The 122,913-nt window shown below is 43.4% G+C and overlaps 7 protein-coding genes and 1 long non-coding RNA gene across 9 annotated transcripts; 4 read left to right on the top strand and 4 right to left on the bottom strand.

Moving 5' to 3' along the window:
• Positions 1-3,347: 3,347 nt before the first annotated feature.
• LOC101734329 (serine/threonine-protein kinase N2) lies at positions 3,348-8,688 on the top strand. The gene is made up of 11 exons (XM_018097236.2): positions 3,348-4,453; positions 4,766-5,065; positions 5,175-5,241; positions 5,316-5,407; positions 5,616-5,795; positions 5,959-6,021; positions 6,165-6,241; positions 6,409-6,551; positions 6,673-6,780; positions 6,865-6,945; positions 8,121-8,688. The coding sequence occupies exons 3-11, from the start codon at positions 5,179-5,181 to the stop codon at positions 8,301-8,303; spliced, it is 990 nt and encodes a 329-aa protein (XP_017952725.2). The 5' UTR covers positions 3,348-4,453; positions 4,766-5,065; positions 5,175-5,178; the 3' UTR covers positions 8,304-8,688.
• A 10,843-nt stretch (positions 8,689-19,531) lies between these two features.
• Positions 19,532-26,339, top strand: plk1 (polo like kinase 1). Its single transcript, NM_213679.2, is given in 10 exon segments — positions 19,532-20,058; positions 21,559-21,727; positions 22,221-22,365; positions 23,168-23,261; positions 23,394-23,613; positions 23,707-23,871; positions 24,715-24,792; positions 24,895-25,049; positions 25,202-25,384; positions 25,925-26,339. Coding segments are annotated over 10 exon segments (1,797 nt in total). The 5' UTR covers positions 19,532-19,677; the 3' UTR covers positions 26,132-26,339.
• A 2,315-nt stretch (positions 26,340-28,654) lies between these two features.
• ern2 (endoplasmic reticulum to nucleus signaling 2) lies at positions 28,655-49,015 on the bottom strand. The gene is given in 22 exon segments (NM_001078811.1): positions 28,655-29,294; positions 29,495-29,562; positions 29,650-29,773; positions 30,476-30,603; positions 30,845-30,992; positions 31,104-31,303; positions 32,688-32,787; positions 34,877-35,066; positions 35,980-36,070; positions 38,368-38,623; positions 38,818-39,003; positions 39,452-39,570; positions 40,044-40,191; positions 40,954-41,032; positions 42,021-42,282; positions 42,510-42,611; positions 43,057-43,179; positions 43,614-43,686; positions 44,270-44,342; positions 44,713-44,746; positions 45,138-45,255; positions 48,484-49,015. Coding segments are annotated over 22 exon segments (2,874 nt in total). The 5' UTR covers positions 48,553-49,015; the 3' UTR covers positions 28,655-29,111.
• A 3,060-nt stretch (positions 49,016-52,075) lies between these two features.
• pigq (phosphatidylinositol glycan anchor biosynthesis class Q) lies at positions 52,076-76,565 on the bottom strand. Of its 2 annotated transcripts, NM_001142046.1 has the most exon segments (14): positions 52,076-52,744; positions 52,955-53,747; positions 53,801-54,754; positions 58,549-58,610; positions 59,188-59,302; positions 60,763-60,843; positions 60,937-61,048; positions 62,825-62,978; positions 63,149-63,275; positions 63,622-63,742; positions 64,548-64,679; positions 67,198-67,837; positions 71,555-71,615; positions 73,221-73,311. In NM_001142046.1, coding segments are annotated over 10 exon segments (1,692 nt in total). In that variant the 5' UTR covers positions 67,833-67,837; positions 71,555-71,615; positions 73,221-73,311; the 3' UTR covers positions 52,076-52,744; positions 52,955-53,747; positions 53,801-54,601.
• Positions 76,566-76,935: 370 nt separating this feature from the next.
• Positions 76,936-78,751, bottom strand: nhlrc4 (NHL repeat containing 4). The gene is made up of 2 exons (XM_018097258.2): positions 78,590-78,751; positions 76,936-78,222 (listed from the first exon to the last, which is right to left on the bottom strand). The coding sequence occupies exon 2, from the start codon at positions 78,216-78,218 to the stop codon at positions 77,169-77,171; it is 1,050 nt and encodes a 349-aa protein (XP_017952747.1). The 5' UTR covers positions 78,219-78,222; positions 78,590-78,751; the 3' UTR covers positions 76,936-77,168.
• Positions 78,752-81,139: 2,388 nt separating this feature from the next.
• asb8 (ankyrin repeat and SOCS box containing 8) lies at positions 81,140-89,026 on the top strand. The gene is made up of 4 exons (XM_002932425.5): positions 81,140-81,282; positions 86,039-86,154; positions 86,240-86,344; positions 87,758-89,026. Exons 2-4 carry the CDS (start codon positions 86,050-86,052, stop codon positions 88,388-88,390), a joined length of 843 nt encoding a protein of 280 aa, XP_002932471.1. The 5' UTR covers positions 81,140-81,282; positions 86,039-86,049; the 3' UTR covers positions 88,391-89,026.
• Positions 89,027-89,641: 615 nt separating this feature from the next.
• On the top strand, positions 89,642-94,647 carry LOC105948350. Its single transcript, XR_004220372.1, has 4 exons — positions 89,642-90,317; positions 92,541-92,605; positions 93,002-93,101; positions 93,552-94,647. It is a non-coding gene; the product is annotated as an uncharacterized LOC105948350 (long non-coding RNA).
• Positions 94,648-95,169: 522 nt separating this feature from the next.
• prr35 (proline rich 35) lies at positions 95,170-105,928 on the bottom strand. The gene is made up of 3 exons (XM_012970632.3): positions 105,859-105,928; positions 97,263-98,852; positions 95,170-96,668 (listed from the first exon to the last, which is right to left on the bottom strand). The coding sequence occupies exons 2-3, from the start codon at positions 98,738-98,740 to the stop codon at positions 96,020-96,022; spliced, it is 2,127 nt and encodes a 708-aa protein (XP_012826086.2). The 5' UTR covers positions 98,741-98,852; positions 105,859-105,928; the 3' UTR covers positions 95,170-96,019.
• Positions 105,929-122,913: the final 16,985 nt, after the last annotated feature.

Genomic DNA, 122,913 nt, shown 5'->3' with positions numbered 1-122,913 from the left:
ACATACTGGATGTGAAAATGCTACTATCATTCATGTGTTTCTCCCTTGCCTGGACAGTCTCAACAGTGACATATTGCTTCTTAAAGTGCCCAGAACATTCCTACTCAGCATGTTCGCATTTAACCAATCACAATAGCTAACTCTAGGCATTCTCTAGAAAAACAGCACATCCAATTCTGCCCTGCTAGATGATGAAACATTGTTGTTGGGGTTTGCTTCACCTCATACATGAAAGTTTGAGCACAGACTATATGAACCCATGTGTTCCAATTCATCTCACAGTTGGGTTGAGGTCAGGGCCCTGTGCTGGCCAATCAGGTTTTTCTATTTTCATCTCAGGAAACTCATTTTGCATAGACCCTACTTTGTGCATGGGGGCATTATCGTGCTGCAAAATTCCCCAAACTGTTACAGCACCGCAGGAATCATGGAAGGATGTCCTTGTATGATATAGTGGCATCTGTGCTGGCATTGTTGGGTATGGCTTAAATACCCAATTACAATAATTAGAGGGGAGTCCACGTGCTTTTTCCATATAGTGCATGACTACAAGATTTTCCCTCGCAAACAATCACACCCTGCAAAGGAACAACATGTATATATGGCGTGGCACTGTCTGCACCAGTTTAATATTAAACTGAAAAAAATCCAATTATCAACTGAAAAATGCAGGGTATCTTCCCTCCAAGGATTCAGCGGTGGACATCTTGGTATTAAGATAAATCAATAAAGAACTTGCTTTGTTGTCAACTTAAGTTAAAATAATTAGAAAAAAAACCCAACCATCTAATAATATAGAGAGCAAGAAAGGAAGCTGGGGTTTATCGGCATGGGCTGGCAATAAGCTAGCAATAAGCATCCAGTTGTCAATTGTTTTTGATGAGACTGCTCCAAGCTGAAAATCAAAGGCTGTATAGAGGATGTAATTTCAAGTATCTTTTAGAAATGGGGTATGTTAAAACAGTGCTTCATCGTCACTGTGACTGACAAAGACCCCGTAGGTGGGGCTGAAACACGTTGGGTACCCTCTTATTCTTATTCTATAAATGGAATAGTGATAGGCTCGTATCTATAGAGAATTCCTGAAGTAAGAAAAGCATACTGGCAGCATCCATCCATATAAAGTGAAAGAAAAATATAGAAAATAACTTTACTTATTTTGAATTCATCAGAATGTGTACTTTCAAAAACTATATAGTTGTCTGGGGGTCTCTGTATAGTTAGGGGGGTTAGGGCACATAATACACTGACAGGGGGCTCTGTGTGCAAAATCCAGGCAAGAAATCCATATGCGCTATTTTCATTTTGGGGTCAGAACATACCGCAGACTTTGGTATATCTATGCATATTGGGCATCAAACTGTTCAGTAGGCCTCTGGTGTTCCTATTTGGGGTGATTTGCCTTTGTACGCAAGAAATTGTGTGAGATAAAAGTGGCAAATTGCAACATTTTTACAATTTTCTGAAATGTCATAAAAACCACTAATTTTAGGAAAGCTTTGCCGATTGGTACTTTGGTGTAGAAAGGACTCTTTACCCACATTGGATTTGTCAGAATGTGTACTTTCTGTATAGTTAGGGGGTCTTACGGCACATAATACATGGTCATTCGGCTTTTTTTTTTTTTTTTGCAGAACTGAGTTGGCAGCTGAGAAAATTCATATGCACTATTTTCATTTGGGTGCCTCTTTACACCACATATCTTTGCATATTGACATTCATTAGGCATTCATTATTGAGGGTGATGTGTCATTGTCTGTAAGAAATGTTGTAAGATATATGTGGCAAATTGCAACATTTTTAGGCATTTTTCAGAAAAGTCATAGAAACCACTAACTTTCCAGATTGGTACTTTGGTGTAGAAAGGACTCTTAACCCATGTTGGATTTGTAAGAATGTGTACTTTCCAAATATATATGGCTTTGGGGTGCGTGTACTCTTTTGTAGCTTTATCCCACATATAATGATGTGTTGATTTTGCAGGAGCTGAAATGACAGAAATGATAGATCATATGGGGGTATGTTCCCATTGGGGCCCCTACATGCCACATACTTAGGTAAACCTAAACATATTGGTTTATTTTGATAAAAAAACAATAACTTTAGGAAAGCATTGCAACTTAGTGGTTTGGAGTAGACAGACAGTTCTACCTATTAATTTTCTGGGATAAACCTTCTGTTAGTGGGATTTTTGGCCTTGAAATCTAAAGTATGCAGCTTTCTGGAGCAGTGCTTTGGAAATTTGGTAATGTACTGCTGGGAGTTTTTAACCTAAACAAGTGAGAAATCTCTATAGAACTAAATATATTTGGTATTGGCACGTTCAGAAGACATGGGACTTTCCAAATCAGTTGTATTTTTGTGTATAAAATTATTTTTGTTTATGGTATATGTGTTGATATTATGAAAAATATTAATTATTTTCATTTTTTAGACATTTAGAAGCCTATATCTTGTTACAGAATTGGAATTACACAAAAATTCTACCACATTTTGAAAGCCTAGGTTGTCCTGAAAAAAATGATATATTGCTTTCCTGGTTAAACTAAAAGTCCCCCCAAGGAAAGGCTCCTAAATTGAAACAGCAAAATGTTAAAAAGCTGTCGGGCAATACAAGTTCCGCTTTGACCAAAACGGCTGGCAGTAAAAGGGTTAAAGATGTGTTTATTATTTGCAAGAGTAGAGCAATTTCACTTTCTGCTGCTTTCAATGGTCAATGGCTGGAAGAAAGGTAACACAGTATGGCAATGCTATTGGGGCAATGTAATAACTGTCACAGTTTATTCCAGGTCTAGTGTCACAGAGCAACCGATGCTTTCAGCCAATGTCACATGATGCCCTTACTGCCCAACTGTTTTTTTTGACAGTTGGCTGCAAAGCTAGAGATCGCTGCCTGTTGCCTGCTCTCACTGTAAGTACATTTTCCTGCTAAATATGGAAAGAATCCTGTTATTACATTGCTAATTCATTAATAGGGAGACATTGCCAGTCCTTGGGCTGCACTGAATAAAAACTAAAAGCACAAGAAGTATGATTTTGCCCATATCCAGTGGGCTCACTGGCACGTGGCTTTCTATTGTAATTACAGCAATACTGGCACTTCTCTATACATTTTTATTCATCCCATTAATATTTCCTCCTCATATTTTTACTTTATATTATATTTAGTGTAATATTAGTGCTGATTATATCAAAGTTATGGGCTCCCTATTCTTTAGCCATTGCTGATAATGGATGGCAGGTTGGCGGTTGATGACAGGAGCTGCTGTAAGCTGCCATAGACTGATGCTTTATATAGTCTGAGGGGAGTTGTTTGGACCTTGGTGTAATTGAAATGCCAGGGCCAGGGGACTAATTCATTAAGAGGGAGGCATTGCCAGTCCTTGGGCCAGTGTACTGAGACCGTTTTGCCCGTGTTTTGATGCTTTCACTGGCACGTGACTCCCTATTGTAGTTGCAGTGATACTGACACTTCTCTATACATTTTTATTAACCATATACATATTTTTTTTGCACATTATCCCTATATAATATATTTAGTGTAACATTAGTGCTGCTTATATCAGAGTTATAGGTTCCTTATTCTTTAGCCATTACTGAAATGGATGGTCTGGAAACTCTGGTCAATGCCAAAGGGGCTGCTGTAAGCTGCTTTATATTGGGTCTGAGGGGAGTTGTTTGAACCTCTGAATACTAGTCCAGACATGGGCAGCTGGGTAATGATTGGAAGAAAGGGAATGCATTATGGCAGCACTTTTGGGGCAATATAATAATAGTCACAAAGTTTGTACCAGGTCTAGTATCACATGGCAGCCAATCAGATGCTTGGTTTCCACTGATATCCCATGATGCAGTTAGCTGCACAGCTACAGATCCCTGCCTGTTGCCTGCTCTCTCTCTGTAAGTACATTTTCCTGCATCATTAAGCAGTTTCCATGAGATGTTTTTAATTCCATGTTCTTTTCTTTTACAGGAGAAAAGGTGATGGGTTGCTGTCACACTATTTTTTCTAAATCCAAGGTAAAGGGATTCTCTTCTCTTTTTCAATATATGCATGTAAGAGAATGCCCATGCCCACCATCTTAATGCCCATAATGGCACAGGGCAAAGTGTGCACTATTCACATATGGGCATAAAACTTTCACTTAGGTTATAGCATAGCTTGTGTATAGTTGCAAACACAATATTTTACTGGGCAAAAATTAACATGGTCACTTGATGGTCACACAGATTTTTTTGTACTCAGCACATTGCCCACATATATAAATGAGCTCTTGTGTGTTTGTTTAATATTCTGCCTGTCATTTAATATTCTGCGTGTCTTCACCTTTACAGAACTATTCCGATTTTGAACCTATATTTGTGAAGATTCATGAAATTACTGATGTGCTGGAGCCTCCGGTGGAGTTCATTGCCACTGTAGAGATGCCCGACCACCCGGTGCCATTAATGGGTAAGTGTGATCATAAAGAGACTAATATGCACCTGTAATGTTTATACTATGAGTTCCTGGTTCATTCACTATTGATATTTTTGGTAAAACAATAAGAAATGGGGTGACATTATATACTGTATAATAAACAGGTTTAGCATTCACTAATCTTTCTTATCTATTGAGTAATATCTTTCATAGCTCAATACTCTTATCCATTTATGGGAATATTATAGTCTATTATTTCCTGATTATACATATTTTTTGGGGGTGTCCTGATTAAAATAACAATCACAGGGTACAGTGCTAATGATGCCATGTTGTTTGTTATAGATTCTCCTGAAGTGATTGAGCCTCCTGATGTTGGAATGTCTCACACTGTTGGACAAATGATCCTAGAACAGGAGGAGGGTGGATTTGAGTCAGAAGAGGACACGGTGGCAAACTTCACTGCCACCTCCTTTAGTGTCCCCTCAGCTGTAAGTACATTCCATGTATTCTTTGAAATATATGTGAATAATTTCTAGTCTTTTTATGATATATAATTCCCTTTGTTCTCTAACAGTGTGAAGAAGCTTCCAATGGCTCGGAGTCAGTCACCAAGCTACTAGGCGCAGAAGGACCCTCTGATAGGTATTAGTTTGGACTATATTCTCACTATTATTTGTATTCTGCTGTTATTCTGTTTACCATTATTATTATAAAATAACTATAACTCTCTGCCTGTAACTTTTCATTTCAGCGCCATGCCCAGATCTCTGGAAAACTTCAATCTGGGAAAAGTATTGGGTGAAGGCACCTTTGGAAAGGTGAGTTGCTGTGTCTCTAATAAGGGTTATTACCCTGCTAAAGCATAGGCACTGACCTTACTGTCTCATTCCAGGTGTTCCTGGCAGAGTACAAGGACACAAAACAACTGTGTGCCATAAAGACCCTCAAGAAAGAGAGGATTATTGCCAAGAATGATATCAAGAGGTCAGTTACAGAGCGGTCATTACCTGCTCTCTGTTTTCTACTGATATTTTTAATTTAGTCATATAAAATTTACTTTTTGGTGTCTTTTTTGCACAAAAAAATGTCAAAGAATTGTCAGTATTAATGTTTATTGCAACTTTCAACAAAGTGCAAAAAGTGGTAAATGTTCAGGGTTCATTTAGTGACAGCTTTATACTCTCTCCCCCAGTGTATTCAAGGAGAAGCGAATCCTTCAGAAGGTTACCAGCGCAGAGCACCCATTCCTGGTTTCCTTATACGCCACATTCCAGAGTGAGAATCACCTCTTTTTTGTAATGGAATATCTTCCTGGAGGTGATCTGTGCCATCTGCTCGAGCATCAAGGAGCATTTGAGGAATCAAAAGCCATGTAAGTGGGATGGGATTAGGATTCAGGGTTGATCCATGTGAAATATTGGGGTGTCTGACTGGCAGAGAGTCCTGGCACACTGACAATCACATTCACATAGAGTAGCACTCACATATATGTCCTGAATCAAATCCCTCATTGAATTATTTTCCTCTTTATGTAGGTTTTACACTGCCTGTATAGTGCTCGGCCTGGAGGAATTGCACCGGAACAATATTGTTCATAGGTAAGTGTTAAAGCTCTTATAGCACTGTACAAATTATATAATTTAATATAAAATAAAAAAAATGGTGTGATTTATCTAATATATCTGTCTTCCCTCACTATGGTGTCTACTATTTAACAATTTTCATATTTTTTCAAATTCAGAGATCTGAAACTGGAAAATCTAATGGTGGATGTACATGGCTATCTGAAAATCGTGGATTTTGGCCTGAGCAAAGATGGTAACGTTTGTTATAATTGCAAAGCATATAAGGGAATAGTTGGGGTTGATTTGGATGATTTTTATATATATATATCTGTGTATGTGCAGTATGTAGGCAAGCAGCTGAGGGAAGTCTCTCACAGATAGGGGATACAGATCATCTTACTGTGTTTTCTTGTCTTTAAGGTTTCAGATATGGAGATCGCAGTAAGACCCGGTGCGGAACAAACTGCTACATGGCCCCAGAGATCATTGATGAGATGGCATACAGCAGGGCCGTTGACTGGTGGGCCCTTGGGGTTGTGTTATATGTCATGATCATGTTCCAGGTAAGCATAATGCCTAGAAATCAGCTATCACTATCATTATAATGATAAATAGGCTTTTAAAATACTTATAATATTAAATTAGAACACTGGTTTAATAAAGGATTAATAATTCATGTTTCAGTTCCCATTTGATGCAGAAGATGACATGGAATTATTTGAGAGCATCAGGAACGACAAACCTGCCCTGACAGAGGAATTGTCAGAGGAAGCTCAGTGCCTAATACTAAGAGTAAGTGGATGATGATTTGGCTGTGGGACTGGGATGGGGCCTGATGGTTCTGTCAATTTAACAATGATTTTACATTTCTTGTAGTTACTGGAGAAGAATCCATGTCATCGCCTCGGATCCAGCGAGGCCGGTGCTGAAGAGGTTAAAGCCCATGAATTCTTTGAAGTAAGTTTATATTGTAATTATTGTGCATCAAGCCAGGAATACAGTAGGACCTCTAATGAGCACAGCCCTTTATACCTCCTGTATCTGTCAGTGTTTGTATGTAATCTGTATGTTTCATGTGTGTAGCTATTTAATATCATCTATTTTACAGGATATTGATTGGGAAGAATTTCTGGAAAGAGAACTGATACCTCCATTTAAACCAGATGTCAGTGGCCTTACAGAGAGTACCAGGCAATCTGAATGCCAAGCCTGGGGATTAATGCCACCAGCTGAAGCGATATCACCAGAGGCACAAGAGCTGTTTGAAGGATTTGACTATTCAGCTGAGTGAGAGGCAAATGCAAGGGGCAGATATATGGCTGGAAAGGGCGGGTGGTGGGCCAGTCCATATACAAAATCAGAAGCCTCAATGACTTAAAGTTAATATTAGATGCCCCAAGTCATCAGTTTCTGAAGGAACAGTCTAATGGTGGCGCCAAAGTATCTGTACGTCAGCCCTAAAGAGCAGAGTCATTCAATAGTCATTGAGTGAGCTACAGACTATTGGAAGGGGCAAATATATGACTGGAACAGTGGGAGGAGTCACCATATATCAGGTCTGGACTGAGATTCAAAAGAGACCCTGGCATTTCAAGTACAAAGAGATCCAAACAGCCCCTTGTGGCATTTGCCAGAATCTACAGATTGCCACTCTGGGCCTGCCCCAGATACACATGAGAAGCCTCATCGGTACGAAATGGATATCAGATTCCCCGACATCAACAAGTTGTGGAGGAACAGCCTAATGGTGGAACAACAGTACCTGCAGGTGAGCCCACGTTCTTACAGATAAACCCTTTATAAGTTCAGTTACTAAAACTCAGTATTACATGTTATGTACATGTTGATTCCTGCAGCAAACACAATACAAAATTGAATAATTTCAAAAACTTTTTCCACAGCAAAAATGTTGCAGATTACTACAAAGATGTCACCATCTGCACCAGTCATGAAACAACTAGTGCCAAGGTAAGAAACCAAAAGTTTTGTTATTGTCGGTCTGGATGTATTTTTACATTGGACCAACTTGTATCTCAGATTTAATGGGCCTTTATACCTCCTGTATCTGTCAGTGTTTGTATGTAATCTGTATGTTTCATGTGTGTAGCTATTTAATATCATCTATTTTACAGGATATTGATTGGGAAGAATTTCTTGAAAGAGAACTGATGCCTCCATTTAAACCAGATGTCAGTGGCCTTACAGAGAGTACCAGGCAATCTGAATGCCAAGCCTGGGGATTAATGCCACCAGCTGAAGCGATATCACCAGAGGCACAAGAGCTATTTGAAGGATTTGACTATTCAGCTGAGTGAGAGGCAATTGCAAGGGGCAGATATATGGCTGGAAAGGGCGGGTGGTGGGCCAGTCCATATACAAATCAGAAGCCTCAATGACTTAAAGTTAATATCAGATGCCCCAAGTCATCAGTTTCTGAAGGAACAGTCTAATGGTGGCGCCAAAGTATCTGTACGTCAGCCTTAAGGGGCAGAGTTCTGGACTGAAATTCAAAAGAGACCTTGGCATTTCAAGTACAGAGATCCGAACAGCCCCTTGTGGCATTTGCCAGAATCTACAGATTGCCACTCTGGGCCTGCCCCAGATACACATGAGAAGCCTCATTGGTACAAAATGGATATCAGATTCCCCGACATCAAGTTGTGGAGGAACAGCCTAATGGTGGAACAACAGTACCTGCAGGTGAGCCCACGTTCTTACGGATAAACCCTTTATAAGTTCAGTTACTAAAAGCCATTAGTAAATGTTATGTACGTGTTAAATAAAAAAATAATAATTGCGCCATTTTAAAAGTTTTAAATGTTTCCACAGCAGAAACTTGCAGATTACTACACAAATGTCTCCATCTGCGTCAGCCAAAAAAGGTCTAGTACCAAGGTAAGAACCAACTCTTTCATTTCACACCCAATATTTCAAGTCAAAATGTATTTTCATATTGGACCAACTTGTATCTCAGGTTTAATGGGCGTTTAGATTAAATTGCTGCTGTGTTTCTGTTTCTCAGGAGTGAGATGGAGCGACTGCGGTCAAAGGAAATCTTATCGAGTTCTCCCCTGCGCTCTCCTAGGAACCCAGGACAGGAAGGAGCTGCTCTCATATATTTCAAGTTTTTCAAAATACATTTTCTATTAGATCAACCTGGGTTATAATTAAAGGCTAACTACTGTGAAAATGGAAATTAAATATAAGTTTTATCTCATGGAAATAAGAAACTTATTATTACAAAAAGTTGTAGCTGATATTACATTTTCACAATAGTTCCCCTTAATGACAATTTAAAAGTAATTCTTGCTGTTTGTTTCCAGGTATGGGACGGAGCAGCTGCAGGGAAAGGGAATCTCATGTAACTCCCTACTGAGCTCTCTGAGGAACCTCGGCCAGGAAGAAGCCATTGCTGCCGAGCTCCACCAGGTGTCTCATCTGCAACCCCATCCAGAAATGGGGAGAAATGACAGGATGAGCTGAAGAGCCTGATTGGGTGATGCTGCATTCACAAGTTATTTCAGATACAATCTGATGAAATAAGAACAATGTAATTTGCAAAAATAAATTCTTTTTTTGAAGACTATGCTCTTTGTATTTACTTGAAATCTCAGGTGGCATCGCAAGGTGCCAAGCTACCCTGCAGGGAAACAAAGGGAAGAGACCCAGTGTAAAGCTTTTACTTTGGTTAATTGCAAGGCTGGAACTAGAGGTAGGCAACATATACAGTACATGTGCCTTTAAAAGCAACTGGGTGGGTGGGGTACAATTCGCAGAAAAAAATTTGCAGCATGGTTTCCATATTCCCCCACTATACCAGGTGGGCTGGTTGGTGGGGGAGCAGCCTGGTGGGGATGAGCAAAAGTGGGGTTGTTTAGGCAGTGACTGGTGGGGTAGAGGAGACAGTGGATGAGGTACCTCCCCTCTTGGCCCTGCTCTGGTAAATTGGCTTCTGATAAAATTGAACTGCTACAAGAATATAAGAGACAATCCCTATACAGTAAGTTACAGCTAATAAATAACTTACACCAACCAATTTCCTTACGGAGCTCCCCATAACAGAGCAGCCCATAGAGTTCCTGTGAGGACTTCTTCAGGCCACAAAAAAACACTGTGCACAAAACATAAGACTTAAGGCGCAATTGTAAAAAAAGGAGACATGGCCATAATATTAGAAAGGGTAGAACAGTGAGGCTGGACTCCTCCTTGCCGTGCTGAGACAGAAAGCAGGTAAAGAGTAAGTCAGCACCCACCATCTCTAATGAAGGCCAATCCATAACAAACTCAAGAATAGTAAACTCTAAACCAAATATTCTTTATGCAGTATAGATTTTGAAGCAGACAAATGCCCATTTTATCAACAGTAAAGTGAACATTAACAGAAGATGCATGTTAAAAAGCCATAGTGCATAAGGGACCAGTTATAACCACAAATATCACATTATTCAGATAAGACTAGAGCTTTGTGTAGCTGCACCCAGCACTGTTGGGTTAATGGGGCAGTACCCTTTGTACCAGTACCTCTGATATGATCAAACAGCCCACAATGACCAACCAGCAACTGGCAGTTCTGCTCACTTCAAAAAGCGCCTCAAAGAATGTGTTCTTATTCTCTGTGCTCCAGGTCTCCCACTGCCGTCTCACAATTTTCTTGTTCCCCTGTTCCTTTTGCCCACCTGATGAAGCCAGGTTCCGGCTGGGTGCTTTAGGGGCATTGGGTGCAAGTCCTGTAGAACAGCTTGGGGAAGATCAGTGGCACTGTCCCATTCCTAAAACACAAAAGCAAAAGGTGTTTTATTAACACAAATTAAATATGCTAATATTCTAGTGATAGTTTTATCTTTCTTCCCTAATAATGACATTAGCATTTAGCATCATTTGTACTGGCCAGGGCAGTGGAATACTTGCCAAGTGGCAACCCAAGGCACATAACAAATTTATTAGTCATTTGCTTCCTGTTTCCTGTTGATTGTAAAACAGACATCTGTGTATTCTCTGGGTTCCCCACTAGGTGGCGTTGCTGCATTGGGTTTCTTCACCCAAGTATATGTATGTATGCTACTTATGTACGCAGCGCTGTGCAGTAGAATTCATTAATACAGACAGGGGGTTAAAGATAATGGATAAATACAAAGTACAACAATAAATACAAATAAATACAAGGTGCAGTTGCAATAAGAGTCAGAAACACAAGATGAAGGAGGTCCCTGCCCCGTAGAGCTTACAATCTATATTGTATTGTATAGATAAAATCGGTGTGCTTGCTTTATGATTTGCCTATAAAATTAAATACATGGAGCCCATCTTCCTAACTCTCCCAAGTAGGGGAGGGGTTATGGTAAGGTGGGCCAAGAAAGTTATACTTAAGTAGACAAGCTAAAAAAAAAAGTACGGTAGGGATGGGAGCTTCCCGAATTTCTCACTAGCTCCCCCGGTCTAGAGTTAATAGCTACATGGGAAGGTGACAAAAACTCATAATAACCCTTATTCATTTGAATGGCACGGTGCACACTCAAGCCAGACATTTGTCACCATTTAGATAAAGGCAAAGTTAAAATATCATAAATATGAATGCCAAGGGTCTTAGAAAATTATAAGTAGATATAGGGTTGCCACCTGTCTGGTTTTGACCCGGACAGCCTGGTTTTCAGAAGGGCTGCCTGGGTCAAAACCTCCTGCCTGGTTACCCAAATTAGGAAAACCGGACTCCTGACTCCTTGGCGTGGCGATCGGGCAAGTGGCTGTCACCATTTCATATCTGGGCAGGACTCCTTAACATCCGCACTTTATAGCCTCCTCCTGCCACCCGTGACATCACCCTTACCCGGCTAAGACAGCTGGCAGAGGTGGCAACCCTAGTTAGATACCATATATGAGCAGCTTTTTTTATTATTATACCAGCCTTTTGGGTCGAGGGTGCAGGCTGGGCCGGAAAAATGGGTGGAGTAAGCAGAAAAATGGGCCAAGTATAGACGGGTCTGGCCTTATAAGGGGTAATCCATCATCTGAGAGGGTCAGGGAAGGGAGGTATTCGTAGGGTATAATAAATTTACCAGTACTTACATTGCTGGTAAATTTGTAATTCTGACCCCAGCCCTAGCTAGTGATTTACTGGGTGCGCCGGTCAAATACAGTCCAGGTGGTAACCCTACTATATATTCATGATTACTCCAACTCAGTGACATGTAGACACCTCAAAATATGAACAATACATATGTTTTCATGGCTAACATCAGCCCCCCAAACACACCATGCTTTGTGAACCCCCTAATAGTAAGGTAACTCACAGTTATATTGGAAAACAGATATTTAGTGTTATTCTACAGTATTCAATTGGGAAGATATGACTTTTACTGGAGTTCATTGTTAATTTTGCACATTTAACAGCTCCGTGAGGGTGGGTGTTGGATACACTGCAAATGCTGCCCAAACTATTCAGAGACATCTACCTCCTCGGAACTGATTTTAAGTTATTTGGCCACACCCACAGCATTCCCAGTTGCACAGAGATCAAGCCCCATACTCTGACTACACCAAGGGTATAAATACAGATGAGCCCAAAATCTGAGGTCTAAACTCACTTAGACAAATCACAATGCATCCAAATGCATGTAGCACGTTTTGGCGGGTTTTCCTAGACTTACATCCAAATCTGTCCCTAATAATGGGGTGCTCCTGCCATCAAGCAAGTTGCGAGTGTTGCCTCAGGTGGCAGTGCCCCACGGGTTACCAGGGGTGGCAAAACGCAGCCAAAATTCAAGTTTTTAAACAGGAAATATGCCTCTGTGCTGTGGCTATCCTCACCCCTGTAGGAGGGCAAAAGGGTAAGTACAGGGGATGAGGGGTGGCATTGGAAAGGCTGCCTCAGGGCAACATGGGGGCCAGAATTGCATGCATGAGGGGACCTTGCAACTCTATGGTGTATCCAGGCCTGGGTGTATCAGGTCATGAGAAATAAATACATTACACAGGGACCCCTTTAATGTATAGTATGTAATAAAACAAATGCACCTAGATATATATATCCGAGTGACCCCAGCAATATATACAGTATGGCAAGGGCCATTTTATGGTCTTGGTGGGCCAAGCTATCCAGCTGACAGGCCCCTATCATCTTGTCATGCCCGTTTTGGCCACACTCCATTTACCAAAACATTACCCAGATGTGCCAGTACAATTACTACAGAAAAAATTACCACTAAAAAATGCCCAATGAGCACGCATACATGCCTGTAAAATCACTGAAAAGTCCAATAAGCACTCTATTAACTCCAAACATGCCAGTTAGACCACCGAGAAATGGGCAATAAGCACTACATTAAGTCCCCACATGCCGATAAGTCACTGGAAATTGACAAATAAGCACCTCATTAGCTCCACACATGCTAGTAAGATAGCTGAAAAATAGCCAATGAGCTCTCCAGACATGCCAATAAGAACAGTGGATAGATTGAAAGCATCACCTACACTTGCAAAAGCAGAATACTGATACTGACGTTTTCTTTCCTTGTGCTCACACACTGCTTGGTGCCCCCTTTCTTTCTGCCTGCCTGTGTAGCTTAAAGCAGAAGGAAAGGCTAAATTACTGGGGGATGCCAAATGTTAGGCACCCCCAGTGATTGTAATCGCTTACCTAAAATCCCTGGCCCGGTGCTCCTGTTAAAAGAAAACTGCAACGGAAAGGGGTGAATGCAAGAGTGATCCTCTTCCTTCCTTCTCCCTTTGATGAGATCCCGGGGCCCCACTTGTGCAGTTAAGCTAAAAGCTGGCTTTTTTGGAAGGAAGAGGATTGCTTTATTGCATACACCACGGCTGGTACAGTTTTCTCTAACAGGAGCACCAGGAGTTTCAGGTAAGCGATTTCAATCACTGGGAGGTGCCTAATATTTTGTAATTGTAACTTTCCTTCTCCTTTAAACAAATGTGAAAAAAATCCAAGATGACCGTCATGAACACATGGTCATCTTGGACTTTCTCTGAACAGAAGAGACAGTGAGTAGCAGCAAAGAGAAGCAGAAAAGCGGTGGGGAGCATGGAGAGGATGGCAGGTAAAAAATTAAATGAAAAATTAAAGAAACAGTGGCAGAGTAGTGGGCCCAGCCCAGATGCCCCTTTTGCCCATTTAGTAAAGTAGCCCTGTATATACCACAGGGGGATGCAGGGCAACTGGATTCAATTTTTTAACAAGATGTCTTAAACTAGACACTAAGCTAAGGCACACGAGGGTGGGTAACAGTGGCATTTTTTCATGTATATTATTTTTATTAAGTGCGTTGTGCTTTTACTTTTAATTTCTTCCGGATTATTCTGAGACTTGGCCATAAGATCAGGTGATGATATTTTCTTTATTTTGCTTGGGAAATGTCAAACCTTTCTGGGCTGAAATGTAAATAGGAATGGAGAAGTAATTTCCCTATATGCTTTGCTTCGGACCTGACCAGGAATTCTCTCGCTGTTTCCTTATAATAAATCATTGTGACACATGAACCTCATACACACTCACACTGACATTCACACACACTCGCACATCACTGTAGGAGATAAAGTGCTGGCCTTTGGATGTAGGAACCTGTTTGGCCGATTGCATTGGGGCTGTTCCTACTTGTGCCTGGAATTCAGCTTTGCTGTACATGAGATAGATAGGTGCAAATGCTTTCGTTATTAGTCACTGTCCTCCCTCGGCGGCTGCGCCTGGTCCTGGGCTAGTTCTGCTGTAGCACGGCAGGTCCAGATTGAGGAAAATGCTGAAGCAATAAAAAGAAGTGGGTTGGAATTCAGCCAGATACTTGCCAAACTTGGTCACACTGATCGGTACCGGTCCATGAATGGTGCCACTCAACCAACTCAACCAATATCTGCCATGGGGATCAGCCAGGTTTCTATTGGCAGGTGTGAAAATCCTACTAAAAGGACTACTTTGGCATCAACGTCAACCAACCCATGTCATGAGGGATTGTTATGTAAATAATGACATGGGTTTGAATGACATCTCTACATTGGGCCTTTAAAGGAGAAACTACAATTTTTTATGTACCCCCAGTACCTGACATTGCTTACTTTCTACCCCAGGTCAGCACTTATTAAAAACAAAACACAGCCCACAGTATCGCCCAGCAGGGCTGCTGCCTGGGGTCAACCCACCCCAGTCAAGAGCCGCTACACCCCCCCTTCCTCCCCACCGCATACAGCACCGACTCCTTGCAGCTGCAATGGGAGGGGGAACGCCCAAAGTAATCGGCGGGGGGGGGGGGCCTGGGTCGGTGGGGCCCACTGGGTTTTTTCCCCAGTGCCCCACTGGCCCTGTTCGACCCTGACTGACCATGAGGTCCTTTCTCAGCACAAGACTAAGAACATGGGCCTGGTGTAGAAAGTACCTATATGGCCCTCAGAATTGGGAGTTTGGTTCTCCTTTAATGCAGCTCTCTCCCCCAGTGGCTCTACATAGGCCCCGATTATGATCTGATTGGTAACCCAGGCAAAACTTGATGAGTCCAATTTGTTGGCCCCAAAGTTTCTATGTTTGGTTAGCTTATGCCCTAAGAATGCATATGATAGAGGAGGTGCATAGGGACTATTTCCCTGGGCAAGTGGCTCCCTTGCCCCTTACTGATATTAATACCCACCCATGGGCTGGTCCAATTGCCCTCTTGAAGTCAGGAAGGAATTTTCCAACTGGAGAGGTTTCGGTTGGGCTATTTACTTGGGCAAGAGGTTGAACTTGATGAACATAGCTTCTTTTTTCAACCTCAAGAAGATTTTCTTTCTAGGAAATGCCATATATTCATCTATATACAATATGTAGCCATCAGTAATTGCGGGGCCCTATACTACTAATTTAGCTGGGCTTCCCCCAGGAGCCCACAATTATTAGGCCACTAGTTACCTGAACACACTGGGCAGTGGGCCCTGCCAATAGAAGGGGCCCCAATGAAAAAAAAATGGCAATGACACATTGTCTTCCCAGGCACCCAGTCAAGGGTTCTGCATGGCTGTATAGGTGCTGCCTGGCATCTTGCCTCACTATACACAGTTCCAGTTACAGCCCCTTCCCCTGGCAGCATCTTGCCTCACTATACACACTGTTCCACAGTTACAGCCCCTTCCCCTGACAGCACCTTGCCTCACTATACACACCATTCCAGTTACAGCCCCTTCCCCTGACAGCATCTTGCCTCACTATACACACCATTCCAGTTACAGCCCCTTCCCCTGACAGCAGCTTGCCTCACTATACACACCATTCCAGTTACAGCCCCTTCCCCTGACAGCATCTTGCCTCACTATACACACCATTCCAGTTACAGCCCCTTCCCCTGACAGCACCTTGCCTCACTATACACACCATTCCAATTACAGCCCCTTCCCCTGACAGCAGCTTGCCTCACTATACACACCATTCCAGTTACAGCCCCTTCCCCTGACAGCAGCTTGCCTCACTATACACACCATTCCAGTTACAGCCCCTTCCATGGCAGCATCTTGCCTCACTATACACACTGTTCCACAGTTACAGCCCCTTCCATGGCAGCATCTTGACTCACTATACACACTGTTCCACAGTTACAGCCCCTTCCCTGACACCATCTTGCCTCACTATACACACCATTCCAATTACAGCCCCTGACAGCAGCTTGCCTCACTATACACACCATTCCAGTTACAGCCCCTTCCCCTGACAGCAGCTTGCCTCACTATACACACCATTCCAGTTACAGCCCCTTCCATGGCAGCATCTTGCCTCACTATACACACTGTTCCACAGTTACAGCCCCTTCCATGGCAGCATCTTGACTCACTATACACACTGTTCCACAGTTACAGCCCCTTCCCTGACACCATCTTGCCTCACTATACACACCATTCCAATTACAGCCCCTTCCCCTGACAGCATCTTGCCTCACTATACACACCATTCCAGTTACTGCCCCTTCCCCTGACAGCACCTTGCCTCACTATAAACACCATTCCAGTTACAGCCCCTTCCATGGCAGCATCTTGCCTCACTATACACACCATTCCAGTTACTGCCCCTTCCCTGACAGCACCTTGCCTCACTATACACACACCATTCCAGTTACAGCCCCTTCCATGGCAGCATCTTGCCTCACTATACACACCATTCCAGTTACTGCCCCTTCCCTGACAGCACCTTGCCTCACTATACACACACCATTCCAGTTACAGCCCCTTCCATGGCAGCATCTTGCCTCACTATACACACTGTTCCACAGTTACAGCCCCTTCCCCTGGCAGCATCTTGCCTCACTATACACTGTTCCAGTTACAGCCCCATCCCCTGGCAGCATCTTGCCTCACTATACACACTGTTCCGCAGTTACAGACCCTTATCCTGGCAGCATCTTGCCTCACTATACACACTGTTCCACAGTTACAGCCCCTTATCCTGGCAGCATCTTGCCTCACTATACACACTGTTCCACAGTTACAGCCCCTTATCCTGGCAGCATCTTGCCTCACTATACACACCATTCCAGTTACAGCCCCTTCCCCTGACAGCACCTTGCCTCACTATACACACCATTCCAGTTACAACCCCTTCCCCTGACAGCACCTTGCCTCATTATACACACCATTCCAGTTACAGCCCCTTCCCCTGACAGCACCTTGCCTCACTATACACACCATTCCAGTTACAGCCCCTTCCATGGCAGCATCTTGCCTCACTATACACACTGTTCCACAGTTACAGCCCCTTATCCTGGCAGCATCTTGCCTCACTATACACACCATTCCAGTTACAGCCCCTTCCCCTGACAGCACCTTGCCTCACTATACACACCATTCCAGTTACAGCCCCTTCCCCTGACAGCAGCTTGCCTCACTCTACACACCATTCCAGTTACAGCCCCTTATCCTGGCAGCATCTTGCCTCACTATACACACTGTTCCACAGTTACAGCCCCTTCCCCTGACAGCACCTTGCCTCACTATACACACCATTCCAGTTACAGCCCCTTCCCCTGACAGCACCTTGCCTCACTATACACACCATTCCAGTTACAGCCCCTTCCCCTGACAGCACCTTGCCTCACTATACACACCATTCCAGTTACAGCCCCTTCCCTGACACCATCTTGCCTCACTATACACACCATTCCAGTTACAGCCCCTTCCCCTGACAGCACCTTGCCTCACTATACATACCATTCCAGTTACAGCCCCTTCCCTGACACCATCTTGCCTCACTATACACACCATTCCAGTTACAGCCCCTTCCCTGACACCATCTTGCCTCACTATACACACCATTCCAGTTACAGCCCCTTCCCTGACAGCACCTTGCCTCACTATACACAGTTCCAGTTACAGCCCCTTCCCCTGACAGCACCTTGCCTCACTATACACACCATTCCAGTTACAACCCCTTCCCTGACAGCACCTTGCCTCACTATACACACCATTCCAGTTACAGCCCCTTCCCTGACACCATCTTGCCTCACTATACACACCATTCCAGTTACAGCCCCTTCCCTGACAGCACCTTGCCTCACTATACACAGTTCCAGTTACAGCCCCTTCCCTGACAGCACCTTGCCTCACTATACACAGTTCCAGTTACAGCCCCTTCCCCTGACAGCACCTTGCCTCACTATACACACCATTCCAGTTACAACCCCTTCCCTGACAGCACCTTGCCTCACTATACACACCATTCCAGTTACAGCCCCTTCCCTGACACCATCTTGCCTCACTATAATCATACTCTCACAGTTTACATATGAAACCTGTTTTTCAGTGATCATTTCAGTGGTTAGGGGAGGAGCAGGGGCAGAATACCTCACATTAGGCCACCATAGCTGTAAGCCAACCAGCACATCTCTGCTTAGTGATGGAGGATGCTGGGAGTTGTATAGCAAGGAATAGAGGAGAATGAGCGCTTTACACTTGCCTTTTCCTGTTCTTTTTCACCCTACATAAAGCTGCTGCCCTGCAGGGACCCCACTATAATGGAGCCCCCCACATACAGCTCTGCAGGGCTGTTAGTTTGTTGTTCCAGGAACACTTGGGGATTATGAACACGACGCCCCAATCAACGTCAGAGAAGAGTAAATACATAAACCAGAGACAGCGTTCCTGTATCACTCCAACACTTATTGCACTACAACTCCCAGAATCCCCCGACAACCTTCCCTATACAGGGGAGATAACTAACAAGCTTGGTACAATATAATATAATTATGCCTCACTAAATCAGTCACCACAGGAACGTATCGGTGTCACTAAGGGCTATTATACCCCCGGGCTAAACACACCAGTAACCCCCGCTGACAGCTCACACACCGAACCATTCCCATATATGGATTTAAACCACGCCCCCTGTCCGTTTCTCAGCCTTCTGGCTGCCAATAAAGTTTCGCGATCCCTCCCCCTCCAGTCCTTTTAAATGGCTTTGTCCCATGGTGCCCCGCGGCCGGCAGGTTTGGATTTTTAAATCTTATCAGCCAATCAGGGGCGTGCATTTTGCTTCAAAATCAACGGCGGCTGCAGGGCCGGGAGGAGTGGGATTAAAGGGACTGAGCAGCAGAAGGAGTAGGAGCTACACGGCTTCCCAGCAGCCTCGGATACTCTGCCACGTCTTGTCCCATTGCGCACCCCTCATCTGCCCAGCGCTTTCCCTTTCATCAGTAGCATCAAGCAGCTTGAGCCTTATCGCTGTCACACCGCACTATGGCTCAAGTAGCCGGTAAGAAACTGACTGTGGCCCCAGAGGCCGGTAAACCCCCGGGGATCCCCGGTTCCTCGTCATCCGTCAAAGAGATTCCAGAGATTCTGGTGGATCCCCGCACCCGGAGGCGATACCTGAGGGGGAGATTTCTGGGCAAAGGTGGGTTCGCTAAATGCTACGAGATCACCGACCTGGAGAGCCGGGAGGTATTTGCTGGGAAGATTGTGCCCAAGACCATGCTGCTCAAGCCCCACCAGAAGGACAAAATGACCATGGAGATCGCCATCCAGCGCAGTCTTGACCACCGGCATGTCGTGGGCTTCCATGGCTTCTTTGAGGACAATGACTTCGTGTATGTGGTACTTGAGCTGTGCCGACGGAGGGTGAGTATCAGCCCCCTGTGCCCAACTTGCAACTCCCAGCAGCCTCTCTCAACCCAAAGCTTTAGTCTGCCTGCTTGTAGCAATGAGCTTATGGCCGCAGGCTGATCCTCTGCTGTGACTGGGGCAAGTTAGTGTTGGGGGAATAGGGTAGGCATAATGGGTGGATATCTATCTATAACTGGTTTCATTAAATTAAATCACAACAGCCCTAAGTAGCTCATTGTGGTCGTCGCGCAAGGCTCCTTTGTCGCACCGAGGCTTGACAGTCTGGCTGGCATCCATCTAGTTCTATTGTCCCCAGCGAGCTCAGTTGCGCTTGATTGCCCTAGGAATTATTGATGCCCTAGGAATTTGCACTAGGAATTTGATTAGCGCTGTTGCTATCTATCCCGACCCGTTCCGACCCAGTGTAAGTGGGCGCCCACCGGGAACAGTGTGTATTAGGTGATGGGCTATGAAATCTCTGTAGCTGGCACTAGGGCAGGGGATATTCGAAAGCGAACTCTTAGTTCTGGAACGTTAAAGCGCAGCGGGGACCCCCTTTATGATTCTGCATCATGGTAGGAGCCCCCTAATATCTGAGGCGCAGAAATTCCCCTAGGGACGCCCGCCCCCTGCTGGCCACTTGCGTTCCCTTGGTGAGGCTTCTGTTGGGAGTCTCTGCAACACAAACCAGCAACGGACGCTTTGCCCTGACTGCCTGCTGGGGGCTCTCTCGCTTCCATTCTCTGCCCGTGTGGGTGACTGTATAAAGCCCTTTCCTGAAATGCAGGAAACCAACGAACAATGACTATTGCTGAACTGGCCCAGTTCCCTTGCCTCTGAGCAGACTTATTCTTCCCAGTAGGATTCTGTCAGCACTTATGCTGAATGCCATTGACATTGTAACACATCTAGTAGGGGTACATATGTTTTTCCTTACCAATTGGTTCAGAATAAAATCTATTTTTTTTTTCTATGTGTGGATTATTGCAGGGGAATAGCTAGAGACCCTGTATCCCCAAAACACCAGTTACTCTAGTACTGTGCCTTCTATAAATCCATTCCTCACTTATATTGTCCCCTTTACATTACAGGGGATTTTGAAGCTCAAATTAGAGGCCCTAAACGCCCCAGAGCAATTTAGGCCCCTGCAGCAGTACTTGTTTAACAGATCAGCACAAGATGTATAGTAAGGATTGGCACTACATGCCATACTATCCTCAGGAGCAATAGCCATGACACTTTATGCTTCTTATTGGGGGGTGGAGGCATTACATGCTCAGCTGAGGCAATGCCATGGGTGCTCCCACAGGTGGTAATGCATATAAGTTTAGATGGAGTGATCTGTACACAAGAGGATACGAGAGGGCAACAACAACCCACTGGTTCCTTGGAATAAAACCTATAGTTGTTTCAATGAGAGCCATATAATATTGAAGAATCTAGTGTCCACTAACCACCCCCCACATGTATTGTACTCCTAACCTAACCCCTCTAATCTCCATCTCTGCATTTCAGTCTCTATTGGAGCTGCACAAGAGGAGGAAAGCTGTAACAGAGCCAGAAGCTCGCTACTATTTGAAACAGACCATTTTGGGGTGCCAGTATCTCCATAGCAACAGAGTCATTCACAGAGACCTCAAGCTTGGCAACTTGTTCCTTAATGATGAAATGGAGGTCAAAATAGGTAACGTTTACATCTAGCTGTACTCTAATCACATGGTTGAGTGTGTGGGCTGAAAGTGCTGGAAAGCAACCCCCCCTTCTACCCAAGAGAAATTAGATATATTTATTAAAAAAAACCCTCTTTCAATAGTTTCTTAAATGTATCCACAGTATTTGCTCTTCCCACCACCTTCGGAAATTCGATAGTCGCTTCTTCCAATAAATTGTTCCTGGAAACAAGATTTCTATTGGACAGTAGCTCATAGCAGGGTCAGACTAGTCTACCTGCGAATCTAATTGCCCCCAGCATGGGACAATTCTCATCAGCCTTTTAATTTCTACAATAAGCCCACATAACCTCTCTACCATTTGGCACTGTCTTTGCCGTGCACCTCGAGTACTCTCAACCTTTCCTTGGTAGAAATTGATGCCATAACATAGTCCATCACCAGGAAATGGTCAGCCATATCTGATCTTATTGGGCTGTTCCTTAAATGTGTTCCTCTTTCCATTAGGTGACTTTGGGCTGGCAACCAAAGTGGAATATGATGGCGAGCGCAAGAAAACCCTCTGTGGCACTCCAAACTACATTGCACCTGAAGTGTTGGGCAAGAAGGGCCACAGTTTTGAAGTGGACATATGGTCAATAGGATGCATCATGTGAGTTGCTATTTTATGGTGATATGTCCTACATTAAACTTGTTCTCTATCTTGTTCTATTGCTAGCCCTATCTTAGGACTCTTTCTATAACACACAGGGATATCTATCCCATGGCATTCTGAACTGCAGCCAGCTTTCTTGGGATATTGCATCTCCTAACATGGGTCAGCAGGGTTGTCATGGTTCCCATTCCTGTCTAGTAACCTAATGTACCCTCTCCTGATACCATGGTATTGGGTAATGTTATCTTGTCAAATAGTCCTTAAGATATTTTAGTGGGCTATCTGTGCAGCTTCTGATTGTGTTGCCACACTGTTAAGGTAGCAAGATGGCTCTCTACAAGGTGGAGGTTAGTGGGGACAGCCTTCTGGAATGTCCTCCCATTGTGAGTGGTAGATTGAATAGATTTTCAACCTATAGCTTTTTACATGTCACTGGCCTATCGGAGCACAAAAGGCTCTCCCAATGTGCAACAACCTAGGCTAGGGCAGGTCCCCTCAGCCCTTTCTTGGTTCTGCTGTGGTCCCTTATTAAAACCTGTACCATGAGGTGCTATTTTTATTAGAGTTCTCTGGTGGGCACTAGGATACCATATCCAAGTAAAGTACAGGCAATGTGCAAATCGGGCCTTATTTTACCTAATGCCTGCCTTGGATGAGGAGGTGGAGATCTGTAGGTCATGATTGTGGTGGGAGGGCTAAATGATGATTACCTTGGTTAAGAATAATCATTTATACTCCACATTCTATGCTGCGTGTATCTGTCAATGTACCTCCTCTAACAGAGTCTTTATTGTACCAGGTACACGCTGCTGGTGGGAAAACCCCCCTTTGAAACATCATGCCTAAAAGAAACCTACATGAGGATTAAAAAGAATGAATACTCTGTCCCCAAGGTACTTATGAGCTCTGCAATGTAGCGTTGTCTCTGTTACTGGGTGCTAGTAGTGACTTTAAACCTGCACCTAGTTGGCTAATCCTAGATGTGCACTTCTCATTTCCTTCATGACTGTTCTGTTTCCTTTCAGCACATTAACCCCATGGCGACAGCACTTATACAGAAGATGCTTCGTTCCGAACCAACCTCAAGGCCCACGATAGATGACTTGCTAAATGATGAGTTCTTTACTACTGGCTACATTCCTTCCCGGCTCCCCACAACCTGCTTAACTGTGCCCCCAAGGTTTTCCATTGCACCCAGCACTATTGATCAAAGCTTAAGGAAGCCACTTACTGCAATCAATAAAGGTGGGTAAAATGGATTTAATTGACCATGATTGGCCTGCTAATGACTAGTTGTCTCTACCAGATCATTGGTTAACATGCAATGTTCTGTTACAGGACAAGACTCTCCACTGGTGGAGAAGCAGGCGGTTCCTGCAAAGGAAGAAGAAATGCAGCAGCCGGAGTCCACAGAGCCTGCAGACTGTTACCTATCTGAGATGCTTCAGCAGCTGACTTGTGTGAATGCAGTCAAGCCTTCTGAGAGAGCGGTTATCCGCCAAGGTGAGAGCAGAGATCATATCATCCCTGGATGAGAAACTTGGTCTATAGAATCCCCCAACACGGTGGGGATTTTCGACCATCGGTTGCACGAAAGATCGTTCAATTGGCCACTAAAAGTTCAGGGCTGAAACGGCAGATATGGAGGTTGAAACAATAGAATTCCTTCTGCCGATTCAGCTCTGAAGGCAGATTTTGCTCCGGCACCTTCTATAGCGCCCGATCAAAATCTTTTAACCTACCCAATCGGCGAGTCGACCGATATCTGCCTCCTGCGATATCTGCCTCCTGCGATATCTGCCTCCTGCGATATCTGCCTCCTGCGATATCTGCCTCCTGCGATATCTGCCTCCTGCGATATCTGCCTCCTGCGATATCTGCCTCCTGCGATATCTGCCTCCTGCGATATCTGCCTCCTGCGATATCTGCCTCCTGCGATATCTGCCTCCTGCGATATCTGCCTCCTGCGATATCTGCCTCCTGCGATATCTGCCTCCTGCGATATCTGCCTCCTGCGATATCTGCCTCCTGCGATATCTGCCTCCTGCGATATCTGCCTCCTGCGATATCTGTCGCCTCGCCGACTTGCCATACACGCACATTATTTGTGTGCGTTTGGCCAGCTTAAATCTTTGAGGAGGAATTAAAGCCTCCATTGCTCTTTACTGACCTCTTCTAGTGAGTCCGTGCAGCTATCCTGGGTTGTCCATGATTGACTTGAACTGCAACATCTGAACTTTATGGGTTTTTTTTTTTTTTTTTTTTTCCCCCCCCCCCGAGTTGCTGTCCAAGGGAGCTGGGAATACATTGAGGCCTCTGAATATAACAGTTGTTGCTCTTTTTCAGAGGAAGCAGAGGATCCAGCATCCGTCCCCATATTCTGGGTCAGCAAATGGGTGGACTACTCTGATAAATATGGATTAGGTAAGTAAGGATGAAGATGTGTTCCCGTTATACAATGCTATAAAGAGCGCAGTTATGTAGTGCACTGCATCTTCTCACTGTTGCCTTCATTTGCCCCCACAGGATACCAGCTGTGTGATAACAGTGTTGGGGTGCTCTTTAATGATTCAACGCGGTTGATAATGTACAATGACGGAGACAGCCTGCAGTACATTGAGAGGAATAATTCAGAGTCTTACCTCAACGTGCGCTCCTACCCTGCTGCTTTAACCAAAAAGGTGAGTTCTCCAGTGAAACTGCTGTTTGGTACCCCTGAATCTAATAACCCATGGAACTAGCTTGATGCTCTCCATGAAATCACAGGTTATCAACTCAGATCTATAAAGGTCTTGTTTCCTTTCCTGAAAAGCTGTATTTATCTTCTCTATAGATCACATTGCTCAAGTACTTCAGAAATTACATGAGTGAGCACCTACTGAAGGCCGGTGCAAACATAACACCCCGGGAGGGGGATGAACTGGCTCGTCTACCCTTCTTACGAACCTGGTTCAGGACACGCAGCGCCATCATCCTCCACCTGAGCAATGGGACTGTTCAGATAAACTTCTTCCAGGTAGGAGCTGAGCCTGTAATAGTGTATCTGGGGGCAGTCTTGAATCTGTGGCAAAGGAGGGGATTACTCTAAATATCAGTTAGGGTATTGTTTGGGGTGACTTTGCTCTCCTAGATGCACCTGAAAGTCCAGCTTGAAGGTCAGTTATGGTGACATTGGGGGCATTCGGTCAAATCCATAAACTGCTGTCCTACATATTTTTAGACCTATGGCTGAATGACCTGATACTTTTCTATATCTGGAACCTTATGAGCTGAGGGGTGGTCCAACCCACAGCTGGGTCTGAATGGGGCTTGAACTCAAAGTCTGACCATCTGCCTATGGTAATACAGGCATGAGTGGCTCTTAAACTACATATAGGTGGCACAGGATAATGGCAACCTGTGGTCAATCGGATATTGGGTTACAATTTCCAGCATGTCTTAAAGGGGTAATTCACCTCTTGCTACTTTTTAGTATGTTATAGCAGGGGTCCCCAACCGCTGGGCCGCGGTATAGACCGACCAGACTATGTTGAACTCACAATCTTGTCTCTTGCAGGATCACACAAAGATAATCCTGTGCCCCCTTATGGCTGCTGTGTCCTACATTGATGAAAAGCGTGAGTTCCATACGTACAAGCTGAGCCTCATTCAAGAATTTGGCTGCTGCAAGGAGCTCGCCAGCCGTCTCCGCTACGCACGCACAATGGTGGAGAAACTACAGAGCTCCAAGTCCGGTGTTGCACATGTGAAGGCCTCTGCATAGCCGGCCTGGCAAACTGTGGACTCAGAAACCAGAAACTAGTCCATATTCTTAGGTTTCTGGAAGCACCAGACCTTGTTTCGGGGTCCGAGGAGCACTCGCCTTTTCAATTTTAAGCCGAAGCTGACATGTTCTAGGGTGAGATGGATCGCTAAGCTCGCCAAGACTGTACAGTACTCGCGTAATGTTTCCATAAATATATATCCAAAAAGTGCCACTCGTTACGTCTGGGTAATCATGATATGTGATGTAGATACCTGCTGGGCTCTCTAAGAACCTGTGTCCTCTTCCTCTCTCTTTTTCTGTGTCAACGTCAGGTTTTTAATGTAAAAAATCTTTAAATCTTTTGTATATTATCAGATTAAAGTTCTTTGTATAGCTATGTACCTAATGGTTTTATTTTCCCATCCTAGAATGGCTGCTATTGGGATTTGATTCAGGGTAGGCAGTGCTGGCTAAGCAACAAATGGTGCATAAACAGGGGATCTGATTCTATAAGGCTTCATCTGCATTGGCTCTGACACTTCTATAACCTTGTATACACCTAAACATGTGATTTTAATACAGAAGTCACAAGCCACAGTCAAATGTAAAAAGACTTAGAGCAACAAGTTCATGGAGGTGCCAAATAAGGGCTGTGATTGGCTATTAGGCAGCCTCTATGCCCACTATCCACACTATCTGCTTACAGGGGGCTTTATCTGGTAGTATATCTTTGGGGTTTTTTTTTTCCCATCAAAACTTGCCACCAAGTCAGGAATTCAAAAATAACTACCTGGTTTGGGGGCACTGAGAGCAACATCCCAAGGGGTTGGGGAGCAACATGTTACTAATTGGCCACTGGTTGGAGACCACTGACATATACCAACTCCTGCCAGCCTCTACCTTGGTCTTAGTGGTGTCTGAACAGTGGCACAGATTCTCCATGGTGGGATTTTGATGGTAGTGGATCCAGAAAGTCTTAAAGGATATCTTAATTGGTGAATAATAAATTGGTCCAATTCAGTGATTCTTCTGTGCTTAGAGATGCTCCCCCGGAATGCTCTGCTGCCATGTTATGGCTGGTTTCCTGAGGCGTACAAGCTTCTATGGCAACCCAGAACCTAATGGCTCACCCAGTAATGTAGGGCAGCCAGAACCATGTATTGTATCATTAATTAGAAGCTATTTTAGCTTTCCCATGGGGTGAACTGCTTTTTTAAGTCTCCTTACACAATTGGAAAATGCATAAAGGGATTGCTTCCAATCAGCTATCAGTCATCCACACGAGCCCACAGATCCCATTTTCCTACTGAGCAGGCACTAGCCAACTCTTGCAGTCTTTCAATAGGAAAAGCAGTCCCTGCGTGGGTCTCGACATTTTAAAAGTAGATAAATGGGGTAAAGGCCATTTGAATGTTAATTACTGTAGGTTCCATGGACCACTTTTTTTTTTTTTTCTCCCTCTAGAAAAGTTTAGTGAAGGGAACATTAAGTGCATCAATTGATGGTCATAAACTTGTCCTGCATAGGTCTTAATACACACTAATCAGTCCAGGTTGTAACATTTGGGAAAAGGTGCAAGTGGGCAGGACCTGGCAACATGGAGGGATTCACAGCTTTATTACTGCTGAGACTTAAGTTAATAGGATTGGGTGTCTAGGAATTGCCAGGTGGGACTTTCAAGCAAAAAACAGGAGTTGCCCAGGATCTGTTACATCACTGGCTGAAAAATACCAAAGGTGAATGGGCTGAGAGGTATATTTTAATCCCCTTCCCCACTTTTGACCACCCAAGAGACCATCTAAATGGACCAATGTATGCTGGCCCTACATATCAAGTCTGGCCAATGTATGGGGCTCAAGTGAGAGATTGTCCAGCTAATATCTGAATGAACACTGGGCAAATAATCAGTCAAGCGGGTTAGAAAATGCTGCCTAGAGTTCAAGATCGCAATGTGGGCCTTGACTGAGGGTCTGCATAGGCCTCCATTATGGCAGGATAATTGGCCCAGATTGTTGGTGGAAACCATACTAAACGAGCAGACCTTTATGCGTAACCCCAGATATGCCATATCCTTGGAGTTAATGTCCCTATACATGGGACCTACAGGTGGGCGAATCCAGGATAATTCGATCGTTTGGCCCTGGGGCCACTAGATTTTCTAACCTGCCCGATCGAGATCTGGCTGATTTCAGGCCAGAGATTGGTCGGGCAGGCCCATCGGTATTGCCCACGCACGGGCCGATTAGCTGCCGATTAGGGACTGATATAGGCAGCTAGAATCGGCCCGTGTATGGGGACCTTTAGTGTGCTCCATTTATTGGCTGCCTTGCAACTAGATGTTTTGTTGGAGAACCTAAAGCTTTAGTCTCTTCTCTTTTTAACCATACATTTTAGAAAAATAGTAAAAATGAGTATGTGCTCTAGTCATTGTAGGCTTTTCCCATGCTCCCTGTAATGCACCTGTGTAAGTACACCGGGGATGATGGGCTAAAGCTCCGTTGTTGTTGTGTAGCCATGAAAACATTACAAAACAAGCATTTAATAATTTTAAAAAGTTTTTTTGTTTTTTTTAATTGAAGAAAATTTTTGTGCAACAATAATCTCAATATAAAAAATAAATAAACTTTTACTTCTAACCCAGCCAATTTTTCTCTTTCAGCAGTACCATGCTATCTTTTCACTGACGGAATGTTGGGCAATATGGCCGAAACATGGTCAGATCATTAGTGGTTTTAGGGTCCTTCACCCAACAGTAAATAAAAATATATATTTTTAAAAACTTCTTACGCAGGCCTAAAACCCCTTAGAGAAGTGCAGATTTGGTTCCTTTTTGTGATGAAAATCTAAAACAGTTTTTTATATACAAGTCCAAGCGTTTATGAAGTGGCAGAGTGCAATCAGCTCCTGAACATCAGGACAAGTCTTCATTGCTGATAATCCATTATTTTGTCTTTGCCCCTAAGCAGCAATTTTGACTTGGAGCCCTGAAGCACCAGTCTCAGGAACTTTGCACCCAGTGGTAGTAGGTCTGGAACTGCCTCTCGGGGGAGCACTGCTCCAAGGCCTGGTACGTGTGGAGGAGCAAATATGGGAATCGGGAAGAGAAATATGACACAAACTCGTCAGGGATGGAACCCAGGGTTTCTTGGACATCAGCTGGCAGCTCATGGTAATGGTGTTTCTGAAGAAGAATATAAAGGATTATGACAACTCCCAAGATGCAACAGGACAAACTTGTAAAGGTAGAAGGTCGACCATGTACATCATAGGTCTCTACTCTCCAAAACAGACCAGAAAGACTTGCATCCCCCCATAAATCCAGAGATGTCAGCATGATGGATTGCACATCATTTCTCCAACTTGTTCCCCAACACAACCTACCTTGTTCCTCATGGCTCTAAGAAGGTCCCTCACAGAATTTCCTCTGTAGGATCGGAATTTTCTGAGATCTAAAGATGAAAAAGGATAAAATACATAACTGTGAGGCGGGAAATGTGACCATGTTTCATTGTCTTTATAGTTGTGCCAGGCAGTACCTGTTTGGAGTGGGACAGATATGTGCAAACGCCAGTTTACTCGGACAACAGAACGAGCATCTGACTCCAGGGCGACCACAATGGGGCTCTCTGCAGGTTCCTTTTCAATGCGGTCACTTACATCCTGAAAAGAGAACGTGGTTTAATATACAGACTGATATGTGCAATGCACAGGTGCTATTTAGGCAGTAAGAAACAGGTTCTACTGGGGAAGGTCTGTAGAGGAGAGGGCACAGAGATCAGCGAGAGAGATTAGGTTTGGAGTCAGAGAGGACATGAAGATTAGGGATAGAGCAGAAGATGATGCAGAGGATGAAAGTGAAGGAAGAATAGAAAGCATGGTGTTTTGAGCTCTTACTTATGTGGCCATATGTGGTATATGCAAAAGGGGCCCCTGGATAAGCTCTTTGTGAGCAGTTTTCTGTTTTGTATGTTTATCTGTACAACAGATCGCAAAGGATTGGTTTGGACTATCACATACTCCAGTTTTTTACTAATCGAATGGGCTATCAATATAATGATGGACTTTTTTTTTGGACTTATCAAAGTTGTTCTCCACTTTGGCTTATGGGTAATGTAGTTTTCACGCTTTGATTATGTAATTAAGGGATGAATGCCTACATTAGGACCCTTTTGAGGAAGTAATTAGTATTTAAACCCAAAAAACACAAGTGAGTACACTGACACTTGACAAAGGCGTCATCACAGAAACATGTTGTGCAGAATGGCACAATAAATGCACATTTGCTGCTGAGCCTGTTTTCGTTCCTACAGTTTAATATACTTTGTCTTGGTGACACAAATTAATCACAAACCCCTTTGTTACCTGAAAGAACTGCAAGCGCTTTGCTGGTGCCCAGAAGAACGGATGTATAAGGACGTGCTCGGCTGTGGGTCGGAGCAAAGAGTCGCAGTTGATCATCATTTCGACCAGGTGACGTGCCACCACGTTCTCTGCAGAAATCACACAATGGAAGAGAGTGAGGCTTCCTGCGACACCTCACAATCCTTGCGTAAACAAACACTCTGGGGCATATTAATTATGGTGGGTAAGCCATAACCAGTGATGTTGCCTATAGCAACCAATCAGATTTTTGCTTTTGTTTTCTAACTTCTTGGTGACCATTCAAATCTATTTGTTGATTGGTTGCTATGGGCAACATATCATCCCTTTGTATAATCCCAAGCAGCTCACCATGGGTATCTTCCTGGAGCTTAGGAAGGCTGTAAGATCCGCTCAGGATGTTGCTCTGCCTTCTCAAATTGTCCCCAAATGGATGCTGTCCCTTGGAAAGGACATAATAAAACACACACCCTGCAGAGAATATGTCCACTGCTGCCGTCTGTTAAAAGCAATTCAGCGGGGTCAGTAAAAGTTACAACCTCTTATCATGCATTTATGAAGCACAAACATAATTTACAGCACAGGACAACAGTAGCATAAAAATACTGACTGGGTTTTGCTTGGGTCTATCCCGCAGGACCTCTGGAGCAATCCATCCCTCAGTGCCGGGGATACCAGAGCGCAGGCTGAAGCTGTTCCGTCCAACACTCAGCTTCTTGCACAGACCAAAGTCCGATATAACGGCTCGTACCTTGCCGTGGGCACTGGGGTAAGAGATGAGGATGTTGCATGGCTTCAGGTCCCTGTGCACTGTGACAAATATGGCCACCGTTAGTATTAGAGAGTACAAACTTCCATATTAAATACACATAAATATACCACTTTTCTCCCTACTACATTATTTTGAGCCTACTGACGAAAGCTGACCAGATGCGTATGGTACCTGTATTGTGGCCCAGCCATCCCAACCAATATCTCTTTACCATGTATAATATGGGTTTGAAAATTTCATCTGCTGATGCACCATTTCAGCCAATGAGGTAATAAAGAGGAGGAGCTACAGTTCCTCTTCACTTCCTGGTGTTCCTATTTGTAGCAGGTGCTGGCAAACCCATGGTACATTCTATTAAAATGAAAGGGAAGTGATCAGAGAGAGTAGAAGTGTTTTGATTGCCACCAGTGGAATAACTATAGAGGAAGCACACCCCGCAGTTGCAGGGGGTCCAGACCATAAGGTCTGCTTCCTCTATAGCCACTGACAGACTGTGCGCCCGGTGAGGGAAGATGCACGCACACACTCACTTCTGCACACATCTGCCTGCAGCGAGGAGGTGGGCGGATATGCTTCAGTGTGCGCCAGGCCCCTCCATAGATTTTTTGCTGGGGCCAGCAGCATATCGTTAGGCCTCTGATCACCACCCAAAGTGGGTTTTAACAGAGTTATTTATCCGTCGTTGGTAACCTTGTTGGTCATTTATAGTGTATATTCGGTCTAGTGTTACTGCTCAGTGTTGTGTTGTTTCTTGTTTTTCCTTTCATGCCCATCATGCCAGGGGTAAGTGATATAAGAAAATACCTTAATGAAGCTTAGGACTAAAGTACTAAAGTTATTATGTGCCACTTTTTTTTGGATGTTGTGCCATGGATGGTATTGTTTAGGTACTTCCATTCTGCACCTCTCAAAAGTGTGCCAAGGCACCCCCAGTTATCCCACAAAACACTGTGGGCAGGGGACAAGTAATTAATAAAAATAAATGACTTCTGTTAATAAGTAATTTAAATATTGCATGCATCACACACGACTGGGACACCCACCAGCATGCCTGGACTGACAATCTGTGGATTCTGGCAAATGCCAGAGGGGCTGCTGTAAGATGCCATAGACAGTCACTATTTATTGGGCTGGTGGGGGCTGTTTGGGCCTCTGTGTACTTGTACATGTCTATTTTGAATCTGTCAGGGTCTGCCCACCAGGGCTAGGTGCCTGATGCAAGTGGTCAGAACAGATACCCAAGAGGAATGACTGGGCAGAAACAAGCAATACCCATTTGTATAAAGGTTATTAGAGATAAGTGAGCTGCGCCCTTATATTTTATTGTCTACTCATAGGTTAAAATGGAAGAAACTCCCTGTGCAGTTAATCAGGGTACAGCAAACTGATACACTTATGCCCCTATAGCTTATCATGTCTCACCAATATTAAGGGAGTGTAGGTGGGCGAGTCCAGACATCGTCTGATGCAGGAGTGTTACTGAATCAAGACCAGATCGATGTAAATCGGGGTTCTTCATGTACTGTAGGAGGAAGTCAGACACTGTGAAATGCAATGAATATCCTTATTGTCCTGCAGGCATTAACCTTCTAAACATGTAAATAATGTATGTACAGGTATATACACAGGTAGAGTCACAGTAAAGGGACAGTGACACCAAAAAGTTGAATAAAAGATGAATGACAGGTTTATGTACTGTTGCACTTCACTGGTAAAAACGGGTGTGCTTGCTTCAGAAAGACTTCTATAGTTTATATAAATAAGCTGCTGTCTAGCCACAGGGGCAGCCATTCAAGCAAAAAAGAAGAACAGTCACAGGTTACATAGCAGATAACAAATAAGCTTTGTAGAATACAATGGGGTTTTACAGAACTCATCCATCTGCTATGTAACCTGTGCCATTTAGCCCTATTTTAATTTGAATGGCTGCCCCTGTGGCTAAACAGCAGGTTATTTATATAAACTATAGTAGGGTTTCTGTAGCAAACACCCCAGCTGTACCAGTGCAGGAATGGCTGCCCCGGGGCTACACAGCGGGGTATTTATATAAACTATAGTAGGGTTTCTGTAACAAACACCCCAGCTGTACCAGTGCAGGAATGGCTGCCCCCGGGGCTACACAGCGGGGTATTTATATAAACTATAGTAGGGTTTCTGTAACAAACACCCCAGCTGTACCAGTGCAGGAATGGCTGCCCCCGGGGCTACAGAGCGGGGTATTTATATAAACTATAGTAGGGTTTCTGTAGCAAACACCCCAGCTGTACCAGCGCAGGAATGGCTTGCCCCCGGGGCTACACAGCGGGGTATTTATATAAACTATAGTAGGGTTTCTGTAGCAAACACCCCAGCTGTACCAGCGCAGGAATGGCTTGCCCCCGGGGCTACACAGCGGGGTATTTATATAAACTATAGTAGGGTTTCTGTAGCAAACACCCCAGCTGTACCAGTGCAGGAACGGCTGCCCCCGGGGCTACACAGCAGGGTATTTATATAAACTATAGTAGGGTTTCTGTAGCAAACACCCCAGCTGTACCAGTGCAGGAATGCTGACCCCGGGGCTACACAGCGGGGTATTTATATAAACTATAGTAGGGTTTCTGTAGCAAACACCCCAGTTGTACCAGTGCAAGAATGGCTGCCCCCAGGGCTACACAGCGGGGTATTTATATAAACTATAGTAGGGTTTCTGTAGCAAACACCCCAGCTGTACCAGTGCAGGAATGGCTGCCCCCGGGGCTACACAGCGGGGTATTTATATAAACTATAGTAGGGTTTCTGTAACAAACACCCCAGCTGTACCAGTGCAGGAATGGCTGCCCCCGGGGCTACACAGCGGGGTATTTATATAAACTATAGTAGGGTTTCTGTAGCAAACACCCAGCTGTACCGGTGCAGGAATGGCTGCCCCCGGGGCTACACAGCGGGGTATTTATATAAACTATAGTAGGGTTTCTGTAGCAAACACCCCAGCTGTACCAGTGCAGGAATGGCTGCCCCCGGGGCTACACAGCAGGGTGTTTATATAAACTATAGTAGGGTTTCTGAACCAAACACACCAGTTTTACCAGTCCAAAGCAATAGTACATTATATTTTTAGATACAGGTATAGGATCTATTATCCCGAAATTTGAATAATCTGAATAAAATGGACTCTATGGGAGATGGCATTCCCATAGTTTGGATCTTCCTGGATAACTGGTTTCCTGATATACCTGTACTTTAAGACACTTTCATTTTTTTGGTGGTACTGTTCTCTAAAGCATCTTGTCCTTTCCCACCTGCCAAAACTCCCGCCTAAGGCAAAGCTAGTAACTGAATGCTCCCTAGCCAAGATACCAATATACGAGCCATATGGAGTTATGTCTTCACACTCCTACTGTTATCCAGTGCTGCTATGTTCAACATACCAACTGGTCATTACTCCGCAATTCCTGCTCTCCCTGCTGCTCTCCAAAACCATGGCCCTATCATCACCAGTTTCTTTGGTTCAAGTCCCCCTGATTACAAAATAATGGCCCTGTGAAGGTCCTGGAAGCCCAGGGTTTATATGGCTTTATCTTCTCTCAGTGCTTCCATCCCACTAATTTGTCTCCCTCTGGCTTCCTCACCTCCTGCAGAGTGGTTGCACACAGCTCCAGGGCAATATAACAAAAGAGCTTGTCACTCTCGGTGCAATAGTAGCGAATCACATTCGGGTGCTCGTCAGATTCCCGCAGCAACTGAACCTCCCGATCCGCAAGGGTGAAGCTCTCCGACAGAATCCTCTTCACTGCCACTGCCCTGTCGTCAAACTTGCCTCTGCCAACCACAAAGTTCCCTTGGTTAGGTTTTCAAACCATTTAGCATTTTATAGTAGGATAAATAAGAGCACTAAATCCACAAGGAGGGTAGTCACAGGCCCAGCAATAGCAATAGATTATAGAGGTTCTCAGTACTGTTCTGCCATACCATATGGAACAATTTCATTACATTTGTGGCACTCTAGATAAATATATATGTATGTATGTATGTATGTATGCATGTATGCTACTTTGCTTAGGGAAGTGGGACACTTGTTGCTTATAATAGTATATAATAAACAAGAGGCATAAATAGCCTTTAAATATATCCTTGTAAACCGTGGTGAAAAGATGTATTATGCAAAATAATGAACTGCTCTGCTTTAAATATAAATTTCACATCATCAAATTATATTTTTATTCTTATATTTAACAATAGGGAGTATATGAATCCCCTATATAACAAAATATTACACCAATTTCCCTTAGCGCCACTAGTTATATACTAAACTACCAGGTTTCCAAATACAGAATATGTCATTGAGGAGGTCTACTAACATGCAAAAGAATATAACATTCCAGACAGACTAAGAAATAGGATGCCATAATATATGGCAACATTCAGTTTTAAATATTTTGCATCTGTACCAGGTCTGGATGGGAATAAAAATAGGCCCTGGCATTTCAGGTACACAGGGGCCCAAACAGCCCCCACCAGCCCAATAAATAGTCACTGTCTATGGCACCTTACAGCAGCCCCTCTGGCATTTGCAAGAATCCACAGATTGCCAGTCTGGGTCCGGTTAGGGACTAGGTCACTTGAAAATCCAAGGACACATCTAATAAATACATGGTGCAGGGTACCTGGCTAAGTACCAGATAAGGCTTCACAGTGTCACTAAGTGGAAAAAAGACAGAAAGAATTAACTCACCGAAATACACAGGTCCCACCAGCACCATGGCCCAAAACATCTTTAGGGGAGAAGGAGATTTTCCCAACTCGGATCTCATCGCCATCATTGACTGCGGGTAAAGAGGAGAGGGCTGTCACTTTAGGGTGAAGACTAGTCGCGACGACTAATTACCCACGTGAGAAGGTACCCATGTGGGTACAAGTTGTGGCTACTTTAGCGGTGGCTGTGACTAGATTTTTCTAGGGCATTGGCACACAGGAAGATTAGTTGCCCGCAATAAATTTTTGCTATTGCAGGCGACTAATCCCTGACATGACTTCCCACCAGCAAGAATGTAAATCTGTGTATGGTATAAGCATCGCTTCAGCAACTTCGGAAAACCAAAGCGATGCATGTGCCATCCCACTGGCAATTTACATTCTTGCCGGTGGGATGGCATGTCAGGGAGATTAGTCGCCCGCAATAGCGAAGATTTACCGTGGGCGACTTATCTCCCCGTGTGCCAGTGCCCAAAGGGTGAAGACACACAGAGCTACTAGTAGCAGCTACTTGTAACAGCTACAAAAATAGACAATGCTGATAATTTGCTGATAATTGTCTCTATGTGTGTATTAGCAGAGGTAATTCTCACTATTGTCTATGGCAGGGTATGTTCTAGCATTCTGTAGCCATGACAAGTAGCTGCTACTAAGTAGCTTGTGTGTCCCCCTAAGTTCACCCGAGTGAAACATTGTTGCATGCAAGAGATATAGAAGGTTTGAATATATGTGTGTGCTCCCCATTGTGTTGTCTGACCCTGTGTGTATATATAAAAGGATACATTTATATCTGCCTGAGGCCACTACAAGGTTTTGTTGATCCAGCAAGGTAAGTAACAAACCAAACACAGTTTTGTCCAGTAAGCGTTACTTTATAACCATGGTAAATCTGTGTTAGGATACATTTTACCAGAAGCCCATAAATGGTTAAAGGGGATCTAAACCCTGCATAAAACTGTCCCACTGCCCCCTAGTTCTCAAAACAATTTTACCCCAAAATTATTTACTGATGCAAGAGAATTCACCAATGAGGATGCTGGTTAGGAACAGCCTTCTTGCTGTTAAATCTTACATACTGAGATTATAGAGCTATTTTGGCTTCATTATATGATACTGGAATCAGGTATGGGTTCAGCAGCTCCTGATTAACTAACCCTAGTGTGCATAGTTGGCAGGAATCGTAGGCTACTGTCACACAGCCCCTCTGCTCTCTTGTGAGCGAATTTTGGTGCCCGAACACATAAGAAATCCACTTTGTGTGTTTGCACCCAGGCCGATGCTTATATGCAGGCCCAGTGTCAGACTGGCCCACCAGGATACCAGAAAAACTCCCGGTGGGCCCAGGGGTCAGTGGGCCCTCCTGCTCCTGCCCATTTGGCCTGTTTCATGGTCATTTCCTATTTCTAAATGGGAACAAAGAGGAGAAATATATGGAAGAATAGATGCTTCCATTGAGTGAGAAAAGGAGGAAAAATTGTTTGCCAACCATAGGGTCTAAGGTTTTCTTGTGGGCCCCGGGGGTCCCAGCGCGACACTGTGCAGGCCGAGGATGTATTCATGTGGCAGTAGCCTTAGACTGTAAGCTCCACTAAGGCAGGAAATTATGAACAGTCTCTGTAAAGCACCATATGAATAAAGGATAATAACAAGTGGTTAAACTGCTGCCTCCACAGCTATAATAGAACTACTGTGTGACAGAGATGCAAGCTCAGAGCCAAATCCCCTTCTGTTTACCAAGCTAATAAGGAAATATGTGATGATATATGATATTATCCAGTGAACGGACATGGGCGAATGCTAGTCCTACTCTACTTAGGTGGAGTAGTTTAACTTTCCTTTATCACTTTCTGCAGGGCGTCGCTTGTAACAGATTACGGTCTTGTGGCAATAACACCCATCTCCAGCCAAGTGAAACTGGACTGGTCAGAAACGATTCTTTGCAATAACCTTGGGCCGCCATGGGGGAGGAGGGCAGTCCCAGGCCTGGTGACTTTTAGGCATTAGAGGGGCAGCTGCTCTCCCATCTGAGCTCAGCAGGGGGGCCCGGCTCATCGAGCAAAGGTGGTCATACACGGCAGATTTCAGCTGCCAAATTCAGGTCATTCAGACCAATTTAGGCTTAAAATTGGGCAGATCTTGATCAGGCAGGTTTGATTTTGTAAGATCGGGGACTGCATCAACTCATTAATGCAGTCCTCTGTCCGACAGCACCTACACCCACCTTAGGTGGGCATATTGGGAGAAGATCTGCTCGTTTGGTGACCTTACCAAACAAATGGATCTTACCGTGTATGGCCACCTTTAGTGTAGCCATGTGTCCACTGGGACCCAATATTTAGGGCCTCCCTTACACAGACTGAGCACTCACCTTCTGACTCAACACTCTCCTTCCTCAGTTTCCTGGTGCCATTAGTTTGTACTCCATCCAGCTGCCCACTTGCCCTACTGCCACTGCTCTGCCGACTGTCCTGCTCTTCTGAGAGGAACGATGTCTGGGCTGAACCAGAATGCCCTGGAGATGGTGGGACCTCAGACGCCAGATTCTGCTGGTTCTGAAGAAGCTGCAGTTTCTTTTCCAGCTCTTGCTGCAATTCTTGCTGCTGCCGACGCTGCTGCTCCTGCATCTGAAGCGATCATTGGTATTAGAGCAAGCACATAAGTACTTGGTACAAATTATACAGCTACTTCTCAATGGGTTTTAGAACAAATAACTGTCACATGGATGCCCTGCATTAGCCCCACAGGCCACTAGGGGTCACTGACTACAGACTGGGGAATTACATTTTTTGTTTGCTATAAGCGCTTCGCTTTCTCTCACCTTGGGGTACGTAAATGCAAAGAGGACCCAGCCTCCCAAAAGCAGGGTGAAGATGATCCCAAGGAGAACATTCATAACTGAGGAGTCCGTAGGAACCATGTTTGCTTCTTCCTTGCTTGTATCCACCTTTATACGCCTCTCAGTATCCCCTTGGGAGAGCCCATCCTGATTCTGAGGGGTCAGGAACTGGGGAAAAATAGATAAATTAACAAGGGTGGGCAAATCATATGTCTTAAAGGACAACTGTACATATCACAAAACATCATGGGTTAACTAAAGCTGGGCGTACGCTGTAAATTGCTGTAACCAAAATAGCAGATCTGTACCTGATTAGGCTGCCTACCCAAGTATTATCTTTATTGGAAGATTGCCTGCTGTTCTGTACATTTTTTCCATCAACTCGCTGGGCTAAATTGGACTGATGTGACTAGTTGCCCCCCCTAGCCAACAATCATATCATAATTGGGGTCCATGAAGTGCATAACTGCATAAACAGTAGGAACGATTTAACCCATTAAAGGAAAAGAACTACACTTGGTCTTTGTTATGGACAGTCTACTCAAGTTAGGCCCCATCCTGGTCTGCTAATAGATCATATGCTTCCCTAATGATTATCTCCATCCCACCATCTTACATCATCAAAGAGTGTCCTTGGAGAAGATCCTCGGATAATTGTCTCTGTATCCCTCCGCAGGGTCTCGGGGAAGGCGCGCAGCATGGTTGTGTGTACAACAGGTGGCAATTCATGGTGACCTGAGATGAACAGGTAGTGGTGGTGAGTGAAGGAGTTCAGATAATAGTTTCTCATTATTTTCTATGATTATAATGTGGATTTGGCCCTGAGTGGATAATTATACAGGCCAAACCAGTAGAAATATCCAAGGGCTTATCCCAGGGTTTGCTGCATAAAGATCAAAGACTCAGACAGGGTTTGCAGGAGAAAAGCTATACAAGTGGATGACCAGCGGATAGGTGGGCCCTCTAAATGCATAAAGCACTCAAAAGCAAAAACAGCTCCACGCCATGGAAGATATTAGGTTAATAACAAACATAAGAATTAGTAGCTGCTACTTGTAGCTGGTTAGTAATAGGTTCCATTGTCTTCTATGGCACGTCATCAATTATGCCTATAAGAACCAATGAAACCTATGTCTGGCCTGCAACATGTAGCAGCCACAAATCTTGGAGATTTGCCCTTGCCAGCATCATTGGCTTTGGGTTCTTACCTATGAGTAGCCACTGGTGTGCTGAGATTACGCTGCCCTGTGGGTACTTGACATCTGTATTGGATGTCACGTCAAACTTGGTGGATTCTTTCAGGGTGACATCCTGAGTTGTGGGTCCGTCTACCCGGGCTAGAGTGATACCACGGGGCTAGGGGAAAAGGAACACAAAACAAGGACTCCTTTTCGGCATGTTGTAATGGTATAGCGGTCGTAGGAGGACCCTAAACCCCAAATCTATTTTTTTAACCTGATAGACAAAAGTCTATCTGGTTCAAAACCTCCAAATGACCCCCAGTGCACATGTACACACACGCATAGAGGCCTATCTATACACTTACATGTATAAATATATATAGTGAATAATGTACCCCCCTGCTGTAAAATACAAGGATATTATAGAGCACCAAGGAGTTTCATGGCCATATATAAGTCATTCTACCTTGGGTGGTGGGAGGGTGTGACTGCAGCCAAACCTGCACCCACACTGGGCCCCTGGAGTAGAAGAAATGCATGCTGCCAGTAAAAAAATTTGAGCCTGTAGGGGGCCCAGTTGCAAAGCCCACACTCTGCCTGGCCAGGCTTAGTTATGTTACTGGGTGACTTCTAATATCCTCACATTTTAAAACAGGGGGTACATTATTTAGTGTAATAGCAAGTGACACAAATGACATCACTAAGCACTGATTAGAAAAGATGACATCACTAAACTCTGCTTATAAGGATAAAATTGACAGGATATTTATGGCTCTTGGGTATTATATATTTAGCTATATGACCTGACCTTTGGCACAACATCTAGATCTAGGAAGTGTAAAAACTGACAATCTAACACGTGAACTAAATCATTCACTAGTAATCAGAGCACTGGGATGAATTTGGATCTAACATATGCTATTTGAGTGATTCTTACCACGACAGCGACCCCCTCGTGAATCATAGAACTAGTGGCATAGAATCCTGTCACATGTTTCCCGACATACAGCGATGGCCTGCACACCAAAAACAGATAGAAATGCATTAGTAATTATAATTCTGGGCATAGAGATTTAGCCTCAAATGGTGTCATCCACCCAAATTCTATGGTCATGTTTATAGCTATGTCAAAGTAGAACCATTTTATGCTGACTACATTCATGGCCTAATGAGGCCTTTGCCATCTAGTTTTTTCACCCAGCCGAACTGTTATCTTTTTTTATTTTTTTATTTTATTTTGCATATTTTATATTTACAAACAATTGAACAAGAGAAAAAACAGAGTAGAGAAGAAAGGAGAGGAAAGCAGAAAAAAGAGGGGGGGTGAGGCTAAGGTACCAGTTCTGGTTGCACAGGGCTAATGATCCTCCATAATCACCAAATTTATAGGTCCAGCCACAAGCCCCATACGGCAATAAATTTCTCCGGGCACCCTCTAGCTAGATAAGTTTCTGACTGGGAAGGGAATCATCCACCTATTGCCTAACTGTTATCTTAAAGCCCCAGTGAGATTTAGATTGGAAAGATCACCCACACACAGGCCAATAAAAGTTTCCAACATGAGCAAGAGAGGCTTAAACACATCCAAGGACAGCCCATCTGTCTAAAAGTGTCCATACACAGTAAGAATTGCTAGACTGGCCCTAACCTTGGGTGAGTGATATTGTGCTAATGCAATCGCTTGGCCCTAGGGCCAAAAGATCGCACTGCAATGAAAGGGATAGGAAAAATTGGACTGCATCAATGAACAAATCTGATGAAAAATCAAGCCTGTCCGATCAACACCTGGCCAATTTTTGTTCGGGGGGTTCGGGGAGGCCTGTTGGAGGGCCTCATACATGAACAGATAAGATGCCAAGTTGGTCTTAGCGACATGAATCGGCAGCTGAAATCTGCCCCTGTATGGCCACCTTAACTCTCTTTCTTGCCCTGGAGGAATTAGTGCAGATAAAAACACCATTCAATGATCTACTTACAAAAATCCGCCAGGGTATGCCTACTTACAGCAGATGGGTTTTGGTGCTGCTCAGTTGCTGGACAGCTTGATAGTTCCATTTAATGAGACGGATGTCATGGGAATGGAAGGTCAGGTAACGTAGGGTTTCTGAGGCGACATTTAGATGCGGGATACGCCTCAGGCTGTCCTGGTGCCACAAAAAGAGTCCAATGACGGGGGAGCCATAATTCTGCATCCATAGCACCTCCCCACTGTTCCGGTCGGCTGTGACCAGAAGTCCGTCTCCAGTAGAGGTAAAGTGAGCCATCTCTGTTATGGAAGAGCAGTCACCAGTTACTTGCTGCATTGTGCCATGTGACTTATCCCATGCTTAGTAAAGGGCAAGGAGGCAATTAATCAGAGAAGAGTGCTCCAGAAGCCTATACAAATGAATAGGGCTATGAATTATGTTTCTAATAAATTTTGTGGTTGGTTGTCTCTCCAACCTTTTAATAAGCTGAATATGCCCTGTATCCTTCTCTCCCAGAATTACTCACTGTAGTCGTACGTTTCATCACACATCGGGGCAGAGTAGTCATGAAATGTGGCGTTCCAGCGCAGCTCCCGAGACTTTGTGTCATACATTGTGATCATGTACTCTGCACAAACAACACAACCAGATCAGCCATTCTGAAAAGTACTCTTTATAAATATCCCTGCTTAATTAGGCTTTATTTTCTCTTCCCCTTCCTATCAATGTAATGGTCAAACTTTTTCAATCTAAGGTCCCCCTGAAGGTCCAACCTTTGGTCAGGGCCCCCCTAGGCACAGGAAATGCACACAAATATATATATTGGTGTCAGTCATTCAATGTGTTCCAGGAACATCTAGGAAAGCAAATACATATTCATTCCAAATCTCACCCTAACTGACCTTCAAGCTGGGCTTTCAGGTCTATAAGTGATAAACTGGTCATTCTCCCCAATTCTCATCCCAACTGGCCTTCAGGAGACCCCCTGCCGCTACTCCAAGTCACCTCTCCCTACTAGGGAATATAGCCCCACAGCTTAGCATGTGTATGACTAATGCCCATGCAGAACTCACGTGTGCGCCCAATGTAAAGAAGAGGGGAAGAAGGGCACAGGCCTTCAGAGGACTCTGTGGATAGAGTTGTCTGCTTCTCTCCTGACTTTGGATCCACAACAAACCAGGCATCTTGCTTCTTCCCTAGGGCAACAAACAGAGCTAAGGTTTTGGATGGGGGAAATGCCAGTAATATTACAATGATATTAAAAATCAGATTAACTGAGGAATACTACAGCTACCATGATCCTTGCCTTAGTATTTGTGGCTTGGTAGTCTAGTGTTCTCAGAAGAAAGACTTAAGGTGGCCATACATGCTAAGATCAGTCTAAGGGACCAATATCGGCAGCTAGAATCGGCACGTGTATGGCCACCTTTACATTAAATCACACCAATAATACAATGCATCAATGCCCAACCAAGGCAGCTGAGGGGTTGAATGCACCCTTTGGTGGGCTGCTGTGTTTTTTTGTTTTTTTTTACAATTTATCAATATTTGTCCTTCTTGAGTAGTAGGCGAGGCCCCAGAATGTTCCCTGTGACTGACAGAATAACCGAGATTCCCAAATTGTGCTTACCTGTATACAGAATTCCATCTGAGCTGCGGCATGGAGAAGACTGCACTAATTCTGGGATAGTGAATGGTAATTTCTAAGGAAAAAGCAAAGACTGTGTCATATTTCTCCATGGGGTCAGATAAATATTTCAGCAGAACTGCTGGCTTCTTAATAAAAGTCATTCTCCCTATAACACAGCCTGCACTGATACCCCCAAACAATTCCCCCATGCCCCCAGGAACTAATCTTAGAATGTCATTGTGCAAGTATTTGCCACTGATGTTGAACTTACTGCACTGCTCACTTAATGTTAGGTCCAATTCTGTATTTAAATGCATACTGTAATCATGAATAAACCCCTTTGTAACCCCCATCCTATCATTATCCATTGTTTGTGTTTAGATAACAACATTTAAAGGGTGTAACATGTTTGCAGTGCATGACCAAGTGAAGTGCATTTTTTAAAGTATTAAAAAAATTAACTGCGTGCCAAGGATACAAGACAGGGCAATACATTTTGCCAGCTTCCCTTTATAGAGCCACAGGAAGCATTTTTCCTATAACATCAGCTGTTATACAGTACTATTCAGGTACCACATTTCCTCCAACACATCATTGTCTCACTGCTTATATAATTGATTTACGGGTTATATTTGGTCTTGTTTCTATTTACTCACCATGAGTCCTTCCTTGTTTCTCCCCCCTAGGATGTACAAGCTGCCATCGCTGGGGTCCGGCAGGAAGGCTGGCCTGGGGACAAGACATAAAACTCAGGTAAAAAATGCACAGATTTCACACTGCCTCCTTGCTCAGCAGATCCATATAAAGGACTGACAGCTGATAGACCCAACCAGGCTACGACTGACAATCTGTGGGTTCTGGCAAATGCCAGAGGGGCTGCTGTAAGATGCCACAGACAGTCACTATTTATTGGGCCTGTGGGGGCTGTTTGGGCCTCTGTGTATTTAAAAATGACAGCGTCTATTTTGTTTCCCAGTCTGGGCTTGGCATCAGTGTAAAAAAGAACCAAAAGCACAGCAGCTACAGATCCTAGAGAAACCACCCTCCCCCTACCTAAAATAATGTGTTGGGAAGACATTGTAATGATTTCAGCACTTACTCTGACACATACAGTGGCACTTGAATAACCGGATCTGAAACAGAACAAATTGAAGTACAAATTATATCGCTCTTGTGTCACTGGCAAATAGGAGGCTTTTAAAAGAGATGGTAAAATAAATGAATCAGTGTCTCCATAACCTGAACTTTATTGCTGACACATTTGTGTAATTAATATACTAGCAGTCAGGGCAATTTATTTGTCTTCACAGGGAATAATAAAGTGAGACTGGCAGCTGGGGTACCTCTGGGCTGCAGGTATGCTGGGATATTCCCAAATATATGGGCACAGTCTATTGTATTCACAGAATATTTATATTCATATATGTTAATAGGAGCTGCCATATTGCATCTGAGGCACTCAGGCATCAAAAAACATTCAAACAATCTACTGAGGCCCACTAGGGTTGCAGGGTAAGCACTTACCATCTTTGAGAGTCCACAGCACAGTCCCGCTCCGCTTACTGACAGCATGGAGGTTCCCATCCAATGTGGACACGAAGAGCAGGGACTCTGGGAGAGAAACAGATGCCCCAGCATCACACTGGGAGAAACAGAGAGAGGCAACAATGAGAATCTGAAGTGCACTGGGTAGTGGGCAAAAGCAGTCAGGCCTGAGCAGGGAGTCTAAATATGACCTGGCAGACATTCCAAGTACACAGAGGCCCAAACAGCCCCCCACCAGCCCAATAAATAGTGACTGTCTATGGCATCTTACAGCAGCCCCTCTGGCATTTGCCAGAACCCACAGATTGCCAGTCTGGGCCTGACAGCAGTATTACATTGTGCCATTCTGGTGACATACAGAGATGCAGGGAATACGGTAGTTCAATACAGAGTTGCTGGAAACAAAGCCACACTGAGTTGTCAAGTCACATTAACTGGCACCGAGTGATTCCAGATACAGATTCATATACAATGGGGACAATAGCAAGCAATATTTCCCATGGTTATAATTACAATAGCCTCAGTGCAACACTGTCTCCAGCAGAAGCCAACAATACACCATCAGGTCCTTAATCATCGAAAGCAAAATGGGTTCCTAATACTTCCAAAGTTATTTCACGACCCTGGTCTTAACTAAAGCTTTACAGACAGCTGATTAGCTTAGATACGTTTATCAGGTCCTGAACATACTGGGATAAGCCCACACAGGTCAAATCACAGAGGAGCAGAGCTGAACTACAGTACACACACAGCAGAACACAAAGGGGGATGTACCAGCACTTCAATGTCCAATAGCTGCCTGGAAACATCCCTATTACCCCTCCTGAATCCTGTGACCTGTCTCAGACCCTGATATATCCAGAGGATTCCAGTGCCACACAAAGGAGACAACTTCCATACAGTTGGGCTAATAGACAGTTTGCTGGGGGTCCTTTCATGTGAAATAATTTTTAAACGAAGCACCCTTCAGATAATCATTATTTCTTTTTTCTTCTATTTTATTAAAATTTAACTTTCTATTTATAAATTATTCTTAATGGAGATGTCCTTGTGGTGTCTGGTTCTTCTTGCTGATTGTTACTATCATGCCCGGACTGGCAAACTGTGGGTTCTGGCAAATGCCAGAGGGGCTGCTGTAAGATGCCATAGACAGTCACTATTTATTGGGCTGGTGGGGGCTGTTTGGGCCTCTGTGTTCTTGAAATGTCAGGGCCTATTGTGAATCTCAGTCCAGATCTGAGTTCAACCCCACAAAATGTATTTATGATCCGGTACCCCTGCCTTCCAAACAAGTTGCAGTAGCAACCCCTTCCACTTCCTCCCTTTACAAACCTGATTTCATTTCTTGGTTTGAGCCACAAGAAAAGATTTCATTGCTTGAAGTGTTTATTTTACAGAAGAAATACATGGGCAGGTAAACATAACTGAACATCTTATGAATCTCCTGACTTTAAAAACAATTTAGCAACATTTTACTAAAAAAAATAAACTTAAAGAAACATTGGTTGCTAAGCTTGGTTCTTTCGAGGTAAAAGGCTATCTGGCAGAAGTGTGAAGCCTTAAATATAAAAAAAAAAGAGATTTTTCAGATCATGCGAAGTCTCTAAAATAGCAAAGATAGTAGCTGATAGCGGGTACATGGAACTGGTCCATCCAGTTTGCCCATATAGCTTTACTACAGATACATCCTTGTCTTTCCTAAAACTGTTAAAAGGAGCTCCGCCCAAAAACTGTTTTTTCATTTTTTTTTGGGCTTATGAAAGAAAATGTAATTCTAAGCAACTTTCCAGTCAACCTCCATTTTACAGTTTTCAAGAGACCGGAAATGTGATAAAACAGTAAAATGGGGGGTGGGGGGCATAAAACTGAGGATTTACTAAAAAAGTGGTGTGGACTGTGAAAAAACGACTTCAAATTGGGGGTAATGTCAAATGTTTCTTGAAAAGTAATATTCCCAAGTGGCGTTTTATGGACATTTGGACACAATAATGCTAAGTTTTTCCTGCTTTTTACACCAGGAAAAGTATCCATTGAAATGCAAAAAAAAAAAAAAACAGCATCAATTCTGGGAAATGTAAAAAATCAGCTGCATAAATGGGGTTTGACTGTACATGAATTAAAGATTTTTAGTGGTTTTAAAGTTGTGTGTAAGTATAATTGCAGGTAGAAGTATTATTTGTTTCACCCTTTATGTTCTCTGGTTCTGACTCTTAAAAAAGAACAATAAAGCAGTTGTCCCCCTGGTCTGTTAAAGGGACAGTAACACCAAAAAATGAAAGTGTATAAAAGTAATTACTATATAATGTACTGTTGCCCTGTACTGGTACAACTGGTGTGTTTTCCTTAGAAAGACTACTATAGTTTATATAAATAAAGCTTCTGTGTAGCCACGGGGGCAGCCATTTACAGGAGAAAAGGCACAGGTTACTTAGCAGATAACAGATAAAACCCCATTATATTCTACAAAGCTTATCTGTTATCTGCTATGTGCCTGTGCCTTTTCTCCTTTTTCCCAGCTTCAATGGCTGCCCCCGTGTTGACATAGCAGCTCATTTATATAAACTATAGTAGCCTTTCTGTTGCAAACTTACCAGTTTTACCAGTGCAGGGCAACTGTACATTATATTTTAATTACTTTAAAACACTTTCATTTTTTGGTGTTACTGTTCCTTTAATGATCTGCTACATTGTTTCAGGAGCCTAAATCAGAAGTGCAGAAGAGAATATAAAAAGCAAGACAGATATAGGGGTGTATTTTTTTTTGGTACAGCCCATAGGGGGGCCCTTTGCTGATTGGCACATGAACCCCTTAACCCTCTGGCATTATTAAACTGAAAGTGTCTGTTGGATGGGGGAAATTTTTTGGGCTGCTCACTGCTCTCAAAATTGCTTTTTCTTTCTTTTTGGATTGATTTTCCCTTTCAATGCATTTTTCAAAGATTTTCACAAGCCACAAAATGGTGCGTCTGTTCAGCTGTTAAAGACTGAGCTTTTGCCTTTTTGATTTGTAGATTGTAAGCTCTTTTGGACAGGTCTCTTGTTACCTCTTGTATCGGTTAATGATTGCTTTATATGTTACTCTGTATGTCCAATGTATGAAACCCACTTATTGTACAGCGCTGCGGAATATGTTGGCGCTTTATAAATAAATGTTAATAATTCCAGTCTGTGACCCCCATCTTAACATGAATAATCACTTGCCATTTGATCCCCCCATTCACTTACTGAGGGAGGCAGGTTTTCAGTTCCTAACTCTCACTAATGACTGTAATCTCAGATAAGGATACTCTGGCAGTAAAAGCAATTACAATAAAACAGGGCTTACCTGCAGCAGGTGTGCAGAGAAGAAGGCGAGGATCAGCCAGAGCCAGGGATGTGAGGCTAAAGGTGCCATACTCTTGGGTGCTTGTTACCAGCAAACTGGGTGCCTCTAGGGCTTCTCATCCTCTCTTCCTTCAGAGATTGGGGAGCTCCCTGCCTCCTCTAATGCCCCTTCATGGCACCTATACCAATTATATCAGAACCCTAAGAAACTTTTAAGGGGAATCCCACTGTTTCGACTGAGTGCTAGCTCTGTGACCAAGAAAGCTTCAAGGCCACTGGGCAAGAGGTAGCCAAGTCTGTCTCTACAGCAAGTACTGTGTATAAATCAGACTGCCAGGGAGGCTTGGTACTAAATATATAATAGCTTACAAGATCTCCTAGGCTCTTCCACTAAAGGAATACAGAGGCTATGAAAGAATGGGTAGAGCCTGGGTTAATGGGTAGCTGGTACCGGCGAGTCCAATGAAACAAGGCTAGAAGTAGCCCAGAGCAGCTTGCCACTGATGACTGTCCCCTATGCCGTCCGTTGCTTCCGGGTACGAGGCGGATCTGCAGAACAATAACATATGCCCACCTGTACGACTCCAGAGGCTTCTCGGGTTGCACTGACAGAACAGCGTCCAATTGCAGCCGGCCTCACGCCGCCAGAGCCAATAGCGAGATGAGAGGGGCGGGGTTTGCCTGTACCATGAAGCAGGGGGCGGGGCCTGCCTGTACCAGGAAGCAGGGGGCGTGTTGTCAGTGGTTTCTTATTCGGGCAGTTCCGCAGCGGACACGTGGAGCTGATGAAATGTCTAAATAGAGCGGAGTCGGCGGAAAGGCACATAGGGCTGTGCGTACGCGGTGTTGGGTCACATCATGGGGCAGTGCAGATCAATGCGACAAGATGTATGAGGGATTAGCAGGAAATGCGTCTGCGTCTATTCAGGTCACCAACAGGAGGTCGGACTTCAATTATTTGTGCCTTTGATGTGACTGGAGAGTTGGCTATGGCTTTCCTCAGTGGGAAAATCTGCACCTGGGCAGTGACCTATGGCAATCAACAAAAAGTCTCCTTTTACTGGCTGGCTGAACAAGGCTGCTCACTGGCTGGGTGCTGCCCAGGTGCAGGGGTGCTCACTGGCTGGGTGCTGCCCAGGTGCAGGGGTGCTCACTGGCTGGGTGCTGCCCAGGTGCAGGGGTGCTCACTGGCTGGGTGCTGCCCAGGTGCAGGGGTGCTCACTGGCTGGGTGCTGCCCAGGTGCAGGGGTGCTCACTGGCTGGGTGCTGCCCAGGTGCAGGGGTGCTCAGTGCTGGTAAATGGGGTACAATGGAGAGATTAGTTGCCTAAAGGGCCGGATTTAGCTGTGGTCTGGGGTGTACAGAGCCCACTAGGGCTGCCATCTCAGGGGCCCCCAGTCACAACCTCCACACTGAGCCCAGAGTCAAACCACCACCCCACATCCCAGATGCACTGCCTGCCTTCATCCCTTCTTTCAGTGCAACCAGGGTCGGACTGGGACACTGGGAAAAATACTGGTGGGCCCCGGCGGCCCAAACCCGACCCTCTGCCCGACCGCTCCTCCCCTGACGCGTTAAATTTACGCCCTGCACCCCCAAGTCTGACCCTGAATGCAACAAGCTGATCGGGTGGGGGTTGGGGAGCAACATGTTGCTCATGAACCACTGGTTGGGGATCACAGATATAGAGTCAGTTTAAATCTCAGATAAGAATTAATCCCATTTTAAACAGCCCCTCCCTTCTGTCTTTATACAAAGCCTCAATTATCTACAGTTATTTACCTTTTAGACACTGAATAAACATTAATGCTTCCCAAACTGCAGGGCTGCCCAAAGCAGTGGCTAGGGGCCCAGCCCAAAGGCCTGTTAGGGCTGAGTGTTCACTATTACTATTTTGGATACCAAAAACTATGGAAGAGCGAGAGGGACAGCCAAGGGGAAAGGAAGGCCCAACCAAATTTTTTTGGAGGGTCCTTAATCCAAAAGTCAGTACATCCAGAGGTGCTTCAGATTTGAATGATCCCTGGACACGCTGAGGTGGACTTTGTGTAAAGGTGGCCTTACACGTAGCAATAACAATCTTTTGTGCGACCATTGGTCACACGAAAGATCGTTCCCACCCTCCACTGACGTTCAGGGCTGAATCATCAGATATGAAGGTAGAAACAGTAGGAATTCTACCTCCATCTGCCGATTCAGCACTGAAAGTAGATTTTGCTAGTGCATTTTTAATGGTGCCCCGATCAAAATGTTTTAACCTGGCCGATATCCGCAGCCTTTTGCGATATCGGTCGCCTCTTCGAGCCGCCATACACAAACTGAATATCGTATGTTAATATCGGTGTGTGTATGGCCGGCTTAAAGCCTGTGCCTGCCATTAAGAGCTTTGGTTGAGGGAATGCATCACTAACTGCACTAAAGTCTGCAATTCCAATTGAAAGGGGGCCTGTCAACCAGAGATAAAAAGCTGCATAATTAAACACAAAACCCTATTTTTTTTTTAATCATCCATGCCTGTTATAAATGTATTTCAAAATTTTAGCTGTCAATCATACATTGCCTGCACCGCCTTTCTGTGCGGGAGTAGCAGTGGATCTGCTGGTGAACACAGATCCAGTGGGCCCAGACCTAGAGTTATACCCATTCTGTGGCACGTTCTATGACAACCTTTTTTATAGTGTGAGGATGGTTGCATGGAATTTCTTACACAAGTCATAAATCGGAGGGGGGGGGGGGAGGTAAGTAGATCCGGTTACTGGCACTCCCTGTGCTAGCCAAATAATAGCTGAGGTTCCTGTGGCTGCGTTCTGCATGGATTAATGCAGGTTGATTTATTGTTTTCCTTGGGGAAGAAATTATTCCATCAAATGTTTTTTTTTTTCCATAGATGTTACGCTTTTTGTGTAATGGGTGAACTTTTGGGCTTGCTGTGTTTAGCAGTGTATTTCACCTGGGGTAGACAAGGATTAAAGTTGTACTTAAAAAGAGTTATGCAAGGAATTGTACAATATGGACTTCTGTATCAGCCCTCGGCCACCAAAGCCTATAAGCAGTGACAACCTCTGCCCCTGAAGATGCCCCCAGTATCACCAGCTTCTATGACAGATGCTTACTTTCTGCAAATGTGCTGATAATTTCCAACAACCCCTCAGGCCATGGGTACACACTGGCTAAAAGAAGTGGAGCAAACGCTCAGTGTGCTTATGGCCTTAGCTTAGCCTCTCAACAGCAGCCCAGTGCACACTGAGCATGTGCAGTGCCCCTGCACTCAAATGGCCAAACAAGTCAACTTTGAGGGCACTAGCCTCAGCAATTACTCCATTCTTTTGTCCTGATGATAACATTATCCAAGTATTGAACCAAATAATGACATCATGACCATGACTTCATTTTAGTGAATCCTGGGGCCAACACAAAAGGCATCAAATCTACAGGTTGCTCAAACAGAATATCATTTTCCTGTGGGGGGGCAGTAACTTCTATTTATACCTGTGATCCTTATATTATACACAGTGAGTGGCATCTTCCCTACACACTCAAAGCCACACATGAACACACATCACACATGAACCAGTGTAAAATATGAATTTATTTAGGAATTATCGGGATTAGGGGGTGTACAAAAGGGATTTCAAAATCCAGTGTTATCTATTTTATATCTAAAATAATTTGGTCCGATTAAAGATTAGGCAGCAGTATAAATAATATCCACAGATCACTGGTCAGGCAGCATGATTTTAGGATAGATAATTAAGAATAGGACACTATCATCAAAATAATGTAAATAACCTGGAAAACAAATATATTATGAATTACAATGGTGTCGGAATAGGGATAAGAAATTACAACTCCTAGAACCAAGCCAGTGGCATAATTGCCATACAGCAGAGGGGGCCCAGATCCCCTGTGGTATAGATCCACCTTGCACCGTTGTTCCTAGCCTCAGTTGTCACAACAAGATTGCACACAGGTGGGAATTAGGTCTGAGGGTGCAGGTCATTGTTGTGCCAGCTTGACTGGTGGGCAACTGTACTAGGGTCTGTCCCCACAGGGGGCCACAGCCCCGTGGCAAAGCTTATTTACTAGGAGTCATGTGACTTCCCTTCTGTCCAATAAACGACAGCAGTTATTTTTCATACAAAGGCTTTAGATTTTTATGAAACAAAACAGCATTAAATAAAAAATATGATACTACTAGGGATGCATCAAATCCATCCACTGTTGAATTCAGACAAATACGGAATCTACCACAAAACATTCGGCTGAACGCCAAACCGTAATTTGCATATGTGCATTTTAGAAAAATGTTTTTAAAAATTGCATGCAAATTTGCAAAACTCTCTCTTGTTGAAAGTGAAAGCCATAAGGCTTTGAGGGTTCGGTTCGGATTTAGAATCTTGGATTTGGTGCATCCCTAGATGATAGTATCCCTTTTAGCAGCTATGGCGTCTAGAAAACATACAAAGCCAAGAATGGACTTGATTGAAGGAAAGCCATCTATCCATGGCATGTAATGCTCTCTCCTATGAGAGATATATCCAGTGTGAGTACATTTAGTCTTCCTCAGGTTGCCAGTAGCACTGTATTCACAAAGGTCCTAGGAAATGCAGCAACTCATTCCACTATGGCAGGTATAAAATAAAGCATATGATCTAGCTTGTATGATATATTAAAATCAAATGTGTAATTAATGGTGTTTCTGCTTGTTCTAGTTGGCTGGCTCAACAACAATATGGCTTCCTTATCTGTTAATAACAGATTTCAGAATGTGAATCGTCTTATACGACTATGTATTATATTTCCAACCTTGGCAAATTGCTGGGCTAGGTTTTGGAGTGTATAAATACCCCCTTAACTTAAGCTCATGTTATGGGTCTGGTTTGTGTGCCCCTCCTCTGCCTTGGGACAGTGCACAGGCCTAAATGACAATAAGACACACAAATAGCCCCCCCCCCCCCGTCCCTATTTAGGTAGGACGGTGCCTATTCATATCCGTCAGAGGTGTGACCTACAAAGGTTTAGTCAGTAAGTAAGTAATCTTGGGAGGTATGCATCTGAATGACATTAATAGCCAGGCCTGAAGGGTTGAAGGGGTAGTTCACCATTAAATTATCTTTTAGTATCACGTAGACAATGATATTCTGAGACAATTTGCAACTGGTCTTTAATTTTTATGGTTTTTCAGCTATTTAGCTTTTTTTGTTCAGCAGCTCCCCAACTTGGTATTTAAACAGCTATCTGGTTGCTAGGGTCTTATATACCTTAGCAACCAGGCGGTGGTTAGAACAAGAGATGGGAATATGAATGGGATAGAAGCTTAATATAAAGATAAGTAATAAAAAGTAACAAAAATATTGTAGTCTCACAGAGCAATAGGTTTTGTCTGCCGGGGCAGTGACCCCCATTTGAAAAGAGGCAAAAAAGGAAGCCAAATAATTAAAAAAACTATAAAAAAATAAACAATGGAGACCAATTGCAAAGTGGTTATTAATTGGACATTCTATAACATACTAAAAGTTAACCTAAAGGTGAAACTCCCCTTTAAGCAGGGGCAGTCTGTGGGGGTATATGTTAGCCTGCTTAGGGAGGATGTACCTACACATAGGGGGATTTTTACCCCTGGTTCTGGTTTTATTGCTCTTTTATACCATCCCCCACCCCCACGAAAAGACATCTTTTGCTGCCTATGCCTAGGCAGATATGTAGCTCACTTGTAGCCTGGAAGATTCTTCAACCAGGAAGATAAATAAAGTATAGCCAATATAGGAACTTTACTTAAAATTCCTGGGATGGGCTGTGGAATAGGATTCTTGAAGGACGTAATGCAGAAGGCTCAAGGTAGACGTTTTGTGATTAGCATGAATGTGATTCCTGATTGGACCAGTGTGTTGCATATTTCTATTCAGTCATTTCTTCATTTATTTAAACCCAGCTGGTGAGTCCCACCCTTTATCAAGTCCAGGCAGACACATTTAGAAGCATACAGGCTTATTTGCCCAGTGATATTATAAAAGGTGTGGGTGGTTATTCCTGGCCCCTTTTGAGCTGTTGGTGCTCTTGGAAGGTCATTCCCGGCACCTCTGAGCTGGTGGCAGTTCCAAAAACATTTTAGTATTCCGTTAGTCCTGCTTGTTTCCTTTCTGCTTCCAGGGGTATATGAGCTCCCCAATAAACAGCTTCCTACATAGGGATCCCCAGGAATCCTTAGGGCAGCACTGGTTAGATGGCAGCATGTAGCTCTTTAGAACACCGCTAAATGGCAGGGGGTTAATCTACAGGGGAGAAGATTATTAAAAGATGTTATGCCTGGTCAGTCCCAAAAAAGCAATGTGATAAAAGAAGAGGCAGCAGTATGGCTCAAGCTGAATACAGCTCACAACATAGTCTGTAACATACATGCAGTTTTATGGTTTACATAGAATTATTCTACTTTCCAGCAAGTATATGCAGATCTTCCTGCTAATAAGGTCACCAGAAAGTTAATGTAATGCATTTCAAGTACACAGAGGCCCAAACAGCCCCCCAGCAGCCCAATAAATAGTGACTGTCTATGGCATCTTACAGCAGCCCCTCTGGCATTTGCCAAAATCCACAGATTGCCAGTCCGGGCCTGTCTGTGCCTACCCATGAGTGGCCTTCACGAATGCAGCTCTGGCAAATGCAAACAAGAGTAATTCTGAAGAGCTGCAGAGCATGAGAATTAGTTGCATCTGATACTACTACCTACACCCCATCATCATTGAGGTGCAGCCCATCTCTTTGCCAGGGATGGGCTGCACCTCAATGATGATGGGGCAGCTGCTTTGGGGGAAAAGATGGCTAGAGGGTTGGAGGAGATTTTAAACTAGGAGTGGGGGGGGAGGGTGCAGCGGGAAATTCAGGATAGATGAGGTAGTGGGCATAGTAAGGGAAATTGGGGGAGGAGACTTGCTTCGGGATACTGATAATGGCAGGGAGGCCCATAAGTTGTTTACACGTCATTCTCATGCCGGAACCAGTATTAAATGTATGTTTACCAATGCAAGGAGTCTGACTGGTAAAATGGGAGAGCTGGAGGTACTGGCGTTGGAGCGGAAATATGATGTGATTGGTGTTGCTGAAACTTGGTTGAATGAGTCTCATGACTGGGCAGTTAATATTGGGGGGTATACATTGTTTCGGAGGGACAGGGGCAATAGAAAAGGAGGAGGAGTGTGTCTGTTCATTAAGCACGACTTAAAAGCAAATATTAAGGAGGAAGTTATGGGGGGAACAGAGGGAGCTGAATCCTTATGGGTTGAGCTTCTCACAGATAGTAAAGAATCTACCAAACTAATTGTAGGGGTATGCTATAGACCCCCTAATGTAAGCGAAGAGGAGGAGGCCCAGCTCCTGTTGCAAATAGAAAAGGCTGCTAGTTTGGGGCAAGTGATAATAATGGGGGATTTTAATTACCCTGATATTGACTGGGGCAATAGTACTGCCAGGACAGTAAATGGGAACAAGTTTATAAACTTGCTGCATGACAACTTTATGTCACAGGTTGTTGAGGAGCCAACCAGGAACCATGCTATACTAGATCTAGTGATCTCTAATGACCCAGAACGTATAGCAAATGTGCAAGTGGTTGAACCCCTGGGTAATAGTGACCATAATGTTATTTCATTTGATGTTTGGTGCAGGAAACAAATTTACACGGGGGCAACAAAGACACTGAATTTTAGGAAGGCAAATTTTAGCTCCTTAAGGGCAGCGCTTCAGGGCATAGATTGGGGCATTATGTTTTCTGATAAAAATACAGAGCAGAAATGGTTGTCATTTAAAATGATATTAAATCATTACTGTTCTCAATTTATTCCATTAATAAGAAAAAGTAGAAGTGTTAAGAATCACCCTATGTGGCTTAACTCTGAGGTAAAGAAGTTAATAGGGAAAAAAAGGAAAGCTTTTAAGAAATATAAGTCAGAGGGGACAGTAGCTGCGTTTAATGATTATAAACACTATAACAAGTGTTGTAAAACAGCAATCCGGAAGGCAAAGATAGAAAATGAGGAGCGCATCGCGGCCGAGGCCAAGACTAACCCCAAAAAGTTTTTTAAGTATATTAATAGTAAAAAGATGCAGGTTGAGGGTGTGGCCCCATTGAGTTATAATAACAATATGGTTACAGCGGATACAGAAAAGGCAGATGTGCTTAACCAGTTCTTTTCTTCTGTGTATACAGTAGAGGAGCCAGTGGGCCAAGTCCCACCCAATAGCTTCACTGTTGCCTCAGCTCCAACTATACAGTGGTTGGCACAGGATATGGTGCTTAAAGGGTTACACACGATAAATGTAAACAAGGCACCGGGGCCAGATGGAATACACCCTCGGGTACTGAGAGAGCTAGGGGCAGAATTGCAGTGGCCCTTGTTTCTGATATTCTCAGACTCTCTTTCATCAGGTATGGTACCTAGGGATTGGAAGAAGGCGAATGTCACTCCCATATTTAAAAAGGGAGTAAGATCTCAGCCTGGCAATTATAGGCCTGTAAGTTTGACATCCGTGGTGGGCAAGTTATTTGAAGGCTTGTTAAGGGATCACATTCAAAATTATGTACTGGAGAATGGCATTATGAGCAGTAATCAGCATGGCTTTATGAAGGACAGGTCATGTCAGACCAATTTAATTGCTTTTTATGATGAGGTAAGTAAGAAGCTGGACAGTGGGGATGCAGTAGATATAATCTATTTGGATTTTGCCAAAGCATTTGATACCGTTCCCCACAAACGACTGCTTTCTAAGCTAAGGTCTATTGGTCTTAGTGAAGTCGTTTGCACATGGATAGAAAACTGGCTACAGGATCGGGTACAGAGGGTGGTTGTTAATGGCACATTCTCTACTTGGAGTAAGGTTCTCAGTGGGGTCCCTCAGGGTTCTGTACTGGGTCCACTTTTGTTCAATTTGTTCATAAATGACTTAGGGGAGGGTATTATGAGTAATGTATCAGTGTTTGCAGATGACACAAAACTCTGCAGACCAGTCAATTCTATCCAGGATGTGACATCCCTGCAGCAGGATCTTGACCAACTGGCAATCTGGGCAGCTAAGTGGCAGATGAGATTTAATGTGGATAAATGTAAGGTCATGCACCTGGGATGTAAAAATATGCAAGCCCCGTATACCCTTAATGGGACTGCACTAGGCAAATCCATAATGGAGAAGGACCTTGGAGTCCTTGTAGATAATAAACTTGGCTGTAGCAAGCAATGCCAGGCAGCAGCTGCAAGGGCAAACAAGGTTTTGAGCTGTATTAAAAGGGGTATAGATTCACGAGAGGAGGGGGTTATTCTTCCCCTTTACAGAGCGCTGGTAAGGCCCCATCTAGAATATGCTGTTCAGTTTTGGTCTCCAGTGCTCAAACGGGACATTATTGAGTTAGAGAGGGTCCAGAGAAGGGCAACTAAGCTGGTAAAGGGTATGGAAAGTCTCAGTTATGAAGAAAGACTGGCCAAGTTGGGTCTGTTTACACTGGAGAAGAGGCGCTTAAGAGGTGACATGATAACTATGTATAAATATATAAGGGGATCATATAATAACCTCTCTAATGTTTTATTTACCAGTAGGTCCTTCCAACGGACACAAGGGCACCCACTCCGTTTAGAAGAAGGGAGGTTCCATTTAAATATTCGGAAAGGATTTTTTACAGTGAGAGCTGTGAAGTTGTGGAATTCCCTCCCCGAATCAGTCGTACTGGCTGATACATTATATAGCTTTAAGAAGGGGCTGGATGGATTCTTAGCAAGTGAGGGAATACACGGTTATGGGAGATAGCTCTTAGTACAAGTTGATCCAGGGACTGGTCCGATTGCCATCTTGGAGTCAGGAAGGAATTTTTTCCCCTCTGAGGCAAATTAGAGAAGTTTCAGATGGGGTTTTTTGCCTTCCTCTGGATCAACTTGTAGTTAGGTAGGTTAGGTATAGGCATTATGGTTGAACTTGATGGACGTATGTCTTTTTTCAACCCAACTTACTATGTTACTATGTTACTATGTTACCTTACTAAAAGAAGCTGCCCCTTTTGAATGTAAAACAGAGTTGGCATTACCTGCATAAGCAGTCGAAGGGGCTTCCCAGTCTGTTGTTCCAGCATACGGAATTTTACACCAGCTTAAAAAAAAAAAACAGATAATGAATGAGCCAAGCATGTGTTTGAAATTTGTGGGGAAGATGCATACATGGGACAATTTCAGCTGGCAATATTGGTCCTTTAGACTGATTTGGCAGCTTATCTGCCAGTGTATGGGCACCAATGACGGGCCTCCTTGACCGACATAGGTAGGTATATCGGGAGAAGATCTGCTTGCTTGACAACCTCACCAAGTGAGCAGATTTTACAGTGTATGGCCACCTTTACAATACAATACCTTTACAATACAGATCAGGCCTGACCATTAGGAAACAGACTATTGGTGAACATGTGTTTTAAAGTTTTATGCTGCTAATAACTGCCTGCTGGCTCAGCAGCTCATAATGAGAGGTGAGTTCTTTTAACAGGCAGCCAGCATCTCCAGTGAAGCACCACTCTTCATATTCCTCTATGTTCCCTCTTCAGTTTTAGCAATGTGCAGCCAGCCCGAGGGAAGCCCCATACACATTTCCTGGCTTTTTTCAGTTACATGCTACAATCTGAGCAGCATAAACAGCAGGGTTTGCATCAAAGAGTTATTATACAAAAGCTGCTCACCTGCCAACCTGTACGACCTGCAGAGGCGCAAGACCATAGCATAAAGTGGGAGAGTGTTCAGCAGATCTACAATCAAATGGATGACACCCTGAACCAGGACCACAAGCAGACGTAGCTGTCCAAGACAAGTAAAATAAAAAGATGAAAGAGGTCCTACCAGATTACTTGACATACCAAGATGTTCCATTCCAATAATAATTTATAGTATGATTTCCCCTTTGTTCCAGCACTGTATTCCATTTATTCTTAGGGTTAGTGCCACACAGGGCTGATTCAGCCTCCTACCTTGCCTGCACCCGGAAGTATTGTCCAAGTGCAAGCAGACACTGTGGATATTGGCTGTGAAATGCAAACTCTTGCGTTTTTGGCTGGTATTCACCACATCTGTCTGCACTCAGGTGAACACAATGCTTCCGGGTGCAGGCATGGAGTCTGGTGCCAGCATAGGGGCTGATTCTCAGCCTGGATTTTTCTGCAGGCTGTGACACTAGCCTAAAAGTGATTCTGTGACACTAGCCTAAAAGTGATTCTGTCATGATTTTCACTCTACCATTTAAAATTTTATTCTTGAACCAACAAATGTATTTATTTTAGCTGTAATATTGGTGTGTAGGTGCCATCTCAGTGCATTGTGCCTGAGTCTGAGCTTTCAGAAGAAGCCTGCGCTACACATTAGGGCTCTGGCACACGGGGAGATGTAAGTCGAAATTGCCTCGCGAGGCAACTTCGGCGATTTGCTGAAATCGCCTGCGCAGTGTGTTCCATCCCACCTGCGACTTGCATTTTCGCTGGTGGGATGGTAGTTCGGGCAGATTAGTCGCCCGTGACAAGGAAGATTTGTCGCGGGCGACTAATCTCCCCGTGTGCCAGAGCCCTTAGAACTGCTTTCAGCTAACCTATTGTTTCTCCTACTCCCATGTAACTGGAGGAGTCCCAAGCTGGACTTGGATTTCTTACTATTGAGTGCTATTCTGATACCTACTGGGAGCTGCTATCTTGCTCCCTTCCCATTGTTCTGCTGATCGCCTACTGGGGGGGATATCACTCCAACCTGCAGTTCAGCAGTAAAGTGTGGCTGAAGCAGAGCACAGGTCACAAGGCAGTGGCACCCTGGGAAATGAAGAATATGGCTAGCCCCATGTGACATTTCAAAATTAAATATAAAAAAGTTTGTGTTTTTGAAAAACAGATTACAATGCAGGATTTTGCTAGAGAAGCTCTATTAACTGATGCGTTTTGAAAAAAACATGTTTTCCCATGACAGTATTTCTTTAAGATTCAATGTAATTGGCTCTGTTCTTCAGCGAATATTATATCACATAAAGTTTGATGCCTGGGCTTCCAAAAAAACAAAGGGGCAAATTTAGCAAACATCAAATTTCTTTGATGGTTACTCAAGTTAATATTTGCCATTTGGCTCTGGGCACACACCACTGGCAAGTGTATCTATGAGTCTATGTCCATGTAATCAGTCCTAAAACCACAAATTAGATGTCTATTATTTATTTAGCTATTGCATCAATGTGAAATGTTATTTTTAGGTTCAATATGTTTAGGTTTTAGATAAACACGTACCAGAGTAAATACCAGGTAATACAGGGCTGTGGTTGGCAGGAGAAACAGCAGGATTGTAAAGAGCAAGGTCCCAAGAAAAAGCTGCAATAGAAAAGAGCAGAGATAAGCCTGAGGTATAATCCTGTGCTGCACTATGTATGCTTTCCCTAGGCAGCTGCAACCAGGCCGAGGTACCTGATCCAAATCATAAGAGCAAGAGTCCACTCGCTGGCGAAGAACATTCCACTTCTTGCCCCGGAAGAGACGCCAGAGAGAAGAGAGTCCGTGCATCTTGAAGCAATACAGGCTAGTGTAAAAGAAGGGACAGTTTATCACTTGTACTCCCAGAATTTAAGAGACAGGGGATAGCACACTATAATGATACATAAGTAAAGTAGATGTTCTATGTAGCATTTCTACTGCAATAATCATAGTAATCATAATAACCATAAGGAAAAACATGGTGAGGCTCTTTTATAAACACTGCACGAATTTGCAGCTGGGCAGAAACCCATGACAAGCAAATATTTGCTTTTACTGTTCAGCCAGCAATCCAGCCACTGATTGGTTGCTATGGGTCACTGCCTGCGTGCAAATCTATCCATTGCGATACTTCATGCAAACTGGTTATGGAACGGAACCTATGGAGAAACTATTACAAAGGGTTCCAAATCTTACAATACACAATTCAGTAGGTATTAAAAGTAGTTTAGATGCCAGTTACAGATACTTCCAGCTCGTGTAGTTTACCGGGTGTCCAAACCTGGCTGCAAAATTCTCAGGCAAAAAGGTTTTATCTGCATTGTGTCCCTAAATATTATGGGATACTGCTTTTTCTAAAGCTCCTAAAGCAACCAATAGGTATACATAACCGTAGACACCTGTCACTTAAACATAATGTTGTCTTAAAGGGATGGTTCACCTTTTGAATTAACTTTTAGTATGATGTATAGCTTGATATTCTGAGCCAAGTTGCAATTGGTCTTTACTTTTTATTTTGTGTGTGTGTTTTTCTTTTTTTTTTAATTATTTAGCTTTTGGTTGAGCAGTTTGGAATTTTAGCAGCTACCTGGTTGCTAGTGTTCAAACTACCCTAGCAACCTGAAACTGGAATATAAATAGGAGAGTGGCTAAACAGAAGTAATAAAAAGTAGCAATAACAACAAAATTGGAGTCTCACAGACCAATAGTTTTTTGGCTACTGGGTCAGTGACCTCTATTTAAAAGCTGGAAAGAAGTAAAAAATAAAGACAATAGTTGTATAGAATCAGTCATTCTATAACATATTAAGTTAACTTAAAGGTGAACTACCTCTTTACATATCCCAGAGAGGGTTGGCATTACAAGGGATCGCAATGCTGTACAGACAAGTCTAGCTAAAACTCAGTTGCTCTTGCAAAGGCCCACCTTCCCAAGCTACACCATCTACAGTCCAAAATTGCAACTCTGCTCCTCTGTACTTGATTGTTAAGGGCAGATTGGAGCAGAAGGGTTAGAGTTTGCCATGTGTTTGTAGTTGAAGTCAGGACCAGGCAATCAGTGAACATTGCCAAAGAGCCTGTGACAGGAAGACAAAAATGGTATGGGGGACGGTGGGTAGTGGGCTTTGGGAATGATGCCTCTGCAGGGACCCTAAGTTGTATTCATTTCTTTCATTCTCCTTTAGCTACAATATTTACAATGGCAGTTAAGTTCTTCTAGACCAGTGATCCCCAACCAGTGGCTCATAAGCAACATTTTGCTCCCAGAGGCCCCAAAGTAGGTGCCCATTTTTAAATTTCTGGCTTGGAGGCAAGTTTTGGAAGCACAGAGACATAGTTTTACTCCAAGCAGAGCCTCCTGCAGGCCAGCAGTCCCCATAGGGCTACCAAATAGCCAATGACAGCCCTTATTTGGCATCCCCACAGAACTTTTTTTAATGCTTGTGTGGCTCCCCAACACTTTATACATCTGCGTGTGGCTCATAAGTAAAAAAGGTTGGGGATCCCTGGTCTAGACCCTAGATAAGTAGTATTTTATGAATATTAGTTAAGGCAAATTCAATACAAAATATTGCCTTAAAAGGCAATATTTGATCACTCACCGAGCTCCATAAACATAGAAACAATATATATGAAATGTAAGGAGGGCAATGATATCCGAGAGGATGGACAGAGCAACTGACAAGCCCAGACAGGCTGACAAGCCAATGTACCACAGGATGACTTCGATAAATGGGGACATCAGGCGAATGTAACCTGCGCAGGAATACAATTAGGAAAATATGTAGTATTAATAAAGTAAATGGGCTCAAGTCCAAACACATGCCTTTGCATTACTATCAGATTTGCTTTTAAGTTTTTATAAACCAAACAAAAGGGATAAAGGAAAGAATTAAAAATGAGAGAAGGAAATGGGTATAGCTTACTGATCCAGAGGTGGATATGGTACAAAAAGAAGCGTCCCAAGACTTCATCCAGAGCTCGGTTCATTTTTAATCCAGCCGGAGCACCCATAAGCCACTGCAGCAGCCCCTGCAGCTCCAAAGCAACACGCTAATGGGAAAAGAGAGACAGAAGGAAATTGGGATGCATGCTAACAATAAAAAACCTGATTAGTACTTTTTATTATTTTAAAGAGGGATGCGTTTTAACCATATGTCTTATGGGGCATTTGGTCACTGCTGCCTGTGCAAATGCCCCTCATCCCTTCTCACAGTAATTTGTATGAATTACTGTGATTTACACTTAAAATTAAATTTAGTCCGCCTACAACATGGTAAAAGTTCATTTAAAGGCAAACTTCCCCTTCAAAATGGGAGGTTATGTTTCTTAGCTGCTTACAAAAACATGAACCAAGGGTTTTGTGGGTTGAAATTCAGGTTCCCTGTGTATGACTTACATCAGCAACGGGCATGAGTGTGTCGGCCAGCTGACTGATTCGGTTCTCTCTGTACAGCCAGGACATCAGTAAAATCCCCAGGGCCATGTCTAATAGAATGGAAACGACAGTGTTGGACTTCCTGAAAAATAACAAGCAAATGGTACATTTATGCACTTTGGAGAGACATCTTGAGGAAGCAAGCAGACTAGCCAAGTGGCTTAAAGAGAGCACTAGGCAGGAGTCACGGGTGCTTTCTAGCTGCCTTAAAAGCAATGTGACTGCTGTTGGCGGTAAACATATTCTGGCCTAGAAGTAAATGCATTACCAAGTAGGTGAGCTTGCACATACATGCTGTTAAGTGTATGGTGGGCAAAATAATCCCTAATAAATAGAGAACACCTATATGCTGAAATCCAGCTGCAAAACAGTTCTTCTCTTTCTGCATCATTTGAAATCCTGGCAGGGGAGGAGGGACTAAAATACTGATGTTACAAATTGTAACAATTCTGCAGCTGATAGAGAGCATAAAGGAACTACATAACCCACAATGCATTGTACTGTGATGTACTTTTCCTTATTCACATCATGTGTGCAGGGAATCGTGGGATATGGAGGATGCAGGCTGAAGGCAGGCTGAGGACAGTCGGCAAAGTCTCAAAATAGTCAGCCAGATCAGCAGAACAGGGGGCGGGGCTTAGGGAACTGTTCCAAACCATATTATTACATTAAAATCATGAAAAGGCTGCATATTTTTTAACTGATGTATATTGCAAAGTTGCTTGAAATTATGTCTTCTTTTTAAAATGCTGAAGTTCTGTTTGAGTGGCATTTTCCCTTTAATGTATTTTCAACAGTGGATAATGGGTAGCCCTATCTAACACTGAAGGTGCAGGCAGGTGTTGGAATTGCAGTCCTTCAATACAAATAGAGGAAAGTAAAGGAACCTCATGAACTGTATATGATCCTTGGCTCTCTCTGCGCTGCTAACCAGTCTGATATCCTCCAGGCGTTTTCCCAACTGCTCGGATGTTGACAGCTTGTTCCATAGAAAGGACAGGGGTTTTCCACTAAGTACCCTATTTGAGAATAACAGCAATATTGTTAGCACTGTAAATCATGCACGTTGGCTGAGTATTTACGAAGCTTGTGCTAAAAGCTATAAGAAAACAAAGATGTAATACCAGCACAAGCCTGATTACTATGCAGTGCAGTCACATGAGTTTAAACATTTTAAAATTAAACTGTCTGAAACCACTAATAGCGAGCTCCAAATACTGAATGGGAATCATGATACTCATTGTATATTGCACCTATTATCCCCTGATACGATTCATCTGCATTTTTTCCAAATTGTTGCTACTGTAATCTGGTTTCTGTAATCTGCTGGTTTCAGGCATTTGATTGCTTCAAGGCAGCTGCTGTTACAGAAAAAACATGTATAGAATAAACATTAAAAAATTAATGTATAATTGCTCAGGGTGGTTTTTTTTAAAAAGCCAATTATACAATTTATTACTTGCTAAAGGTGGCCATACTCGGGAATATTCACTCATTTAGCGAGGTCAGCAAGCGAGGGGATCTTCTCCAGATATGCCCACCTAAAGGTGGACAATATTGGGCTAATTTGATCGTTTTTCAATCAAATTACAACTGCAGGCACAGGCACCTTTGGATTGGGGACCGCAATAATGAGCCAGTGTGGTCCCCGATCCAGCGGATAATCAAACCTGCCCAATTTTAAGCCAGATCTCAGTCGAGTACGCCCATCGGAATCCTTCTGAATAACCCGAATCGGCAACTAAAACTGGCCCGTGTATGGCCACCTTTACTGTACAATCAGAGAAGTAGGAGGGAAATAGGTTTGCCATATTTTTTGCTATTAATATTAGCATTTAGGTTGGGGGAGGACAGTGATGTCCTTTGGGGGGGTGGAGAAATGTGCGGTCTGGGCAGGGGAATGAGTGGATAGGATGGAAAAATATGCAGGTGAGTAAGGTGGAGCAAAGACTGGACACTATATAAAAGGCGGTGCTGCAGGAGTCAGGGATAAGAGGGGATTATAGGTAGAGTTGCCACCTATACAAATTAACCGGCTCTGCTCAGGAAAAAGATCAGAAGCCTCAGATGAACTTTCCCATCTCTTTCCTGAGCACAGCAAGATCAGAACATTTCTATGTTTTCCTTTTAAATGTATATCTCTCCAACTGTACAATCAGAGAAACTGATCAAGCAGGTGGCAGTGTTGTTACAAAGTTAATTATATTGGCAGTTAATAAATGTAAATTGCAAAATTGCTTATAAAAGCACACTGAAAAAATCTTTTTTTTAAAGAATAAGCAAACCTTTCTTTTATCTATCACGCTAAAATAATTCTAAATAGTGCCCAGAATAACATACCTTTCTCCCTGCATTCAGTCTCATTTCATTTCTACAGTACAAGCAGCTATTTCCAGGTCTAGCACGAAGCTCCGCCCCTTTTCTATTCTGAGCTCTCTTTTATTGCACATGCCCGATTCCTCTATTGGATATCAGATGCAGCAAGCATACACAGTAGACACATCTTTGACCACCGTCCATCAAAGTGAGAAGGAGAGTTTAGAAAAGAGAAGGGGGCAGATCTTCAAGCTTGTCTAAGAAGAGGCTGAAGGAGCTGCAGTTGTGCTGATTGTAATTTAGAAAGGATATGAGACTGAATGCAGGAAGAAAGGTATGTTATTTTTGGGGCTTTTAGGAGATTCTAAAATAAAAGGCTTGCTTATCCTTTAAAAATGTTGTAACCTTTAAGTGACTGCTGCATGGAAATCACTAGGAATCATTATATAGCATTAGGTAAATTTGCTTCTGTTCAGTTACCCTTAGCAACCAACCAAATTGGATCAGTTTTGAAGGGTTAACATATGTTTGCACAATTCTAAGAAGGTCTGTGTATGTGCTACTTCAGTTGTTATGATTACCTTGACCATCCTGTCTCTGTCCAAGTTATTTTGTCTTTGCTGATCTCAGCAAATGTTCAAGGCTAATAAACTAAAATAAGCTTCAGCAGCTACTCTAAATAAATTCCTGTTCTCTGCTAATAACTGCAAGGCATATGTGCCCACCCCATGTTACGTAAGCATAATGGCATATCTTTATCTACATGTATATAATCTGTGGTAAAACCATCAATAAACTGGATTTGTTAGGAGATTCACTACTTGTCTGTGTCTCTCTGTGCAAGTTCCTGGATCTGTATCACGTGACTGTGTACCAACAAGAGAGCCCGGGGTCCTAGTAATCGATAAAACCCTAACAAGTTTACTGCACATAGAACACTGAAAGAAAATATCTAATTGGCTGGTATAGGGTTTCTGCACAGAGCCAAATGTTTCCAGTGTTATTCAAATAAGCCTCACTGTGTATAAAAGAGGAAAAAATTAAAATGGACAGTGAAACTCAGAGACCTGTAAACAGTCTGGAACCATGCTCAGTTATTAAATGGGAAGGTCATCATAAAGTTAACTGTCAGGTGATATGCTGCTTAACAGGTTAAATCAGAGGTAAATTGAATTATTAACAAATGTAGGTCCTTCAGAATTATCATCATCCTCTTCCTACCTGAGATTACATACGCTGGTAAGCAATGAGACGAGGAATGACAAGACTGCGCACACAGGAACGGACGCTTGCTTGACCAGCTCCACAATAATACTGGCCTCCACTCCTTCTGACTGCCAGTGGGTGAGCTTTATTGGGCCTTCATCATACTTGTGTGTGGCAAAGAGAGGCCGGCTCTTTGCCACAGTAGCAAACACGGAGGCTATTTCCGAGTTCTCTGTGACAGAGTGCAGCTCCGACAGCATTAATTTCTTCTCATCGTAGTACACCAAAACCACCTCCTTCTGATCCTCGTTGTCACATCTATCAATACTGCAGCCCCAAAACTTGCTAGACCCTTCCCTTGATATCCGCAGCCAAGGCCGGTGACTGAAGATGCTGCTCAAGTCATCTAAAAACGACTGCATTTTCTCATCCTTTTCGGCCTTCTGGTGACTCCAAGTTCCCAGTACAGAGAGGCTCAGCCCCGTACTCTGCTGCAGCCGTGCCAGGTACTGCTTCACTTGGCCAGGGATAAAGGGGAAGTGCAGTGTGGCTAGGACCACGGCAGAACGGTGTTCTGAAATCCAGCGGCCGATAAGAAGCCCACTCTCTGCAGCTGAGCAACAGGTTGGGAAGAATATCTTAACAGCCATGGTGGCTAGAATAGAAAACATAGCTGCAGGTTAAAAGGATTCCTATAAAACCTTGTTAATCAACTAAACAAACATTTAATCTTTACTAGTGTTTTGTACAGTATAGTAGGCCAGTGCATGGTTGAGATTAGGCATGGTAAGGCACAACCGCTGACCTGCATCCTGACCCATACCTGTGTTGTCACCCCTTTAGTCCAGCAACCCAACCCACTGTGGGTTGACAAGAAAGCCAACCCAGTAACCCCCTTGGGCCACTAAACCTGGAAGCGATGTCACTAGTCATAGCATCAATCTTGGAGTTTTTTTTTTTTTTTAATTTACCATTTAGAGATTTGCACTTTATCCAAGCATCTTGCCCACACAGTTATGGTAATTGACCCGCAGCAGAACTGTAGTGAATGGTGCTCTTGCAGATAAGAAAGTGAAAAGCAGCTATATTTTTATTCTGTTCGGCATTTATCAGCATTTATGAACAGAACAAAATGTGAATCAATTATATCTGGCCATTTGGCCCAGGGGCTGACTGGTTGGCTACTAAATGGGTTTGACAGTGTGTGGCCAACCTAGCCCCCAACTAATTCATTATGGGCTAGTGGGCTTATAAAATGTATTTCCCAGTAAATGACATTTTCCACCCCTAGCAAGCAAATCAGTGCCTTGGGCATGTTCAAATTAGACAAATTGCCCATTCTGACCAAAGGGAGTGCTGGGTTTGGGAGCCAACCTGCACATGTCCTGGCCTGAAAAATATAGAACTCTGGGTTCTGAACAAAAAAAAGGGCCCCACACAACACAAAAAACCCTAATATACCTATCACTGTAATATGTTTCTTCAGAATGCATGAATAAATACCATTTGTATATGCTGAAATCCAGTTGCATTCATTTGAAATCCTGGCAGGGGAGGAGGGACTAAAACACTGATTTTAGTTACAAATTATAACAACTTCTCCACAGCTTGCAGACAGCATGCAGGAACTATATAACCCACAATGCATTGCCCTGTGATGTTCCTTTCCTTATTCACATCACGTGTGCAGGGAATTGTGGGATTGGGAGGATGCAGGCTGAAGGCAGGCTGAGGACAGTCGACTACTGTTACATTTTATTTGAGTCTCAAAGTAGCCAGCCAGATCAGCAGGGGCCAGGATTAGGGAAGTGTTCCAAACCATATTACATTAAAATCATGAAAAGGCTGCATATTTTTTAATTGATGTAAACTGCAAAATAGCTTAAAATTATGTTTACTTTTCAAAAAGCTTAAATTGTGTTTGGGTGGACTTACCCTTTAAAAGACAAGTTCATAGTAGGTAGTGTGAATGCCGTCTGTCTCTGTAAACAGCACAATGCCATTTTGTACAGCAGGCGTGCAGGTATTCTCCTAACTTTGCTGCGGGGCGTTTGTGCACCACATTAAGTAAGCTTTAATTGCCAAACAGAACCAGAAATGAATTTATTGCTGCAGGCCATGTGTTATGTTTGTCACAACTCATTATGTCGTTTGGGTTGTGTCACGTTAGATAAGCAGCATCCGGCAGAGGGTGACAAGTCTAACGCGGTTCTGTCCGGCCTAACAAGGCCCTAACCGCGATACTCAATTCAGTTAAACTGGACTTTTACATGTCATTTAATATTTTGCCCTTTTCCATTATAAATACATTTTCCAAAAATAAAACCGTGGCCAGTGTGGTTGGACAGGAGTTGCTGACAGAGCCGGTAACTAGCCCAACGCTGCTGCAATGCTGGAGATGAGTTACATTTCTAGGTCAGCGACTCCAGGCAATATTGTTATGATGCAGCGCCTTAGGTACCAACGCACACAGCAGCTCCCTACACTGTACAGTTTGATCACATCTGTTAAAGGAGGGTATGAGTGTGTGTGCTTAAAAGCACCTTTAAATTAATAATAAGTGCTAAATAGGATTTGCTGCAGTTTAAAAGGAAATGTACCCTTATTGCGCTTACCTTCCATGTTGTCCTTTTTAAAAAATGTGCAAAATGTAACACCCCTTTAAAGTATATGTAAACCTTAAAAATAATATGAATGTACCATTGCTCAGGGTGCTTTCCGCGCACTTTTACAATTTACATAACTTTTCTTGCGTTTCTAAGCTACTAAACTATTTATTAGCTGCTAATATAATGATTTTTGTAACAGCGCCACCGATTTCTCAGTTCTTCTGACTGTACGATCAGGTAGATATATGTTCAGAATGAAAACAGAGCCATATTCTGATGTTGCTCTGCTCAGGAAGGAGATGGGAAAGGTCATCTGAGCCTTCTGGTTTCTTAGCAACATCAGATCAGTTCTATGTATTCCTTCTAAACATATTGATGTTCTTATGGTCCCCCATACACGGGCCGATTCTAGCTGCCGATATCGGTCCCTTAGACCGTTTTGGCAGCTAATCGGCCCATGTATGGGCACTACCGACAGGCCTGCCCGACCGATTTCTGGCCCGAATTCGGCCAGGTCTCGATCATGCAGGTTAAAAAATCTAGTTAGATCAGGAACCGCATCGGCTCGTTGATGCGGTCCCCGGACCGACTTTTCCTATACCTGTCATTATAATTCTAATTATAGCCTGGATTCTCCCGATTTCGCCCACCCGTAGGTGGAAATATTGGGAGAAGATCGGCTCGCTTGGCAACATCGTCAAGAGAGCGGATCGGCCCGTGTATGGGGATCTTAACTCTGTCCGTACAGTGAGATAAACTGACCAGTAGGTGGAACTGTTGTTACCAATTCATTATACTGGGAGTTAATTAAAAAAAGTTAAATTGCTCTGAAACTACAAAAATAAAGAAATAACATAAATTCCATCAGTGTTTAAAAAAAAAGTACCCTGAGCATTTTTTTTTTTTAAGGTTTACATTTCCTTTAAAATAGGAGGTAAACATGGGGGTGTATATTTAAAGGAGAAGGATGGGGAGTGGCAAATATTAGGCACCCCCTCCAGTGATTATAATAACTTACCTGATACCCAGGGCCGGTGTTCCTGTTAGCAAAAAAACCCACTGGCCTGTTCGTCCCTCTTTAACAGCCCTGGGCCAACGCATACACAGTACAGTAAAAAAGCAGATGAATGCCACACAAGGAAGGAAGAAGCAGGAAGACAATTACTCCGTGGTGCTCACTGAGAAGTTCCCCAGGCCAGTGCAGTTCTCTGCTAACAGAAGTACCAGTCCAGGGAATCATGTAAGTGATTATAGTCACTTTGGGGTGCCTAACGGTTGGCACCCCCGGTGACTGAACTTTTCATTTTCCCTTAAACTGCTCTAGCTTTTGGCAGCTTTTTGGCCCATGTGTGGGGCACCTGGTACACGGGCCTGCCTGTCCAATCAACTGTTACCTGGCTGAAAATCGGCTAGATATCGATTGGGCAGATTTAAAACAATCTCACATTGTGTGAGAACCACATTGGTTGATGTGGTTCTTGCCTAAGTGGTCCCTGGAGCCTGCAGATCTCCAGATGTCAACTAATGGCACCACATGTGGGTGGCACAAATCAAACAAAGACCCACTAATTTGGCAACCTCCCAAAACAAGCAGACCTTTACATGAATGCCAAGCTCAAGCCTTGGAAAACTTGGCTGAATATTTGCCAGGCCAAGCACCACCACTCCCAACCCCCTTGATTGCGAAGGAAAATGTTTTTGAGATGATTCTTTCTATATGTACCAGTATCACACAGGTACACACAACACACTTGATCACTTACCTGTCAAAACTTCCTGGACTACACGCTAAGGCTTCTCACACGATGAAAGGTTCGCAAACACCTTGGGTAAATAAAAGAAGGTCATTGGTCAAGTCAGTTTTATTTTCCTTTACATTCCATGTTTCCATATATCACACCCTATATCCCCATATCCCTGGCCATATATATAAAGATTTAAGCTGCAGAGTTGGGCCCTTCAGACTGATTTGGCAGCTTATCTGTCCATGTATAGAGCTCTCTCATCAATATCTGCCCAAAAATCAACCAAATGTTGATCAAACAGGTTTGATTTTTGGATCGAGGACCACATTGGCTGGTTGCAATTCTCACTTCAACAGCTCCTATACCCATCGTTGTAACCTGATTGTTTGGTGGGCATATCAGGAGAAAGATCCGTTAATTTGGACACCTCACTAAACGAGTGGATCTTACAATGCTTAGCCACCTTTAAATTTAACAGGGATAAATGGTTGTTTACAGTATATAAGGCAGGGAGTAAAACATATAAAAAAAAAAACAAGAAGGTTTGAGGGTCTTCTGTAGCAGCTCTGGCAGACAAAAAGGGGACAAACAGTACTGGGTTCCTGGTATAGCAATCAGAACAGCAGCAACTGTTCCAAAACATGGGGATGAGTACTTGTTTCAACAGCCAAAACAGAGGTGACTCTGGACATTTATTCTGGAAGTCAGAACAGAGGCCTCAGGGTCCTGAGTACATGCCAGGTAAGCAGCCACATATAAGTTGGCAACCTGTTCCACCAGCAAGAACAGGCGCCCAAAGGCACCAGCCACCTATTTTGCCAAAATTTGGTTCCTAAGGTCCTGGGTACCTTGTTTCAGCAGCCAGTACAGAGGCCAAAGGATCCGGTGTACCTAGTTCAGCAGCTACAACAGTACTGGGGACCTCTTTCAACAGCCAGAAAAAAGGCCATAGAGTCCTGGGTATCTTTTTCAGCACTCAGAACATGGTCCCAGTTGGCTGTTGGTCCTGCCCCAAAAGGTGCTATAAGATCCTGGATACAAAAGATATAACAAAACTACTGGTCTCTGTTACGGAAGCCAGAGCAAAGGCAGAGGTGGATAACTATTACATCAGCCATATAACAGAGTCCAAAAGAAACTGGACATCTATCCAGCAGAAAAAAAACTAATTTTTCTGAGCGCCTGTTCCCATTTCCCCAGGAAAGCACCCTGAGGCCCATACTCCAGAATCAGAAATGGAATCAAAGGCACTAGACACATTCCATGGCTGCTATAACATGGATCAAAGCAGGACACCTGTTCCTGAAACAAAAATGGATCAAAGGGCACCCATTCTCCATTGTGTCCTACCTGCCAGAATAGGTGTCCAATACCCATAGGCCCAGGCTGTACATAAAGAACAGTGACCCATAAACTGCACAATTAACCCAACTGTGCCAGTTCCCATCACTGAACCAGTTATACCCAGTAGCACTAGTACCCATAAGGAAATCCACATGTAATAAAGGAGGGCACCATAGGCAGTTTCATTAGAGAAGCCACACAGACCAGTGCCAAAAACCCTTATCACAGAAGTCAGTGCTGCCATAATAATACATGGTGGCATCATAGCCAAAGAGTGGAGCCATTACAGGGATATCTGGGCTGTACCTGGAAGCCGGCATGCTTGCACCCTACTGCTCACCTTATCATTAACCTTGCACCCTCTTACTACGAAGAAGTGCCGCTGATGGTCCTGCTGTCGCACGTCCAGACTCCCTGCTAAAAACCATGGCAATATCGCTCTGCGGTCAATGTTGCCTCCAAATAAAAAGCTGTGTTTGGGGACAAACAAAAACTACATCTCCCAGCAGCACCGCGCGTTATGTGTGCGTCAGAGAACGAGCAGAAGCTTCTCGCAATGCCTGTCGGGAGTTGTAGTGCGCCAAGGCGGGGGGGTATGCATGCGTAAGTTATAAAGGACGTGTGACCTACAAGGAAGCGACAGGTTGGTCACTTGCGGGCACTGGATAAGATTGTTGACCTTCTGCTATACTGCCCTGACCCACGTGATTATACAAGTTCCTCTCCCGGAAGTCTCTCCTGGGGCGCGGAACATTGTAATTGTGACTCCCTAGCTATTGTGCTTCCTTTCACTATAGGTGCCAGGTCCTGATGCACTGTGGGAAAAATGAGTTTGGCACCTAAATAAGGAGAGTCTTCTCCAATTCAGAATGCTGCCACAGTGCCCCCCCCCCTCGCATTAGAACAAGCCCTTGTGGGCAGCAGTTACAGCCATTGCAAGTCTGACTGGCACTCATTAGGGTGAAGACACATGGGGTGATTAGTTGCCGAAACTTCTGGCTACAGCTCGGGTGCAGGCACATGTAGCCGATATCCGCCAAAAAACACGAGACTTAGGCTGATGCCACACGTGGCGTTTTTACGCTGCGTATTTTCTAATTCTCTCAGCGGCTGAAAAACGCCTGATATCATCATCCATAGAAATAACTTGAAAAGACTTGAAGCAAACCACAATGTGGAAATACGCTAGAAAACGCCTTAGCACGGATTTTTCAAGCATTGGCTGAAATACGCCAGTATTTGCAAAGCAAGCTATTCCTATGTATACGCAAAGGCAGCTGCCAGACCTAGCTGAAATACGTAGCGTTTTTTACTATTTTGCACTATTAGAACCATGGAAACGGGATTTGCTACATCACCAGTACTAGGCTGAAAAACGCCATAGTCAGGGGCTGTGTGGCTTGTGCGGCGTTTTTAGGCTGAGAAAAAACGCAGCGTAAAAACGCCACGTGTGGCATCAGCCTTAACGTCTTCGGCAGATATCAGCTACATGTGCCTGCACCCAAGCGTATTCCATTCATTCGGGTGCAGGCACAGGTAGGAGCATATGGCGATATTTTCAGCAAGCGTTTTTCCGCTTGCTGAAAATATACGCCATATACTATGGGGCACATTTACTAATCCACGAATCCGAATCACGAATGGGAAAAAATTGGATTGGAAACGAAAATTTCTGAAGATCGTAAATATCACGAAAACGCTTACGAAAAAATCGTATTAGTCACGAAAATATCGTATTAGTCACGAAAATATCGTATTGGCGATCCAAAAGTCACGAAATTTTCGTACCGAACAATTGTAAACAGTGGTAAAATCTTTCCGATTTTTTCGTGCAAACGTCCGAAAAAGTCGTGCGATATACGAAAAAGTCGTCCGGACGCCAGAAAAAAACTGCGAAAATACGCTCGGAGCGTTCGCATGAACGCTCGAGCATTCGTGCCTTTGTAAATGTGCCCCTATGTGTGGCATCAGCCTTACAGCTACAGCATGTGCGTGCATATCAGGCAGGTCTGGCAATCTGTAGATTGTGGCAAATGCCAGAGGTGCTGCTGTAAGGTGCCATAGACAGTAATTATTTAGTGACCTGGTAAGGGGCTGTTATGGCCTCTATGTGCTTGAAATGCAAGGGCCTATTTTGAATCGCAGTCCAGACTTGATGTGAGGTAGGATCGCAAGAAGAAGCTTCCCACTGTTATGTCACACGCATAATGGGCGAACTGGGGCACTTGCTTATTAAACTTATGTATGCCCCCAAAATGGTGCCTGCACTGGGAGTGAGCTCCCAGCCATGTAGTGTTACTGTGGGTTTTTTTCCCACAAAATACTTAAAAATACTTAAAAAGTTTCTTTAACTCAGAATGTTCCCTTCATTATCCCTGACCACTGGTTGGAGGAAACTATTTTTGGTTATTAGTTGCCCATTAAGGGTTTGCTTTTGGTTTGCATCTTTAATTGTTTCAACTAATTTGACACTAGGCTTCTAACCTAGTCCTGGGGAGCTAGGACTCTAATCCCTAGTGTTGCAACATGGTCACCCACACTTTTTTTGGTCAAAATAGTGTCCGCCCCAATCTTGGTACACCCCTAGTATATCACTAACCATCAATAGGTTTACTATTCCAACATTTCCATTGCCATTTCAAAAACTACTTCACCATCCCTGTTTGAAGCTGCTTCAGTGCTTTATAAAGAGGGCTCTTAGGCTACTGCTTTTTGGGGCCAGGCTAGATTTTGTCGTTGCCCTGCAGGACTTGAATTAGGATAAGGGGGCAAACATTCATTATACCCTTTCTTTTTTATGTGAGTATTTTTTTATTGTTGTATACAACATATAACAGGTAAATTATCAACTCAGAGTATCAGATTATCATACAAAGTGATATAATAAAAGTAAAATCAACAATTAATACCTGAAAAAGAGCATAAAAGTTACCATAACATATATCACCAATTTATAAAGCTCTCTCTAAGGCATATTCTGAGATTATATATAACACAAAATGAGTACACAATCTTAATAACTCACAACAATGTAAAGAGTATTGTATGGATAACCTAGTTCTTTTGTAATAAAAAGTAAATTATAGCTAAGGGATGAGGTTGTTATGTCAGTTGCTCTGTATATAAATTGTTAATACTCACTGATGAGTCCCCGGCTGCTTTGCCACTTTGTTGAGTGTGTAACATCAGGGCAAGCTTGTCCTTCAGATAACAAGAGGAACCTCCCAATCACACAACACATTCATGCCGTGCCCTCAGGGATGCAGCTGATAGGATGCACTAATGCACTATGTAGCACTCATTTGCTAAGCTGGGACAGTACTCATTATGGGGCTGTCACAGGCAGATGTGTGCGATTGGTGATGTTGGTTATTCTGTGATAGAGTAAATGACCCATATGTAATGTGGCACCCAAGGGCAGAGCAAGCAGGGGCGAATTCCCTAGGCACTGTGCTCTGTAGAGCCCCACTAAACAGTAGCTGTCGGTGGTAAAGGCAGAGTGAACAAACTCCACGGCCCATAATTACCCTTTAAATGTGCAACTAGCACAGCACCGCTAGCAGCAGAGCATTGATTGGTCTCTAGCAAAATACTAAGGCTGTGACAAGTGGTATACCATGAGTGAAGTGAGGAACAGCCCAAAAAGTAAAATGTGCAAAGAAAATTGCTTCCCCCACTTTTTTAAACAACACCTTAAAGGAACAGTAACACCAAAAAATGAAAGTGTATAAAAGTAAATAAAATATAATGTACTGCTGCCCTGCACTGGTAAAAGTTGTATGTTTACTTCAGAAATTCTACTATAATTTATATAAATAAGCTGCTATGTAGCCATGGGGGCAGCCATTCAAAGGAGAAAAGGCACAGACACATAGCAGATAACAGATAAAACACTATTGTATTCTACAGAACTTTTCTGTTATCTGCTATGTAACCTGTGCCTTTTCTCCTTTTTTCCAGCTTGAATGGCTGCCCCCGGGGCTACACAGCAGCTTATTATATAAATTATAGTAGTGTTACTGTAGCAAACACACCAGTTGTACCAGTGCAGGGCAACAGTGCATTATATTTTTATTACTTTAAAGCTCTTTCATTTTTTGGTGTTACAGTTCCTTTAATGACAAGCCACCTTTATTTTTATCAGTGTTTAGAATTTACAAAATAGCTTTTTTTCATGTATAATTCACATACACACATATATATATTTCCTCATATATAATGACATACAAATGATCGTATACATGCCCATGCACTTTCTAAAATCTATATGCTGTTTTCCTATATTTGCTTAGGGATTTTCCACTGATCTCCTGGGGCTGGTTGGGTTATAATAAGGCCGTACCCGGTACTTATAAACCTTCACCGAGTTGTCAGCAGAATCAATTACAAATAATTGTCCAAGAGGTGAGCAAGCTATGCCAGTTGGCCTACTCAGGCCCTTTGATACCACACAGATAGGTGACCCACTTGAAGGGAAAAGGGTGACATTTCTGTGCTGTTGGTCGGCAACCATGATATTGCCTTCTGGATCCGCACATATTCCTACTGGGTTCCCAAATGTGTGCTGATAAGTTTTTGAGAGAGAGCAAGCAAGTTTTAGATTGCTTGTAAATCGCTTGATATCCCCACATTCCTCACTCACTGCAAAGCCCCCGTCTGGAGTGGCACATATATGGGTTGGCCCCTTCAAGCCATTGGCTTGTTGAACTTTGTGGATACGATAAGCTCTGTCTACATGAAATGCCAGAACTGATCCAGAAGTGTATTCTGCAACTAAAAGGCGTCCAGAGGAATCTGTTGCTATACCCTGTGGAGACTGAAAATTCCCTCCGACCCTCACCCAAGATGGCTGGGAGTTGGGGTTATAAATGCGCACTAGCCCTTTGGAAATGTCAGTGACTGCCACAGAGCCAGCCCGTGTCATGGTCAGACAGTCTGGAAGAAAAAAATCATCATCCCAACAACGCAGGCCCTGAGTGGGTTTCCCATTGCTGTTCAATAAATAGATACTAGGACTGTCATATCCACATACATAGAGAGAGCCATCGGGGCAGGAACAGATGGAATTAGCACCACAAGTCTTGGGCAACACAAATTTATGGATGAGTTCATCCTGTCGGAAAAGCAACAGGTTGCCCACATCTTCCAAGTCCCGACAGAACTGAGAGCTCTTTTGGGTGAGCTGGTGTAGCTGTGAGGAATGAAGGAGTCCAAGCCCAGGCTGAGAGGAGAGGAGAGGAACTGCTCTGTGTAAAGTGTTCTCGGATGCCACCTGCAAGGAGCGCACTGTGCGAAGAAGGTCTTCCTTCTGGCGAGAGAATTGTAGTGACTGGTCCATGGTGCTGAGAAACAATTATGAGTTGGGGAGCAGATGAGAATGATATCCCAATATGCCATATCTCAACATGCATCAATGTCTTAAACAATGACCATATATTCTTATAATTTTATAAATATGTCAAAATTGTACAGTTACAACTGTGTATATCCCTTTTATTCAATACCCTCTACCCATTATACCTATTTATATCTCTTTGTATTTATATTCTCAGACCATCCTTGGCTTACTCTGTTATGGTTTATTTGACTTCACTTCTACTGTGTGTTATTGCCTTCTGATGTGTGTCCTATGTTACTTTCTGTGACTATTTCTAACTATAGCCACTGTATCCACCCCTCTGTAACTCCCATTAGAACACAATATCTTACCCTTGGGGACACTGTAGCCTTTCAGTAGTTTGGATCCAGCAGAACAGATCTGAAGCCTTTAAAGCCACGCAACAGAGAACCTTCAAACATCAAAATAGCAGAGCTCCTGATCCTAAATCTGAAGGTTCTTGAGCTGATCAGCTCCTTTTGTGTGTGCGTGTGTCAAGATAAAAGCTATTATAATAACCTCCTCAAAGTTAATCCTATCCTCATACTTCCCTGGATATTATGTTGTTAGAAACGAGGATTAAGCAACACTTCCTTGTTTGCCTTTCTTACTACAGGAATGCTTGTCCTATCTGTTTTGTAAATTAAACAACAAGAGGGGGCTATTACTTAACAAGCATATGGCTACTGGTTGTGGAAAGTATCCCTGTGCCAGCATTTAAAGCAACATTTACCTGACTCTGGGCTTAAGCTGTCCAAAGTAGGAGACATATCAGTGTATATGCTCAGACACTGCAGTATACGTTGAATTGCATTTCCATGTTAGGGTGAAGACACGGAGCTACTAGTAGCGGCTACTTTTTATGGCTACAAAAAGACAATGCTGATGTGTCTCTATATGTCTATGTCTCTATGTGTATTTTAGCAGAGGCAATTCTCAGTATTGTCTATGGCAGGGTATTTTCTGGCGTTTAGTAGCTGTGACAAGTAACTGCTACTATGTAGCTCTGTGTGCCATAGGCTAGGGTCACCTTCTTCCATAACAGCCTAGTACAGAAAAATAGCACCATAGTCTACATTTTTATTCAATTAACAATGCCCATAAATATAATGCCTAGTTATGCTGAAATAATGGTAATGAGTTTATACACAGTGACCCTTGGCATATTTGAGCGGATAGTTCCTTGTTAGTAAACCTGGTTACTGGCACTTGGCTGTAGGGGAGTGCTATAGGTGCAGCCTTGCAGGGATTGAGTCATTAGGGAGTAAATATTAGTAGGGTAGGGCAGTGTCAAGTCCTGAAAAGGCACTGGGCTCTGTATTAGATGCCACCTGCCAATTATGTTATAGACTTGTCTGGTAAAAGTGATGCCAATGTCATTCACAGAAAAGAAACATAAAAGGGTGGCAGGGCTAGGCTCTGCTGACTATCATATAGCCACTATACTGTAACATATCTACAAGTATCATAGCATGTTACGGCAAAGGTTGGCATTAAAGGGGATATATATATATTTGTTATTTACATATATTTTCCTGTACATCCATTTCTTTTTAATGAGATACTTTGTACAGCTTATCTGAGTACAACTAATGGTACAATAGCTTCTGACAGATCACAGATACTATTGTGTTTAATAAAGCACAGATGCACACATGGAGAAGAAGTCGATTTGCTCAGTTTCAGGCAGTTATCAGGTCCAGATGCAGAAACTATTTAATCGGACCCCCTTAGTACTTACCTTTTCCTTTCCCCTCAGCATTCCTCCTACAGACCATATTCCTTTCTTGGCATCAGTGGTGAGGCCACCTGCTAGTTCAGGTCACAGATAGAGGAAAGACATTGGGCTTGGACCAGTGTGGGTTTTTCAAGGACAGGTTTAGGTGAGGTTGGATCATGTTTTTTCTCACCTACAGTACATATTGCATTAGAATACTGCTGCTGCTTCAGTTAAACTAACATAAGGCCTCCAGCATTGTAGAATGGTGTGACGTTTATTGGGTTGTTTACTAACAGGGCATACACCATGGTCGTCAAATGAGGTAGTTTGGTCACCAGTAGGGTGGGACAAATCAGGATGAGTGCTTTTCCCTTCAGCATGCCTCCTACAGACCATATTCCTTTGTTGGCATCAGTGGTAAGGAACTCTGCTGATTCAGATCACAGATAGAGGAAAGACATTGGGCTTGGGCCAGTGTGGGCTTTTCAAGGACAGGTTAAGGTCAGGTTGGATCATGTTTTTTCTCAACTTAATATTGCATTAGAATACTGCTGCTGTTTCCCTTAAACTAACATAAGGCCTCCACCATTGTAGGATGTTGTAAAGAGTTTATTAGGTTGTTTATTAACTGGGCATACACCATGGTTGTCAAATGAGGTATTTTGGTCACCAGCAGGCTGGGCCAAATCAGGATGAGTCAATTATCCAGCCCCTTGGCCAACAATCTGGTCATAATGGGGTCTATGGTGACCCATCAGGAGAGGGCTGCTGCAACATGGAGGTGCAGAACTCCTGACAGATTTTAAAAACTGATCATTTCTGTCAGGATGCTGGAAGGGCCCCATTTACGGGCAGCTAGGGTTGCCACCTTTTGTTTTTCTGAAAAGTTGCCAACCATAGTTGCCAGCTTAACTACTGCCAGGTGTATGCCTGGACACTAAGTTGTGACAACTATATTACGATTAGTTTAATGAAAGAAACCATAACAGATTGCCATGGGTTACTGCGCTTTTCTAATGTATGCTGTTGGCAAAATAGCCCCACATAATAAAAATATAAAATACAGTCTAAGCGTCTTTCCAGCACTAAATATGGCGGAACGCACCACAACTAAAATTGTTCCGCTGCTTCACCCGTTTGTGCGTGTCAAGCCTCATTTTCACCATCGGGTCCGCCTGTGACTTCCAAGTGTTTCTATATTTTAATTCGCTAGATAGGACGCCTGTCTTGCCTTTTTAGGATGGTGATTGGCTAAGGAAGTGTCCCCTGCCGAAAGCCTGTGGTGTGGTCAGTTGTGTGGAACAGGTTAGTATATTACACACGGTCTGTTTGTTACATAGCACGCAATTACTTTATTTATGTGATACTTCGTGACGTCTGGAGAGAACCACGTTTCCTCTGTGGCTCAAGTGATTTATTATTGACATTAAACAGCCAGTGAGGACCCGGCTTATTGAGCTGTAGAGCTAAAGATGCCCACAGTACGGCTTCGCTAATTGTAGCCTTGGTGTTCAGTCTTTCTGATATATGTCCCCTTGTCAATGTGCTAAGGGGGTCCCTGACCAAATATTGGGGGCCATGGCACTCTAGGTGATTCCCAGTAACTTGGAATTGCCCCTCCATTCACCCTAATGGTAAGTGCCTGGGGTTGGACCCTGTCAGTGTCCATGCTTCCACCATTCAGTTCAATGGAAGGGTAATACCCAGGGATATTATGCCTCCCCCATGCCAAGATGTGGGTGCCCAAACACTGGCAATCACCCTGTATGCCATTGGCCAAAGGGGTGCTACAAGTAAAACACCCAACAAGCACTATATTAGTGAAATGCAGCTCAGGGCTTCTTTAGGATATACATGTGATGGGTGATACTGGTCACAAACTACATATGATTGGGGCAATGAGGGACCCCTTCAATGTTGCCTTGGCACCCAGAGCTCTCATTAGACGGCCGGGATGGAACATGCTCAACAGATGTCAGTAATGCAATTCCCCTTAAAGGAACAGTAACACCAAAAAATGAAAGTGTATAAAAGTAATAACAATATAATGTACTGCTGCCCTGCATTGCTACAACTGGTGTGTTTGCTCAGAAAGACTACTATAGTTTATATAAGTAAGCTGCTGTGTAGCCATGGGGGCAGCCATTCAAAGGAGAAAAGGCACAAGTTACTTAGCAGATAACAGATAAACCCCCATTACATGGGGCTTATCTACTAGTTATCTGCTGTGTAACCTGTGCCTTTTTTCCAGCTTGAATGGCTGCCCCCCGTGGCTACACAGCAGTTTATTTGTATAGTTACCTTTCTGTAACACCAGTTTTTTGCAGAGCAACAGCACATTATATTTTAATTACTTTAAAACACTTTGGGGAAAGGCTCCCAGTATGACATTCATGTGACAGGTGCCAGGCCTTGGTAGGGGGCCACACATCACCAAAGGGGAATCCCACCCTGCCGCAGGGCTATGGAAAGGAAATGAGATCTATGTTTCCTGGTAAGGCAGCCATTGCATTCTTATCTGGGTGCCACCTTCTTCTTTTCTCACATTTATTTCAGAGCAGTGGCATTACTTGGCATTGGGATTCTCATTGGTTGTAATATCAGCTTCTCTAGTGCTTATGCTTAGATACGGCAGCAGTATGGCTTCTTCTATAAATGTAAACACGTGGAATGTTTGGTGCTTTCGGTAAGCAGGGCCCTCATACTGAGCTGCCTATTTCAGGATACGTGAAAATGCACTTTGCCTTTTAAAAGCACCCATGTCTTTGGCAGAATTTGCCACCCCTCTTCTGCACCCCACCTGCTTCTCTGTATCAGCTGTTAATACTCTGGTATTTTGCTTTCTTCAGTTCCAAATGACATGACATGATAACTCCCAACATTCCTTAGTATCTTGTATTGACTGAGAAGTTCACAAAAGCTGGAGGGCCACTACCTTTGAGTTAACTTTTTCTATGTTAGAGAATGGGATATTTTACTGATTAATTATTGATCTTCCTCTGCCTTTTTTCCTGTCTTCATATGGAAGTCACCCATTCATCGTTGAGTCTCTAAGTTAAACCACTATCTAGTTTCTAGGGTAAATGAGACCTAGCAACCATATGTATACATCATAAGGAGTTGTTTACCTTTCAGTTAACCTTTAGTATGAGTAGAATGTAGAGGGTACTATTTTATGACAATTTGCAAATGGTCTACAGTTTTTTATTGTCTCACTATGTGTTTATCAACTTTCCAGTTTGGAATTTCAGGACTAATCTAGTTGCTAGGTTTCAAATTACCTTAACAACCAGGTTGTGGTTTAAATGAGAGCCTTGTGTATGAATAGAAGAGGACCTGAATAAAAAAATGAGGTATAAAAAGTAACAATGAAGTTGTAGCCTCACCAAGCAATGGGATTTTGGCTGCTGGGCTCAGTGACCTCCGTTAGAAAGTTGGAATGAGTCAGAAGAAGAAGGCAAATAATTCAAAAACTATAAAAAAAAAAAAAAATGAAAACCAATTGAAAAGTTGATTAGAATTGGCTATTCTAAAAGATGTCTTAAAGTAAACAACTACGTTTATAGTCTTAAAAAGTAGATTGAGAAATACCTGGTATTTAAAGGGGGACTCTGACTTCCGAACCAAAATTTGTTAAAGAGCTCAATTATCGCTGTAATCTGTTCCTTTAAAATGTATGAATAAATACCTTTTTATATGCTGAAATCCAGCTGCAAAACAGTTCTTCTCTTTCTGTATCATTTGACATCCTGGCAGGGGAGGAGGGACTAAAACATTGATGTTACAAATTGTAACAACTTCTCCACAGCTTACAGACAGCATGTAGGAACTACATAATGCACAATGGATTGCACTGTGATGTTCCTTTTCTTATTGACATCACGTGTGCATGGAATTGTGGGGATAGGAGAAGGCAGCCTGAAGGCAGTCAACTACAGTAACATTCTACTATAACATTAACATTCTGTTTGAGTCTTAATGGAGTCAGCCAGATCAGCAGGAGAATAGGGGGCCGGGCTTAGGGAACCATTCCAAACCATATTATTACATTAAAGAAAATGCTGCATATTTTTTTATTGATGTATATTGCAAAGTTGCTTGAAATTATGTTTACTTTTCAAAAAGCTTAATTTGTGTTAGGGTGGAGTTCCCCTTTAATATGCATTCCATTTTCTCCATTAGGTGGCGCTGCAGATTTGCGATCAAGCAAGAGGCTTTTTAGTTATGTAGATTACTTTTTGATGCTTCAGTTCCGCCACTAGGTGGCACTTCCGAGTTGTAAAGAAGAGGAAACTTTTCTCTTAGTTGATTTGTAATAAATCTGCCTTAGAAATGAGAGAAAATGATTTTAATGTATGCATTTGAACTCTCACTCTCTGGCCTGTCACTCTACATTTACTTGTTTGAAATGCAGAGAATGTGCTAATCCAGTCGTACGTCAGTCTGCATTTACTTCCGTAAAAATGTATCCATATTGTGCGGCTGTGTGTATTCAAATTTAAAAAAAAAAGCTTTGTATGGTTCATGATCACTTTATTATTCCTTGAATGTGCAGTAAAATACCAGGGCTGTTATTTGGTTGGAAGGCAAAATATCAGTTTTCTGCATATTTGCATTTATACAAAGATGGTGACTGTGGGGGATCATAGAGGCTTCTCTAGGGTATCGAAATATCTGTAACTAGGGCTGGGCAGGTGAGGCAAATGCCTTGGGCACAGTTGGAGAGGGTCAGTCTGTCTCTGACTCATAGGAACCATGTTCCCTACAGTCACACCTTCTCCGCCTTTTCCCATTGTGAAGTGATGGATTCTGAGACTTGAGGTCCCTTTTGCTCTCCGTGGTAGGTGCTGCACAGGTTCTCTGAAAACAGGGGGACTTCAAAACCCAGATTCCATCAAGGGATGGATTAGGGATGATCCCCTAAGCTTTGCTTTTCAGCAGCAGCCAAGAATACACTGAGCGTGTACAGTGCCACTGACACTCTAAAGATGGCGCTGCTGTACACAGTGACACTGTCCTTTTTATGGTATGTAAGTATGTATATCTTTATTTATAAATCGCTACTTATGTACACAGCGCTGTACAGTAGAATGCTTGAAAAAAGCCACCAAGAGAGCAAAATGCAGTGCTTGCTGCTAAAGGTGCTTTATTCACACAGCATGTTTTGAGCAACAAAGGCCCTTTATCAAGTCTCTATATGGTCACAGAATCTCTCAGTGACTTCTAATATCCTTATCATTTACCAGTTGGGGGTACATTATCCCTTATAATACATGAGTGATACTCAGAGTTCCCTGTATAACTCAGCCTGCAGCCTTGTGCCTTTATATGGTCACAGAACCCCTCAGTGACTTTTAATATCCTTATAATTTACCAGTTGGGGGTACATTATCCCTCACTGGCATATCTGTATTTGTGTATACTGTCACTTTATACTGTGTGTGTCGCTGACTGTACCTAATGGATAAGATATTCCTGCGTATTGTGTAGCACACAGTTGGTGACGTGCCCTTGCCCCAGTGCCAAGAGATGGGTTAAACATGCTTTGTGCACATTAGCGCAGTGTGAGAGTTTGGCATCTCCCTCCCCTCTGCCTTCTCCTCCTTGTGCTGCTGAATATTTCATCCCATCTGAGGAGGAATTAATGGAAGCAGACGCTTCCTGCTCTTCAGCCATTAAAAGCAACCCTTCAAGGCATCGCCCTGGCCCATCTCAAGTGCCCGCTGAGTGCCAGAGGCAGGGATTCCCCCCGAGGGTGAGTGGAGGATGGAAAAAGCACCTCAACTTAACCCCCTAGGGTGGCAGGAAGGGAGTGCAGTAGAGGGGTATGAGGGGGATCGAGGCGGTTAACTCTTTCATGTCAGTGCCAGGCTTCACTTGCTGCTTCTGACAATTTCTGTTGTTTTATCTGCACCTAATCTCCTACATTTGCACCCCCCGCTACCCTTATGATCTGTTTTGGTGATGCCAATTATATGATGAGCCTGTTCCTGTCCAAATCTGTGTTCACTTGATTGACCTTTATACAGAAATAATAATATACTTGTTCTGTGTGTTACAGGGGCCCCCATCATGCAGCACTTCAACAGAAAGTGTTCTATGCCCGAGAGGCTGATCCGTACCATCTCCTCCATCCGATCTCTGCCAGGGGACAGTGTGGAGTCTCTGATTCGAAAGGTGAGGAATACGGGTCCTCTCCTGTCTGGGGCACAATATGCTTGCAATAACAGTTTTTTAACCCAATTTTATTCTGTTTACACAGGGCGCAGACGTCAACTGCCCACATGACACTCTGATGCCGCTGCATAGCGCCTGTATGGTGTGTGATCCAGACTGTGTGGAGCTACTGCTGGAGAATGGAGCTCATGTCAGTACCTTTGTCCATTAAATGGGTGCTGTATCTTTAAGTTAACGTTCAGTTAACTTAAAAGAATGTCCTATATCTAGCAACTTTGCAATTGGTCTTCATTTTTTATTTTTTATAGTTTTTGAGTTATTTGCTTTTTCTTTCCAGCCAAATGGGGGTCAGTCGCCCTGGCAGCCAAAAAACGATCACTCTGCGAGCCTCAAATTTTATTGTCATTGTTACTTTTAATTACTTATATTCCTGTGCAGTGCCCCTCCTATACTTATTCCAGTCTTTCACTCAAACATCTGCCTGGTTTCTAGGGAAGATAAGACCCTAGCAGCCAAATAGCTGCTATAATACCAAACTGAAAAGTTGGAACAAGTAAATAATTTAAAAAACATACTAAAAGTTAATCTAAAGTTGAACTACCCCTTTGACACCTTCTGTCTCCCATACCTTTTCCTTTCTATTACACCTAAATGCTGTTTGGGGAACAACTTACCATCTGGTAAACCTGTCGGGGACTAGTGGCCTTCAGAATGACCACCTCAAAGCTGCACTGGGAATGGACTTTTTCTCTGAGCCGCAAATTATATTTGGCCCGGCTCTTTTATGATCTTGCGATAGTGATGCATGTTATTTGTCAGCTTGGGCCCCTAAATGGGGGTGGGGTTACTTTGGACCAGCTACAATGCGCAGTAACTGTGCACCTGTCCCTCTGCCAGTCATTGGTGGGATAGAGTTCCAAACCCATGCCCCATTGACAGCACCATAGAGGACAGAAGATGTGTGGAAAAGTCTCTTCTCGGCTTTGGGTGGGTTGTAAAACTTGCACCCTGCACATCATTATCTCGCAGGGCACAATTTGTCGTATTAAGGGTGGCTATGGGTAGGTGGCAAACACCATTACCACACAGGGGCCCGCCCTTTCCTTGATCTGCCACTTCCGGCAATTGCAAATATCTTGCTTTCAACAAACAAACGTATACATTTCCAAAGTATATGATCAGTCTGCAGAAGTCTAGGATAATGAAGGGGCCATATAAATAGAGCCTTGCTAGCTATGCTAGTTTTTATTTTTGGCTGAATGCCCACTGCCAATTTAGCATCATGTCTATAGAGAATTCAGAGCCAGACAGCTATGTCAGTAGTGGCTTGTCTCATCCATGTACAACTGGGGTTATAGCCTCAGCCAGGCCCGGGCTGGCAATCTGTGGATTCTGGCAAATGCCAGAGGGGCTGCTGTAAGATGCCACAGACAGTTACTATTTATTGGGCTGGTGGGGGTCTGTTTGAGCCTGTGTGTACTTGGAATTCCAGGGCCTATTTTAAACCCCAGTCCAGACTTGGCCCCTGCTTAGTGTTTAAGACCCTGTAAATCTCAAGTTCTGCTCTGTTTTAAGCCAATGCTGATTTGCTGTTGCTTTACAGGTGGATTCTCAGGATGGGTACCAGCGCACTGCCCTGCACTATGCAGCTGAGAAGGATGTAACGTGCGTTGAGATCCTCATAGAATACGGCGCCAATCCAAATGCCCTGGATGGAAATCAAGACACACCATTGCACTGGGCAGCTTTCAAAAACAAGGCAGAATGTGTGCTGGCTCTCCTCGAAGGTGGCGCCAAAGTGAATGCAAGAGACTACAACCAGGACACTCCTCTGAGTTGGGCAGTCATGAAGGGCAATTTAGAAAGTGTGCGGCTACTGCTGGAACATGGGGCACAGCCAGACACTGTCAACCTAAAGGGACAGTATCCTGCAGGACGCTTGGCGGCACTCATGGGGCGAGGCCTTGGTGGTGAGAGGGAGGAGGAATGTCTGGAACTACTTATTAGAGCTAGTGGTCAACTACGATTTAAAAAAGGGGGAGGGTTACCCCCTGAAGCAGCCCGTGATGCCCATCTGTGCCAACGGTTTACAGAACTATGCTCATATCCATGTTCCTTAAAGGCCATATCCAGGCGAGTAGTGAGGGGCAGCCTTGGCGAGTGTCTGCTATCCAAAGCTGTGACTGAACTGCCTGTCCCTAGATCCGTTCAAGACTACCTACTCCTCAAGGAATAGCTAGACATGCATGTTCCAATGGCTGCCCAGAGGTGCAGTCATAATACTTTTGTTTAAAGGATCACAAATGGCAGCGTTTGTCCTTTTTCAATTATCTGAACTTTATAAAAAACAATTTTCTTACCTGATTTATAAAAGGATAAGCAAGTTCATCTTTAATAGAGAGAAATCCTATTACTGTGAAGGGTGCAACCATATTGCTTCTTGTGAACCATCAGTAACAGTGAGATGTAGATATATTACACTATAAATTCTGGGGGACATTGACCATATTGGACTCTGGGTTATCATGTTCAGAACCATGTTGTCCCCTTGCTTAGAGAGCCATATTATTAGGATCCTTCACCGTTTCATCGACTTCCTGTGTTTGCCCCATCACTTTGTCTGGAATTGATTACTTGAGCCTGTGTATTTCCGCTGGTGATGGAATGCTGTCAGTGCTTGGGTTGCTTGCCACATGCTTGAATAGCAACTGCTTGTCAACAGTGGCGACAGGAAGTTGCAGCCTGAGTAATAGACATTTATTTACCAGCGGCCCAGATGCCTAGTGTGCCATAGGCTTAAAGTTCTCTGCAATTCACTAGAAGTATAGAACACCGCGTGCCCACAATAAAACCATCTTTATTTAAAGGTGAACTTCACCTGTTCTGTTTCTTGAAACTTTTTGGCTCCCATACATCGAGACTGATCTACAGTAGTGCTGCTCCTGACCATGCTCTAGAGTTGTTTTGGTTTCTAGTAACTACTGATTCAAAACAAATTGCGATCATACCCTTCACGGTGATCCAAGCACTTTGTACTGGTTATGGAAGAGTCATGTGTAAAGTTATTTACAGTATATGGAGATAAAGTGCTTGTGTATTACTGATACTGCCGTTTAGCATACGATGAAGGACGCGAGCACCTGCCCTGGTCTGAGAGCATTCCAGGCAATAACTGATAAGCCCTGTAGGTACTGCCCTGGGGATGTGCTATTAAACCAAAATATTTCACTCTCTGCTTCACTGACCCTTAAATGAGATCCATCTATGATAAGAGTCCAGTTTATCACTCAGACGCTTAACTATTTAATGGTACAAATGCATAGAGAGATGCATAGAGCCACACTCAGATGTGAAACGTGTTGGTGAGGCACACAAGCATGAAAAAAGTTTGGGAATGCAAAGGACTGTGATTGGCTATTTGTTAGCCCCATGTGGACTGGCAGCCTGCAGGAGGCTCTGCCTGGAGTAAAACTGTGTCTTTGTGCTTCTCCAAGCCAGACATTTAAAAATGGGCACCTACTTTGAGGCCACTGGGAGCAACATCAAAGGGGGTGGTAACAGCATGTTGCTCGCGAACTACTGTTGGGGATGAGTGGGCTATGGATGTAGAAAGAATTAATTGCCAATATGGAGAAATAGAAATAGAGGGTAATGGTCCCAGCAGTGTTGTCTTTAGGTCTGGTGCCACCCTAGGCCCCCCAACTTGCAGAAGTGACATCTCAGAATAGGTCAACGTTTCAGTCTCATTCTAAGACCTTTCTCAAGACCACTTATATATAAGTACTTTTCCTAGACAGTGGGGATTTAAGCTCATTAGTAAGGTTAAGGTAAGTCAGACCATGAGGGGCATAGGGCTCACCAAAATGGGACCTCCCCATTTCAAAATTTCCAGTGTGCTCCAAAATTGGTTACATTCGCTGGTGTCATAACTTGTGAGCAGAGCACAGATAAGTGGGAATGCTGGTTGGAAGCCAAAGCTGGGAGCTCAGATGCATATGTATGTAACTTTTTCCAATTGTTATTGGAATGCTCTCCTGAGTCCATCATTTCACTTACCCTCTGCAGATGATTAGCACTGAATGTCGCCTCAAATGTGACACCTTCCTTTGGATTAAAGGGCAACTAACCAGTATGATTATCCCGCAGAATGGTTCTTCGATCAGGTGAATACCTATATTAGATTGTTATAGTTATTTCTCTTGTATAAGATATAAAATAACTGTCTCTGTGATGGTAGATTGCTTTTGGTTGGTTGAAAAGGTTTCCTGTTCTATCATCATGTGGATTACAACTCATTAGAGGGGAAGGCAAAGGCTGTGCCTAAAACAGTGACACATTTATAGGTTTTATAGTTTATAAAACTATACAGTCACTTATTTTTGACAAATAGAAAGAGCTTCTTTCTTTACTGACCCTTTAAAGGAGAAAGAAAGGTAAAATCACTGTGGGGTGCCAAGTTGTTAGGTACCCCCCAGTGATTCTTAGTTGGCTTGCTGGGCACCGTGCCTCTATCATCTTTTATTTCCCCAGGAGTCCCCTGTTCCAAGTCTAGGAGGGCACATGTACAGTACAGAAATCTCATGCAAAGTCCTGTACTCATCCATACTCAATGGTGGACGCTTAGAAGACCAGAAGCAGATGGTGGCGCAGTTCTCAGCCAACTGTACCCCAGGCTGGTGCAACTTCTGAAGGAGAGGAGTGCAAGCTTAGGGTATCAGGGAAACGGATAACTCCAAAAAATATAAGTGATCAAAGCAATTAATATATAATGTACTGTTGCCCTGCACTGGTAAAAGTTGTGTGTTTGCTACATAAACCCTACTATAGTTTATATCAGTAAGCTGCTGTGTATCCCCGGGGGCAGCCATTCAAGCTGGAAAAAGGGCAGGTTACACAGCAGATAACAGATAAGCTGTGTAGATTCCCATTGAATTTAACAGAGCGTATCTGTTATCTGCTATGTAACCTGTGCCTTTTATCCGGCCTCGAATCGCTGCCCCTGTAGTTGTATAGCAGCCTTGTTTGTATAAACTATAGTAGGGTTTCTGAAGCAAATCCACAACTTTTACTAGTTCAGGGCAGCAGTACATTATATTTTAATTACTTTAAAGCATTTTCATTTTTGGTGTTGCTGTTCCTTTAACAATTTAGTACCTGCTTATTAATAGCGACTACCAGTTAGTTCCTTTCTGCTGTGTTCTGTCATACCTTTGGTTCTCAACAGAGCACAAAGCTCTAAAGCTGCCCAGCTATACAACTGACTCGTAGGAGTCCTGCTGACAGGCTGCTAACGGCCCTGGTGTTTTGGAAGGTATCCTCCATATGTAATAAAAGGCACTAAGTTTACACAGGCTTAGTAACCCATGGCAACCAGTAAGATGTTTGACCAGTAAATGCTACCAGCTGATTGGTTGCTATGGGTTACTGCGCCTGGGCAAAGTTAGTGCCTTTTATTACATAACCCCATAAGTGTAGAAAATATTGGTGTCACCGCTTAACTGGGAAAGATTATTTTATACCCAGGCAATCAAATTAGTAGCTGTTACGGTTAGAGCTACAGAGACCAATATAGGATTGGTCAACAGGGAAACTCCTGCTGGGTTCAGGTGTCAGTGGGCCTTTCTTGCTCAACCAATCATTTGCTTGTATGTCTATACCATGGGTGCTCCTTATTTCTATTTGAGTACAAAGAGGAGAAGTGGACGGTGAGGATTGATGATAGTAAGGAAAAGTGATCAAGAAACAAAAGTGAGTGAAGAAAATAATTTTTGAGAGTGGGCCTGTGGGCAAAGATTTTCTGCCAGGTCACTGGCATGCCAGTCTGACTCTAACTATGCATTTAGAGGTCTTTAATATTGTTTTGTATATGTGTTCATATTTATACTCATCATCTTCCTGATGAAAGTTCCAGGAAGGAACTGAAACGTCTGATCAATAAAAAAACCTTGTAAGATATTACTCTTTTTTTGCTACTTTTTACTACTATTGTGTAAATCCTGTGAGTGCAGTTACTTGCAGCATTTGTATTTTTGTTTTGCACTGGCACCCAGGTTGCAACTCCAATTGCATGGTGTGCTGCTTTGTTCTGGACTTTTATATTTAGGGCAAGTCAACCCAAATCTCACCCTGATTAACCTTCAATCTGGGCATTTAAATTTATCTAGGGGAGCAAATTAGCTTTCCCCCTAATTAGCCTTCAGGGGGGTCAGCCCCACAGTTTGGGAACCACAGTTCAATATTGTTCAGTGCCAGTTCTAGGACAGTAGTGTGGGCAACACCATGATATAAAGCCAAGAATAAGATTCTAGTTTTTTTTTTCTTTTGAACAGTTGATGTATGTACTAATAATCATTCTCATATGCTGTTTTGATTTCTCGCACACACAGGCTCTTTATACACACTCACAGCTCTGTCACTGCTGTTCAGCGGCGGGATGAAGAGATAGACGCAAGTGAGTACTGACAGGTTCTCCTTCTCCGGTGATTGGGATAAATGATAGCACCAAGCTGGGGGGGATTACAGAACACGGCTGTTTGAGCCTGACATAAACGATCCATCTAGCGAGAGAAGTCAGGGAGGGTTGGGAACAGAAGCGATAGGAAGAGAGACTTGTCAGATGATTGAAAGGGCAAGAAGGGAACAAGGGACGGGCAGAAAAGGAGTGAAAAGTCCCCCCAATAATAAAGGCAATAGAGTACATAAAGACTAGGTAAGGGCAGAGGTGAATAGGAAGACTATAAAAAGAAAGAAGGAAGAGAGTGGGGCTCACAGAGCTAAATGAAACAAGAGAGTGGGGATCAGTGAGCGCAAGGTGCAGCCAATCAATAATGTACTTTTATTATTCCAGCACAGGAGGATAAGGAAAAGTTTCAGAATAAGAGGGGGCACAGTGATGAAATCTGAGTTGTGCAGGAAAGATAAATGAAAGATGTGTTCAGAAATAACAGGTGAGAGTGAAATATAATATTTAATATTATTTGATTGTGTTTGTCGCTTTTGTTTCATGATGTGCTTGGGCTGATGTAGATTAGCTGTGGATCCTCTTTGCCTTTGCTCCTGTTCCTGAATCAGTACTCACAGAACATCAGTCCCTATAGAGTTAGGTTCAACATTACTGTAAATCTTCATCAAGATAGTGCTGAACTGAAGCATTCCCTGTAGGCAGAGTTAGCAACAGTGCCCCTAGTGGTGATTATAATTGTCTATTAAAAGGGCAAGAAATACTTCTCAAATGTTCTCATACTTCAGGCTTGGGTGTATTAAGCAAGAGCTGGTGAGAGTTTAAAAAAAAAAAAAAGCAATATACAAATATTTAACTTTTTTATGAAGGAGATTTATTACTGACAAAATTCAGTGCATCCAAGTGGGTCAAAACAGGCTTCTTTATCTCTCCCCAGGTGTTGTCGGCCCCCTATAAGATCTTAATCATTAAGGATCTTGCTACTATACAGGCATGTAACAAAGCAAAGGAATGTGGAGTGGGCCCTCCTGTGAAATATCTGTCACCTGGGAAGAAAAGGGTTAAGAGTCTGGGACCTGCTGTAAATAAATGCTGGTAGCCAAGCTCTCGTGTTTAAGGGTAACCCTCAGTCTGAGCCAATTACATGTGCCCCGAGCTGTGTTTAATGGGGCAGCAGTGAGGTCCAGTGACAGTGACGCTGATGTGCAATGACAGTGTCCTATGGCTGTCCCCAGGGTTATGTGAACTCCTCTGCCTTCCTTATTTACTCATCTGCATGGGCTGGCAGCGATGCCCACTGGTGCGAGGCTCTGCCTCATCTTCCTACCCAAGCGCAGACCTTCTTACAGGCTGTGCAAGGGAAGCTCGATGGCGTGCAGTAAGGAGAGGAGATCTGAATTGAAATTCTATTAGATACATTAAATAAAGTAGGGTAACCATAGTAAGTTATTATGTATGTGCTGAAGGTCCCTTTTAATGGTTTTCTAATGAGCAAGATGGGCCTTCCCATGTAGGAATAAAGATGTAAGGTCCGTGTAAGACTCGTCATGTGCTAGAATAACATGGTTTAGTAGTGGGTGAGGACTTGATGAGCAGTCATAGCTAAGATAGCTTCAACATAGAAGAATTGCTTTCTAAATTATTCTCAATGCAGAAGAACCATCTTGTATCAAGACAACTGAAATGTGCATCATCAGTTAGGGCGGCCATACACATACTTATAAAATGCTGGGAAGACAGTCCCAACCAGTATCTCCGTGCCATGTGTGTGGGTTGGCTTGTTGTTCAGACATGTTGGAGAATGTGGTCTGCCGATGCACCATATCTGCCAGTGCACGGTGTGTTGGGAAATTAGCAGATGGAGGGGTCACAACTGTTTGATGAACAACCTTAACAATAAAAATATGGGCCTAAAATTAATGGACACTTGTATGGTATCTGTCTGTTTAGCCATGGGCTTATTGGTCAGATAATCAGGTCACATTATCAGGCAGTGTATGGCTACCTTAAAGTAACAGTAACACCAAAGAATGAAAGCGTTTTAAAGTAATTAAAATATAATGTACTACTGCCCTGCACTGGTTAAATTGGTGTGTTTGCTACAGAAATGCTACTATAGTTTATATAAATAAGCTGCTGTGTAGTCACAGGGGCAGCCATTCAAGCTGGAAAAAAGGAGAAAAGGCACAGATTACACAGCAGATAAACTCTGTAGAATATAATGGAGGTTTATCTGTTATCTGCTATGTAACCTGTGTCATTTCTCCTTTGAATGGCTACACAGCAGCTATGTTTATATAAACTGTAGTAGTCTTTCTGAGGCAAACATACCAGTTGTTCCAGTGCATAAAAAAATGTAATTTCTTTCATTTTTTTTTGGTGTTACTGTTCCTTTAACAGCACCTTCTGGGGTGATAAATCATCAGTAGAATTTTGTGAGTGCATTTATTGGAATACATCTGAAATAAATGAAACAGCCTTTATCAAAGCCCTGCCTTGATACTTGCCCGGCGATATGTTGTTTTTGCCCACAAGTGAGACTGTAGAGACATACGTCAGAGTGAAATTATTTTTTAATGAGTCAGGTTTGTTCGCAAATCCGCTAACACACCATCCGAAACGGCTACGGCCGGGGCTTGGTGCGTATGTGAAGTAAGTGGTGCGGAAATGAGATTCAGCGGAAGCCCGAGAGACCCGTAAATGTTACATGTGCAAAGAAGTGAAGCCGTTGTGTCCTTTTATCTGCGAGGCTCTCTGCAGGAGCATACGACTTGAACCTACAGAATGTTCTCTGAGCGGAACTCGAGCATGGTAAATAGACTGCAGTCTGTTAGATGTGCGCTGCTGGTACCATAGTTGGAAGGTGACCTAAGGCTCTGTAACAGTTTTGCACATATTTCCAAGGGTGGCAGACAAGATAGGCCGTACAAAGGAAAGCTGCTTCTTTACAGAGGGTTTGTAATTCTAAAAAGGACTCACAAGCAGGTTCAGGAGCTCGGATATCGATGGGAGTAGGGTCAGACACGTCTAGCAGAATACCAGAGGATCTCCCAGTGGGCCCCAGCTTAGGAGATTTGCATCAGCCTATTATTATTTTTACTATGGGCCTATAAAAAACCCTATACCAGTTAACACTGTATCTAATTGCTGTGTGAGTGAACCGAGAGTGTCGGTTCTCTGGTGGACCCTAGGAGACCCAGTCCAACATTGGATGGAAGTTCTAGCCATAGATCCTGACTGCCAAAGTTTTCCCCCTTTACATTTAAGCCCTATAAAATCTTAAAAATCCTTATATGTATATGAAATAACAATATTTAACATATCTCAGTGCATTTTTGCCAACACCCAATTATTTATGAAATATTGTTGCTTGTGGCTGCCCCTGTCAGGATATTTCTGAGGAGGTTACACATTTTCACACCCCTGCTTTTGCTCTTTGCTGAATCCTATGTTAACACCAACACCAGCCCCCTCATCCTGTATGGATATATGTGTTTGGACCATTCCAGGACCCCCGATTCTGCCATCTGGGCACAGGAGTACGCTGGAATCTGCTTCACACTTGGTTGGACGGACATAGCAGGTAGCAAGCTCTGGTGGCATCAGTTCCACCTTCACCAGTTGCTTGGGCAGGCACTCAGAAAGTGGTGGGGTCTCTAAGTCACCTGGTGCTGTCTTGCCTGCCCCCACCATACTCACATCTTCTGCCCTCTTAACAGAGAGATCTAACGGTCCTTCATACAGGCAGGGTGTTTTCTCTAGGGTATGGTGAATGTGCAGGAGTTCAAGGCGTATTTTGCCAAGTTGTTCTACGAGAGCTTTCTGCTGGCTGCTGTCCTCCGATGCCAGGTTAGACAGCTTCCTTTCCACCTTCCCATATTCCTCCAGAGTCCTGGAGAAGTCTCCAATGAGCAGTGAAGCACTCTTGCTCTTTGGTACCAAGATACCTGCGGTGGGATCTGATTCTCTTCTCCTTTTGCAAGAACCTGGTTCCATCATTGGGCTTTTTTCATGCCAAACATTAGGAGACGTCGCAATGGGTGAGCAAGAATTGCTGAAGAGAGAGAAGAATAGGGGAAAAAATTGTATTAGTTTTTATGCTGCAAATGGAAGTTCACCTACAAATGATCTATTGTATACAGAACTTTTGCAGTTGGTTTCTTGTTTTTGTTCTTGTATTTTGTAATTGTTTAACTTTTTATACTGCTTATCAAGTGTAAAAAGGCCTTGTGCGTAATGCACTGTCCAATCATTACCTTTTGTTCAGCGGTGATATAGTTTATTGGGCTCAAAGCCACTTACTACCCTATGAATGGTCACATACTGAAGGAAAGTTAATGTATTTTATGTTCGATCAGGTTCTGGGAATTTTGCAAAAATATATCATGTTTAGAAAATGAACTTTGAATAAGGCGCCATATCTTTTCCATTGCTCCAAAGAAACCATGACTGGGTTATTCCCTACATACTGGGTTTGAGTTACAAAAAGGTCACATTGGCAGTAGCTGTGCAATAAATCATTGGAATTATTATTTGGGCTCAGGTCACTACAGCAGTTGTGGGCTTACTGGGCTATTAATTTAAATCCATGTCTTAGAAATAACCATAATTATTGTTAAGGCAGCCTGCCTCTCTTTGGAGATTTTACCTGTTCTGGAGGCCCTGGGGTTGCTGGTCAAGCAGTGCTGTCTGGTCCATAGGTGTCCCTTTCCCATTACTCTGCAGCCAGGCCTTTCTCTTCAAATACCTCACAGCACTCTTCTCTGCCCAAACAGACCCATCTTCTGCCCCTTTCTGTGATATGGAGCTTTCATGTATGCTTGTAAGGGGGGCTATACAGCTTCCAGATGTCTTTTGATGTTGGCGAACGTCTCTTGCTATTTGGGATGTCCATTTTACTTCCTCGTCCTGTGTTGACTTGTGGTGGGACATTTGCTTTGATACCTTGTCACTGGGGCCCCAAGAAATGTTGCTTTTGGTCTCTGGGGACTTGTGCAGGCATGTTTTCAGAGTCTCCACTTCCGTCTTTGCCTTTGGAGTTGGCATAAAGGACAGGTGCCCTGGCACTTGAGTCATACTCACAGGCTTTGCAGCAGCCACTTTGTTCTCCCCAGTATTAAATGCATGCTCAAACAGCAATGGATAGTAGAACCTGGGGAGGAAAGATGACCTCTCTGTGCTCTGAAATGTTTGGAATTGGGAAGCAGGTTGCATTAGCTGGGCTGTTGAAGCTAAGAATGGAAGCTGGGCTGAACTGCTTGACACTGTGGGGCTTAAATATGAGAAGAGGCTGGTATTTAATGGGTAGTTGATGCCCAGTAGTGAAAGACCCTGGTGTTCCTGGTAGTCTGTATATGTTGATGGTTGGTAGCAAGGGATGATATTGGCTCCAGCACTACCTGCTTGTATCTCTGGCCCATTTTTCTTGGCTGAGCTTGATAGCAGCTTCCAATGTTCAGACCGGGCCCCTCCTGCATTACTTAAAGGTTTTCTGGGAGCCTTGGACAGTCTGGGGTCTTCTCTTTCCTTGTCACCCTGTCCCTCTAAAGAGAACACATTAGTAATGATGAACTCAGGCTCTCCTTCCTTTCCCGACCTCTCTTTCTTACTCATTAACCCTGTCATACTGATGTTGGCATCACTCTTACATGGGCTAATCTGCAAAGGTTCTAGAATTCTGGGCTTTCCCTTCTGACTTTGGTCTGATACGTCCTCCTCGTCTTCCTCTCCTTCTTCCTCCTGGAAATTTGTTGTGTTGGCAGAAGCTTTCTGAGCAGCCTGTCTGTTTTTACTGGCATTAGGTCCAGTTGAATCGCATGCTTCTTGTCTCTCTGAGCTGCTGTCTAACTGGGTCTCCTGAACAACATGCATTTCAGGGATAAGGAAATTACTTTTCTTGTAAGGCCAGTCGGATTCTATCAGTAGGGACAGGGAGTTCTTGCACAGACTGTACTTCATGTGGTTGTATAGGTGCGATTTCTCCATACAGGTAAATGGGCACTGAAAGCACTTATAATTATAAGGCTTTCCCCATGGCCGTGGGATATAATGAGGTTTTTTGGGCTTTCGTTCCTTGTGCTTGCAGGCGGAGCTCAGCTTACATCCCCCTTCTTCTTCTTTAGACATTTTTTGTGCTGACTTCACCTCCTAGTGCTTTCCTTGAATAATGAAATGAAGAGTTTGATTTGTTCTAAACAGGCTTGAATATGGTTGTGTCATTCAAGCAACTGAACCCAGCCTGCAATATAAAAAAGGGACAATGATCAGTGCCAATGGACAATGTCATCCACTGGAAAATACTGAAAAAAGCATGTCAATTATTCTTGTATTGGATGAGGTCTGTTGTGTCAACTTTTAAAAGGCACGTTTAGTAGTTGGTTATAAAGACATAAATGAAACTTCAAATAATTTAATTGCATTACACAGAGAAGAAACAGTGTTGTATTTTAACGTACAACTGGCTCTTTAGAAGCCACTCTTGTAGATCATGGTTTGCCATTCAGGCAGCAGTAGATTTTGGCCCTCAAAATCTGGGACTGCCCCCTCGGGGGGCCTGGAGTGATATCACAGGGAACTTAACCCATAGTCCATTAGGATAAGATTTGGAGCAAATGTTCTCCTAGATACACCTGAAAGCCCATCTTAAGGTCAACAAGGGTAACATTTGTGATGAAGACTCATTAACTGTCCATTATTTTCCTATATCAGTAAACTTGTTATGAGCTAAGTGCCCTGAACAAAGGTTGGACTTGGATGGGCATCTTGTACCAAAAAGAGTGATAACCATTAGACTGTAGGGACATGTAATTAAAATGACCAGTTAGCCATGCCTTCCTGTGTGCCAGTGATTGTCTAGTTAATGCATACACATTGACATGGGGAGCCAGAGCAATGACTGTATAAGCCAGACATGGTAAATGAAGAATCTGTGAGTTTTGGTATCTTTGTACCAGAGCTGTTCATTCCTGTATTGGTCTACAAGAGAATTAACTAATAAATGAATATATTGTATTGTGGAAAGGACAGTCATTGCTTAGAAACAGGGCTCTCTTCAGTATGCAGTATATTCAGGCATTATATAATCAGCAGTCAGAATGTTTGAATATTCTATTTGTCCTTCAGACTCTGTGATTCTGGGTAACTAGAGTTGCTGCTACATTGAAGGCACCTCGAAAAACAAGAGATACCGAGAAGACCTGATAAAAGTGTACAGATAATTAGGGTAGTGTTAGAGTGATAAGAGAAAAGGCACAGGAGGAAGAGACAGGTGTTTGAGCTACGGTCTCGGAGACACTTCCTAACATATCTTCTTGGTCTGCTGATTTCCTCTACCTGCCACATGATATTACTTCCACTGGTCTGTCAGGCAAGGCACGGGGGACGTGCCTGAGGGTAACACAGGATCAGGGACCCTGCACCTGTGCATGGGAATTGCTGTATCACTGCACAGTCTCACACTGAGGGCTGCCTCTAACCAGCCAGGGGGAGAGGAAGAGGAGAGACACGGGGATAAGCGATGAAGGAGGGGGATAGTGGAGAGAGAGAGAGCGCACAGAAGAGAAACCAAAGAAACAGGGAGAAAGTAAGATGGAATTAGAAGGAGAGAGAAAATAAACGAGGAATGTGTTGAGAGCCACATCAGGTTGAGAAAAAGCCCTGCCGTATCTCTCATACATACCAGTTATGTAGCTATGAGTATGTGTGTGTATGAAAAAGAGAAGAAGTGGGGAGAAGAAAGGAAAAGTGATCAGTAGAGAAATACATTGTAGGAAGTCTTTTGGCTGATTAAAATATGAAATGGAGACAGGCGATCACATGGAGAATCTGCTGGGATAATAATCATCTCAACTGGATTTAGCTTGAAATGACAATGCTCAGCCCATGCAGCTACTGGCTAATACTCTGCCTCCGCTTCAGTCACTGGTCCTCTGTGCATAGGGATGCTCCGTTAGTCTCCTCTAAAAAGATGGAAGGGTCCAACAAACAGAGATACTGTAGAGCAATAGGGCGAGAGTGAGAAGGACAGTGGCACAGGGCAAAGCAGGATGTCTGGGGCCCTCCAACAAACGACTTAAATATGCAGGGTGACCTTCCTGCTTGTATTGAGCCTCCCAGCACTTGGCCCTTCCACCTATGTACGTATACACGCTAAGGATATCTCTAGGGGCCTCTTTATCATACTGTGCAAAATTATTAAAGACCGTGTTAAATAAATGGCAGATTTTTAAAGCTCTGTATCCTCTTTTCCATCGCCTGATCGCTATATGTGGCACGGTTATGCAACTCCATTATGTATATGGCGTAATCCATTCAAGTCAATTGAAATAAAATTCGGCAGCAAGTACATTTCCACAGTAAAGAAAAAAAGGGTGAACAGAAAACTGTATTTCTTACACAGCATGATAAATAGGCCACTTGATCTGTGCACTGACCTCTCATACATCCGTCCCTTCCAGCTACACAGTGTGAAAGTGTAAAGAGCACAAATATTGGTGCAGGAGGGCACATATAGAACATGTTTACAATGTTTGCACAATAAGGAATTAGAGGTAATATAGAGCATCACAGCAAACACAGTATGGGAAGCAGCCCCTATATACAGAAAAACACTGCCCCCTACAATGAATGAATAATATAGCCCCTGTAACACAGAAGCTGTATTAACAAAGTCCCAAAACCCAATGAACATGTGTGTTATAGTTTGACCAGTTCCAAACACCTCTTCAATTGGTCTTCTTTTTTTTTTTTCTTATGCTTACTGAATTATTATTCTGTTGTCTGGGGATCACTGACTGCCTTTGATGCTTTAGTTTTATTGTTATTTGTATTTTCTTCTTCCATTCTGACTTTCAAGCCATGGCCTGGTTGCTATAGTTGTTAAACCCTAGCAACCAGATAGCAGTGTAAATCCCAAACCTGTAATCTGGACAACAACAAAAATGTTGATAAATTAATTAATTAAAAAAGGGCACATTTCCAATGGCTGTAAAACACTAATATATATATAAAGAGACACCAATGGTGTAAAATAGTGCACAGAGCAGTACATGAAAGTGACGATGGCTTATTTATTAACATGGCTGCCAAATCTGATCTAGTGCCTTACACACAGCGACCAACCAGGCTTTTCAAAGCCTCTTATTGATAAGCTGTAATGGGTTACTACTGCATTGATGTAAAGTTGGGCCCAAGTTAATAAGAAAAAGCCTGACTGGACCTGAGCTGAAGGAACAGAATTCGGAAAACCAAGAAAAAGCCAGAATATGGTGCCAATCTGTAGGAGTTAATGGGAGTCATGAAGAACAAGGAGTTAAAGATCAGGCAGCAAAGGGAGTCACTGAACAGGGAGCACATAGAGTCTTAGTGCAGAATGGGCAGAGGGTAGTGTTGGCACACACAGATTGCCCCCTGAGGGGGCAGCACTGATGTCAGTGAGGGGGAGGACATGCCCATCTCCTGCAGCAGCTGCTGGTGAGAGAGCCTGGTACAGACCCATTTTTCATGTTGCGCAGTTTGCTGCCACGGGCTGCTCCCGACCACTAACAAATGCTTCAACCTCCTGTGCCTGGGACCCCTGGGGGCCAAACAAGGAATCCCAGGGGCAGCACAGACTGCTGGTTGCATCTTGTGCACCAATACACAGCTCGGCTCACCCTCGGCTTGTCTGCACCCATGAAAAAAGACCTTTAATTTGCGGTATTAAATTCAATTCAGGGGTCCTGATCAGGCCGAGGTTTATATTGCCCTGGTAAAGTCCAGGCCAAGGTTTACTGACACTTGACCAGCGGAAAAGCGAAAAATACTATAAAAGTTAACTTTATATTGAAATCATCTGAGCTAAATTAAGCTTAGGGGGACGCACCCAAAATCCTATGGGCTTGCACAGAAACAGATTTACCACCAAAAACTTAAAATGTAATTGTATTTTGGGGTGCTGACCCATTGGTTAAAAAACCCTGTCTATGATATCCGTTTTGCATTTAGTAACATCCGTAAGTAAATAGCAGTGCGAATGAGCAGCCGGCATGCCTGCCTATAAATATAAAACTGGGTACACATATAAGATTGTAATAGGAAACCCATTATCTGGAATGCTCTCAAATACAATATAACTGTTTAACCCAACAATTCATTATTTATAACAGAATTCCTTTTTCTCCATAATAATAAAACCGTTCCTAGTACTTGATGGTGACTAAGTTGCGTGAATCTATATTGGTGGCAAAACAATCCTATTGGGTATATTTAATTTCTAAATGTTTTTTTTTTTAAATGCTTTTTAGTAGACTCTAAATTACAGGAAAACCCCAGTATCCTATTCTACATTATAATTCCCATACCTGTACGTGTATATCCAATATCCAGAGTATCGTTATTCAGCATAAGGCTCAGGGACACGGCACTCTCCCCTTCGTTGTGTTACCAAAGGTATTTAGAGGTATGGGATCCATTATATGGAATGCTTGGCACATAGATAAGGGGTATTTAAATATATACAGGTATGGGATCCATTATATGGAATGCTTGGCACATAGATAAGGGGTATTTAAATATATACAGGTATGGGATCCATTATATGGAATACTTGGCACATAGATAAGGGGTATTTAAATATATACAGGTATGGGATCCATTATATGGTATATTAGGCACCTTGATATGGGGCTTTAAATATATACAGAAACCTGAAAGATATTTTTGCTTCCAGTATGGATTCATGCAGCTTAGTTACCATTAAGTACAAGTTACTGTTTTATTATTTAAATTACAAGAAAAGGGAAGGAAAAACAGAATGGTTTGCTTAAATGGGCTATATTCATAATGGCACTTGTCTATTTGGGAGCCTTCTGGATAATGGGTTTCAGAATAATGCATCCCATCCCTTCTGTGACATTTTCATTAGGATTGTGAGTTAACATATCTCTTAAATCCACAGATAACTGCCAGTATTATGTCTATAATGTTGTACAGGTATAAGACCCGTTATCCAGAATGCTCGGGACCAAGGGTATTCCGGATAAGGGGTCTTTCCGTAATTTAGATCTCCATACCTTAAGTCTACTAAAAAATCAATAAAACATTAATTAAACCCAGTAGGATTGTTTTGCATCCAATAAGGATTATTTATATCTTAGTTGGGATCAATTACAAGGTACTGTTTTATTACTATAGAGAAAAAGGAAATCAGTTTTAAAATTCTGAGTTAGTTGATTAAAATGGAGTCTATGGGAGACGGGCTTTCCGTAATTCGGAGCTTTCTGGATAACGGGTTTCCAGATAAGGGATCCCATACCTGTACTAATAAAAGACATTTCTCCATAGTCTATCTATGTCAGACTTCCCCCCAGCTTGAGTAACTTGGTGGCACTACATAAATACATTGTGTTGATCTATGTATAAATATATATTTGTGTGTGTATTATCATTTACTGTATATATATTATATATATACTCATCTATTTATCTGTTATCTATCCCAATTGGGACAGCTCTATCTTTGATTTATCTGTCTATATATATATATATATATATATATATATATATATATATATATATATATATATTATATATATATATATATAGTGTATCTGTCTCTGTTATCTATTTCTCTCTCTATAGCTATATCTGTCTGTTTCTCTCTGTATATTTGTATATACAATTTTTTTAAATTCTAAATCATCATTGCAGCAATTTCAGTCATCAGTAATACAGGTATGGGATCCGTTATCCAGAAAGTTCCAAATTATGGAAAGGCCATCTCCCATTGACTCCATTATAAGCAAATAATTCTGATTTTTAAAAATGATTTCCTTTTTCTCTGTGATAATAAAACAGCAGCTTGTACCTGATTCCAGCTAAGATATAATTAGTCCTTATTGGAGGCAAAACAAGCCTTTTTAGTAGACTTAAGGTGTGGAGATCTAAATTACGGAAAGCATTTTGGATAATGGGTCCATACCTCTATCTATCTATCTATCTGTCTATCTATCTGTCTATCTATTTATCATATATCTATCTATCTACAGTGTTCAGTATATGTTACACATATTTGTATATCATTTTGTATATCAATCTATTTATCTATCTAGGATCTATTATCTATCTGTTCATCATCTATAATATATCTCTATTATCCTATCTATCTATCATCTATCTATCTATCTATCTATCTATCTATCATCTATCTATCTATCTATCTATCTATCTATCTATCATCTATCTATCTATCTATCTACAGTATAAATCTTACATGTATGTGTACATCTATTTATCTATCTAGGATCTATCATCTATCTGTCTGTCATCTATCTTTCATATATCTCTATTATTTAACTGCCCATCTTCATATCTATATATTGATCTGTTAATCTATCAGTTTATTTCTCTATAGCTATGTGTCCGTTCTTTAAAATTCTATATAACTGCAGCTATTTATCAGTCATCTATCTATCTATCTATCTATCTATCTATCTATCTATCCTTCTATCTCTTATCAGTTTCTATTTTATATCCATCTATCTATCTAGGGTATATAATCTAGCATATGTCTCTTATCTATCTATCTATCTATCTATCTGTCTGTTCATCTATCTGTCTATCTCTTATCTGTTTATATTTTATTTGTATCTATCATCTATCTATTTATCTATCTATCATCTATCTATCTATCTATCTATTTATCTATCCATCTGTCTATCTACAGTATATATCTTACACATATCTGTACATCAAACTATGTATCTATCTAGGATCTATCATCTATCTGTTTTTCATCTATCATATATCTCTATTATCTATCATCTATCTATCTCTTTCTCTCTCTATTGCGGTGTCTGTCTCTGTATATAACATTTTTTAATCTACATCCTTGCTGCAGCTATGTATCAGTCTATCAGCTTACATACATCTGACAATTTTAGGACAATTTTTGAATGACACAAGAACATGCTGTTATATGAATTGCTGTTTATTGTAGGAACATTTTTACTTGATCTTAGCAAAACTAGATTTTAGTTCTACAGAAATAATGACCATTCTGCACGAAAATCATTCACCATAAAACTGAGCATAAATGTTATAAAACCAAATCGGAGCAGTTCAGAACTTTATGTAAGGACACACGTAAGCTTTCTGGTTAAATGGAAATTACAGTAGTAGAACTGCAACCAGCAAACACAGGATAAAACCAAGTACAAATAACTGCTCTGTAAATTAAGGAGTAATTAATGATAAATGGAACTTACATAAGTGTCTAATATTCCAAGTCGATCCACACACTCTCTCTCTGCTCTCCCAGCTTATAAAATCCTCATCCCTCTCCATGCTAAAGGGACCTTTCTGAATAAACTTGGAGCCCTCCCTCTCTCCTGCTGGTTGGTCAGATCACAGAGTCCTTCCCACAAGGAGGAGGCTGAGCAATCGCCCAATTGGAAAAAAGAGTGCTAAAAGTGTGCTAGGATCTGACCAAAAATAACCTAAGTAGGTCTTGGAATGGCAGCAAACCTTCACATTTAGACATTTCATTTCAAGCACTGCAAAAAAAAGAAAGAAAAAAATCTAGACTGTTTTAAATTACAGGTCACAGATCTATTATCTAGAAACCCGTTATTCAGAAAGCTCCAAAATATGCCATTGCCATTCTCATTGAATCCTTTTTACACAATTTATTATTCTTTCATGGTTTCCTTTTCCTCTGTAATTATCAAACCACACCTTGGACTTAATGGGAACTAAAGTGATTTAACCAAATTGGTGGCACAACAATCCTATTGGGTTTATTTAATCTTTAACTTACTTTAAGCGGACTTAAGGTATAGTGATCCAAATTATAGGAAGATGCCTTATCCAAAAAAATCCCAGGCTTTAGAACAGATACTGCAAATATAATGAGGCCCAGGAGTTCGGCTCGTGAGAGCTGCAGCCATTTGCTGCAGTCAAGGCCATTGCAGAGACAACAATAGTAAATATTGGTAATAATAAATAGAGCTATTAATGACCACTATGATGTTCTGTTACAGGGATGGAATGTTCTTTAGGCACCATAACTTATGGCCTGTCCTTCAGAGAAATGTAAGATTTGTTTAGAGGATCTTCTAATTCAGTTCTCTGCCCCCAGCCCACACCCTCATTTATAGTATTCATTCTTATTATTACCACCGATTCTGTATCAAGAACTACATATATATTCAAGACATAAAAAGGTAGAGAGGGTCCTGCTTATTAAACTTACAGTCAAAAACCTATTTTATTGCCTTTTTTAGGTGCTTATTCATATCTGCCTTTCACTTATTGCAGGGTTGCCAGATTTATTTTTCCAAACCAGCCAAAGTCAGTTCTAAAACCAGCCCAAAACTAGCCAAAAGCCACTTTGAAAGTAGCCCAAAAATAGCCCAATATGCTCAATGAGAAAAAATTCTAAAAAAATAAAAGTATATATGGGAAAACCTGCCTTTTTAAAGCGTATAATCACTACCCCATACCCTGTGCCCCCTCTCCAGTTGCTGGAATGGCTGATAATTCCCTGCCCTCTGTGCCCAGTCCAGCTGGGAAGTCATTACAGAAATGGATTTAGAATGTTGCATTAACCCCAGACATGATATACATATGGGTGCGTTGAACTATAACTCTCAGAAGCCCCAAGATATCCTGAGAGTTATAGCTTAAGGACTTACTGCAGAACTGCCCCCACATCACAGTAGAAAGTAATAGCACAATCACATACTCTATAGAGCAGGGAGCAGGTCCAATTGCATGCTGGGTATTGTAGTTTTCTATTTATCCTAGCTGTACGCTAATTGTTAGAAACAAACTACATTACCCAGCATGCAGTAGAACAGGCACACTAGGGGGAAAAACGTTGGCTAGTTTCCAAACTACAAACCCGCCAAGGCTCCAAAAAATAGCCCAAAACTGTATCTTGGCGGGTTGGAAACTCGCCAGGGCTTTACATAAGTAGCCTAATTTGGCAGCAAAACCGCCAACCTGGCAACCCTGACCTATTGTGACCTATAGCAACCAGTCAGCCAGTAGCATATACTGAAAGTTGTTTGAAAGCAAACATGGTTGCTATAGGTTACTAGACCTGGGCATACTTTACCTTTTTATTACATTACCCCCCCCCCACACCAATTTAGTGCAATTTAGCACCCATGTTAGTAAATGAGCCCCAGACACTGGAGGAAATTATGGGATAAAATAATAATTACTCCTGATGTTATAGAGAGCTGCCCTATAACATTTCCTGTAAGCTGTTTTTATGTAATCCAATCGCCTAATATTATGTATTTGGAAGCATTCCTCCTGTCACAGGCTGGGCAGTCAAGAGGAACGAAAATATTCCTGTTTATAAAATAATATCAGCTTTTTATTAATCATTTACCTGGCTAATATTTGTAATGCTTGCTTGGGGGCTATTTATACTCAAAAAAGCTGCAATTAGCCTGTGTCCTTATCAGGCCTTACAGAACAGGGCAAGGGAGTTTAGTGCTGCCTTCCCCCTCCAGGACCGGCCCGCATAGGTATGATCAAGAACTCTCCCATCAAATTCATTGTTTTGCTGAAACAGCAAATGTCCTGAGTGGCTCAAAACAACCATAGAACAAAAAAATGCCATTTAACCTTTCCGAGCAACACACACAAAATCATGGGCACATTTTGCTGGGGTTACCAACTGTCTCCAGTGACAGCTATATTATCCAGATTTTGTATAGAGAGTATATGGGACAGTACAAGTCCCATATACACCAGAAAACATGGAGGTGTCTGTGACAATTTAAAGCTTTATAAGGGCAAAAAAGGTCAAGGGGACTTTAATGTATCCTTTTACACTGTATTAAGGAATACATTACCCTTAAAGCCCCCAAAATGTGGGACTAATACCCCCTCCATGGGATTTGAACCAGTAGCAGGTTGTGCTCAGCCTGCAGGGCAGTTAGGGTGAAACTTGGAAAGAATGCCTGTTTGTATTCCTAGATACACCAGGAAAGTTAACTATAGAGGAAGCAGATCCCGTAGTCATGGGGGGACCCAGGGAACAGGGGGGCTCAGACTGTGGGGTCTACTTCCTCTATAGCTGTAGAAATCCCCATTTTCTCTCAGGTAACACACAAGTGGATGGGCATAAAGGGGGTAGGTAAGGGTTCCTGTGCGCCGGGCCCCTCTATAGATTTTCTGCTGGAGGGGGCCCAACACCGCACCCTAGGCAACCTGTTCGACTTGCCCCCACCCCCGAGCACACAGGGCGGAAGGGGTTGCTGGGCTGCTGGCGGGGTTACTGCAGTGGGGGAAAAAGAAGAGGTACCTTCCTGGTGCCCCCCAACCGTTCCGCCCTAGGCAGGCGCCTCTTCTGCCTACTCCTAGTTCCGGGCCTGCAGCACCGCCTAAGTAGCCCATTGATCATAATTATTCTTGGAACTATAGCTAAATGACTTATACACCATTCTTGTATCTGTAACCATTTTATGACCTAATGGGGGGCCATAAACAAACATTGGACTTCCAAGGGTGGGGGGTCTTGAAATTATAAAGTCTGACAACCACTGGATTAAATCAAGTTATAAGAGGTCGTTTACAACCTCAAGTGCAGACTAGTGCACAATTCAGCAGAAGAGATAGGATGGATGCAATAGGGTCCAAGGAGCAAAAGCCTCAATGCGAGCAACAATTGTGTCCTTTTTAGTGTCACTGCATCCATAAATGGCCCCAATAATGCTGCAACATTGGCAATTGAAATTTTTTAGCAGCTTTTCTGTGCTGGCTGCCCACATACTGCATATTGCTGGCCTTAAGTCATGATGTCCCTGCTGTATGAACAGACCCCTTTTATGGAGAACACCAGGACCCAAGCATTCCAGATAATAGATCCTGTTTTGTCTTACAGAGTTATTTACCCACTGGAGAATAAAGAATTCATACCAGGGTACAAGCCTGTTCCGGCTATAAGAGATAATGTACTTAATGCAACAAGGCCTGGGAAAAACCTCCGTTCATTAACAACAACGACAATAAAAAAAAAAAGCTAATATCGTTTAGAAAATGCAATTTAGATCTTATTTGATTTTTTTCATTGATGATGAATAATTCATTTCATGGCTGGACTTTATGTGTTTATCTGATGGGCCTCTTATCGGTAAGATTTGTGTATATACACATAATAAACACAGTCTTGCCCCGTCTGGACGGAAGTGTGCTACCTGGGTGAAGACCAGGACACCGTAGTTACGTGGTTGGCGTATACTTGTGCTGTGCTGAGTAAAGGGAAAGGAAAGCTGGGTGATCATGGACAGCAGTGTGGCTCTGCGATTTCTGAGCCTGGAGCAAGTTCATTGTGAAATGTGCTGCAGAGACTGTTAGGAAATGGTTGAGTGGCACAGTGCTCTCTGCACAATCCCCTGAGGAGCTGATCAGGTCATAAACCTTTATAGCCTATCTCCATGGGGACAAACACCTCTATGTTGTCCTTGATCACTAGATAAGAGAACCTGCTGTGACCACAAAGGGACAGTTTGGAGGACAAGTTTTCTTCTAGGCTGTGGGTTCTGTCATTACACCAGGGAGAACAAGCTGGTCGGAGAGGGTCAAGGGCCGTTTTATAGAGTAGAAGGAAAAAAATACAAAAGGAGCCATATATAGCCAACTAGGCACTTTTTTATATTACCATGTATTCTGGTGGCATTCATTTTTGAATTGCCACTCTATTCTGCAATGTGTTCCAGGATGTATAAATCTGGCACTGTATTTATCCTGCCATGTGTTCTGGGGTTTATATATGAAATTGACACTGTTTTTATCATTTTCATATGTTCTGGGGTTTATATATGAAATTGACACTGTATCATTTCATGTGTTCTGTGGTATTGTATACAGAATTGGCACTGTATTTATCCTGCCATGTGTTCTGGGGTATTATACATGGAATTGGCACTGTATTTATCCTGCCATGTGTTCTGGGGTATTATACATGGAATTGGCACTGTATTTATCCTGCCGTGTGTTCTGGGGTATTATACATGGAATTGGCACTGTATTTATCCTGCCGTGTGTTCTGGGGTATTATATATGGAATTGGCACTGTATTTATCCTGCCATGTCTTCTGGGGTATTATATATGGAACTGGCACTGTATTTATCCTGCCATGTCTTCTGGGGTATTATATATGGAACTGGCACTGTATTTATCCTGCCATGTGTTCTGGGGTATTATATATGGAACTGGCACTGTATTTATCCTGCCATGTCTTCTGGGGTATTATATATGGAACTGGCACTGTATTTATCCTGCCATGTGTTCTGGGGTATTATATATGAAATTTACACTGTTTTAATCCTTTTATATGTTCTGGGGTTTATATATGAAATTGACACTGTATTTATCATTTCATGTGTTCTGGGGTATTATATATGGAATTGGCATTGTATTTATCCTGCCATGTGTTCTGGGATATTATATATGAAATTGACTTATATATGGAATTGGCACTGTATTTATCCTTTCATATGTTCTGGGGTTTATATACGAAATTGTCAATCAATGTTGCAGCTCTGCACTGCTGTTTGCACAGTGAATCAGTGCCAAATTATTCTCACCTTGTCCCTGTAGACTGTCACACACCCACTATATATATATATATATATAAGGGGGAGCCCTTTGTTAGGACAAGAGACTCTCTTTCTACGACCCCGTGCTTCATCATAGCAGAGCTGCAACTTATCTAAGTTGGAACCCAGCTTCCAGCTTAACCAGAACAACCCTTATACCTGTCTATATCCAGGCTTTCCATTCTGTCTCTGAATAACTGCTGTTCTACCTACTGCTAGCTGTCACATTCTCTCCAGACTCTAGTGCTGCTTTGTGACTATGACAGTTTAGCAATATGGCAACCCCCACTTATCTATTTTTCTCCTTTACAAATATCACAAAAGTATCAGCCTCAGAAGTTTTATAGTGTGAATAACAAACTCCCCCGACTCAGGGTAAGAAGGCAGATGAGAGATGAGAACACAGACAGAAATAAACATGCTTGGCAGGGGTAAGTGTGCTCCGTACGGTAGCCCGGCTTCCCCCTAAAGCACTGGCACATATTTAGTTTTAAGAAGTATGAAAGGCTTCCAGCCAATCAGCAGAAAGGTAGACATCAAGGTGAGTAGGGATGCTGCATCTGTGTTTTGGGAGGGGGGGAGCCTGCTAGGTGTAGGGGCTCTGCTAAAATCCCCCCCATCCCCCAGATCGATACTCCAGTGGGCTGACGCTTTAGGGAGGGTAGAAGATAAAGCGGCGCCTGTTGTAAAGGTTTCTCTTTCTCATCAATAATGCACAGGGGTCTGGGAGAGGAAAAAAGGGGCTAGGATCCCCCTTCGCAAAACAAAACAAAAAATAACACAGAATCAAAAAAATACATATTTTTTTTTTTTATCTTTAGGAGCTCTGCAAAGAGAATGGTGAAAGGGGGTGTTATTTGGTTTTTCCTATATAGCCAAGTTTAACCCATTTTTCTCCTGAGCCGGGCTTCAGAAGAATTAAGTGCTTATAAAAGTTAAAGGGGAACTCCACCTAAAAACTGTTCTTTCTTTCTTTTTTTTTGCATTTTAGAAGAAAATGTCATTCTTAGCACTGCCTAATATATGTTCACTCCATATTTTCACTGGATTTTGTAAATGCAATTGCTGCTGAAAGCACTGCTTTCTGATCCCTTTCTGTCTTTGGTTCTGACTCTAAACAATGTAGCCGAAGTCAGTCAGACGGACACTGCATTCAGTAGCAATTCCTTTTACACAGGCTTTTTTTGTGCTTTTGACTTGTGTTTGAGATGCAGGTTTGAGTGTACCTGAATGCATCAGCTAATCAATTCCATTATATTCTATTTGGGGTGGCTTTGCTGAACCCTTTATCCAGTTGGGTTTTAGGTGCCATGCACAAAGTGTTGGTGTCTGTGAGCCAATCATGCACTATTCACCAGGGCCCCTGTGCCCCTCTATGTTAGTGCTTTGAAGCTGGTATTGGCACTTGGTATAGACTGCAGGCTACCTAAGAGCTGTATTACTGCTGCCTATGCACATAAGCATTAGTGAGATGTGCAAACAATTTTTATCACCCTCCCCACGCCCAAGCCTAACTCAACCCAAGACTGACCCTGTCCCACCATGTTGATTTATATACCCTCCATGCCAGTTTATATACCCACATCCAAACTGCTCTATCACTGGAGGGGTGGGGCAAATGTGAGTAAATAATTAAGCACAATGATGTCACTAGAGGAGCTATGACAGAGCAGAGAGGTCAGGGAGGGGATCAGCTGGGAGTGAATACAGCCCAAATCCTTTCTTTGCGGGCAATTGGTCAGCCTGAATCTGCTTGATTTGTATGTCCTGTGGGATTTAGGCTGACCTGTGCATCACTAGTAAGTGTTGCTGCATTTTAGCACTGGTTGTGGATTTTTGCTTGGGTTTCCTCTGGGAACTCCCATATACCACATACTGGGTCCCTAGAAGCAGATAGGGCGCGCAGCCTGGAGTATGTAGTGTGTGTATATTTTTACATATACATCTATACATTTCTTTTATTCTTTTAGGGCTGGTTTAAGAAAAGATTGTCCTGTACCCAAGCAGAAAGGTTGGCACCCCCACCTGAATGGGAGTTGCTGTTATACAGCACATGTTGGACATTTCTGACATGTACAAAACTCATATACATACATCTTACACAGTATAATATGTCCTTTAAACTTTATCCATGGTTTTCCTACCAAGGGGCCCCTCTGATGCTGAGGGCCTTCCCCACCTTGATGTCCTATTCCCATTAAAGCCCATTTATGCATAGGAAGGTGCTGGCAGGTACTCAGGCACATTTATAGATAAGCTGAACTTAAACACACAAGTAGCTAGGTCTATACACACATATACAAATAAGGCACTTACCCTTCTGGTGGCTGCTATATACGGTGATCAGGATGAATATGATGCTGGGACTGCTGGAATGAACCTAGGGCTCCCCATGCTGGTTCTTCCTGCCCACAGATGGGTGTGTGAGTGGAGAGAACACAGTGCCCCCAGCAGGTGCCAAGGGGTGGGTGGGAGGGAACAGGGTTGGTGGGGGCTCTGACAAGGGAAAGGAGAGAGTTTGGCAGGCAGAGGGGGGCACAGTGCGTGTGAATGGAAGAGGGATGTGAGGGAGATATTACAGCTGGCATGGGAGATAAGCATGAATAGGAAAGCTGAGATGGGTAGGGCACCACTGGGTGGGCTATAGATGTGACTGGGAAGGAGGCAGGTGGGTCTCCTTTATTCTAAGTTATCAGATGGAAAGTGGAAAGAGTGTAGATGAAATGCTGAATGGAGGTGTATGGGGGTGGTGTATAAAAGAGAAATATGGAGTTATTATATGGAGAGGTGGGCAGTACAAGGGCCCCGTGAAGATCTAAAGGGTCAGGCAGGGCTGATTTGGTTCACAGTTGGGGCACAGAGTGGGAGGTAATACATAGGCAAGGTCTGTGCCAGTACTGTTTTAAGGGACTTAAAAGGCATTTCCCAGGGCTACACTGAGTATATGCAGTGTTGGTTCTGGTGTGCCCAGATATTAATTGTCTATTTAGATTCTATTTATGCTCACATGTTTACAGGTACAGTGCCCACGCCACATCCATCCTAAAGTTGCCGCTACACACTAGGATCTGCTCAGCTGCACCAACCCAAGCAAATCTTTGCCCTATTTGCACATCCAGGTGGTGTGCCAAACAGTATCAGACTGGCCAACCAGGGTAAAAGTTCTAGTGGGTCCAGGTGGTGTGGGGGGGGGGTGAAGGACAGGTGGGTGTGCAGATAGAAGAGATAGTGGTATACAAAGTGAGTCTGTGGTCTAAGGTTTTCTTGTGAATCCTCTAGCCTTACACCCTAACAGATATGGTTAGGAACGCTGTGGTTTTGGCCCCATATTTAGTTAATTACCGGCCAACTTGGGCAAGAGTCGTAGGCAATATTGGTCTGAGTTCTAAAAACATAAACATTAAAAAAACAATAATTCTCCATTTAAGGGAGAAGGAATTTACATCTATACACTGGGACTGTTATTATTATAAACATGTATTAGAAACCAGTTTCTGTGGGTCAGCGCCAGGGAGAAGTGTAGAAGTATGAGATGCTGCTGCCACGCGGGGGGGGTGGGGGGACAGAGACAAGTGTACCCTGAGAGTGGCCTCATACTCTGAGAAGCACTGGTGTAGAGTGTGCAGAGCTTAGCTTTATACAGAGATATAGTGGTGCCCCTTAGTACAGTAGGTAATGTACAGGCACCCACAGTGGCTTTACATGTACATAGTGGTTACAGTTAATGGCGTACCAAGAGCGTGCCGGGCCCCCCTGCAAAAAAAAAATCATCAGAGGGGCCCGGTGTGCTCAGGTACCTAGCTCCGCCCTTTCCCTGCTCTCACTAACACCGCTGAACATTTGCAGCCGGCGCGCATAACTTAAGCGATTAAAGCGACTATAGAGGAAGCAGACCCCCACAGTCCGGGGCCCCCTGTCCCCCTCCCCATTGTTGGACTAGGACCCCAGGGGCCCACCAGGAAACCTTACACCATGGGCCCCACTCTCCAACCTATTTTTAATCCTTTCCTCACTCAACCACTTTTCTATTCTCCAATTCTCTTTTATTTACATGCTAGCATCTACCCTTCCGTCTATTTCTCCTCTTTGTTCCCATTATAAATAGGGAATGACCATGAAGTAGGCAAATGGCCAGGAGAAGGAGGGCCCAATGACCCCTGGGCCTACCGGGAGTTTTCCTGGTATCCTGGTGGGCCTGCCCCACCCAAAGCCCCCGGCAGCACTTTCAGTCATGCTTTTGGAGGTTTCTGGGAGTTGTAGTGGAATAATAACTGGAGTCCATCTCTGGGGTACAGACTAACTTAGTATGTATATTTCTGTCCGGTTGCCCCCAAGTGAGAGCAGCCCTGCTGCACACGGAGTGTGGCTATCCCCAGACGGCTAGCGGAAGGCAGTGCGGCGTGCTGCTCACTGTGTCTCTTCCCCCATAATGGTTACTCGCTCTGACACAGAACATCTGTTCCATGGAAATGATCTCTCCTGCGGGTACACACAGTGCTGGTATAAAGAGGGGGGTGTCTCTGTGTAAGAGGGAGGGCTACCCCATCGTGCTGTCTATTCCAACCAGTTCTCTCCTTCCAGACAAACGGCCGTCAGACCCTATCAGCTCCTCCGAGAGGACGAGGGACGAGGCAGGCGCGGGGAATCTCTGAAGAGGCGCACATTCGGGGCTAACAGGCCGGCCAGCCTCTAAATTGAGTCTTGCTGTGCACTTGTTAACAGGGAAGGGAAGAACATGCCCCAGGCCCTGAGGAGATAGAGAAGATGACAGCTTGCCCAGAGACATGCCCTTATATCCGTGCCTTCTTCTATAGTATGAGAAGAGCTGATTGGACATCCCATGGTGCCCTCTAAACCTGCCCTATAAAAACAGCAAGGTACTCTGGATAGAGATGCTGGGCTAGCATGCTATAGTGGTATCAAACACCTGTACACACTCATTAGACATTCTCGGCCCTTTATAAGCACAAAAGTATTGTCTGTCAGTCCCTTTCTGCGCTCCAGTTCTGACTTTTGAAATAATATAGCAGAAATCAGTTCTAGTCCTGCTCAGAACCAGCAAGGCTGACAATGTAAATAGGTCAGACCGTGTAACCAACTTGTGGAAGTGACATCATTTCCACTGGCATGATGTCACTTTCACCCACATTGCACATGGTGACCAGTCGCCAGATTTACACAGTAGGTCTCTGGTGAAGGCTGCGGAGATATTTTCTTTTTTTTAATTTATAATATATTATATAATCACCCAAGGTCCACCCCCCTAAAGCTGCCTTTCTTGGGTGCTTATATATAAATACGGCCCTACATGTAACCCTATGAAACCTTGTAGGCCCCATGTGACCCTCCAGAATATCCCTCTGTAACAGAGACAGCTTAATTTCTCTGAATACCAAAGATACCATGCTTCTTCTGAAGGTAAAGGAATTGCTGTAGCAGGGCGTATTTAATAAGGTAGGTGCTCAGTTGCACTAGTGTGCTTGCTCATAGCAACCAATCAAAATCTTTTTCTTTCAAACTATTAGGGTGAAAACACATGGAGCTACTTAGTAGCAGTTACTTGTCACAGCTACTAAACTCCAGAAAATACTCCCTGCCGTAGACAATACTGAGAATTGCCTCTGTTAAAACACACAACAATTATCAGTAAATGATCAGCATTGTCTATTTTAGTAGCCGTGACAAGTAGCTGCTACTAGTAGCTCCGTGTCTTCACCCTAAAGGCAGTGACACACTGGGAGATTAGTCGCCGCGCGACAAATCTTCGTTGTCGCAGGTGACTAATCTCCCTGCAATGCCATCCTAACTGGCTCGAATGTAAATCGCTGGTGGGATGGCATACGCGGTGCCGCGATTTGCTGAAGTCGCCCGAAGTTTCCTCTCAAGGCAACTTCGGCGACTTTGTCAAATTGCAGCGCCGCGTATGCCATCCCACTGGCGATTTACATTCTAGCCAGTGGGATGGCATTGCGGGGAGATTAGTCGCCCGCGACAAGGAAGATTTGTTGCGCGACGACTAATCTCCCCGTTTGTCACTTCCCTTAGAGTAGACTAGCCAGAACTAATAACAAATTGGTCACTATGCAAAGCTGCACTGCTGTACCTATTCAGTATGTAATGAATAGATGTATTGGGCTGAATAAAGATACAAAGGCTGTGTATATATAGTCGAGCAATGGAGGAATACAGTTATATAGTGCGGGGATATGCAGACGATGCTGAGGGAGTCTACATGGAAATTTGTATTCATTGATGTCACAGCCTGTTATATCTTTATCCCTCGCATGCCCCGGTGCTGTAGCTCCCAGCTCAGTGTAGAGCGGCGTGTCTGAGCTTGGCGCACCCATTGCCAGCTTGGTGGTTAGCAGTAATTACTGGGCTGGGGGCAGCTGAGCGGTGCCATATGTTCTAGCCGGGGTGAGGGCCTGAGGAGGCTCGGGAGGGGCCCCATGACTGTCACTGCTCATTCCCTGCCTGGCTAGTAACACCGGCAGAGGCCACAACTGCATCGCTTTCTCTCTGTCTCTTGCTCACCCACTCTCATATTCACCTGCCTGGCATGAAAAGCAGCAGTCTGAGTCCCTACACATGGCAGGCACACAAAGGGTGCACAATATCTTCCTATACCATATATATATATATATATATATATATATATATATATATGGTATATATATGGTATGCTGAAATAAATCACTGACTTGATTGATGCTATAGCTGTGAGTGCTTTCTACTGTTGAGTTTGATGCATTATTTTTGTCAGCACCCAGCCGTTGCCCCGATACTGGTGAGTGACGATTTTTTACAAGACTATATATATATATATTTATATATCTATATATATTACAGCTTTGTAATAGTCACGCATTCAAATGCTTTCCTGATCCCTTAGTTTTAGTATAGCAGGTGCCCTCTAGATGGCAAAAGGTATTGCACGATTTAAAGGACCCCCATTGTCAAAAAACTGTACAGAGAGAGCCCACAGTATGGTGGGGGAAAACCATGGTCAGACTAGGGGTAGGCAGGAGAGGCAGGCAGGAGAGGTTGGGGGCACTAGCTCAAGCCCTTGTAACTGCATGCGTGAATGAACAGTCGGTGTCACAAAGTGGCAGCTCCCTCCTGGTGCGGGTGGCTTACGACTGGTACAGTTTCACTGTGAAATTCATGGTTTCACACCAGAAATGTTCCATGTGTTCTGTTTCGCCAGAACCCCCCCCCCCCCCCCCCCCCCCCCACAGATGTCCTTATTATCCTCCCTTACCTTCCATATTATTGTATTATGGTTACCACCCAGCCAGTATTTGACCGGCCCAGCCAGTAAATCACCAACTAGGGCCGGGGCTGGTATTACAAATTTACCGGCAATGTAACTGCCGGTAAATTTGTAAAACCCTTCAAATCCCTCCCTTCCGTGACTCTCTACCCAGACAGATTACTGCTTATAAGGCCAGACCCTCGTATATATTTTCCCTCCCACTGTGCCCATTTCCCTGCCCTATGTGACACCTCTGCTTGCTTCCCTGACTAAAAGGGTGGTATAAACGTGAAATAAGGTGGTGTTCGCACCCCCAATGACATGGGACCCCTTCCAGGCCCTCCCCTTTTATTGTCTAAGAAGCTCTCCAGGCACCGTATTTGGAAGAAACTCCCAGGGGCCTATATGAAAACCTATACTAATTGGGCGCTGTCAATGCCTGTTGTCAGAATGGGCACAGAGTGTCAGGTTCCCTGGTGGATACAAGAAGACCCAGTCCGACACTCATTGTTATGGATGCACCGAACCCAGTTTTTCAGGTTCGGCCGAACGCCCACATCCATTGTAAGGGATTTGGGCGAATACCGAACCAAATCCAAATTAGCAAATACTAATTAGGATACAGAATGATTAAATGCCCGCGCGGTGAAAAATTTCCCACTTGTGTTCACGCAGCGACATTTAACCCTTCAAAATATGCTAATTCAGATTTGGTTTGGCCAGGCCCGCACCCTGGCCGAATACCGAGCCGAATCCTGGATTCAGTGCATCCCTACTCATTTTCAAAGATCAGTGTGCCACCCCTTGTAAATATGCACATAGGATTTGGCACATTCTAGTTTTAAAGACTGGAACAGCTACATACAGGGGCCATTGTCCCCTATACTACCACCTCTCACCAGCCGGACTTGCCTTTTTTGAGATCCTACAGAGGTGAGATGGGGCCGTATTACTATTTCAGAGAGTGCAATTGCCCACATGGTTGGGTGTTCAGAAGGGGGCCACTAACACCTGGGCTGGGTTTTGCCGGTATCCTGGTGGTCCAGTCTAACACTGACAATCCATGAAAAGCAAGGAAGGAGCAAATCTGTTCTCTACTATAGCCAAAAGCAAAAATATTTATGAAATTGCACTTGAATTTCACCATGTTTTTCTTTCACCAGGAACATTTTTTTGGCCTCTTGCAGGGCCACTTTAATAAGAGGCCAAAAGGGGCATCTGCCCAGGGCCTGCTAAATGTTGGGAGGGGAGAACGTCGGGCAGGGGCCCCTGCGGGGGTTAAGGAGGGTCAATGGGGGCCCCTGCGGGGGTTAGGGAGGCTCAATGGGGGCCCCTGCAGGGGACGCAGCTGTCGGGGGCACCTGCAGGGCCCCTTGGGAGGCAGCCCTGGTGGGCCCTGCACCCCCCAGTCCAAACCTGTATGAGGTGCAGACTAATTGGAATCCACTATTTTACAGAGAAAACCAGGGCAAAATATGTATCTAGTTTTTGTTGTAAACCTCTTCCTTTCACTAAACTAAAAATAAAAACAAACTGCAATTTTATGTGTTTGGCGGGGGGGGGGGCAGATGTCCTTGCAGGATGAAAGGGGGTCACCAAATGGATCTTTTCCCAGGGCCCACCAAGGCCTTAAAATGGTCCTTTTGTGTTGATATCATTGACATCAATTTTTTTGCCCCATGCCTTCTACATCAACCAATCAGGAGAGTAAACAGTGTACTCAGTCTACTCTAAGGGCGAAGACACACAGGGCGATTAGTCGCCGCCAATTAATTTTAGCAGAGGCAGTTGACAGGGCATGTATTTGGAACAAATTAGCAGCATGGGGGGCTTTTTCTTCCTATAAAGAACAGTTGTTGCCTTAACTGCTATGTAATTTCACCTTTCCTTTGAATCCGATGCATTTCAGCAAAACAGAAAGCAAAGTGTGCCCACCTGTAGTTAGGGATGCACCAAATCCGGGATTCAGTTCGGGATTCGGACAAGATTTGGCCTTTTTCAGCAGGATTTGGATTCGGGCAAACCCACATGCCTGGCCAAATTGAATCCAAATCCTTAAAATCACATGCCTTTTTGTCACATAAACACAGAAATGCAAAATTTTTCATTCAGTTGTTCTCTTCATCCCTTCCGTGGCCTTGTTTGCATATGCAACTTTGGATCCAAATCCCAAAATAGTGGATTTGGTGCATTCCCTAGTGCCCCCGTACAAACAGGGAACGCGCGGGTATTGCATTTTGGCTCTGACACCTCTCCCCCCCCCCCCGGGGGCTCCATGCTGCTGAGGCCGCTGCCCCTGACCTCTCGTTTACAAGCGCTGACAAGAGCAGGGGTGGCGTTAACGAGCGCACAGCGCGGCCGGCTCTGGTAATGTGGAGCCTAACGCCAAGTGACAGGGACATTTCACAAGTGAAGAGCCACTGAGTGCGCCTGGAGAAAGAGTTTAACAGTCAGTGCGCCTGAACTTCTGCTTAACCCCTGCTACGCCAGCTCCAGGAGGGAACAAGGCACCTTAAAGAATTAACCCATCCCTGGCCAGATGGGGAAAATAAGTGTAATACATTCAATGTGCAAATTGTCCGATAAAAAGCATTTAACACCCATTATATCCCAGTAGGGGGGTATTGTTCAACTGTAAGACTAAACCAAGCAGAAAGTATCCATACTCTATAATTCATTATTCATAATATATATAAACTATCATCTGCCAGAAGGAATGAGTGAACTCAATTACCTGATGGACCAGTGTAGTCCACTTTATGAAACCTATTAGATGGCAAACAGACCATAGATAATATATTCTACAAGGGGTTTGATATTATATTGCTGAGCATCATGAACTAATAAATACAGTAACAATGAATATAATATCCTTCCCAATGTATGAGAAAGAGGGACATAATAAACTGCCACAGACATTGGCTCACTTTGTAGCCACAACCCCAAACTATCACACCCAGCTAACAAAAATGCACCCAGACTCACTACAGACACACAGTTGCCTCATGACACCCCATAGCACCAAAGCATTTCATCACAGAGACAGAGGTGGGGCCCAAGTAATGGTAACCAGTCTATCTGTAATCCCTTTCTATCCTTTCCCCTCAGGTGGCCATGCTTTATATACACTCACCTAAAGGCATTTTCGCCCACAGGACTGCCCAGGGCCGCCATCAGGGGGGCACAGGCGGTACAGTTGTCCCGGGCCCGGACGATTTTAACTTTAAAAGGGGGCCCGACGGTGCTACAGTTTTCTCAGTAGCTCAGCGGGCCCCCTTAAATCAATTCCGGGCCCTGTCATTGGTGATCCTATTGGTCACGCCCCTTGCTGGCTACCAATGTACTAGGGTTGGGGCACTGCTGGCTACCAATGTACTAGGGTTGGGGCACTGCTGGCTACCAATGTACTAGGTGGTTGGCACTGCTGGCTACCAATGTACTAGGGTTGGGGCACTGCTGGCTACCAATGCACTAGGGTTGGGGCATTGCTGGCTACCAATGTACTAGGGTTGGGGCACTGCTGGCTACCAATGTACTAGGGTTGGGGCACTGCTGGCTACCAATGTACTAGGGTTGGGGTCCTGCTGGCTACCAATGTACTAGAGGGGGTCCTGCTGGCTACCAATGTACTAGAGGGGGCCCTGCTGGCTACCAATGTACTAGGGGGGCCCTGCTGGCTACCAATGTACTAGGGGGGCCCTGCTGGCTACAAATTTCTCATGTCTGTGAGTCCTTTGTACTGGTGGGAGGGGGACCCAGAAAATTTTGTTATGAGGGGCCCCGTGATTTCTGATGGCGGCCCTGGGACTGCCGCATACTGGATGTTTATCCCTTTTCACACCATTCTTTGTAAACCCTAGAAATGGTTGTGCGTGAAAATCCCAGTAACTCAGCAGATTGTGAAATACACACTGGCACGTCTGGCACCAACAACCACGCCACGCTCAAAATTGCTTAAATCACCTTTCTTTCCCATTCTGACATTCAGTTTGGAGTTCAGGAGATTGTCTTGACCAGGACCACACCCCTAAATACATTGAAGCAACTGCCATGTGATTGGTTGATTAGATAATTGTATTAATGAGAAATTGAACAGGTGTTCCTAATAAACCTTTAGGTGAGTGTAGTATGGGGAATGATGTTACAGCCTGCAAGACTGTTACAGCCAACAAGAAAATGGGACATTTTCGGGCTGCAGGCTGGGGGCCAATGCTGGGATACTGGTTTCAATTACAACTATACTTACAAATCATTTATAATACATATATATATATATACAGGCATGGAGTGACGGCACACACAGGATTTTCACACAGGAGTCGCAGAGATGCAAACCTTTTGGCGACTTCTGTGTGAAAATCCTGTGTGTGCCGTCACTCCATGCCTGTATAATTATTTCCTGCACAGGCACCCAGGTATCATCAGCGTTTTTGGTGTGCAGCTTCCT

Source organism: Xenopus tropicalis, chromosome 9 (assembly GCF_000004195.4).
Source record: "Xenopus tropicalis strain Nigerian chromosome 9, UCB_Xtro_10.0, whole genome shotgun sequence".
NCBI lineage: Eukaryota > Metazoa > Chordata > Amphibia > Anura > Pipidae > Xenopus > Xenopus tropicalis.
Note: the sequence above shows the minus strand (reverse complement) of the source record. Positions and strands in the feature narration are given on the sequence as shown.

Bases quoted from the DNA above. Each gene is read 5' to 3' on its own strand.
- pigq (XM_012970175.3), bottom strand. From the start codon at position 67,832: ATGGCTGTTAAGATATTCTTCCCAACCTGTTGCTCAGCTGCAGAGAGT. The intron at 62,979-63,148 runs GTAAGCTATACC...ATTCCTGCGCAG, and splicing joins CCATATCCACCTCTGGATCA to GTTACATTCGCCTGATGTCC. The intron at 59,303-60,762 runs GTACGTGTTTAT...TGTCTTGGACAG, and splicing joins ATTACCTGGTATTTACTCTG to CTACGTCTGCTTGTGGTCCT.
- asb8 (XM_002932425.5), top strand. From the start codon at position 86,050: ATGCAGCACTTCAACAGAAAGTGTTCTATGCCCGAGAGGCTGATCCGT. The intron at 86,155-86,239 runs GTGAGGAATACG...CTGTTTACACAG, and splicing joins TGGAGTCTCTGATTCGAAAG to GGCGCAGACGTCAACTGCCC. The intron at 86,345-87,757 runs GTCAGTACCTTT...GTTGCTTTACAG, and splicing joins TGCTGGAGAATGGAGCTCAT to GTGGATTCTCAGGATGGGTA.
- nhlrc4 (XM_018097258.2), bottom strand. From the start codon at position 78,218: ATGGACCAGTCACTACAATTCTCTCGCCAGAAGGAAGACCTTCTTCGC.
- prr35 (XM_012970632.3), bottom strand. From the start codon at position 98,740: ATGTCTAAAGAAGAAGAAGGGGGATGTAAGCTGAGCTCCGCCTGCAAG. The intron at 96,669-97,262 runs GTAAAATCTCCA...CTCTCTCTTCAG, and splicing joins CCCCAGGGCCTCCAGAACAG to CAATTCTTGCTCACCCATTG.
- LOC101734329 (XM_018097236.2), top strand. From the start codon at position 5,179: ATGCCCAGATCTCTGGAAAACTTCAATCTGGGAAAAGTATTGGGTGAA. The intron at 6,022-6,164 runs GTAAGTGTTAAA...TTTCAAATTCAG, and splicing joins CGGAACAATATTGTTCATAG to AGATCTGAAACTGGAAAATC. The intron at 6,552-6,672 runs GTAAGCATAATG...TTCATGTTTCAG, and splicing joins ATGTCATGATCATGTTCCAG to TTCCCATTTGATGCAGAAGA.